Source organism: Sander vitreus, chromosome 3, assembly GCF_031162955.1.
Source record: "Sander vitreus isolate 19-12246 chromosome 3, sanVit1, whole genome shotgun sequence".
NCBI lineage: Eukaryota > Metazoa > Chordata > Actinopteri > Perciformes > Percidae > Sander > Sander vitreus.
Window position 1 is genome coordinate 603711 of NC_135857.1, and position 111988 is coordinate 715698.

Consider the following 111988-nt stretch of genomic DNA (forward strand, 5'->3'; position numbering starts at 1 on the left):
AACAGCAGTTAAATAACCTTCGAAATGAGCCACAATTTGCCATAGGTGCTCTCCGGTACTTAAACAAATATCACTACACCCTGCGTACAGCTATCAATCAGCCTTAGGGTCAACTAATTAACACATTATATCTCACACAACCACACACTTTTAATCCGTACAAAAAAAAAGGCAGTTAAAAATTACAATTTGCCATTTTACTGAGGGCTATTTCTTGGAAGCAGTTGCTAGGCAACCATTGAGACTCCAGGTAGTTTGCAGTCTTTATGCTAAGCTAAGCTAACTGACAGCTGTCTGTAGCCTTATATTGAACGTGCAGATATGAGAGTGGTATTGATTTTCTCATTCAACTCAACCAAAATGTAACACTTTTCCTTTAAAACAGGAAATTACCAAGATTGGAGATGCAAGTTTCTTACTTGAAAACATCGATTTGATGTTTGTCTCTGACCAAGGGCTCTGTGTTGGTTAACGGATCAGTATACTGTATGAGCATGGAAACAAAAGGCAGTTGGGCTCCAGCATGAGTCTGCTGAGCTCCCTCTTCTTTAGATCACCCCAACAGGATGTCTCTGGCCAGCTTCTAACTTTCTCTCTACTCTAAGTGCAGAGGCTTAGCGAAGCCCTTCACCCCTTTTTTCAAATATCTTTTCCATAATCTTTAACATCTGTACTGTGGAAATAACAACAAAAATATAACTTAAGATAAACTCTCTAGGCACTGTTTGATTTCCAAGGCTTTTTTGTTGTAGACTGTGATAAAAGGACAGCAAACAGATTAAAAAAAAAAATGATAAAGGAAACAACAGAGAGTGATGGTTCTGCAGACCAAACACTTTCTCCTCTGTGATATATCAAGGTCCTCCGAGTCAGCTCACACAGCCAAACAGACTTGCTTCAAGCTCTGTGGTGGAGAGGCTGCAAGGGCAGACAGTTTCTAAAGGGCAAGTGTGTAGAAGTTTTCAAGGTTTAAGTGTCACTTCCAGTCTTTAACCTATCTTTCTCCTTTATGAAAAGCAAACAAAGGTTGTATTTTAAGCCATAATCTTCTGTGGAATCTCTATAGAAGCCTTGATGAAGATGCAGTTGTCTCGGATGTAGTTCCTCTTCTTAATCTCCTCGTGAGAGATGAACTTGGGGTAGCCGAAGCCCAGGGTACTCTCGTCCAGCGAGTTGCGGCTGCTGCAGGGCTTTTGGAAGTTCTTCCAATTGGGGTCGGGGTTGAAGGTCTCCGTGATGTGCTGCGGTTTGGAAAGTGACGGGTCGCTCTGGTCCATGATGGAGAAAGTCACCTTGTAAGAGAAGGGCCACTCCAGCAGGCTGTCGTACTCTCCGGGCAACACGCGGATGTAGACGGAGAGGTGGGAACCCTCGCCACTGCCGTTACCGTTCAGGAAGGCCGACACCTGCAGCTTGTAGCCGTAGCGGTGAGTGTAGAAGGGCGGGCTGAAGAACTCGTGGTTGCTTCGGAGCTTGGCCTCCTGCAATTTGCGGGAGTAGTCGCTGAGCTTCCAGATGAGAACACCGTCGTGACTGACGGACAGCTCCTCCATCTCCCTCCGCAGCTCCAGGATCTCCTGCCGCTGACGCCCCACCAGGTTACACATCATAGTCAGGTGAGACTTAGTGGTGTCTTCCAGGTGACGACCGATAGCCAGTTTGGGGCACTGCCAGAGAGAAAGCAAAGAGATGAATCATTTAAAAGCTTCTGCACAGTTAGTAAGTGAGGCGCTGCGTAAAAACATACAGATGTTACACATACACAGCTATATAAAGTAACACAAAGCTACTATATCTATCTGTTCATTTCACAACATACTTGGAGCATCTACATTACCTAATTTTGTGTTAAACTGTTTTTCTACGGCCATTTATACTTCTTGTATGTATATTCAGTTTAGCTGCCTACAAAATAAAATAACATCATATTTTCACCATAAATTAATCAAACAATAAAGCATGATTTGCATTTGAACCCCACCTTCAAAAAAGAAAATAACTAGTCTAAACTGGGTCTAAAAAACTTAACGTTAATGGTCCGGGTGGACATGATTAGTGGAAAATAAGTTAAATGAGTCAGTCAGTCTTACCCTGTGTTTGCAGCCGGCGTCTTTGAAAGGGCAGAGAATGAGCGCGCTGCCGCAGCTGTCTTTCACATGGTTAGCCAGGTCCTCTCGGGCTATGTTGGGTGTGCCGCACTGGTTTGGGCACTGGACAGGAAACCGAGGGCAGTGGTACTGGTGGTTCTGCAGAGGAGTCAGGTACAGTGTTAATGTGAACACTCCTGACCGACAGCATGAGTGATAAGAACACATTCTGCACAGTGGGGTCGCAGTTTAATGGTTGCACAGGAAAAAATGTTTTTGAAAGTGAAAAAGAAAAAAACGTGGTTTAAAAAAATGAGGCTGCAAAAATAGACCAGAAAAGATAGAAAACAACTGATCATGCAGCTTGAAGCCAAAGAAATTATTAAGACCATGCTTCCAATAACACATGCAAATCTGGCAATTAATGTTATAAAACACTGAAACAATTAATTGATAAGTAAACCAGCAGGTAATTTGATAATTGATGTGGCCGGGTTAGCTCAGTTGGTAGAGCGGGCACACGTGTGTAGGGGTTTATTCCTCAACACAGAAGGTCCAGGGTTCAAGTCCGACCTGTGACGGTTTCCTGCATGTCTTTCCCCCTCTCTCTCTCTCTCACCTTTCATGTCTCAGCTCAATCAATAATTAAAGGCGGAAATCCTAAAAATTGATAATTGATTGTCTTTTTCCTCGTGGTTATTGCTTTTCGTGCTGCTTTACTCGTTCTTAAATTACAGTAAACTGAATATCTTTGGGTTTTAGATTGTAGGGCTGTCCTCTATTAAAGAAATTATTAGTGCTGTCAAACGATTAAAATATGTAATCGCGATTAATCGCATTAATGTCACAGTTAACTCACAATTAATCGCACATTTTTATCTATTCTAAATGTCCCTAGATTTCTTTTTGTCCCATTATTTTTTCTCATTTTAATGCTCTTATCATGAAAAGTGGATCGGCTTGCTTTGTGCTTTTGTCGCCTGGCTTTGACGAGGGGGCGGAGAATTGGCATCAGCTGCATGCTTGGCCATCAGCTGTGTGCTTGGTCATCAGCTGCGTGCTTGGCCATCAGCTGCGTGCTTGGCCATCAGCTGTGTGCTTGGCCATCAGCTGTGTGCTTGGTCATCAGCTGCGTGCTTGGCCATCAGCTGCGTGCTTGGCCATCAGCTGTGTGCTTGGCCATCAGCTGTGGGCTTGGCCATCAGGTGTGTGCTTGGGCATCAGCTGTGTGCTTGGCCATTAAGTGGTCTTTCAGACTGGACGTGCTGCGATGATAGCTCAGTTCACAACGACAGAACACACAGATCACTTTGGTCTTGTCAATGGAACCATTTGGCAACTTTTTTAAAGTAAACTTTCCATTCAGAATCTTACTGGCATCCATTTCGGTGTCTCGCGCTCGCCATCCACTCAAAACGTAACATTAGCCTACTACTCTTTGGCCGGCTCGCAAGCCCAACAGGCACGTGTGCGGCATGCCTGTTGTTTTGTTTCTGGTCTAGCTAGATCCGGTGTGGTGTTGTAGTTTTTCTCACGTTACTAGTTGTTGCAACAGCATGTGAAAAAAAATGTACGTTGATTGATTTAAACAACGGATATGTAAAACTGAGGTTCTCCACAAATCAAATCATGCAGAAACATAATAGACATAAATCAGACAATGCACAGGCAATTGAGTGATATCTCTGCTGTTGTGGTCTTGCCCGGTCTTGAAATAAAATCCCTTATAATAATCATTATAAAGACCGGTCTCGAGTACTACAACACTGCAGTAGACGAAGACCAAATGGACTGATTAGTTGACTAATACAGAAAATAATCACAAGATTTCTAGCCATTATTTTCATTATATTTTCATCTTATTTTAATCAAATAATCATTAAGTCTATAAAATGTAAGCAAAAAGTAAAAAACTCAAGTCCAAGGTTCACATTTCCAAAAGGTCTTGTTTTGTCTGACTTAACAGTCCAAAACCCAAAAGTATTTAATTTACAATAATATAAAATGGAGAAAAGCTAAATATCTTCATATTTGTAGCATTTTAGCTTGAAAGATTATCAAAATAGTTGCAGATTGTTTTTCTGACAATCAACTAATCCGTGAAGCCCGAAATAAAAATAATCCCTATTTGCAGCCCCACAACTAATGGACTAGATGGTGACAAAGGTGACAAGACTGGAACCTGCTTAAATAAAACTAATTAAATGGTACACATTGAGTGTTTATATATATCTCCTCTGACTCAACTGAAATGATGTTGAAATTAAATGAATAGGGATAAAACACACATCATGAACGTATTGTAAAACACTGTGTCCAAGATTGGATTATTACATCTCGTCACCAAAATGTGTGGGAAGGGAGAAGTTCACTGTCTGCTCAGCCTCTGGCCAGATGTGCACAGAGGCAGGTGCTTCAAAACAGCAGGTTACACTAACATCCAGCTGCCACAGGACAGAGAAACCATGAACGGCAGCATCCTACAGCCACATCCTGCTCCGCCGGGGCTGGAAACCCTCTACGAGCCACATGCAGGACGGATGACAGGTACAATGATACTGACAGACTCCATCATGCCAAACAAAATTATTTCACTAATAAAACAGAATTAGAGCAGGGATTTTAAACTGACCTGGATTGTGTCAAACACAAACTCCTTGCCGCAGTACTTGCAGGGCTGTGTGCGTTTGGGACACTCGGCCAGGCCGTGTTGGGACAGCAGACGCCGCATCATCCTCGCCCCACACTTGTTCTCACAGTAAACACTCTCCTGGGGACACACACCCTGGTGGTTCTGGAATAGAGAGGAAACACGCGATTACAGTTTAGAGCTGGTTTAGAAAGTCAACCCATGTAATACTGTAGATACAGTGGGTGTAACGGTTTACTCAAATGCAGCTTATAAATGGCAGTTTTCATAGCTCAAAACTGCATTTTAATAAACAAAGTATATTCACTTCACTTTTTCAGAGGTTCAGAAAATATATTCATCAATCCAGACAATCTGTGACAAAGGAATTGCTAATCATTATATTCATTGTCGTTAAAACAATTATTGCGATATTGATTTTGGAAGTTAGTGTTGTACTATGCTGCATTTTTTAAGGAATGGCACTTTAGGAAGTTTTCTTAATTAATTAATTTTCACTAAAAAAGACGTATTAAAATGTGCTATACTGAGCAAAGTACTTACAAGAGTATACTTTATTATTTTACTTAGTATTTTAACTCAAGTACCAAGCTAAAACAAATAGTCAATTAATTGACCAGTACAGAAAATTAATATATTAATCATTATTCCAATCATGTTTTTCTTGCAACAACACCAACCACACAGTGTCTCCAATGTGAGGATTTGCTATTTTCTCTTGTTTTATATAACAGACTTGAATATCATTGGGTTTGAAGAGGTTACCTCGGACTCTGGGAAATCACAAACTTTCACTATTTTATGACTAAACAAACCATTGATTAATTGGAAAAATAATCTGCAGATTAATCATCAATAAAGATAATCATTTGGCGGTGGTATTGAAAAGTTTTGAATGATAAACAGTTGTAAACATGACTAAGCAACTCCAATGTGAGAGTCAAAAGGTGGATGAATGCCTGTAACTGCGTGCAGAGGGATGGGGGGTGAGGGGGGCAGAGCAAACAGAGGAGGGGTGGAAATGACAGAGGTGTTAGTGAGGAGACTCTGAGGTACTTCAGGCTGCTCAGCAAAACACATTTAGCATGAAAGACCCAGTGAAAGCTTCTTTCCTTCTGCCAACACACGTGTTATTTCATAACAGACTAACACACCTGCATTACTCTCTCCTGCTGCTTTCCACAAAGACGCCTTTCATATAGGCATGGAAATGATGTGGCGTCACTCTGGTTTGTTTATGTCAAGCTCCCGCTGAGTTGTAACAGGGAAAAAATGAAACCAAAAACAGGTTTGGAGTCGGTGTTTACCTCGTAGGCTTCACCGGTGAACTCGCTGCCACAAAACTCGCACTTGACCTTGCGCTTGGGGCAGTCGTGCTGCAGGTGGTCGGGCAAGTCACGACGCGTCAGCTTGACGGAGCAGCGGTTGGGGCAGGGTATCACATTGAAGGCGCAGGTGGAAAAGTGGCCCTGAGGGAGACACAACAACACACACACACACACACACACACACACACACACACACACACACACACACACACACACACACATATTAGGAAATACACAAGTCAGAGTGCTTTATATGTTTTTAGCAGAGATGGAGGGAGAACAGATGAGAGGATATCGAAGCTTCTCACCTGCAGCTGCTTCATCTGGCCAGTCCAGCGGCAGCCCTCCTCACTGTGGATGCAGCGGATGGGGAGCGCCAGGATCTGCTGCTCCAGCTCTGGGTCTGGGTAGATCTGAAGAACACAAGCAGGACGAGGTCAGAGAGGCAATAGCAGGAGCTATGCTGGAAGACTGTAATATACCACTTTCATACAGCAAATGTGTGTTTAACATGGGTCTTAATCGGCATTTAACCAATAAACCATGTAAAACCCCATTGGATTAGCTAAAACAAAAGCATACTTATGAAGCTGAAAACAAGGCTTATACTCCTAGGGCATAAAAAGCTGACATTTTGGAGTAAGACAGGACAACGGTGCAGTATTTGACCCATACATGATATAGGATATAACAGGGTAATTTGTGGTTGTCAGCATTCACAGACTAATTCTTTAATAGTTTAGCATCATCTGTGTTGATCTGAATTCAGAAATCAACGTATTTGCTGCAGTTCAGTACTCATGTCACTTATAATTTTACCTGGCTAGTTAACATTGAACCCCTTCTAAAACCAACTAAACAAACTAAATACACTGTGTAAGTAAGTCAGCTTTAGAGCTGCTGGTCGCCGTATTTGGCGACAGAGCCAGGCTAGCTGTTCCCCCCTGCTTCCAGTCTTTATGCTAAGCTAACACAACATCCTTCACTGCAGCTTAATGCACAGAGTTGAGATTGGTATTGATCGGTGTCTCTCGGTAGATAGAACTTTATTTATCCGAGGGAAATTGTGCAGCAGTTACAGTGCAAAGTAGTAAAGACTGAATGCATGTTGGTTTCTACATCATATCATACTAGACTGAATGTACACACACACAAAAAACACACACACACACACACGCATGCACGCACACGCGCACACACACACACACACACACACACACACACACACGGTCACTGAGCGATGGGGATAAGACAGTTTTCTGCACCCTACAGTCCACTGTCCTGGGGATTTACTGCTCTGCTCTGCATCTCCACCCCCCATGCTGTCACACAAGCACAGCACTGGTCAAACAAGAAAAGCCACTTCCTCAAAATGTCAAGACAGCCCTCTAAACAAATAACAGCTCAGTAACGGCCCGACTGTGCTCACGTGCCTCTGCGCCGAAACATGGGAGCCATCGCTTTCAAATAAAAAGTTCATTTAGAAAATGATTTACAATAAAACATTTATCTCACTCATTGTTTCTTGCTGCCGTGTTAGGGGATAGATGCCTCTGCCAAACTAAGTGTATTAATCTGTTCAAACTAATATATCTAACATTAAAACTGATGCTTTGACTTGCTGCACTTTTAGAGCAAAAGCAGGCGTTTCTTTGCTGCCATAATCACATTCTTTTAGCAGAGTTAAAGCAGGGGGGAAAAAAACCTCTAAAGCAAACTGAAACACTCTTATTGTTCCAGTCTTGGAATCTGCAGGGAGTCGGCAATAATGACCTTTTAATAACTTAGTCCCAGGCAGATCAGGGGGGTTAAGCTCTTTGGAGCTTCTACTCTGGGTTTTATTCTGTCTGCTTTAGCCATTGTTAGTCCCACACTGCAGCAGCAGCAGCAGCACAACCCTTTAATGACTGCAACCCTCTTGTTCTGTTGGAGCAAGGTTGTGTTTGTGCACGTTTTTTGAAGGACAGTGTGCAGCAAGCACTACAATAATCCTGACAGTAGACCACCAGGACGGGGTAATTTGCAGGTGACTGGGAGCCTTGGTAAATAACAATGTCTGACAGGTGTGCCATGAGCACATCCTTCCCGTTGGGAGTCCCTGCTATTACAGGTGCCTTCATCACTCTTAGCACAGCATGCAGACCTGCACTGCTGCAGCTCCAGGTTAATGGCTCAATGGCTAATTCAGGCTAATGCTAACTAACCGCATTGGAGAATTACATACTGCAGTCTTCCTTCAAATTGATGGCAAAAGCTGCTCAGAAACAGGGATGATCATTAACTGTTTGTTGGTTTAAATCTCCCATGCATAGTTTAGAATGAAGCCTCCTATCCTATCCAGTTCAGTTGAACATTTCATTCTACAGTTTTATTTTCTTCTGGAAGAGATTTATTTGGGGGAGATGAAAAATGTGTGGTTCAGAAGAACTGAACGGTCTGAAATGAAATGAAACTACTGACTCTGGGTTTAAGGTATAATATGTTGCACTTTCTTCAAAAAACTATGTATAGACCCTGCCCTCTGCCTGTATTCTCTCTTTTCTTTTCCTGTGTGTGGGACGCTTCCTGGCGGTACTAAAGAGACTTTGGGCCCCACGTGGGTGTGTAGCCCCCAGCCAGTGGCTCTAGGGACGGCAATGTCTGTCAGTTGGTCCACTGCTTTGGCCCAGACTAAAATATCTCAACAACTACTGGATGGATTTCTATGAATTTTTTATACATATTGATGTCCCCCTTAGAAGAAATGTAATTACTTTTGGTGATCCTCTGAAATGTAACTTAAAACATCCCTATTAGTGGTGTGCGATACTGCCAAATTTAGTATCGATCTGATACCAAGTAAATGCAGGGCCAGTATTGCCAATACCGATACGATACCGATACTTTTTAATAATTACGGTGGATGCATCATCAAATTGTTAAATCTGAATGAATTTTCATGACCTTTAAGTGGTTTTGTGATTTTTCCTTTGGATTATTAATAAGATAAAACCCAGGACAGCATTTATTAGCTGTTATTACTATCATATTTGATAAGAAAATGATTGAGTGAATAATAGTTTGTGGTGAGAGTGTTAATCATACCTTGGCATAGTCCAATGGCAGCTGGTCCTCTGGACACTTGAAGACACCCTCACTGCAACAAAACAACAGAAAAGTTTTATTATTGGGATCACTTTAAAGAAAAGATGACTGCAGACAAACAGTTTGCAAGCATCTCATGAGGACAATCAGCCATTTTTAAAATCACATTCAGCGTTCAGTGAGATTACTAACTCTGACCCTGACTGGGAACAACCGGAGCTAAAGGCACTTCAGCCTGTAAGAACAGCATGGCATCGCCTTTAGCTTTAATATGAGAAGTTCTCTGACTCATCACACACACACACACACACACACACACACACACACACACACACACACACACACACTCATATACACACACTGCACAATAAAGTCAGATATTTGAGCTTCTGCCTTCAGTGACATTGGCTCTTTCATCTTCTCCCTCTCAGAGGAAACATCTGCACAGATTTCATTACAACCGAGGACAAAACTATTGGAGCCTGATTGCTTTATTTAGAATACATAAAGAGATGATCCACTTCCCAGATACTCTCCCAGCTTAGAGCGAGTGTTCAATTTTTCTCTTGTTTCGCAGTCTAGATAACAGTGAGCTAGTTTCAACAGGCTTCTGTTTTCCTGAGAATAAAGCAGTGTAAAACTCGCCTTCATGCTCAAGGCTCTTCCTCAGGAAAAACAGACGATTTGCTGATTTGTGAGTGAGTAGAGTTTTTTTGATATTTTTCTCCTCCAGCAGTTTAACCTAAAATAAGATTTTACTACAGGCTCCAGCTCATTTGGTGGCGCCACAGAGGAACCCTTACTGGCCTGTTTTAGGGCCAGATGAGCAAGTGCCATGGCTCATTAGGACGTCCCTACCCTGATGTCATCATGAAATATTCACATTTGTAAATAATAGAGGCAGCAGCCAGTAGGGGTAAGCTGCTAAACAGGATCTAAGCTTGCAGCTACACAGCAAAACCATCCAGACACACAAACAAGACTTAAAAAACACAGAAAAGGCAATCGGAGGCTGATCTCTCGAGATGTCAGCGGTGCCACGACTGTCTCGAGCCCCCCTGCTGTTTCTGGGTCAGAGATGCTCTCATTGACTGTCTTTATTTCCAGGTCTACTATTTTTAAAAATGATTTTAAGATTCATTACTTGAATTACTTGTTGTTTTTTTCAGTTTTATGGGACAGTAAGCTAACACCTTTGGGTTTTAGACTGTTGGTCGGACAAAACAAGACATTTAAAGATGTCAAGTTTGGGATTGTGGGAAACCCTAAGTCATTTTGACATTTCACAGACCAAATGAATTATTGGTCAATCAGGTGATAATGAAAATAATCTTTATCTGCAGCTAAATGTGTTTTGTTTTTCACATGAAATCTACTGAAACGGCAGACAACAGAGATGTACAGAAATGAGTTTTTGTTCCAAAGTCACAAGCCCTGAAGCTTGATCCGTTCTCCCGTGCAAATAGGCCACTCGAACCCCGACCATGCCTAAATTATGTTTAAACTAATTAAGGGACAACAGGGTGCAAACAGCCAGTGTTTTGCCTCGTGCTTTAACATGGTTGGCTGCAGTGTCACCTAACCGCGGCTCCCAGAGGCACAGCGACATGTGACAGGATGGGAGTGCATGTGCATTTCGCCCCATCTACCCAGCTGCTATGAAACCAGGGGAGGGGGGTGGGGAGCAGAGGTTAGGTCTGAGAGGGAGGGAGGGATGATGAAAAGGGGGGGTGGAGGAGCGAGGTTAATGCATGACGAGACAGCACTAATTCTCCTCCATTAGGGTCACTGTGTCAGCTGGGAGCTGGAGACCAATTAACAAGCCACAAAGGGCTGTAAAAGAGGGTCAATCGATGAGAGGCAAGGAGAGCCCAGTCAGCATCTCATGTGTAGAGTGAAATCATTTACAGTACTCATCGCCATCACCGAGGAATCATCTCACACTGTGGAGTACAGCGAGCACCACAACCACGCAGCGAGAGGAGATAGGAAGCGACAGGCTCTCAGCTCCGGACAGGGGACAGCCAGAGGCCCCGTCCAGCTCGGGCCCCGTATCTGACACAGAGAGGCAGACAGGCGAAAAGAGCCAAGTCACAGACTGTCAGGAAAATTTCTCCCCTGGTCGCAGAGAAGCTCCCACAGCCACATTCATGTGTTCGGGCCCCACTGCTAAGAATACCACTCGACTTGGTCTTGGTCGCTCGTGAGTCAAATTTGCTGCCGCTTTGTGACAGCACATTAGCAGTGAAAGGTTGGGCCGCAGCTCCAGTTCAATTACATCCATCTTTTCGGACTACTGAGGGCTTTCTAGAAGAGACAGCAGCAAGAGAGCAGCATGACCAAAAAGAACAGAATATCACAAATAGGGCTTTGTTTTTCAAATCAATTTGATAATTATTTTGTAATTTCTTTTTGAAAATTGCTTAAAATTAAATTACAGATTGCAGACGCCAATGATTCAAATGCCTTCTTTTGTCTGACCAATAGTCCAAAACCAAAAGATTTATCACAGTGAAAAAAAACATAAACATAAAGGCAGCAATACTCAGAGAAGCTACGTGGATCCAATGGATGTTTAGCATTTTTACCATACTAGTGGCTTTAAATTAGCAAATATTAGCATGCTTACCTAAGATATTGAACATGGTAAACACTACATCTGTTAAAATATCAGCATGCTAGCACTGTCATTGTGAGCATGTTAGCATGCTTAGCATTGAGCTTGAACTACACCCTCACAGCTGCTAGCAGTTTATTTTCCTGTAGAATGTTAGACACTTAATGAAACAAAGAAATAGATTAACAGAATTATTTCCAATTAATTTTGCTTTGATTAATTTGATTGATTGATTAGATTAACTAATGTTTGCGACTGTAATCGCAAATTTGACTTTAGGCCAACATCTATTGAACACCTGTGAAACAATTAGTTGCTTAAAACGTCAGAAAACAATGTTAATATTTGATTCACCCTATAGTCATGTACAATGCTAAAGGTTTGTTGATCCCAGTTTTAAAATGTGACAATTTGCTTTTTTATACAGTTAAAATATGTTTGGGTTATGGGCCGTTGGTCAGACAAACAAGCAATCTGAAGAAGTCACCTTGGGCCCTAGATTAATGTAGAAATAGAGAGAAGAGAAGTTAATCAGAAGGCATAATCGTTAGTTGCAGCCCTAATGTAGTCATTAAAGGATAAACACAACTGTTACACAAAGCATCAAGGGACAACTCCTTTGTGCACATCCTTGCAAGCGGGAACTTGCACCTCACAAACAGCCAGTCTCTTTAAAAACAAGTTTCCCACAAATGTTTGTCTCCCACAGATCTGATTTGACCACAATTCACACTCTCGTCAGTGAACATCCAGGGTGAGGCCGATAAACAAGTGTTTCGTGTTGGGATGTCACAGGGGAGCAGCTTAAGACCGGACAGCATACAGTATAATACAATCACCTCATTAAAATTTCATCGCCTCCTTCTGTCCTCTCGTACTGTGAGAGCAGCAGAGACTCTACAGCTGCTCTGCTGCCCAGACCATCATGTTTAAATCACCTCAAATTCACTGTCGAACAAGGGCATACACGTTATCACGTTGTGTTGGCTTGTAGCAAACACATTCACCCCCCTCTGCAGGTGAAATGCACCCACTCATCAGACCCATCCTTGCCTTAGACCTTAAATCCCCTCTCCCCTCTTATTGGCCCCTGTCAAATCTTCTTTTCAGGTGCAGATTAAACAGCCATCCATTCATCCAGCCGATACCAATGGAGGACAGCCGTCACAACATGCTTCATCACTCTGCGCACGGCTCCTGACAGGCAGACGGTGAAGAAGAAGTACAAATCCCTCAGGTTTAATCTCACAACGGAGGGTTTTTTTTTTCTTTTTTTTTCTCCAGGCGACCCAGAGCAGGCATGTTGGTGACAGTAACCTTGAAACCTGCTCTATATTAAGAGACTCCTAAACAAACCTCCCTGTGTTTGTCATTGGAGAGGCCAGGGCTGTCGAGACACACTGAACAAAGTAAATCAAAAGCATGAGGCCTTTGCAAGTCTGTGGCACATTAAAGGACAATTCCGGCACAAAATTAACCTAGGGGTTAATAACATATGTGTTCTTTTGGGGCACAGGGTAAATCACTATTTCTACACCACTAACAAGGCTCAAAATAGCACCACACTTAAACAGTACCATAATGAGGGTCCCTACATGTAAACCGAAGCATTGAATACTTTGTAAGTGTACAGACAGTTTATTACAAAGATAGATTATAAAGACAGTAGCGTTAATGTTTACATGCGGCCGCCATCTTGGATACCAGTCATGACCAGTCCAACGACAAACGCCGTGTTTGAGCTATGTTACTGGTTGCACAGCGTTCATCGTTCGACTGGTCATGACTGTTATCCAAGATGGCGGCTGCACGTAAACATTAATGCTACTGTTCGACTCGGTACACGTTATTAACCCCTAGGTTCATTTTGCGCCGGAATTGTCCTTTAACACTCTAAACAGACCTCTGTCACAGGAGGTATTTTCTCAGATAGCGTCGAAGAGCCTCGACTGAACTGCCCGCTTCTCTCCTGTTGGAGCTCACCGCCAGCTTTTCTGTTCATCCTCGTGCTAAACCCTTTGTTGTCTTTTCAAGTTATAACCAGGATTAACTTCTCATATACACAAACAAAACCTTAAAGTCCACCAGCGCCCTCCGTTCAGGCTCTCCGTCTCACAGCTGAAACCAAACTCCCTGCTTCTCCCCCCAGGAAGTGGAAGAGAAAACAGGAATTTTGTTTTTATCTCAGATAGAGTTCCTATAATCACTCCAAATCTAGGCTGGTTTTCAGTTTGTGTGCATAAGACTGTGTGCAGTCATGACATTAAAATGATATGAGTGACTTTGGACAGCTACTTCCACTTTAATTATGGAAGTTTTTCCAAAGATTTAATAGATTATTTTTATGTTTTCCCAGCTGTCTCTGGAGCTGTCTCACCACAACCCACAATGTGTTGTAATTTCTTCCAAATAAAAATTGAGGATGTGCCTGTGAGTTTCTGTTGCTCAAGCATATTTGGAGCAATAGTTTTTCAGTGGAGGATAAACCTAATTCAGTATATGTACTGTCATCTTTCAGTATAATTTTCTAAACTATTGTTATACACCCCCCCTCACACACACACAGACACACACAGAGACACACAGAGAGACACACACACACACAGAGACACACACAGAGACACACACACACACACACACACACACACACACACGAACATGTGATCTGTAAACCATTGTAGGACTGCAATCGTAACAATCATATCTAATATTACGTGTTTGGATGTGATATGTTTGTGTGTATGTCTGCATGATGGAAAGGTGTGTCAGATAATTGTTGGGTGACCATACAGATGTTTTTTTTTTATGTTTGTGTTTTTAATGTTATCTGTTGATTGATGGAGCAGACAATGCAAGAACATTTTCTGTGTGAACAGACAATAAAGTTGTATCTTATCTTATAGTTCATTAAGTCAGTTCTCCCTACCTGGACTTTAAAGCTGCAGAAGGTGTTCGGCCTGCAGAAGCTCTTCCTCTCATCCTTAACGAGCTGGATTAACGCCCTAATGTGAGCAGTCAGTGCTAAATAAAGTGGCCCCTAAACAAGGTTCGAGTGACGGGGACTAAGGCCGGGTGGTGTTTCCACCTGTGGAATCTGATACACCAGGAGCGCAAAGCTCCCTTCGCCCACGGCTGATTTGGCATTCGTCCAAGCTCTCTGCAGCCCTCTCATTTGTCTGGAAAGGGAGGAGCAGCTCCTACTTTCACACAGTGTGATGACAACACCCACCCACAGGTGGATCGACTGCTCCTTCACAAGCTTCCTGTGGGACATCCACACAGAGTGATGCTGTGACAGCTTCTTGTGCAGGATTTAATACCTACAAGATAAGATGTCCATACCTGTGGTTTGCCAGAGATTATATTGTGTATAAGCCCTCTGACATCCTCCTCTGCCACTTCTATAAGAAGGCGTTGCTAATGTTTATGAACAAGTCACCTTCTAACACACTAATGCAACGTACGTGATCGGACCAAATGAGTTCAGAAGAGAGTGTTTTACACGGAGCTCGGCCTGTTGGTCACCTCGTCCAATATCTAACACTAAAATCACCAAATTCTGTCTCCAGTAGGGAACCCATACATGCTAATGCTTTAAAATACATAGACTACTACAACTATCTAAAGTGTGAAGAGAGGAGTTGAAATGACGTCAATTAAGAACTATGTTTTCAAGTTAGAAATCCAAATATTCCCTCCTTTATGCTTCTCAAATGTGAAATATTGCTGTTTTATGTAAATGGGATATTTTTGATCTGATGACATCACGTTTGGCTCTAGGAAAAGCTTCTGATGTTACATGTTACAAATGATTAATTGATTGACGTAGATAGCCAGTGTTTATGATTTGTTTTTTTACAGTCACCCCTAAATTGAATATCGTTTGGTTTTTGACTGTTAGTTGGAAAAACCAAGCAATTTGAAAGTGTCATGTTCGTAAATCATAACAGGAATATTTCACAACTCAAGAAAACAATTGGCAGATTGATCAATTAGGAAAATTATCATTAGTTTCAGACCTAGTGAAAAGCTCTAAACCTTTTAAGTGATCCAAAGTTGGAACTGGTTTCATCTGTTGATTCACACTAATATTAGCAGCTGTCCCTGTAAACAAAACAAGTTAAATACAAAATCTTGCAGGATTATTTTTGTCCTTCCAACACCTAGCAAAGCCTTTTTAGCCAGTTCAACAGAGGATACTTAAATTCTCTTTTCTGTTTTATGAGACTGGTATAACCTGCCGTCCTCCTGTAATTTTATTAAAATTTATTGAGGTCTTCTGTGTGCTTAATCATGTTCCAATCTGCTCTGTCCTTACTTTGTGAAGTAATAATCTTGTCATTAATTACTGACCATATTTCACCAAACACAGGAGTCCTCTAATGAATATTAGCCCACTGTGATTTACTATTTTACAATCGCCCGAGTATAAAGGCAGTAAATGGGAGTGAAAAACTGACTTTTTAGGGACCGAGCACAAAAGTGCAAGGCCCCAACAGTGCCTTGCACTGAAAGTGCGAAGGAACCTCTTGTTTTTCATCAGATAATTTTTCCGAGTCCTTCGTCACATTTTTGAGGGGGTTAGAATGCACGAAAACTCACAAAAATTTGCACACATGTCACAACTGGTGAAAATTGCAATGATTCAAAATAATTACTCATATGCACCACTAGGTGGCGCTATTGCAGAAAATTATAACTCCCAAGCTGTACATCGCACATTCAAAAACCATATATCTTCGCGTTTCCTGGATCCAGCTGAATCTCCTGATATAGGCCACGCCCATTTCCGCCTAGACTTTTATGCGTGAAAAATCACGATTTATCGAAAACCTACTTTGCCGAACTCCTCCTAGACCGTGCGAACAATCTGCACGAAACTTGGCAGATAGCATCTCCAGACAGACCTGACAAAAAGTTATGCAAAGAATTTTTATAGGATAACAATTGCACATATTACGCACAATCAAATTTGTGTAGCTAAGTATGAAAACACCAACTTTGCCATATCTCAACCAAAATTATTGCTATCAACGCAAAACTTAAGATTCTTGTTTGCCATGACCCTCTGGAGATGCCCCACACATTTTACAAAAATTGGCCACTAGGGGGCGCTACAAGTACATAAAGTTTATAGCTCATGAACGGCTCATCTGATTTTTACAAAATTTTAAGGGTACCATTTAGGGCCACTCCTGAGGCCACCCCTACAGTAAGGTACTGATTGGTCAAAGTGGGCGTGGCCTATGGGACCCTAATTGGTTTTAGCCATTGGGCACATTTTTTAGCAAAAATTGGCGCCCACATGAACACCTGCGAGCTTTGCGAGACTGTACAGCAATTTGGCCTAAACCTGTAAGCGTGGTCCATAGCACCCCCTAATGCCTGGAAGGCCTTAACTTGGACATAGTTGCTCCGATCTTCACAATATTTAATACCCATATTGCTCTAATCATTGCGGACATATTTCCTATTTACCTTCATTAGCTACGCCCAACCGGAAGGCGGCCATTTTTAATTATGCATTTTTCATGTGTTTTACATTCTTTCGAACTCGTCCTAGGCCGTGATTTCAATCTTCTTGAATCTTTGCAGGTAGTATCCGTGACCCTCATGACGAAAAGTTATCCAGAGAATTTTGATAGTTGAAAAAATGCGCAAGTTACAGCAACTTCCTGTATAAACAAGAAGTTGCGCTATCTTGGCAATAATTATTCCGATTGCCCCGAAACTTGACAAGGTTGTTCGTCATGGCCGGTTTAGCATCTGTGCCAAACTTGGCGCCAATCGGCCATTAGATGGTGCTGTTTGAATTTTTTTTAATTAATAAGCAAAATATTGATATATGGGAAACCTACTCTGTCTAACTACTCCTGGGGCGTGAGTCCGATCGGCCTTTAGATGGCGTTGTTTTCATTTTTTTTAATTAATTAGCAAATCCGCTTTGAGTGAAACCTACTTTCTTTTTAACTCTTCCTAGAGCGTGAGTCCCATCTGCACAAAAATTTACACATAGACTCGGTGGACCCTTATGACAAAAAGTTATCAAAAGAATTTTGATAGCTAACACAATGCGCAAGTTACAGAGGATCAACTTCCTGTAGGGGGCTGTCGAAACAGGAAGTTGCGTATCTTACCAAGATTTATTCAGATTGACACCAAACATGACACAGTTGTTCCGCATAGGGGCTTGAACATCCATGCCAAATTTAGAGTGAATCGGTAATTAGATGCTCTGTTAGAATTTCTTTTATTAATTAGCCACATTGCGATATATGGGAAACATACTTTGTCTAACTCCTCCTGGGCCGTGAGTCCAATCTGCACGAAAACTTGGATATAGACTTGGTGGACCCTTGTGACTAAAAGTTATCAAAAGAATTTTGATAGCTACAACAGTGTGCAAGTTATGGAGGAACAACTTCCTGTAGGTGGCTGTTAAAACATGAACGGTTGTATCTTGGCAAAAGTTATTCCGATTTACATGAAACTTAGAATGTGTGGTCTACATGTGATGTTGCGTCTGCCAGTACCCCCGACTGCAAGAAGGCGAGGGCCCGTTCATCGCTGCTTGCAGCTTTAATTTATCATTGATTTCTCCAAAAAGCAGAGAACAATAGGGATACATTCTTAAAAGGACCTGTTAATCCTAGTCTGGTGCAAACACAATATTTTTTATTCCCTTCAATTTTTTTCTACATTAAGATGGATTTCAGGAACCTGCTTGTTGAGTTTAGTGCCCGCCTGTCCAGAATATGACACCTGTAAAATCCCATCCGACTTCCTCGGCTGGTCACTAACAGCCACTGGCAGCTGTTTAAGATGATGTAACAATGGCTGACAGTCTGCAGGTCATGGTCATCAACAAGACAGACATAAATTACATCTGACTCAGAGTTAGACAACCCTAAAAAGACAGGCGGAAAATTAAACTACTTCCAATGGTGATTACACGTATTCATATAAATCAAGCACAGCTCAACTTTAAAGTGCAGTTTATTTATTATTTTTATTATGTTGCCTTGCCAAAGCAGGAATAAAATGATGCAAGTGGGAGAAAGGCACTACTACGAGAGAGAGAGAGAGAGAGAGAGAGAGAGAGAGAGAGAGAGAGAGAGAGAGAGAGAGTGTGTGTGTGTGTGTGTGTGTGTGTGTGTGTGTGTGTGTGTGTCTGTGTGTGTGTGTGTGTGTGTGTGTGTCTGGCCTCTTTCCCTGGCTTCATCTGCAGCACCCTATGTAACACACTTACTGGGACCAAATGTGGACCAAGATAGAAAAACCATTGAAAAGGAAGGTTTTATTATGAGCTACACTGAGACTATACCTACAAAATGTGAACAGAAGAAAGCGTGTTTTTATGCTTTTGTTTCCTTTCTTTTGTGTAGTTGCAGAGATAATTTTACAAACCTACACTGTGGATCCTGACGGTAAGGACACCTGAGGCCATGCTTGCTCATGCCGTCATCACTTATGTAATGATATTCAGTTCTCCTTGCAGTTCACCTCAACGTGCTGACATTTGTGAGCACAAGCCATCTGTGAGCGAGTTCACACAGCTATAAAGCGTCCAAAGGTCAACAAATTCTCAGTTTGTTTTTCTTAAATGTCAGTTTTGCAGTGGCACCGGCAGCAGATAAAGAGTAATATTACTGCATACTGTATGTTTTTTTTAATGACTCTGATGGAGCTTAATGTGCCTATAAGATGTACCCAGAAATACCCTGTTCCTGTACAGAAATTGTGTGTTGCCCATGTCAACCCACACATTTTACTTGAAATGTAAAAACACTGAAAGAGCATACAAACAAAGTACAGCCCACAAAACTTCTGTTTTTCTGCATTAATAGGACAAATGATTGAACTATGGCATACAATAAACAAATATTCTAAAACTGTTGATTCTGATCAACATATTCTGCAGTTAATAGTGTAATAATCCTGTTTATTTTACCAGTTAATTATATGATCCCTACCTGTTTACTTTTGGCATGTATATATTTTGGATTTGCAATTTACTGTTAACCAGTTTTTATTTATGACACTTAGTGTACATTTCTGGCATTGTGCATTTAGTTTTTCCACCTTATTACCTATACTCTTTATTGTTTAGATTTTCTTTATTTGCACCCCTACTTTGTACCGCAAGTGCTGAACAAAAATGTCCTTGGGACAAATAAAATTCTATCTTATATCCTATCATATCTTCTAATCTAATCTAATTAACAGAATTAATTTCCCATTGATGATAAGGTTACACATAAGGGCTTGGGAGAACATTATTATTGTTCTGTTTTTTAAAGTATGTTCAGAACTACATTTCCTGGACTGAAATATTTTGCTTCTGTGATTATAAAAAGTAGCTCCATGAAGCTAGCGAGGAGGAATCAGACAGGTTTGAATTTGTGAGCAATTAATACGATGACTCATCAAATTGCCAGAGGTTAGAAAACACCATGCCATGATAGCAAACCATAAAAAAAAGAGCCACCTGCCAGAGGACTAGCTACAAAGAGAGTGAGAGGAAGGAAGGAAGGAAGGAAGTTAGAAAGGATGGATGGAGGGTCAGAGGGAGGAGGAGGAGCAGCCATCTGCAGGCTGAGCGCAAGCCTGCGAGATGCCATAATCCATCCTTAAGTGTGTGAGGAGGGTAGACAGCGCTTAGAAGTATTTATAATCCCCTCACACTGTCTCCTTCCATCAGTGTGATCGGGCTTTGACATGGAGTCTTTATCAGAGAGGGGAGGGTTATAACATGGATTGCAATTCCAGCTCTTCTCAGTTTGTTTCTGTTGACTATGAATTTATAGCCTTCATAAACTCTGGTTGTGTAGGACTTCCTCTTAATTCGCACCTACGATATTATGAGTTCAGAGAAATAGTAGAGATAGTTAGATATTTGATTGCTGTTTTGCAGGGAGTTAGGTGAGAAGATTGACACCACTCTTATGTCTGTATGGCAAAAATGAAGCTACAGTCGGTTATCTTAGCTTAGCATAAATACTGGAAACAGGTGGAAATAGCTGGCTCTGTCCTAACAATATATGCCTAGCAGCACTAATAAAGCTAATTAATTAACAAGTTATACCTTCTGTCTGTTAAATTTGAAGCTAGCTCCAGCAGCTAGTTATCTCAATTTAGCATAACTAAGACTGGAAACAGCTAGTCTGGCTTTATGAAGGGTTTTGTACAGATTACAAGATATGAAATGTTATCTTTAGAGGTGGCTTTTGTTACCTTTAAATAGAGATATGCTCGCGGTTTCTCCCTGCTTCAAATCTTTGTGTTAAGCTAGCCAGCTGCTGACTGTCATATTGGGCAGATAAACATAAGACTGGTATCAATCTTTGCATTTTTGCATCTAACTCCAAAAGCACCAGCAGCTAGTTAACTTAGCTAAGCACAAAGACTGCTTATTAGCTTAGCATAAAGACAGGGGACGGGGGAAACAGCTAGCTTTTCTATAGCTTGTTTGTTTGTTTTAGTACAGATTTAACAAAAGTGATATCATGTCAGAGACATTTTTGTTACCTTTGGACAGAGCCAGGCTCGCTGTTTCCCCCTGTTTCCAGTCTGGTGCTAAGCTAAGCTAAGGTAACTGGCTGTTGTTGGCTTTACCAAATTAGACATGAGAGTGGTATCAATCTTCTCATCTAAGAAAAGAAAATAAGCACATTTCCTGAAATGTCAAACAATTTCTTAACATCCTGTTAAAATAAGTGTTATGGGCATCAGTCCCAGTTATGCAGTTTCATATCTATACAGATTAGCAGCCAATCAAATACATAAAACGGCAAATGTTAAAGAATGCTGTAGGATATTTTTTTTTCCTGGTCGATTTCATCCCCCAGATTATGCGCTGTATGCAGGAGGTACAGAAAATCAATCCACTTTCATTAACTGCTGCTGATCTGGGTACAGGGTGGGGGGTGGGGGGTTGAGAAAGAAGTCTGTCCCATCAATTGTATCGGGAGCTGAGCTCATGCATGCAATGCAGTACTGTCACCCTCACCCACGCAGTACACAGCAAAAACAGAGACCACCATAACGGAGGCGTACCCAGGCCTGCACTGCACACATGAAAGGAAAGGAAGGCTTGAAAGGAGATGCTTCACGTTTGATCTGGTTGAAGGGTGGTTTGTGGAGGGGCGGGTGGAGGACTGTGCCCGGAGATCAATGAAAGTCCTGAGCTTTAACATGTCACACATGTGAGAAGGACCTACTGGTCTGTGAAACGTGCTAAAAGCTGCTGTCAAGGTTGCAGCAGTAAGTGTGAATAACCCCACTCTCCATTTTACTATCCACTGTCACATATTTGTGAAAAAGAGTGATCAACTGTTATCCCACCAACTCAGCCCAAATGGAAGCAGTTACATGTTGTAAATTTCTCCAGACACGTGTAAATTTGAGCTGTTTTAATCACAGATGGCTGGTCTAATTTTAGCTCAGCTTCAGAGGACAGATTTCTGCTCAAAAGGCCTATCTGCAGCGATGGCGGCTGGCTTCGAGGAGCTGCCACGCTAATCCTGTGGAATGCCTGCACTGGACGGAGGGGCTCTGAGATTGCCAAGGCATTGCCTGGCCTATTAAAAAGGAGAGCTGCCTGCCAACTGTATGCATATGGCACTGGAGAAGGAGCACTAGACACAGTTGGCTCATTTTTCCTTCGAACGGCATTAATGAATCAGCTATTGGAGTCACAATCATCGAGAAGCACAGCATGAAATCGCAGCACTAATACAGATTAAACTGTGTGGAAGCAGCAGTGCGCTTCAGGCCATTGTACAAGCTGTCTTTCAGAATGAGAGAAAATGCATTTTTATCAGTATGCAAATGCTGCAATAAAAAAGGTAGCCTATCATTCAGTTTGAGGACATTTTGGGAAACAGGCTTATTCGCTTTCTTGCTGAGAACTACAGCCAGCAACCGTTTAGCTTAATTAGCTTAGCATAATGACTGGAAACAGGGGGAAACAGCTAGCCTGCCTTGGTCCAAAGGTAACAAAATCACGACTTAATATTTTGTTTGTTCAATCCATAGAAAAGCCTGTTTCTGTTCTTTATGCTAAACGACTGCTGGCTGTAAGTTAGCTTCATATTCAGCGGACAAATATGGAAGCTGTAACGATCTTATCTAACTCTGCAAACGTGTTGTTGATGGACATATGGTTGATAGGGAGGTTAGGAGGTTAATGCCCTGTAAATCCAGAGATTCTGTATTATAAAGCATTTCACTTAACACACTTTCTCTGATTAATTAGGACAGTAGCAGATAAATGAGTCCTTCAAATAAATAGGAGATTCACGCAAGATTTAAATGCTGGGAAAGTTTCTGTTTAAGCACGCAGAGAGGAGGCGTGATCTTGAAATATGCAAGCTCCATCAGTCAAGAGCTTTAATGGAGTCGTTCTACTATCCTCCCTCACTCAGTAATAAAGAAATAATTAATAAGTAATAAAAATATTTTTAAAAAAAATCAATCCTGACACAAAATCCCATGAGGCGTTTGTGTTAAAAAGCTATTAAAATTTAAAACAGGATTTTACATCCAGAGGTTTCATGCTCCTTTAACCACGACGCTGTATATGAGGTCATCCCAAAGTAGGATCATTCACAAGCCGTTTCCTAAATTAAGTGGTGTGGATTTCAACGTGAATTAACTGTCAAAATGCCTTTTGTTGTCAAAACGTCCTTAACTCCTGTGGAAGAATGAAGAGGAATATGCCAATGGCTTGTTAGCTGGTCCTAACGACTCATTATTCCTACGTAACGACCTCCTTTTGCTCTCCGTGGGATTTGTTTTACGAGTTTCAAAACCACCCCCCACCCCACCAAGATCCCAGCCCAGAGGCCAAGAGGGACAGTTTCTCTTCAAAGAGAATTTACTCCGCTGTTGGCCACCAGAGGAAAGGCATCAATCAGAAGCCACTTAGAGATAAAGTTTCACGATTTAGCAGCACCTATAGACACATGAGCTCATGGTACCAGAGGAGAGAAGGACGTGCTGCGGCTTTGCATTCTCTTCCCATGAATCACGTTTTATAGCAATTCGTAAGCCCTTCAGTTCACGCGTTTATAGTCTGCTCTCAATGCCAAAACTCATACAGCAGACAAAGACAACAGTTGTTTTTAATGCATGCAGATCTACTGCATGCCTCAGGAAACACATCTCTCATCACCCTTTAATTAAAACTATTCTTTTATTGCAGAGTGACTGTCACTCCTTTGAAAATATGTGGCGCAAAAGTGAGTTGTAAACAAGCTGAGAGGGAAAACAACACAATATCTGCAACCAAATTTAACTAGCAGGTCCAGAAAGGCAGATTATCTCACCTCATTTCTGCATCGCCTCCTCTGCAACCAACAGCAGCAGGTGGGCAGCGCAGATAATCCCTCCAACCAGTAACATCTTATGGACAACAGATCTTTTTATTACCCTGCACCTGTTCACCCCATACACCAGAAAAGGAAATGAAACACAAAAATATGGTTTTAATCCGTTTCACAAAATAATTCCTGCTTGGAAAAATGCTAAAGAGTTAGATAAAATGTATCCCGTTTCAAAGTCACACATTTTAATTGTGTTGTATTATGTGCTGTATGTATACGTGAGTTTCTATCCATCATTTTCAATTAGCATGTAAAAAAAAAAAACACTCCGTCAAAAGATCGGAAGTTCAGAAAAGAAATATCGCAGTATGCTTGTCTGAGGAAAAGTTGATGTATCGATAAAAACAAAAAGGCGACAAAGTGCGATGGAAACAGACTTAAGTCAGTGACTCGAGTCTGTTCGGTGTGTTCGTGCCGTCGTCCGTCCGAGGGGCCATCGGCCTTCATTTTGACATGTATAATCAGCGGGGCGGGCACTGCCGGCAGTCGGACTCAATGACCCATCTGATTGGTGGAGAGCTAACCAGGAAACGGGGAGCGGGATGAGCCTGACTAGAGTCTCTCCGAATCTGATGAAAATCTTTCTGAAATGAAGACAGATTCAGCAACTGCACGGCCTATTTCTCTCTTCAAATGTTTTCAGAAACACGTTTCGGTCAACTATTTTAGTGCAATATGAGATCGGATTCTGAACCAGCCGCCATGACAGTCTGGCTTTGAGTTTCTGGAGAAACCAGACCCACGTGATGCATTCGTCCAATCAGCTATACAGATTAGCGCCGCCTGCTGTGGAGATGTATTACGTCTCGTCTCTTCGGTGTGTTCTGAGGAACTTTCTGGACCATCGGGGAGACTGATCAGTCACACTGGCTTTACTGCCGACAGTCGGCCGTCGGCTCTGTGTGTCCGAGCCTTTAGCGAATAAAGCATGTCTCCAATTAATTCATGAAACAAACATAATTGCCACATTTACGTCACGTTTCCCACATTTTTGTGGATTGACTGGCACTCTTAATTTCATCATCTCATTGCGCCCTCCTCTTCTGTAATGGCTCTCGACAGAAGAATCAGCAGCTGTTAATCTTAATGAACCACTGCACTACATTTGGATGAAAACTTGAGTTGTGTCTGCCCCGTATGTAACTGTGGAGAAACAGATCATCCACCATAGTTTCTTTTCAGTGGGTCACTGCCAATGCTCTGGTTTAGTTCTTTGCTTAGAACACAAACTCTATCAAGCTGCTGGTAACAACAGAAAAAGCAGCTCTGCAGTCATTAACCAGCTGTCTTTTCTTTCCTGTCCTTCACAGATAAGTACTGCACTCAACACAAACGTTGACCTGCTATGTGTGCGCCAGATAGCAGGTGTGGGTAAACCATTATCAGCTTTACTGTGCGAGTTATTTCAGTCCGATCCCACAAGAAGAGGAAGAAAAATGTGCAATGCCCTCTGTGACACATTCATTAATTAGATAGAGGTGGAGTCCAATCCTACATAATCATTAAAAGTTCCAGAAAATGTGCAGACACCTCTCCTTAATTGTTTGTTTTAGACAGAATAGAGACGGGATAACGATTTGGATTTCCACTTGTCAAAGTCTGTGACCTGCTTCGCTGTGATTCACCGTTATCACAGCCGAGTGCAGGAAGCACAGCCATGAGTCTGATGTGTCATGAGTCACTTGTGATCCTCTCAGGCAGAAAAACTTTTTATCCTCTCAGCCTCGTCTTTCTTCCTCGATGTTGCTCACCTTCAAAAACTAGTCAAAGTGACGTCTCACTTTCCTCTCAGATATCCGAAAATAAAATGTCATATTTCATGTGAATTTCTTTTAGCATTCCCATTGAACTGCGAGCGGAAAAGCTCCTTTTCCTGATTTGTCAGTTAGCTGATTCAGGCCTGTGAGGTGTGCACATCAGTGGCCGTGACAATTTTAGGTCCTGTGCGTTTGTGTCCATGGTAACTGGGAGGGAAGGTGAGGGCTTTTTAGGTATGTGTGTATGTGTGTGTGTGTGTGTGTGTGTGGTTTGCAGACACATTGCAGGCACTAATTCACCTAAAATGAACAGTCACTGCTCACTGCTCCTATTATCAGCTGTTATAATCTCAGACATGCTGTGGCTCCTGTTTTCCCTTATCAGTCTGAATCTGTAAAGAGTACATGTAGATTAAAACGATACAAAAACCCGCCCCCGGCCTGCACATGCCCCCCCTCTGACTGACTGTGAGCCAGCTCAGAGCTGCGCCTCCTGCAGTTGTCCATTTCTCTGCTTCGTGGATGCAATTTCTTTGTTCAGCGAGGCGAGGAGTTGACGTCAATTTGCCTCCTTTGTTTCAAAACGCCTCGGCTGCATTGTTCGTCTAGCATGAATTCTTCAACCTGCCCCTGTTGCCGGGAGCAACAATGAGATAAATGACAAGATTTCAATCAGCGTAACGAGCAAAAAAGAAAAGAAAAAGAGGAATTAGCAACAATTAGAGAGGTCACCCATTCCTCGTAAGAATAAAATCACAGAGGACAATGCAATTTTTAATCTTTGGTTAGCTAAATTATTTGCAGTGCTTTGACTGCAGTGTGAGAACCACTCAGCTGTTTATTTCTTCAGTTACATTCTGCAACAAGTTGATTAATAGGCAGAGATGTTCCTGAAGGGCTGCAACTGACCATTATTTTTTGAATAATCAATGAATAATATTCAAGCAAAAATGTCAAATACTACACTGGCTCCAGCTCCTCAATTGAGAATATTTGCTGGTTTTTGTACGGTCCTTTTGTGATAGTACGCAGATTTCTTTTGTCGGACAAAACAAGCAATTTAAAGATGTCAATTTGACATTTCTTTTTGCTATTTCCTGACATTTTATTGACCAAATGACTAATGGAATCCTCGAAAAAGTCATCAGCTGATAAATTGATAATAAAAATGGTAATTTGTTGCCAAATGAGGTGTCCCATTTGTAAATTTACCACCACAATCAGCCAATCCTGTGCCATTTCCACCACGGTTTGGTGAGCTAAGAAAGTCTAGAAAACAAGCGCTCCTTCACCCTGAACGAGTTGACTGAATGATCCATCTGGACGTGCACCTGACAGAGCGACTTCCTGCGCAGGCTCTTTGACGGGATCAATAGTTGGCTTGTGCAGAGGGAGGAAGAAGCGGGTTCAGAGCATTAACGTTGTGTTGACATATCTGAGAATGAGCTGCGAGACACAACACAAGGGAGTTAGTGTACTTGACAGAGTCATTGAGCTGTTTGGTTAAAGGACCACCACAGCAAACAGCCCAGCTGATGAGAGGAAGGTGGAAAAGTCTTGGCAGGAAGGAAGCGGAAAGGATGAGGGGGCAACTGGCCAATGACCTTAACATTGATAGGGCCCCTGTGGATAAATGACTATAATTCAGGAGTGTTTCGCTTCAAATGAAGGGCTTAACTGCTCTGCCGACACCTGTTCAGCTGTACAGAGGAGCCTTTCACTGAGGACAGGTGCCTCGGCAGTGAGACGCTCTCTGCTCCGCTCCCAGCTGCTCTCCTTTCAGACCTCAGACTCAGATTCCTCGCATGCTGGCCTGTCAGCTCAGCAACTACTGCAGCGGTCACTCAGCTGCCTCATAGTGAAGACAATTCCCCAACACAAACAATACCTCTGCCAGAGGAGCATCACCGGAGCATCTCACATTAAGGGGGACAAAGTGGAAACACTGCAGGATCAGTGCGTTTATGATAAATTGGAATATGCTGCATATTGTGCACTTAAAAAAACTTTGAATGCTCTATGCTAGATGGTGGACAAGTTCCCTAGATGTATGTGTAAGCTTTACTTTCTATATGAATAATAACATGACATCAGTTTGACTCAAATTCAAGAGAAATGGACTCATTAGCTTGCTTGCTTGCTTTTCTATATACTGTAAGTGGGAGTAATAATTGTTGGTAGGGCTGCAACTAACAGTTATTTTCATTATTTTATTAATTTAATGAATTGGCCAATTGCTTTCTCAATTAACCAATTAATCACTTGATTGATAAAAATGTCAGAAAATAGCTGAAAAAAAGAAAGCCCAAGGTGACGTTTTCAAATGGCTTGTTTTGTCCAACCAACAGTCCAAAACCCAAATATATACAACTGAATATCACATAAGAAAGAAAAGCAAGAAAACCTCACAATTTAGAAGCTGAAACAAGGGAATGTTTTGGTACATTTGCTTTAATCGATATTCAAAAAAGCTGCCAATTTATTTTATGTTAACTGACTCATCAACTAATGGTGTGTGACTCGTTAACATCCTGTTTGGGAAATTCAGTTATGCACAAACGTTTCACACAAATCAGAAAAATAAACTGACAAAAGCATCCTGCTGGACTAATTTCTGTGAGAGTTTGAACATGTGTGTGTTTTGCTGTGTGCATATTCACAGTCGGCTTTCTAGCTAGTTCAGTGACCTGTGCGCAACACAAACAGATTGGAGGGGGGTGGGGTGGGGATCAGTTAATAAGATAGGGAGCAGAGTGCAGATGAGGCCAGACTGAGCACTGAAATGGTTTTAAACTGAAAAACTTGCCTCCTACCTTCAAATATCTGCTGTTTGACACCCCATCTACAAACCTTCTGAGGGGCTTATACGTTTTGTGGGAACAGGCAGAGAGCATGTACGTGTCATGATAAACATACCTGTATCTAAGCTATTTCACATAGCATGCATACCCAGGCACGTGTGAGCACTAGCCATGCTCGTCAGATCTGGGCCAACTGGCTGCAGTCCAGCGTCAGCAGGGCTGGGTTTGGCAGCTTGGTTCCAGCATGCTCGCTGTATGAGGGGCAAGGTGCTTCACTGCATAGCTGGAATGTTTTCTGTCTTTGTTTGGCCCCAAAAGGCTGGGATTCATTTTAAAGGACCTCTTATAGAGGAGGGCAAGTTGAGGCATGTCCATAACTGGCTCTTATAGCGGCGCTGTATTCATACTGCTTCCGCTTATTTACTCTTATTTAATTAAGAATATAAATATAAATCTAATTAATACTCAGAAACAGTAGAGTCCCCTCCCCCCCACCCCATTTTGTCAGATAAGATTTGCACTGCATTTGGATGAAAACTTGAGTTGTGTCTGCTCTGTATGCAACAGTGGAAAAAGGATCATCCACCATAGTTTCTTTTCAGTGGGTCACTGCCAATGCTCTGGTTTAGTTCTTTGCTTAGAACACAAACTCTATCAAGCTGCTGGTAACAACAGAAAAAGCAGCTCTGCAGTCATTAACCAGCTGTCTTTTCTTTCCTGTCCTTCACAGATAAGTACTTCTACAATCTTAGAGGACTAAAAAAAAACATTCATATTTAAGAAATCAGAGCCAGTTAATTTTTGGCAATTAAAAGATGACTTAAATCGAGACTATGTGACTTTTGAAAGAAGAAATTGTTCCTCTTACAAATGAAAAGTTGAATTCATAAGCAATAAAAATGCACCATTGCTTAATTCAATGTAGTCAGCAGATTTGTCAATAGGGCTAATTATAGCTAGCTTAGCAAACTTTACATAGATACTGATGTTAAATTAAAATAACGGACTTTAGTGAGTCGCTGACTCAACTCTTCTCTTCTTGTGTGCTACTGTTGACTAAATGACCTATTAACTGACTACCTTGTCTACTTTCAAATAAAGTGGTTTAGATATTCTGGCTAAAAATCAGTTTCCTGTTTCGTCAAACTTGTTTTAGAGATGCAGCCATGTTTCAAGATCTCAGCAACTAACCTGGCGACTAATCTCATTTTATGATGTAAAAATGATGCTAAATGCTAAAGTTGTAAAAAAACATTAATTTCCTTTAACTAAGCCACCTTTGTCATTTTAAACATGTAAATGAACTCTCAAATCCTCATCCTGAAGACCCAAAGTTTAAACTACTGACCAAATATGTTTTTTGCCTAATTCTACAATTTCTTCATTTTGACAGAAAAAAACAAAAGCCCACAGCTATAATATTTCCGATCTACATCACAACAGCCAAACCACCTGCAACGATGAGTTTAGCTCCTCATGTAACATGAAGTGGGACTACTAATTGCAGTAATTTGATGTTGTCCTCTGCGCGTGATTAAGGTGTGTGAAAGTTGAGTCACAGCTTTTAGACTTTCTGTAAACCACAAATTGCCTTTTGCCTAAACTTTCACATTGTTGTCGACAGCATAGCAAGGAAAAGACACGGTGTGTGGTCACTGATTTGGACAGAGTCTCGGTTCATGTAGAAGTCAACGAGAGGCTTAGAGTTCTTGAACAAGCCGGATAATTATGGATGTATTCCTGTCTGATGCTGCAGCTGACGGACCTCTCAAGGCGGTTTCGCTTGTGAGTCAAATAAAATCAGCCACTTTTTAGAAGTCTTTCAAAAAAGCGATGAGTTATGCTTGAACTGGCTGTCACTAATACACTCCCTCGCAGCAGACAGATGATGTGACCTGAAAGTGACGCATGGAGAGCCGCCCCGTCACGAGAGGCCAAAACATCTCAATGAGAAAATCCACCCGAAGAGGTTTAAGTGCCCCGCTCGCGTTTCTTTACATTCAAACAGCTGTCACAATATGTCTCATAATAATATCTTTTTCTGGACCTTTGCAGCTGTGAGAAATGGTCAGGACACTTTCTCTCAGCGATGTTATCGTTACAGCTGCATCTCTAAAGCCTCTCAGCTTCCTCCCAGGAGACTCGCAGCAAATGACCTTATTCTGAAACAGACCAGCTTACATCTGTCTGTCTCTGGGGTGACGGAGCGCTGTGGAAACGCTTCAAATGACAAGGGTTATAAAGTTAAACTACAGTGGGAAGGTTTACAGGTGAATCAGAGCATGTAAACAATGGCCACATGGGCCGCATGTCATTTATCATGGTCTCAGTCACAAAAACTGAATTATTGGACTGTCTGTAATAATCCACCTTCCCTAGTGTTTACACAAAGTGAGAGTTCACTAATTGTAAACCAAAAACTGCAGCTTCAGTTAATTTTTTTCATGCCAGCCGTTCTAAACATGGGTAATTACTGGACGTCAACATTCATTTCCTTACACCCATAAAATACTGTGATTTAGGGTCATTTCCTGTTGTTTGTTTGGATTTCGTGCTCAGGCTTTCATTTTCAGCTTGAGTGCAGTGACTTCAATGTGCATAACTGTTCATACTTGAGCAGACACAAAATGTAGCAACCTTTTAGATCACTTCTTTAGATCATTTTTTAAGCAAAAATGTCAATCATTCGCTAGTTCTAGTCTCTCGAATGTGAGAATTTGCTGCTTTATATATCCTTAGATTCTAGACTGTTACTTTGAGTTTATATATATATATCTCACCTCTGGTTATTATTAATAATAATAATAATAATAATAGTAATTTTAAACTATTTTCTGGCATCTTTTAGACAAAACTATTAATCAGTTCATTAAAAAAATACAGTAATTGGCAGATAAATCAGTAATGAAAATAGCTGTAAGCTGCAGCCTTGGTTCATGATGCCTAAACTGAACCAAACTCCATGAGTCAGTCCAGACAGGCTCGGTGTGAAGGGCTTTAGCTTCAGAATCTCTGTTTCTAATTCTGGAAGTAATACGGTTGAAGCAGCAGGAAGTAAACTTCCATGTTAAACTTCAAAGATCAGCGACTTATATAATAATAAGTTACAAAGTCCATGAGTGTGAGGACGTGTAATGTTCAGGAACACTCAGTCGCTACAATAAGAGAGACGAGTGGGCGGCATAACTTCAACAGTAGCTGGTGTTTGTGTCTTGACTTTACAGGTACAGCACATCATGGAGGTTTAGGTACATTTACTGTAGGCATATAGTATAGAGTACTGACTGTCCTTTCCCTAGATAAATGCTGCTGTGCTCTCCGAGTGAGCAGCTCCTTCTATGCATTGATGTGTTCAGATTTACTGGGCTGTTTCCAGCTCTGTCACCCCAAGTCCATCAGCTGACAGCAGCTTCAGTGCACAGCTCTAAGAGGCCTTCACAGACCCCAAAGTGCAGAGCGGAGGCCCGAGGGCTTTCACTCAGCCAAACAACATCTCTCTGTGTGTGCAGCCCAGTGACCATCGTTGTCGTCAGAGACAGGATGGGACAGCAGAGCCCACCCACCTCCCCCGAACTCTCCGGATCTGGACCCAGGATGCCTGTGCAGCCTGAGGACACCTGCGGGGGACTGTGAATGTCTCTTTAATGGGGCTGAGGGACGGAGATGCTAATGAACACACAGTCATTCATCAGCCATCCATGGCATTGCTCCCATTCAGATAGAGATACCCACTGAGACACAAAGCCCCAGCTGCCTCAAGTGGCAGACTGACACACAACATTGGGCACCAATGCAACACAGCTTCATTTAGCCCTTTAAGAAACGCTCAAAGTGCCTCTCTGTACATCCCTCTGCACGGCTGCACACACAATGGACAGAAGTGGATTCATCATGTGTTTAAAAGGGGAGAAATAACCCTGATTACCACATGTTGACGGAGCCAAACGCCTTTCAGAACGCCGGTTGATTTTTATGGTACTGCTTTCTTATAAATCTCCCTTTACAAAGTGTTTAAATAGTTAATACATCACTTTCTAAAGCTTTATAGATCGGTTATTGATCTATAGGTGTTTATCCTCCAGCAGGACGCTGGACATTTTGAGGAAATATGCTTATTTGCTTTCTTGCCAAGAACATTAACACTAACAACTTATTCACATGTGTGAACTGCAGACTTTATGGCTCATGAGAACAGGTATTTATTAATGGATTACCAACATTTATAACTGCATTATCACCAAATAGACTTGTCAACAATTTTGATAATCGATTAATCGTTTTGTCTATCTTTTTTCTTTTTCATTTGCTACTTTTCTCCGTTTTAAATTTTAAACTTTAAACTGTAAATTGAATATCATTGGTTTTCTTTCGACAAAACTAGAAGATGGTAGAAGAATATTTGGAGAGGTCATTTGGGGATTTTTGTGAGACTGTGATTGGCATGTTACCTTTTTTAGACATTTTATGGACTAAATAGTTAACCAATCAATTGGAAAATGACCCAACAGATTTGTTGATAGTGAAAATAACTGATTGATTGATGTATAAACCATTAATAAAGCCATAGTTAGACCTTATAAACCCGTCATAAAAGGTCGCTCATCATAAAGTGGTATCGATTCTTCTTCCACTAAACTCTGCCCACACATTGAAATAAGGCCGCTGGAAGAAGAGTACTGTAAAAGAGTCTGTAGTACTTTAGCATTCAGACTATGAACGCGTGGGAGAGTGAGTATTACCTACATCAATGAGGAGTGAAAAAATTGTGGATGTGTCAAAGTTCAAATGACTCATAGCCCATTCCCAAAAAACCCTCCCCTCGAGTTGTGAAACAAAATCTCATATTAGCCCACTTTGGAGTTCCTCGTGACTCTGGGTAAGTCAGCAGTTGCAGCACTACACGACTGCACGGAAGAAGAAGAAGCTCCCGAGCCGAACAAACCAATTACACCGCTGGCAAGGCTGCGGCACAGCACTGCACCATGCCCACAAAGAGCCCACTGTCATACTGCATGGCATTACTGTGGCTCAGTAGACCCAGGACTGATGAGCCATGAGGCCTGGCATGTGTGAGGGCTACTTAGCTGCTTAGCCCTCACACAGTGAAAGAAATTGTGTTACATACCATAAAGTGTGGACTCTCCTTTATTAAAGAGTCTGTGTTGCTAAAACAAAGGCCTGGCCCGGTCAGCACAAACTCAATTGTTGAAGCGTGTGAGTCATATCTGATTGCAGTGAGTGTTAAAGCTGCAGGGCTGGGCTGCTTTTACCCCATGACTCTCCCTCCCGGTGCTGGGGGCAGCCTCCAGGACTGTAAAGTATTTAGACATTCCTCCCGGGGCGGAAACACAGCCCATTAGCATCACATGCTAGCATGCCTATGGACACAGAGGAGGCACACACCAGCTCTTCTAAGCGCTGACACATGGGAAAGTACAATCCATGCATTTCCTCGAGTGCCTCTCAGGGAAGTTTATTTTGACAACCTTTGAAGTGAAAATACACGATTAACCCTTTAGCGTTGATAAGCAGTACATGTATATAATTGGGTTTATAACACACTGAAATGTGGTTGTAAGCAGATTTAAGTGTTTATGAGTGTACAAGTCAACAACTATGACTCCTCCTGTGGTGAAGCACCCATAACTGTAGGCTATGGGTATATGGCTATGGCAATATAGTATAACACGTCTTTATAGGAGATGTTATACTGTACTTGTTGACACTAAAATAACACATGAACGTAAAAATGTCCTTATATCTGCTTACAGCTTCATTATAGTTTTTATAAGACCTTTTTTATATTATTTCAACTTTTCTTAATGAATTAACATTCATACCTGCAGACTTGATGATTAAACTCCTTCATTAATGACGCATTAACATTTCTAATGGCAGACTTGATGACTAAAACTCTTTATTAATGAGTTATTAACATTTGTAACTGCATGATTCATGATAAGAACTCTTTATTAAAGATGGATGTATGTATTTATAACTGCAGACTTCATGACTAAGACATTTATTAATGACGTATTAACTCTTATTCCTCTGGTGAAGCACCCAGAAGGGAGGGGTGGTGTTTTAACAGATAATAAATGTGAAATGTGCAAAAGTGTTGCCAGTAAAGTATTGGGGACTGTTTGTTGAGAAAGGATGATTAACAGTGAAGAAATGCCATGCAGTAGCAGTCTTGTTGCAACAGAGCAGCGAGCTGGGGAGACAGCGGCAGAGCTGCCAGGGTGAAAGTGGGCAGAGATCGGCTGGCAGGCCCAGACTGGATGTTCCATAGCCTTCAATCATTACAGGAAAAGGATCAAGCTAGTTGCACAATGGGCGAAGCATTAGCTAACTAATGTCTGTCAGCCTCAATAAACTTGAACTCTCCTCACAAACAGAGGCCAAGAGAGCTGAAAGTGGCCCCAACTGGCACACTTTGTTAATTAAAGAGGGGACAATGCAGCTTTGTTTCTGTTTGTCACAGTTAGCAAAGATGGAAGAGCTGCTGAAATATTATTTCATTATATATATATATAATACATTGATCTGGATTGATATATCAATTAAATTTGTGTTAAATGGGCTTATGTATCGTCTCGTATCGTCGCAGGACCCTGAATTGAATCAAAATTGTATCGTTGCAGACTTTGTGATATCAGTAAATATTGTATCGCTGTCCAAAGAATCACTATAATATCGTATCGTGATAAAACATGTCTGATTTCCACCCCTATTCATTATATAATTTACTATTGATGTACATATCTATTTAGGCTTTATTCTACCTGAGCAGTGGAGCAGAAACTCTAATTTAGAGCAACATCTGAAACAAGTTGACTTCTTTGAGAGAAACAATGTGATCTTTTACACATAGACTGTTAATATTAATGGACAACACATCCGGTTCGGCGAAGTCCTGCAAATGCGGAAGTACCTTAAACCTGCATTCTATCTGAATTCCAGCAGGGGGTGACACGTGCGGTTGCTATGACGGCTAAATGAATGGGACTCTATGGAGCTAGACGGCTAAATTAGTCTCTTTCGCCTGATTGTCGTTGAGAAATCTCAGATTTGATTGTAGTTTTTGCAAGTTCAGCATGGATTATAGGTCAAAAGTTGAATGAGCGAGTACTTATGTCCTTTTGATTTCTTACAGGTTGAGTCATTGTTACCCATAACACGCTAGCATTCTGCTAATGAATGCTGATTGGTCAGTGAAGGACTGATTACGATCGGAGATCCCGCTTGACCAAAGTGGAACCAGAATGTCAGAGTGAATATTTCAGTGTGGTCTTTAAAACATTAGCAAACCTCTTTCTAGCACGTGTATTAACAGGGAGAGTCTAACCTGTCAGCTGTGTTGTATTAACAGAGAGAGTCTAACCTGTCAGCTGTGTTGTATTAACAGGGAGAGTCTAACCTGTCAGCTGTGTTGTATTAACAGGGAGAGTCTAACCTGTCAGCTGTGTTGTATTAACAGGGAGAGTCCTAACCTGTCAGCTGTGTTGTATTAACAGGGAGAGTCTAACCTGTCAGCTGTGTTGTATTAACAGGGAGAGTCTAACCTGTCAGCTGTGTTGTATTAACAGGGAGAGCCTAACCTGTCAGCTGTGTTGTATTAACAGGGAAGAGTCTAACCTGTCAGCTGTGTTGTATTAACAGGGAGAGTCTAACCTGTCAGCTGTGTTGTATTAACAGGGAGAGTCTAACCTGTCAGCTGTGCTGTATTAACAGGGAGAGACTAACCTGCCAGCTGTGTTGTATTAACAGGGAGAGACTAACCTGCCAGCTGTGTTGTATTAACAGAGAGAGTCTAACCTCTCAGCTGTGGTGTATTAACAGAGAGAGTCTAACCTGTCAGCCGTGCTGTATTAACAGGGAGAGTCTGACCTGTCAGCCGTGCTGTATTAACAGAGAGAGTCTAACCTGTCAGCCGTGCTGTATTAACAGGGAGAGTCTAACCTGTCAGCTGTGTTGTATTAACAGAGAGTCTGACCTGTCAGCCGTGCTGTATTAACAGAGAGAGTCTAACCTGTCAGCTGTGTTGTATTAACAGGGAGAGTCTAACCTGTCAGCTGTGTTGTATTAACAGGGAGAGTCTAACCTGTCAGCTGTGTTGTATTAACAGAGAGTCTAACCTGTCAGCTGTGTTGTATTAACAGAGAGTCTAACCTCTCAGCTGTGGTGTATTAACAGAGAGAGTCTAACCTCTCAGCTGTGGTGTATTAACAGAGAGAGTCTAACCTGTCAGCTGTGTTGTCGATGCCTCGAGAGAACAAAGGAAGCGACTTAGAGCTTACCGTAAAGCAGTATCTCTAGATGTATATGTGTATGACGTCATTGACATTTTAAAAAGGCTTTTTAGAACAAAAAAGCCTCTTTAAAAATAATCTAACACCCAGCAGTGTGTATTTTCTTAGCCTCCCCTTTCGAATGCAACATTCAGATTACTAGACAAAAAATGATATCCTGAGAAAAGTGGATGTTGAGGGGTATAGCTCCATAGAGTCCCATTCATTCTGCACTGGCCTGTGAGCGCCCCCTATATGGAACTCTGGTGGAACTGCAACCAGTTCAGAAGCCGGAAGTAACGAAAGAGTGGAACTTCTTCCCTTATTAGAAATGATTTGGTGTAACGTAACGTAAAGTAGAGTGTAAGGGCTCCTCCCTCACGTCTAAAATCACATTAGACACATCCCCAACCAGGATGGCTGCGCCCGTAACGGCAAACTCGACGACTCATAGCAGGTCTCCAGAAACCAATGGGTGACGTCACACATGCTCTGTCCATTAATATACAGTCTATACTTTTACATCAAGATGCAAAAAACATTTTGAATATCTGAAAAATCGGAACAACTTAGATTAGACATCTCAACACCACCATCTGATGTACAATCTGATATAAGATAATGAGGTACCACCTTTTAATAAGGCACCCCCTGTGAAAGGTGTGTAAGTTGTAACTAATGGCGCTTTTCCAGTACATGGTACCTGCTCGACTCGCCTTTTTTGGTTTTCCATTACGAAAAAAAAGTACCTGGTACCTGCTAAGAGGTACTTTTTTTAGTACCACCTCAGTCGAGGTTCCCAGCGAGCTGAGGCGATACCAAAAGGTGACATGAAAGCGATAGACGGGGGCGTCCTGAACAAACCCGCTATTTTTAAATAGCTTTAAATAAAATTATTTAAAAAAAATATATATATATATGTTTTGCTGCCTCCAGCTTCATTTGAAACTAAATGCGTCTTCTGGCAACAACAACAACACACCTTCCACGTTCTGTGTGTCGCGTTAGGTCACGGCAGTTTCCTGCGGCGCTGCTTGTTTTCCAGTTCTGCGGAGGCTCCAGGCAGAGCTTTCTCCGTAGCCACGTACACACACACACATGGCCGGCTCGACGCACACACCAGCACACAAGTATACACATCAGGCCACTTACATAGTATACGGAGAAAGCTCTGCGTGGAGCCTCCACAGAACTGGAAAACAAGCTCAAGTGGCCTGATGTTTATACTTGTGTTATTGGCATATAACGACCAGCCACGCTGAGGCGGTACTAACATCTGCAACGGAAAACGGACGCACAGTGTGTCGAGTCGAGTCGAGGCGAGGTGAGTCGAGCAGGTACCACGTAATGGAAAAACGCCATAATGGACTCATTAATGGTTAATAATTACTTTAGATATGTTAGAAGCCATTGTGAGAAGAACAAATGAGAATTTGAGATGCCCGGTTGTCTTTCCATCTGGTAATAATACAATTATGAATGTTTGTAATCATAGTAGCAGTATAACTCAGCAGCAAACACTCTTCCTCCCTCACTCGCTTTGTTCATCAGCGTTTCTGCTTTTCAACTAGATGTAATTTGCTGCTGTCTAGTAAGCAAGAGGAGGCTCCCTGATGACTCAAGGTGCACAACAAAGCGGTTCATGTGCGCTGAGCCTTTGTTCACATCTCCACCTCCCTGCTGTCAACCACACACAAGAAGCATGAAAAGTTGACATTTCACGATTAGAATACATAGTTGTCTTTTTCTAAAAGAGAGTGTTGTTTACAAAGAAGTTCTATCTGCTTGCGAGTTTCCCTCGGGGGGGTCATCAAGTTTCATCAAGTAAAACTAAAGACAGTAAAATAATAGAAAGGCCAATTTTGTAAATTAAACTGCAGACCAGTCAGATTGAGTAGATTTCTTACTAGATAATAGCACACTAACAACCCACAGTGTTTTTATGAGCCGGAACACTGACTTTTGACCATTATAATTCTATATTTAACTATTTCGGGAAGCATAAAGTTCTCAACAGTTTCTCTAACAAAACTGAGTAAACAGCTCTGTTAGTTTCTGTTTTGTCTTCATCTCTTTATCTTTCCAAACACATCACTGAAGCTCTGATATGATTCACGCAACACGTCAACAGTGATGTTCATCTGCAGCACAATAACTGCTCTTCTATGTCAACTCAATGGTCATTAAAAACATAAGTAAGGTTGCTCTGTGAGTGAATACAGAATATATTTCTTTCACAGCAGAGGAATGAATTAATAGTTTTTATTATTGTGCCGTTCATACAACTACACAAGAAACAACAATCAAGATCCAGAGAGCTACATGGACATCTTCCAATCAATACGACAAAAAAGTGAAGAAACCCAACTTCACAATAACTTTCACAATCAAATCTTTAGACTTTCGTTGTTTCTCGATTGACCGCTTCATGTTTAAGTCTATAAAAAGTCCTAAGGAAAGGTTTCATCATGATACGATATATATTACATTGATTCTTTGGACAACAATATGATATTTGCTGATATCACAAAGTCTGCTTCGATTCAATTCAATTTAGGGGTCTGATCAATAGCAATACATTCATATCAACTCACAAAAAGCAATTAAAATATGATTTGACAATTTTATTACTGAGCTCAGACATTTAAATAAGAAACAACCTATTGTTTTTAATAACAATTATAAACATAAAGTGGGAATTTCAAATTGATAAATTGATCCAGATCGTAGTGTTACACCCCTGGATAAAAGTAACAAAAGCCCATCCCTGTTTCCTGGAGACCAAGGTGACGTCTTCAAAAGTCAGTCCATATGAGCTATTCAGTGTACAATCATCGGCTATAGAAGAGGAAAAGGCTGAACATTTTCAGCAATGTTTAGCATTTTGCTTGCATGATTATAGTCAATTATTTTTCTGTTGATTGACTAATTGATTAATTGACTAATCTTACTCTAAAGCCCTATACTTCTGTTTCTGCATGAAGAAGAAAACCAGTTAAATACAACTTTAAATCAAGGGTTAGTTAAGAGAGTTAACAGAAATTATTCATATCCACATACACTCTGTCTACTCCAGAAGACGTTTATGATGCAAGTCCATGATTTGCAGATACATTGTGGTTGGTATTACAGGTTTCCCTTTAGGGTATTGAAGTTAGTGACTGTTTTCAGACAGTTAGAGCAGTCCACCTAAAGATAAAAACAAAGGCTTTCTTTCTAAAAGTCTTGACAGAGACTTCAATGTTGAGCAGATTAGGGTGGGGGGATGGGGGGGGGGGTTCTCAGACTGCTGACCTAGGAGCAAAAGGTCCCTCAGCGGCCTCCTCACTGACACCAATGAAGGAATCTGTCTAATCCTGGACACACACACACACACACACACACACACACACACACACACACACACACACCTCGACCCCATGCAGACCCAGCCACCCCCAGGGCAGAAACACAGACAGGATGGGGAGGACACAAACACCACAATATGAAAAGAGACTTTACCCTGAATATTGAATACGGAAAAAAAGACAAAACCTGGAAAAGCACACAATAATGAATAATAAGCATCATTGCAAGCCTAATTTTTTGATTCACTGATGATGTAGCCACAACAAAAAGCATCGATCTCCTTTCAGCAGAACAATGACAACATCCTCTAGGCTAGGCTACCTGTTCTACAAAAACACCTGCATGACTGATCCAACACAAAAAGCTCCTTTGTCATGATTTCATGTTGACACAGTGGCTCATAACTATAATTAAATCATTGCATATGTGGAGAGGAGAAACACACCTAAAACTAAAAAACAGGGGGGTCAATGCAGGCGCTGTTTACCAGGCCCCATGTAGCCTACTGGCATGCAGTGGACATACAAATACTCCAAATGAATGTAAAACCCTGATGAGGAAAGGTGAGAAGGACACACCCACACATTCTTTATTTACTGTAGCTTGACCGAAACTATACGAGGCTGTGCTGCGGTTTCCAGTATCGCCTGCAGAGAGGTGGATCTCTCACAAACAAACACACACACCGTACCTTAGAAATTCTTGCAGACAGGTGTCACAGAAACGATGTCCACAGGTAGACACTTGGACCGGCTCCCGCATCGCCTTGCTGCAGAGCGGACACTGGAACCGTCTCTTTGGCTTTTCCAGAAACTTGTAATCAAACCCGGGCATCGCTACAGGTTCCGTGGATATTATCTCGGCCTTCAGCTGCAGGTTAATTTAAAAGGTAGAAATGTCCTCTCTGATCCTCCGTTCACTCCCCCCCTCCCCCTGAAAACGGGGCTATTTAGCTGCACTGGCGTTTAAGCCGATGAGGGGTTCATATCACGTCCGTTCCGCCACCGAGCGACGGGCTTTAAGGAGGCGAGTCCTCCCCAGTCTTTCCTCCTGCAGCCCCGGCGACTGATGGTAACAAAGGAGCGACGCTGCTGTCCAGGAAACGCTACGGAAATGATCACAGATCGGTCCTGAAAGCCCCTCTCCGTGCACGTCCACAGCTCAGGGTTAATGCGTGTGGGCCTCTCCTCCTCAGTGGATGCAGCACTGACAGACTGAGTACAATGCATAACCCCTCCGTCTGTTTAGGTGCACCGAGTCCCGCCTCCTTCTCCACGCAGGAGGAGTCAAGAAGCTGAAACGCTCTGTTCACACTATTACCTATAATAATATAATGTCTTACTATCCCTCTTATCTCTCTTTATTGAGCTTTAATTAAGGCGTATGTGTGGCTGCTAAGACATACTTTACTCGTTTCCAATGCCTCTATGGAATGTGATGTCTACTATTCATTATTTATTTGTCAGATAGGCTACAACCCTATAATGAGTGCACACAAACTGGCTCTGGCTTTACACTTATTAAACATATATAGTCCTAATTATTAACGTCAGAGGTGAAGATGGTTTTGTGGTTTTATGGTTGTTAATATTTATATCATACATCTTATTAAAAAAAAGTCCAATTGACCTAATACAGAAGCCAACAGCACGGTTCGAAGTGACGGATGCCCTCTGGTGGTAGAGCAGACACACACACACACACACACACACACACACACACACACACACACACACACACACACACACACACACACAATGAATAATATAGCGTTTACATGTATTTCATGGTGCCATAATGTAAACGCACCATTTGCCTTTACACATGTTACAAATAAAACCTGACTCACATTGTTACACTCATTGAAACAAAAAACTGAATATGATTTTATGACTGTAGAAATAAAGAGCACATATTTTAATCATTTTCTACCTGCTTTATTGCCACCGGATTACATCATCATTACATCATCATACAAGACAACGATGTGGAAGGTCCATGTCCTCCTCCTTCCTTAAATAAGGAATAATTACTTCAGAATTATGTTTTGAAGAATAGATGATTTATTATTATAATCATTAAATACACTGGGAGAAAATACATATACATCTACAGTATAACTGTAATATAATATTATAGTTACAATAATCATACCAACTGATAACAGCTGTATGAAAACTACAATAAAAGTGATCAATTAATAATTGGGACTGTGGAGGCAGAATAAATCAGACTAAGGTAATCAGACTGTCACTGAGAGATCCAGCATTATACTGCAGGTTAATTATTCATTTTAAGATGGTGATGAATAACTTGTTTTATTTTAAGGTCAACCTTCCCAGTCATGTTTCCAGACATCCATTAGCAGCCATGAGAAACATTACATTCTCTGAAATATTTGATCTAAACTGAGTACTATTCACTGTGAAACCATCATCTCATTTAAAATACAAGATTTATCACAGGATTTGTAACAGTTTGCATGGTTTATGCCGTTCAAAATTTCATCTCAGGTATCCAGAAACTAAAAGACACCTGTCAGACTCAGGATCTTTCTTTCTCTTAGTGTTTTTCTTTAATCTAGCGTGACAATTAAAGCCGTGACACCAACAATGTAATGTAAAAACCTTTCACTCCTGGGCATGGTGGTGGAAAGTAAGTACATTTACTCAAATACTGTACTTAAGTGCAAATTTGAGACTTGAGTATTCTATTTTAAGGTGCTTTATACATTTTCTCCACTACATTTCAGAGGCAAATATTGAACTTTTTTACTTATACTTTTCAGATTATTAAAGCAAAATTGAATCAACTAATACATTTAGATGAATTATTATCGATTAAGTATATAATACATAAAGAATTAGCCCCACATTCACCAGCTGCAACATCAAAGTGATGCTTATACATTAATGCATCACTAATTATAATCCAAATAATATAACATATATTATTCTGAAATGGGCCATTCTGCATAATGAGTACTTTTATATTTTGATGCTCATACTTTTGTACTTTTACTTAAGTAAAATATCTGAGTACTTCTTCCACCACTTTGGCAGTTTTCTTTTCTCAACAGTCTTAGGTCATCTTATGAATACAGTTTACACAATACACATGCCATTTCATTTGAAATATTATACACAAATAGTCTATTTAATGCACTTGATTTACTGTCCACCATTTTCTGTGAGTGTCCAAAGTGTCAGAGTGTGACATCTATCTTCTATAAAGTAGTGCCCTCAAAGATTCCTACAATGGAACACAACCGTTTTTTGCTAACAATCCCACAATGCAACTTCTCACATTTAAAAGATGTCAGTGATGAGGATGATTAATTGGTGTCCATATTTACAGCTCCCTGCATAGTAAACTATTGAGTGTATCTTATATAGGGAGGAGTGAACAAGATTTGGAACACAGTCATTAAGTCCTAAAGACGCTGATCAGTTGAACCCTGAACACATCGTTATCTGGTTTGAATGCTGCTGTTGAGTTACAAATGTATTGGAGAACTAATCCAATGAAGCACAATGTGAGCGCTGACGATGTGATCGAGATTAATGTGTTTGGTTCATTCGACTGATAAGTTGCTAAACACTCAAGTGGCTTTTGTTGTTTTTGTTTCTGAGCACCGTGTCATCTCATTCACCAGAGGCTTAAGGGAGCTCAAACCAGTTTGACTTTTATTGGCCTTTATCATGCCAACTCTGCACGCGATAGACGACAATAGCTCACCACATGAAAGCTGCCTAATGACTTCCTGTAATCCATCTTCAGAAAGAGTGTTGCAACAGTCCTTTAACTAACCTGTTCCTGTTGCGAGATACACCTGCTGCAACACACAGGGCTTGGCCTTCTCTGTGCTTTGCTTTATGATATCAAACCGCCGAATGAAACAAACATTCATTCCCGGAAAGAGAGAAAAAAAAACTAGACGGAGAGGAAGACCAAGTGGAAATCTGAGGCCGCAGCTGCAGTGTGAAAGGGAATCTTTCAACTGCAGCACAGATGGGCCTCTGGGAGGAGTTATATTCAGAGGAAGCTTCACCTCATGCCACTGCCGGGCTTCTTGGCGACCGCTGAGTGGGTGTGGCTTCGTTTTTAGGACAAAATCATCTTGGGACAGGTTCCTCAAGCAAAGCTGAAACGAGATGGCGGAAGGGACAGAGTGAAATGTCTTCAGAACAGAAAAAGTAGGAGGATAGTTAACTGAATATATTTTGGACTGATGGTCTGACAAAAAAAGGAATTTAAAGATGCCATTTTGGGCTCTGGAAAATTACAATTGAAATCTGTCCCGATATTTGTTAGACAAACCATTTACTCAACTGATTGAGACCATAACCCTAACCCATTTCATTAAATATCAATACAATCTTGTCTACATGTTCTACAATCAATATGAAACCTGATTCTCCCAGTTACATGGCTGTACAGTTAAACATGGACATGCAACACTGTTAAAAGTTTCATGTCTGTTGTTTTAATCCCCCCAGTTTTTAAACTGTAGTATTATGCTTATCAGTTTCTGGTCTGGTCCCATCAGTATCAGACTGATAATGGCCTCTATGAGTGTTATTAGTCCATGTCGGTCTCTATGTCCTTGTCCCATGGTGCAGGTCAAAAAAACATTTACACAGTAGCCGTGTAGCCGGTAGCGAGGATTAACAACATCTCTGTTACTTATTAAATTGTGATGCACTTTAATCTTTTTTAAATCTGCAGCTATTTTCAATTTGGAGTGTAGAGGGACTATTTAATCCCACCTTCACTGTTTTCATTAGAATCTGTTGCACCATCATTTTTGGGAGAAAGAGGGGCAAATTGCTGTTTTCTGTTCCTCTCAGTAAGAGGTCTATGGCCATGTCATTCATTTCAGTCTACAATCAATAGCCACAATGCAAATATTTTACTGAATTATTACTTTTGGCATGCAGATAGAAAGGTTCTGATCAAGTGTAGCTGAAAGGAACTCGTTTGTTAATGTAATAAGAGCGCCTGTGACTGGAAATGCTGTAAGATGTATGCCTGTATGAAACAAAGCTATAGTCATGTCTTTAGCCAGTGAGCTTTCAAACTTACATACGAGTCCATTCTCAATTCTTCATAAACATGCATCTCTGTCGATGTTATCAAGAGAAGCTTGTCTCAAATTTAGCCTGTCTTTCATCTGGGGATTAGCACTCTCTCAGTTACATTTCACCACCATCCCAACATCTCAGTGTTTGTTAACAAAGGCTAATAAGCGAAATATTACGTTTCACTGCCAGCAGAGTGTTGCCATGACAACAAGCCACCGATGTCACCGTGAATGGGTGACTCTCGTCAAGCTGCACCGCCTTCGGTATCCCAGAATCCTCCTCTTTTCTTCCGAGGCGGCCGCGGGCCCCCTTTCCCCAGGTGTACACCTCCCCATCTGTGGAGAGCAGGAGGAGAAGGCGCTGGTCACCGTTACTCAGGATGAATTAATCCATGAAAATCTTTAACTGACAGCTCTGTCTCTCCTGCAGTGGCAGCACAATGGCTCTATCTAGAGGAAGTTGAACAAAGACTCCCTCAGCAAAGGAAACCTACATGCATGGCTGCCACTGCTGGCTTTCTCCCCGGGGAGCCAATCGCTGGCACAATATGACTTTTTAGCAATTTACCCTCAAAACACACTTACAAACATGCACACATCTGTTACATATCTTTAAACCATGTGTTTAAAGAACCAGACCAATGGATTTGTATGTTTAGCCCATTAGCTAAAAACCCTGTATAGTTTACATTACTGCTAACCATACCATATGTTCCATGTAACCGTTAAACCTTCAGTTTATTTTAGTTTGCCATGAAAATAAACTTACAGAGACTTGAAACATGTTTGAGCAACAAAATCCATCACATTGAGCATTTAATTAGCTCTGTTTTTGAGCTAAAGTTCCATTACTGTTGTGTGGTCACATAGTGGCTCACAGGGACTGTTTGAAACTGGGTGACTCTCATTAAAATCCTCCTCTTTTCTTCCAAAGCAGATAAACCACAGATATCTGAGAAATGTTTTCTCAGCTCAGAACTGAGATGAACACTGTTGTGTTTACTTGTGCAACTACTACTCATACAGTGGGGCTCGAAAGTTTGGGCACCCCAGGTAAAAATTTGTATTAATGTGCATAAAGAAGCCAAGAAAAGATGGAAAAATCTCCAAAAGGCATCAAATGACAGATTAGAAATTCTTATAATATGTCAAAAAAAGTTAGATTTTATTTCCATCATTTACACTTTCAAAATAACAGAAAACAAAAAATGGCGTCTGCAAAAGTTTGGGCACCCTGCAGAGTTAATACCTTGTACTGCCCCCTTTGGCAAGTATCACAGCTTGTAAACGCTTTTTGTAGCCAGCCAAGAGTCTTTCAGTTCTTGTTTGAGGTATCTTCGCCCATTCTTCCTTACAAAAGTCTTCCAGTTCCGTGAGATTTCTGGTCTGTCTGTCACGCACTGCTCTTTTAAGGTCTATCCATAGATTTTCAATTCTGTTGAGGTCACTGTGAAGGCCATGGCAAAACCTTCAGTTTACGCCTCTTGATGTAATCCACCGTGGATTTTGAGGTGTGTTTAGGATCATTATCCATTTGTAGAAGCCATCCTCTCTTTAACTTCAGCTTTTTCACAGATGGCATCAAGTTAGCGTCCAAAATTTGCTGAAATGTTATTGAATCCATTTTTCCTTCTACTCGTGAAATGTTCCCTGTGCCACTGGCTGCAATACAACCCCAAAGCATGATTGATCCACCCCATGCTTAACAGTTGGACAGAGGTTCTTTTCATTACATTCTGACTCTTTCTTCTCCAAACGTGCCTTTGCACATTCTGGCCAAAAAGTTCTATTTTAACCTCATCGGTCCACAGAACTTGTTTCCACAATGCATCAGGCTTGTCTATATGTTCATTTGCAAACTTCAAACGCTGATTTTTGTGGTGAGGACGTAGAAGAGGTTTTCTTCTGATGACTCTTCCATGAAGACCATATTTGTTAAAGTATCTCTTTATAGTGGAATGGTGTACCACAACTCCAGTGTCTGCCAGATCTTTCTGGATGGATTGTGTAGTCAAATGTGGGTTTTGACTTGCTTTTCTCACAATCCTGTGAGCTGTTATGTCTGATATTTTTCTTGGTCTTCCAGATCTTGCTTTAACTTCCATTGTTCCTGATGACTGCCATTTCTTAATTACATTCCGAACAGAGGATATTGGCATCTGAAAACGCTTTGCTATCTTCTTATAGCCTTCTCCTGCTTTGTGAGCGTCAACTATTTTCAGTTTTCTAGACAACTGCTTAGAAGAACCCATGGTGCTGATTGTTGGGGCAAGGTCAGATGAGTCTGGGCATTTAAAACCTTTGAGATTGACATCACCTGGTCTTTCCAGACGATGATTGAGAACAATCCATGACACTGTCAGGTCTCAGCTTTCCAAAGGGGGCGGTGCATGCTATAAACTCTGCAGGGTGCCCAAACTTTTGCATACGCCATTTTTTGTTTTCTGTTATTTTGAAAGTGTAAATGATGGAAATAAAATCTAACTTTTTTTTGACATATTATAAGAATGTCTAATCTATCATTTAATGCCTTTTGGAGATTTTTCCATCTTTTCTTGGCTTCTTTATGCACATTAATACAAATTTTTACCTGGGGTGCCCAAACTTTCGAGCCCCACTGTACATAAAAACTTTTTTAAGTCAGGGATTGAAAATGAGGGAAAATAAGAGGTTGTCATTTTGGAAAATTCTTGTTTTTAGTGCAAGTGCTTGTTGGAAACTCTACTGATTTGAGAGAGGGTGTTGTTGGGTTTACCTCTCATTTACAGCATAGCAGCAGAGAAGGAAGCATGATACTTGGCTACAATGTAAGGACAGTGACAAAGTGAAAAAAACGCTGTATAATGAACAACTTAAAGGACTTAAAGGACTCTGTGTGTGCAGACTGTGCTTGATTGATATCTCCCTAGTCTCACATTATCAGACCTATCTCCACAGCACTGTGTCAGCGATGGAGTATGGTCTGGCTACACCACCTATTTATTCTGGGATAGGGGAAAAAACGCTCTGGCTTGTATGTATTTCTTTATACCAATCACAACTGTCCTGGGCACCACTAAGCCCTGATAGTGGAAATAGCAAGCGGGGAGGGACATCCAGCGTGTCTTTTACGTACCAGATGTCAGGCTTTAATTCCAGCAATTTACATCCATTAAGCCAGAGTAATATTTCCCTAACCCTCCTGTTAGCTTTGTTGTCATTCTTGATAGTTCAAGTTATCCGGTGACCTCTCATACACCCCAGCCTTCAACCTGTGGAGGAGTTTTTGACCTTTATAAACTGGGATGGTCACTTCTACTCACCAGATCTGATAGCTAAGGTGAAAGCGTCTCCACATGCAGCCATGGTGATGCCCTGCAGTCCAGGCACCGGATAGGGAACACGGCTGCTACGACGGGAGCTACAGCCCATCTGGCCATGCTGGTTGCTGCCAAAGGTAAAACACTGACCCCTTTCTGGAAAATAGGGGGTAAAAATGTTTCATTGTTAAAAATCACGAGTGTTACTTTGACACAATAAATATCAGATTTATTTATTGCCCTTGTTTTATGCCTGAGGTGCTGTAAAAAGTACTTTTCACATGTTAGTTTAGCTTCAGCACTTTAAGGCAGAAGGAGAAGTGTTCTCTCCAAGTAGCGTTTCACTCAATCTGGTGCTGCAAGAACCTAGAAAACTAGTTTGGCTGGCGCAATTGAAACAGTGACCTTCTCTTATTTCATATCATTATGGAAGCATCACTCAGAGATGCATAATTTCAAATGAGTCTGGTTAAAATTTTATATTTATAATGGGAATAGTTTACCTGTAACAGCAACAGAATGTGCTGTCCCAATGTCAATGTGAACAATCTTCTCACTGTTGAGTGGAGCTGACTGGACAGGAGTGAAAGAATGGACTTCTTCCACCTGATTGGAGGGATTTGGTTCCTCTCCAGCTGTTATCTTATCCAGCCCAAGCTTGTTGAACCTGACCACAACAAAACAACAAAATCAAGGTACTTATAACAGAGGAACAGAGACATTTGTATAAATATTCTCTTAAACCACATCTTCAATATACAATAAATATGTATCGCTAAACCCTCTAACATTTTTTATTCCGGTTTCCTTGTCTGCTGCAGATAGCTGCAAAGACGCAGGTATCTCAACAATGCTGCATACTGAGACCTGAAATGAACACTGTTGTGTTTACTGTCCTACTCTTACACAACTCTACATCCTGTCCAAAACCTCTCTGAGAGACGCAGATTACCAATGACAGAAAAATGTTTGTCATTTTAGGAGAATGCTGCCTCACGGGTTGTGCACCAGGAAAGTATCTCTGCCCAATCTATCGCCACCCCATGCACACAAACAAGTTTATACATATATGTCTCATGTCAGTCAGTGACATGTTTATTGAGACTAATGGCCATAGTTTTGTGTGGGAAAATATATTGTAATTACCTGTTGCTTCCACATGTCACAATGCTGTACTGGGTGCTGATAGTCATGGAACAGTCCACTCCACACATCACTCTTTGGGCCTCAAATTCCACAGGTAAACACACCTGCTGTGGAGAGTTGTGGGTGTCTTGGGTGCCAAGCCCGAGGCGACCTTCCAGACAGAAGAACAGATGCAAGCATAGAGACCCAACAATCAAGCTGTGTACTGAGATGCTCCTGTCATAAATCAGTCACATACAAACAAACACAAACAGATAAGATAGATTTGAAAACAACCCGTTCATTTATGATATACCATTGTCTCCTCTTCCCCAGGCAAATACTTCTCTTTCATTTGTCACAGCGAGTACGTGGGAAGCACCACATGACACCTGAACCAGCTCGTAGCCGAGGAGTGCCTCAACTATCTTGGGCTGAGTACAAAAACAGAGTCAGAGAAAATACATGTCATCATTGTCATGTTGACAGAGTAGGGACTGGTAGCCCAGTATTTAATGTGTATACAACATGACTGCAACTGGTTCGAATCAAAATAGAAACCTTAGTTTAATGTCACATTACTCTCTCTCCCCTCGTTTCCTGTCTGCCTCTCTACCTCTCTACTGTCAACTGTCCATCAAAGGTGCCAAAATGCATTCACAGGGACCAAAAATGTCCTTTTGAATGAAGTTTTTTTGAATGTCAGATTTTTTTCTTGTAAAGGCATGTTTTTTCATAATTTAGGACATTTCTCACAGCACATCACAGCACGGAAAAATAGATCTAGATCTGCCAGTTTCTTAGGTACGAATACAGTCTAATGTAATACAAATGGTTGTAATGGAAAGTTCTGACTAAACTGTATTATCATTTTGGAGGATAAAGTTTGTAGTGCTGTTTAACTGTACTGCATTACAGTATACTGAGAGGTATTTCTAATATTTAGAAAATATTAAACCACCAGCAGAACTACATGATAACCTACAGCATGTCTGACTGCAGGGAGCCAGGTTCTATTCAGCTCAAGACTATTTGTTCTAGGAGACGGGTCAAGCCTAAGCAAAATAGAAAAGCACATAAGAAGCTGGGTCTAGACTAGTTTAATGATAGCCAGACAGATTATTCTAAGAGGATGGAGGAATGAAGGGTTGCCGTCAATCCAGGAGTGGGCTTGTTAAATAGCTAGAGTGGCAGCGTTTGGAAAAATGTCATATAAACAGTTTGCAAGATTGAATCTCTACATTAGAAAATTCGGAAGGTACGATCTTAGTCTGTCTGCAGGGCTACTAAGAAGCCAGGTACTATGGAGAGGGGTAAACTATGTGCTCATTGTTTTATCACCTATGCAGTACATAATATGTCTTTTACAGTTTATAGTCTATTTTGTTATTATTTTATTATATTGTCTTGAATATTATGGCTATTATTTTATCTTGTCTAAGGAAGTGTACCTAAATTAACAACCACGGCCTACAATATATGTGGTGATGACGAGTGGGGCGGATGTGTTCATGTTGTAAATTGTAAATGTTTTGTATTTTATAAAAAAAAAAAGAAAAGAAAAACAAACTGTCAATCCCATACAGAAACACCAGCAGAACTTATTGCAGGACTGTTGTATTAGACTGAATTACATTTAGTTAGGTGTATCTAATAAACTGCCAACTGAGTGTTCATTTAATATGAGTATATTTTCTTCTGAACAATGGACACGTACCTGTGTTACATCATTAAAGTTACCGTGTCCTAGGCAGCCGTTACTCCCACTACCAAACGTCATGATAATGCCCCTGTCTGCAAATTGAAAATAAAAAAGGGATTAAAGACACTATTAGTTGATAAATGTAGGTGTATTATTTTGTAGGCCAACGCAATGCTTCTAATCCTCATCTAGGAAACGCTAATCTGAGTCAGTACAGTGAAAAGTGATGAAAGAGAGGCAACTGAGCTGAGAGGAAGGGTCTTTAATCCTGTGTTATCTGCTTTGCAATGCTGGAAGGACTGACAACAGCCTCCTGAAGCACACTGACTAACAGCACCACAGTTTGAGCTCAAGGAAAACTACTTCCGAACTGCTAGGCAAGCATAGAAAGGTTTGTTTTACAAGTGGATACATGCTATCTGATCTGGAAAAAGAGCTGACTGTATACACACTTTCATATCACACTACTACACTATTTTCATATACAATATCAGTACGTTCAAATGCTGCCTCAGTGTTTTACAGCCATGTGGTGCAGCGTGTGAGGGCAGAAAACAGAGATCCCTGCTGAACTAACTGAGCAGGGGTGTGATGGCTATGATAGTTATAAAAAGCAGCCGGCCCACCAACCTGTCATGCAGGTGGTAAAAAGATCACCGCAGGATACAGACTTGATGGTGACTCCAGACTGACCCTCAAGAAAACGGGAAATGAACTGAGGCTGCATCTGCTCCACCACACCGGGCAGACTAGCCTCACCAGACCCCACTGATGGAGTCTGTTACAATAAAGGATTATTAGTCTTAATGGGGGCAAAACAGTGATAATGTAACTGTTAACTGGAAAACATAAGCAACTAAACATGTTAAAGCAAGAATCCATCATATCATACACCATTAGGAAGCGTCAATCTGTGATGTTCAACACCTTCCAGCTGTTATTTTATTATAAATTTCTACAGAAATTCGGATCCAAAAACATGTTGTTTTTTTAGCACATCGGTGGTGGCTGTTTGCACTGAAGCAACTGCTGGTGTAGTATTTTCCCCTCTAATGTGGCTGTTGAGTCTACAAAGAAGCTCTCTGAGGGGCTGACACCAAAACCAGATTTGAACCATTGATATTTTTGATAGCTGAAAAGAGATAACTGAACTAGCTAGTTGTAAAAGCGCTAAGCTGTTTATGGGCAGTTATCTGTGAGAATACGAAAAAAGACATCATCGTACATCAACAGGTTGACCCAGGAGTGCAGAGTAATCACAGCTGTTCCTTGATAGTGGGTCAGGAAGGATTTTTCCTTTATATTGCATGAATTTGAGAAATTATGAAAGCTGCATTGTAAACAAGTCTAAAATACACAGACCTCCCACGTAATCAGACGGCCAGACTTGGTCACCCCCATCTTCTGAGTGCGGCCCAGAGACACTTGAAGCACCTCAGTGTTGAGCATCGGAAGGCGGAGAGGCGCTGAGATCCCACTTCCCCACGTGTACACTGACGACAGCGGGAGGGAATGCACCTTCCCTGATCCTAAACCCACAGATCCATCTGTGCATGCCCAAGAAATAATCAATCAAATGTGTAATTAACGTAGGCCTACAGTGATCTACCTGGTGCAGCTAGTTCTGTTGTCAAATAATGGTGTTATGTGCCTGACCTCTGGACCTGTTGGTAGGAACTCTCCCTCCTGGTCTACCATGATGACCAGTTTGCACGGCAGACAATGGTTTCTCAATCCTGGAAGATAGAAAATGAAAAACATTCTTTACACTCTTTATAAAATCTTAATCTCAAATCATGTGCATCAAAACGCCTGTCTAATCATTAGTGATACATTAAGGCAGTACCTGCGCATTTTGACATTGCCTATATCTGTGAAGAGATTAAGGAGGGGCCTGATGCATATGGGAAGAGCCATTATTTCATTGAGTTGAGGCCGTTTGGATGGATCCAGATTGAGCATGTTGAGGATGAGCTGTCGGAGCTCTGGGCTGTACCGGTCTGAAATTGGAGCAAATGTTCCGCTCATGATCTTCAGAACGAGGGCAGGTAGATTCTGAAAGCAAAATTAAATAGGGTTATACAGTAAAATTACAAAACGTATTAGAAATATGTGAAAAATCCCCAATCATCTTCCCAAAATCCCTGCCAAAAGAATAAGATTTTCACATTAGTACCACACTTTAAAATTGGTAGTGATATTTCAAAAGCTTACACAAATGTAGTATTATTTAAATCACTTCAACCAAGTAAGCAAGGGATTCTTGTAAATAAAATGTTTTTCGTACAGCTGCCTCAAAGGCTCTCTTAAGGCTCGCTAGCTCATAGAGCACACAGCCCAAAGCCCAGATGTCACTCTTCTGGTTATACGGCTTCCCCTCACACAGCTCTGGCGAGATGTAACATGGGGTCCCGACCACCTGCAGAGTGAAAAGAAGGAGGAATTGATGATTTGTGCCAACACGTTAGGATTCAACATATGAGGTTATATATGTTGCTGATATAATCACGGTTCCAAACCAAAAGCAAATCAGCTCACCGTGTAAGCTTTGCTCTTGCTGACAAGGATTTTAGAGATGCCAAAGTCACCGATTTTGACGATCATCTGGTGCTTGTCAAGAAGAATATTCTGCGTCTTAAGGTCTCTGTGCAAAATAAGTTTGTTGTGGACGTGGTACAGGGCAAGTAAGATTTGTACAAAGAAGTGAAGGATGGTGTCCTCGTCCAGCAGAGAGTTACAGCGCTTCTGTATGTAATCGGCCAAGGTTCCACCTGCATGAAAAACAGCGAATGGGATACCTTTGTATTTCAAATATCAATATATCAGTCTTAATAAGCTGTAGCGGTTCCACCTGCAAATCAAGCAACAGACTGCAAGCACGAGAGAATGTAATTTAGAAAGATAATCCATAGCTTTAGAAGCTTTGACAGCAAAGGTTTGGTCTTTAACCTGAACACAGAAACAGCTAAAAGTTTTGTTTTGCTGCAGAAATTTGGACCAATTGATGGCGATCTACCTTTCTTTACACCTTTCATAACTATATATACATATATTTATATATAAAAGAAATGTTACCTAATCACCTCAAAACAACACCATGCAGATTGAAATTAGATGTTGATATGGGAAAAAGAAAAGGTATGGAGCCCTACAGCACTAAACCATGGCAACAGTGAACCGTTAGACAATGAACAAAAGGGGGTTGAGTAATAAGATATTACAGTAAGCTTACCTGGTGCATACTCCATAGCTATCATGAGGGCCTTGTCTTCCAGGAAGTTCTCATAGTACTCTATGATATTTGGATGGTTGAGCAGTTTCAGGACCTGGCACTCGTTCTGAGCCGCCAGGCGTTCATCTCGTGACATCTGCTCCACTGGGATCTCCTTCAGGATGACAAAGGCCCCGTCGCCGCGCCTGCGGCACAGGTGAACAATCCTGACAGGGGAGGAAAATGGAGAGAAATTAGATGTATACATTGTTCCATAAACAATATAGAAGCTAGTGGGATGGTTGTTGGTAGTTTAATTCTGCTGTGACAGTGTTACTGAGCACTGGCACTAGTTTTGTTTTTGACATAAGCATCTTGTATGATTTGAAGAAAAAAATAATGTAAAGAAAAGTTGATGAGCATGACAGTGAACCACTTGTGTAAAAGTACTTGTATCCTTTATTTATGTATACCTTTTGCACTAAAATGCTTTAAATATTTGAAATTAAGAACTGGGTCTAGAAAGTGGAATTCCATGCACTACTAGTGTTGTTGTCCACTTTTAAAAGGGGAAATAATACTCACTGGGGGGATGGATAGGGAGGTGAGGGTGGGTAGGATTTGGGTATTTTACTACAGATACTTTATTTATGTTTTAGTTGTGGAACCCAATAAAAAGACTTAAAAAAAGAAGAAATTGGGGAAATAATGTAGGCCGAAAAGGACCCACAAACATGGGGCTTCCATTCGCTTATTATGTGTGAGGAAGAGTAGTGGGTGTTTCGCTCTGGAAGTCTAGACTAGTCACAAAATCACTTTCAAAAACAATCACTGCACATTTAACACGAATAAAGACGTCATGTACAATAATGTAAATTTACATTATTTTCATTATGTTGCAGTTAATTGCAAGTTGATAATGCTAAGTTAATTTTTGTCACATAGGCTCATTAAAACTCATAAGTTATGTTACGACTGTACCTGTATAAGTGTTTAGTGTCAAATTTTTATCTACAAAGTAACTGGTATAACTTCATGTAAATGTAGCTAGTTGTGTAGAAAATACAACAGTACCCTCTGAAATGTTGTATATGGTCTGACAAAGTGGGAATACTCAAGTAGAGTACCACTTTGACAATGTACAGTTGTACAGTAACGTTACAGGACCTGAGTGAATATACCTTATGACGTTTTAAATACACTGGAAAATGAGTATGAAAAAATATAAAGTAGTAACGTTATGCTAATGTTTAGGATACATCTAGTTACAGTATACAGTATGTTTGAAGTAACCTTTCCAGCAACTTGCTATCTTTAAATAACATCTTTGTCTTTCAAATGTTAAGTAACGTTATAGCAACTAGCTAGCTAGCTAGTAATTCAAAGTGATGTGAATGCAATAACTCAGATGCTAACCTAACCAAAAGTTAATTTATAGCTAACCTAGCTACAACAAAAATAAACCTTTGAAAAAGAAAAGCCACACAAACTGTAAATGACAAAGCCCACAAAGTTTGTTTAGAAATAAAAAGCCCAGAGTAGCGTTGGCATTAAGATTATTCACACAGCTCCTTTTAAATAACCTATTTTTTAAACCGTTAGCGTTACTTTTCCAGACATGTTTTCTTCTTCTGAGGGCGGCGCACATTTGACGTGTCCCGTTACATTTTAGTTCTAGCGTTCCTATTTTACGCCTGACAACACCGTATTTTCTCACATACGTCGGTATAACAGATGTGTGTAACACAAAACAGCTACGAAGTGTTAATAAACTCAGAGGTTACCCGAAAGCTCCTCTTCCGACAACTTTGATTTTCTCATACTTCTCCATCACTGCTCCCAAACCAAAGAATTTCCGTAGACGGGCTTTGTCCCAAACCTTTCCGCTGTCGCCAGGCAACCCGTTCCAACTACTATAGGAAGCGACGAGGGACAAAAAGGTGAAGGGTTAAACCGTGCTCTAATGCATCCATGGGATAAACTCTACTGCCATACACACTAATCTGAAAAAATAGAGGCTCACAAAAGTTACAGTGGGTGGCAAATATCTCAATACATGTTTTCAGTCACAGAGAAAGAGATTTAGAGACAGAAAAAGAGAGCAAGCCAACAATACTTTGAAGAGTAGATAACAATTAAAAAATATTTTTTAAAGTTTAGGTTTCAGGGTAGCTGTCAGTCATCTAATGTTTAATAGAAGTTGGGAGATGTAACACAAAAATGCCTCTAAACACAATTCTGGCCTGGCATCAATTGAGATTCTGTGACAAGTCTGGAAGAGAGCCATTCGTGGTCAAGATGTTCCTGAAATATTAATATAATTGATCAACCATGCAGAAAAACATGTGCTTGAAGTCACAGCTGTAAAAAGAAGAAAAATAAGTTAATAATATTAATAAATAAATAAATAAATAATAACTAAAGTTAATAATACCAATAGTTCACTTTCATTTTCCCACCTGACTTTGACTTATTTAAGCAAACAATTCAATAAATACACCAAAACATGAAATTGTTTTGATGTTACTATTTTAAGTAGCTGTAGCTTATCTATTATTGTTAATTTGAAGAATATCACACCACATTTTGTGACCAAATTATGCAAGAATGCAGAGAAATCCAAGGGGTTTACTTACTATTTCATGGCACTGTAAGTACAAGTCATGGCAATAATAAGATAATATACATAAACAGCTGGAGGTACCTGATATGAAAAAGTGTACAATATAAATCAGATACAGTATGTACAGTACACCATAGGTCAGATATGTAACATGTCAGGCCATGAAAGCAGAAGGAAGAAAACACTTAAAGTAGGAAAAGTACAGGTGTTATTACTGATGGCGCTGTTCTATTCAAGTGTTGCAGTACGTCATGGCAGTGTGACAGTGCAACCTGTGCCAGTTATAGCGACAAGTCAAAATGTCTGCATTGAAAAGGGCCTATTAAATAGAGTCATTTCTATGTGCCCATCTTTTCTTCCCTCAGTTTTAATGGCCTGACTTGTTACAGCACATTTCTGAATATATTTACTCTGGTTATGGTTTGTTTAGCCTTGCTTGAAATATTTTTTAAAGTCGGTGACTTTGTTTCTTTAACCATCAGAACATGTATACTTGTACAGCTGTACTGAACACCACACAAATCAAAGAAATCAGCAAAGAATAAGAGCGAGCAATGTGGCTTTATTTTGTTATGCTTAATGTTATAATTTTCATTTTTTCCACTAACAGCAATTTAGCTTGAAGTCTTCAGATTTAGTATTCACGATAAAGGAAAGATCAAATCCAACACATAACTTTTCCTTTCTGAAAAGTGACTCACTATTTTAGGTTACAAACCAAGTTATTGCTTTTGTCATACGTTATGTGATTTTATTAGTACTGACATATCCAAAATGTCTTCAGCACAGTGCTGTCCAACAACAGGAAACAAATAAAATGAAGTGAAAACTGAAATGGAGACAGTGAGGCAGTGAGAGAAACAGTGAGACAGATGAGATTAGTGTAGCGTCTTGAGCATGGACTTTACATCCAGACGCCTGTTGATTATAAAGCGCCTTCCCCTCGTCTGATATAAGCAGGAAGAAGGCTACATGAACACTGTTTCCCCTCTCAGCCACGATGGGGATAATAAATGCTTTGTGCTGTGACAAAGCCTGCTCTGTGTTGGGCTGGAGTACATACCTCCACTATTATCATCAATCTGAAATAATGATATATCACCACAAACAGTGATCTTCATGTAATTTAACCTTTTCTCTAGGCCTACAATTTGCAGTTTTTTTTCAAGTGAAGCTATGCAGAGGGAAGATAGGTGAGTAGGTAGTTTATCAAACAATAGTTTGCTTTTTCTCAGGGATATAATATCTCAAAGGAGCACCTAAAGGAGCCTTGCAGTATATGTGGCAGACTTCTCAGACCAGCTCAGTGACATATTTGGCCTTGTGTTGCTGTCAGAGATCTTTCTCCAATCGAACAGTCAGTGACCAGGAATGCACTGTGTAGGACAGTGAAACTGATGCTAAACCCCAGGTATGATCCATTAATCTATGGAGATTTCTCGAGACATGACAGGAAGTTGTGGGTGGTTATATCATCACAGCAATGCGTTCACCTCTTTCTCTCTCATCTTTAACAGAGGCCTTTTTCACACAGGACACATTTCACATTATGACATTACACAGCAGGAAAAACACGTGTTTTATTAATCAAATTAATGAATTGTTAATGATGTGAGTAACACGTGCTTTTCCTACTGTTACAAGTCTCTCTCAACATATTATATAGGCTTTGTAAGCATTAGAACATATTTTTGCATATGTATGTGTGTGTGGTACTTCTTTGTTCTTGCTATGTAAGTTTTCCCCTATTTACTTGATGTTTCTTGTTTTACAGTAGGCTGTTTGTTTTTTGTCAAGCACCTTGCAAGCCTAGCAGTAAAAACTTGACAAATTTGGGATTACAAACACAGTATGGACATAATCAATTATTTTAACCAATGTCAAAAACAGTTTGAAAACATATGTAATTTACAAATAACCCTTATTTTTACCTGCAGTAGAAAAGTGCTGTATTACTGCTCAAGAATAAAACTAAATCTCCCCCTGACCAAAGACACACCAATTTTTGTTTGGCCGTTTACATAATGATTGTCTTAAGCTGGTTTAAATCCTACTTGGCAGAAATAACTTTCTCTGTGAAACTAGGTACTAAGTCCTCTCCAGTGGGTATTACATTTGGCGTCCCCCAAGGATCAGTTCTTGGCCCCCTGTTATTCTCCCTATACATGCTGTCCTTTGGTTCTATCCTTGAAAAGCACAACTTATATTACCACTGCTATGCTGATGATACACAACTGTACTTACCCATCTCCCCTAGTTGCACTTCATCTATTAATACAATCTTTAGCTGTTTGGAGGACATTGAATCCTGGATGGCAGCAAACTTCCTCCAGTTGAATACAAAGAAAACTGAGATGATTTTATTTGGATCCCCCACCACTACAAAAAACCTGAGCAATGCCCTTGGCCCTTGGTCATCAAATTTGCAGAGTGAGGTCAGAAACCTAGGTGTTCTCTTCGACAGCTCTCCTAATTTTAATAAACAAGTCAGCTCTGTTGTTAAAGGTAGTGTTTATCAGCTCAGAACAGTAGCTAAGCTGAAATACGTTTTACCTAAGAATGATCTTGAAACAATAATTCATGCTTTTATTACCTTACGTTTAGACTACTGCAACTCACTATCACAGGCCTAACCCAATATAATTTAAATAGACTCCAATTAGTCCAGAATGCTGCTGCAGGACTCCTCACTGGCACCAAAAAGTATGACCACATAACTGCCATCTTAGCTGAGCTTCATTGGTTGCCAGTGAAATTCAGAATACATTTTAAAGTTTTACTTTTTGTTTTTAAAGCACTCCATGGTCAAGCCCCTCTGTATATTTCTGATCTCCTGTCCACTTACTCTGCTGCCAGGTCACTCAGCTCCACAACCCACCAACTCCTTGTCATCCCCCAGACACGCCTAACAACCAGAGGGGACCGAGCCTTTTCTGTAGTAGCCCCCAAACTCTGGAATTCCCTCCCACCCCATATCAAATCCTGTAACACAATTGCCAGTTTTAAATCAAACCTGAAGATGCACTTTTACTCTCTTGCTTTTAACTCCGTTTAATTCCTTTTTTTTTTCTTCTTTTTTTCAGTCACTAGGATACAGAATTTGGAGAACAGAATTTGGATTTCATGTGGCGGGAGTATGGTGTGCATGAAATAAGCATCAGCCTTGGGAAGGTTCTGAGGCAAATAGACAGTGGGAATGTGTGACTTTTTCTAGTGCTGTATTTAAATGTTTCTTTTTTGTTCTATTGTTGTTTTATTCTATGTTATTTTATTTGACTTTACCTTTGCCTAATTATATTCATGGAGTCTTGCACACATGATTATGTATTTTCAAGGCATACTGTTTCTGCCTTCCCTGCTCTAGCTGTAAAGCACTTTGGGTCAACTGTTGTTCGTTTAAATGTGCTATACAAATAAAATGACTTGACTTGCCTTGACTACAATGCAGTCGCTGGAAATCAATTAACCCGTAGATTTTCTCTCTTGCAGACTTGTAGAGTCTCTTTACAGTAGCCATTTCTCAACAGCCCTAGGAAAGAAAAATCACCCCAAAATCAATAAGGTTCAGTGCTGAGCTAGGCACAAACACATGATATAGGAAGGCCTTCTGAACAGCTCAACAGTCTCTGGTGTTTGCTGTGGCCTGAGTGCAATATGAAACCTTTTGCATCTTCTGTCTGAAATCCTGAGCTGTTTCTTTGTATAATGCCAGCTGTGAGTAATTACAGGGTTGTGTGATAAAACTATGAGAGCAAAATGTTTTCATTCTTTCACACTATACCAAATAAACACAGGTAGGGCAACCAGGAAACACAAGAAGTGATATTAAGTTACATTTTTCTCTCTAACCACAGGGTGTCTTGTTACAGAGAGCCATGTACTCAACTGATATAAGTCAAAGATATACGATTAGTCCAAGTGTCTCTCTCTCTCTCTGACACATAACACACATGATGTGCAACTGTGTTTCAGAATTAAAGGAGTTGCAGCCTTATTAATCACAAGGGAATTTTCTATCACAACTCAACAATCACTATCTCAGAGAGGTCTTCCTGGAGGTTTTTGGAGAGAGATGCCACCAAGTGGTTTGATGAAGAACTGGTAGTCACTGAGCTGAAAAACAGAATCATTACAGTCATTATGAAATACTATCTCTTTACATGAGGTTTTGCCGCCATCTTGTGGTGTCTTTTCACACCGTAGACTATACTCAAACTCTTGTCCTATTACAGTAATACTGTAGCTTTGGTAGCTAAGTATTATTTAAGGATATTTGCCTTTATTTGACAGTGGAGTTTGATTTGAGAGGTAACAGGAAATAAGAGGAGAGGGGGTTGGGTGACCTGGTGCAACAAGTTGTGGAAGAAGTACTAAAGGAAGTAAAAGTAGCAATACGACAGTGTAAAAGTACTCCTGCATTTAAAATCATACTTAAGTTAAAGTACATAAGTAGCATCAAAATATACTTTAAAATCTACCTAAAAGTACTCAGAGTCATCACTAATGTTGCAGCTGGTAAAGATGGAGCTATCTATTTATATTTCTTACATACTGCCGGGTATATAATAATCACAATCATAATTTATTAGTTGATTTATATTTTGTATTTTATTTATTTTGTAATTAGTAACTAGTATTGTCAAATACATGTAGTTGAGTAAAACGTATAATATTGGCTTGAGTGAATATATTTAGTTACATTCCACCACTGCATTCGACAAATCCCCCTGGCCAGAATCACACTACTAACTCCTCCTCAACCCCAAACATGAAAGCACACATATTTATGTGTGTGTGTGTGTGTGTGTGTGTGTGTGTGTGTGTGTGTGTGTGTGTGTGTGTGTGTGTGTGTGTGTGTGTGTGTGTGTGTGTGTGGAGGGTCTTACTTTCCCCCACTGGGCTGCAGGGAGGCCAGCTGTGGGGGATCAGATGAGAGCCACGCTGTGTTTATGGAAAGAGTTATGGCCCAGGAAGGAGGGCTTCATAGGCTGCCTGTCTAACACACCAGGTTTACATTGTTATGCTCCAAACACAACAAAGACGTGAATGTTACATTATCAATCATATCTATATTTACAATACTTATTGCTGACATTGCCACCAATTTACCTAAAAGAAATGTAATCCTGCATTCGATTATCTAATGTACATACAGTATGTAATGTATTGAAGCCCTATGTTTATACTAGTACTCACTATGAACTTCCCCTTAAAAATTATAAAGGTCCAAGTGAACTTTATTATCCCCTTGATGGAGTGCAAATGGTCAAGGTAGTAAGACATGATCAAAGGCAGAAAAGATGACAATAATGAAATAAAGAAACTTGATAATTACCAGTTTGATACATTTAGTAGCAGCAGCATTTTGGATGGGCTGAAGGCTAGCAACTTCTGGCCTCGGTCATAAAAAAGAGATTTGCATTTAGTCCAGAGGAGATGAAATCATGTACTACTTTCTCAAGATATGACACTGTTATAAATGATGATATACCCCTGACACTTGCTTGTCAAACAAAAAGATCCGAAAGTCAGCCTGAATGTCTCACAGCGCAACCTGGTTTAAGGGGAAATGCAGTTTTGCATTATCAGCATAAACATGGGAATGTATGCTATGTTTGTTAAATATGTGGCCCAGTCAGTTGCATCATGCAAATGGGAAATTAAAGAGGACCTAAGTGTGGCCCTTGTGGTATACCATGGGCCCTCACCTCTCAACCAATCAAGAGCCTTACATAATGCCTGAGTGGAGGGGAGTAAAAGTGGGTTTACTCAAGTACTTTTTTGTTGTATTGGTTTACTTTACTTAAGTATTTCCATTTCATGCTAATGTGTACTTCACTACATTTCAGAGGGGAAACAGTGTGTCCTTTACACCACTACATTTACAGCTGTAGTTACTAGTTACTTTAAGGCTGATAATATAACACACTTTTGATTTCGATACTTAGGACATTTTTCTAATAATAGTCTAGATCTGCACTTTTACTTTGGTAGAATTTGGAATGCAAGATTTTTACTTAGCCTATGTTTTATGTTTGTATTTGAACTTTGTGGCATTGCTACTGTCAATTAAAGGGTCTGAATATTTCATCCACGACTGGCACAGTGTAAACTGATGTCCCTTCTCCACTAAAACGCTAGGCTATGCCTTATACATTTTTAGTTCCTTTGTAGCCTTTAGCGCCAGTAATCAAATAAAATCACGCTGCGTTTGAGATAGCCTGGCTCTACTTATTAGAGCTAGTATTGTTGTTATTAATATTAATAAATTAGATTCATGAGGCAGAGAGAATGGGGCGGGATCTTAACGCACAGTTACATGCGCATATAAGGGGCGACTCTAGTAGACATAAAAGTTAGGCGATTACTATGCAGCTATTTGATATTTGTAGCCTATATTGGTCTTTTTTGACATGCTTACCCAAAATCAGTTTCGGCAGCCCTGCTCTGTGATTGTTACTTGGGTAACGTGATCGCAATCTCGCCCCTCCTTGTTTTGTGGTTAAAGGGCGCAGCAGTACCCACCCACCCCGCTCCCTCTCTCTGCATTCTGCACGGAAATGCGCTCGGAGAGTGGCAACACATAGCATTACAAGGAAGGAGCTGCGTGAAGACAAGACAAACACCGTCTCATTGGAATGAGCTGTTACGGGAATCTCTTCCACAGGCTCGGGCCGCTGAACACGTGAGAAGAAAAGGGCTGCAGCATAACTCGGACATCATCTCTGCGGTAAGAAGACTTGAAAAAAGTTTAAAAGCAAAGGATCCTGGAACACACTCCCATCTCCGAGCTGAGAGGCCGTTGACAGGAGCGTGAAAAAGGCAACAGGGGAAAGGACGAAGGGAGGTAGCTATAGAGGAGAGCAAGCGCTCAAAGACAGAGTGAGAGCAGGGGCCGAGGAGGAGAGGATGGAGGCTCTGTTCCCTGTGCTGAAGAGTCACCCAGGCCCGTCAGTGCTGGTGTTCTCTCTGATGTTCAGGGTGATCCACCGGTTGCTACAAAGGCTGCCTGTGCCCAAAGTGGTGAGGCAGGACGACCTCAGCACCTGGAAGTGGAAGAACCTCTCCGTTTCAGTGGTGCACTCTCTGCTGACTGGGACATGGGCCCTGACCTGGTAAGTTTTCATCCAAATATCCGTCTATTCACCCTTCCATCCATCCATCCACACTGGGACACCATTGTCTATTCACAGTACACATGATGTGTTGTGTGTGTGTGTGTGTGTGTGTGTGTGTGTGTGTGTGTGTGTGTGTGTGTGTGTGTGTGTGTACGCGCGTGTGCGCGTGTGCATGTGCAGCAGTGACAGTCTGTGGCAGCCTGGAAAAGAAGGGCATGTTCAGTAGGGTGAGGGAAGGGCAGGGGGAGAGAATGGCATTTTTAAGTGGGGAGGGAAATACCACTGTACAGTATGAGCTGCATAAAGTTGTATAGCTATTTGCTTGTACTTGTGAATTTGTGACTCAGAAGTTTGTAAAGAAATACATTTCTTCAGCCTCCCATGCGGCCAACTGCCAGCCACAGCCTGCACATATATCAACTGGAAAAACCTGCTGGCTTAACGATTCTTGTGAAAGCATCATGAGAAACATTTTTTGGGGCAGGGACCATTGTGACTCAGCTTTTAACATTATGAAGAGGGAACATGATCATATTTATTAGGCTGTCTGCACTCACACTTATATGATGATACATTTAAGGAATATGTGAATTGGCAATAATTGAGAGAAAGTAAGTTTCCACATTCAAAAGTAGGTTTAGTGCCAAGGAAAGGTTTCACGAATGTGAAAGAGTACACTGGTTTACCAGTCACATTAGGGTTATAGGTCATTTCTTAATAATAATTCTGCCATGGTGTGTTTATACAGGGAGGAGACACAGACAACCCTTTGCTTTTTGAGGTGTGCCCCCTTTGCCAGCAGCAGTAAGAAGTGACAAAGAATAATGCAAAATCAGAGAGGAAAATAGTCCTAGAATTGTAGAAATAGTGGTATTTATAAAGACACAGATAGAAGCCAGATAGTAAATGGTTTCAAAATGAAATGATGAAACATTAATAGCACTATTTCTCCAACTACTAAAATGAGGGATATCTATTGGTCAAAAAGTTAAAAAAAATAAATAAAAAAAACACCTGCTTAATCAGGTTTATATCTCCAGGAGTGAGTTCATGTATGTCTGAGTGAGGCCAATACATCTATCCATAACATGTGTCCTTCTCCAGTGTGGTGCTTTGGCCCGAGATGTTGAGCAACATTCACTCTTACAACACCCCTCTGTCCTACCTGCTCGTCTGCATCTCAACAGGTGAGTGCTCAACGCATCATGGGAAACAACAACATTTCAGGAAAACAAGTAAAACAACTGTCAGGTTTTGGTATAAATGAAAAATTAAAGAAACGTGTTTGAACTTTTCTACAAATATTCAGTCTAAAGAGAAATGATCTTGGTTGTAGTGTTTGATGTAGGGCTGCAACAAAGGATTATTTTCATTTGGAGCTGTAAAAGAATAATCAATTAGGTGTCAACTATTTAATTAATCTATCTATTTTGATAATTGGTTTGGGTACAAATTCTCTGATGTCAGCTTGTTAAATGTGAATATGTTCTAGTGTCTTCTCTCCTCTGGGACAGGAAACTGAATATCTTTGAGTTGTGGACAAACAAGACATTTGAGGACATCATCTTGGGCTTTGGGAAACACTGATCCACATTTTTCACCATTTTCATTTTACAGACCTTACAACTAAAATCAAGAAAATAATCAACAGATTATTATTAGTTGCAGCCCTATTTTCATTATTGCTTATTTTCTTCATTAATTTATACATAGTTTTGTCTAAAATGTCAGAAAACTGTTAAAAGTGCTTAAGTTATAACTTCTTACAGCCCAAGGTAGTGTCTTCATATGTCGTTTTCTGCGAGTTAACAGTCCAAAACTCAAACATATATCATTTATGACAAAGGTAAGGATCAAATCTTCACATGGGAGAAGCTGAAACCAGCAAATGTTTGGCATTTGTGCTTAAAAAATGACTAAAATGATTATTTGATTGTCAAAATAGTTGCAAACTCATTTTCTGTCAATCTTTTTATCAACTGATCGTTGCAGCTCTTGTTTACTGCACAAGAGAGAGTTGTGGGGGATGTGGTGATTGACGGCATTTTCTCTTCCATCCTTGAATTGAGACTTGAATTTATCTTTGGGGCATAGACCGCCACCTTTGCAGTTGTTGCTTGTCAGAGGAACAACATAAACATCCATGTCTCCTCTAAATCACCACTGACACCAAAGATAAAACACAGAGAACTCTGTGGTCTAGTTGAGCTGTACTGTATGTGGTTAAGTCTCTTATGTGTTACCCTGAAAACACAAATCTGTGGAGATCAGCCCTTACAACTGCAAACAGCAGCTAGCTCCACTGAGGCCAACCAGGCCAGATACTGGAGGTCATGTTCTGTAGAGGCTGGTTGTGTGTATCATTAGGAACCGCATGTCACTCATACACAGGAACAAAAGGACTCTTAGTCACTTGAATACTTCCAGCTAAATGGGGCCTACACACTTTAATATCCGTGGTTATGCTTTGAATTGTTTAGTTGGCATCTTCTAACAATAATGATGAAGAGAGACTGTTAACTGGCAAAAAGTCAATGTTTGCATTTCTAGTTTACAAAAAGGACGTGTAAAAATTAAAAGCAGCTGTTATTTTCATCTAAACAGGTTCAACATGTTAGCAACATGTTTAACATCATCATATCTAACAGATATTTCATCCATGTGTTGTCTCTTGAAGCTGAAATTGCAACTTTTGAGCATTAATTACTTGTTATTACGGTATATCGGTTTTTATAGCGGAGTGCGGGAAAACATTAAAAGAACACACTCACTATGGTTGGAAACTGTTTACAGTGCCCAGCTCCACCTAACCTAAACTTTGAAAATCAAATGTACAGTAAAAATGCATTTTATTCTCAAACTCCTCTACGTCCTCTCCTCTTCCTCTCATACCAGTGACAGAGACAGTGTCATTTTCTCTGCCCTCTCAGGATACTTTGTGCAGGATGCAGGTGATATTATCCTGACAGGACATGCAAAAGCATCATGGGAATTCCTAGTCCATCACGTGGTGGTAAGACAGCATGCCTGTATGCCACGTTTTCTTTTCTTGTCTTTTTTAATACAATCAAGGTTGCATTTAAGGTTCAGATAAGATATCGGAGTCACTATGTGAAGCTCAGCTATAGTTCACATGTGTGTTTATAAGACTGACAGAGAAGAAGAAGAGAAAGGAAAGTGTTATTTTGTTGATTTGATTTTCGCTCTAGTTTCTAAATGTCACCAAATATATAAGAAAATAAAAACTTTGGTTGTAAGAAATATTCTCACCCTGCTTAATACCCTGTGTTATACATTAAGGCTTAAAGATTTGTTGCATATGATTTTTACTGAATACCATTTCATTATTAATGAAGTATCCAAAGAACAAACCGATCCAGAGCTGGGGGAAATAAGTATTGACACAACTGTTTTTATATGCATTAGCCCAACATATTTGGTATTTTTTGAAAACGGTGGCTTCTTCACTAGAATTTAGACTTAACTTCTGTGAGTTTGAAATTTCTTTTGATGCACGACACAAGTTTTTTTGTGACAGTTCAGGATTTGCTTACAATATACCTTAAATGGAAAAGCAATCGATAAAAGCAAGGCAAATGCAAATAAAAACAAATATAACTCAAACACAGGAGATTAGCTCTAAAAACACCTCCATCTCTCTGTGCGTGTCTCTCCTCAGGTGATCTCGTGTTTCCTGTACTCCCTCTACACTGAGCTGTATGTAGCCGGCGCTGTACTTGCTCTCTTTGTGGAGGTCAACAGTGTTACCCTCCACCTGAGGCTGTTGATGAAGCTGGCAGGCGCTCAGTTCTCCTCCATGTACCGCATCAACAAACTCGTCAACATCCTCACCTACATCACGTTCCGCATGGGCACCCAGGCCTACCTCACCTGGTACCTCATCCACAACTACACCTGGCTGACCAACGGTTTATTCTTCCTCATCTCCATGATAGTGATGGATATTATGATCCTGATTTATTTCTACCGCCTGCTCCGTGCAGACTTCTTGCCCCGGAGTAAGAAATCTGTGGGACACAACGGGACGTATAACAACAACTCCAAAAAGTTTCCCTGTGATTGACTGGGGAAGGTTTACAGACCTATAGGCTATTGTATTGTTATTTAGGATGGGAGTTTACACATTGTCTTTTTCAAACTGACACCAATTTTCGTGAAAACGGGTTCCCTTGTTGTGTCTCATTGCCAAAGAACCCCTCCCCCAAAAAACAAAAACAAACAAGATGCAATTGTTCAGAAATGTTGAAAAAGTCAGAAATTTTGCACTTTTACTCTATACTAAGATTGCTTTTTTATGTATCGTGTAAAGGAATAAGTCAACATTTTGGGATATATGTTAGTTAGTCTTTCTTGGAAAGAATTGGATGAGACAATTGATACCACTTTCATGTCTGTACTGAAGCTATACCAGCAGCCAGTTAGCTTAGCTTAGCATATAGAATGGAAACAGCGGGAAACAGCTAGCCTGGCTCTGTCCAACAATTAAAAAAAACACCCATTAAACCACACCTTGTCTTTTCACACTTTGGTTTATGTACAAATTAAACAAACAATACATGTGTTAAATAATGAGCTTCAGAGGTGCCGCTAGGCAGAGCCAGGCCTTGTTTCCAGTCAAACTGGTAATGGCTGTAACCTTCTATCTACAGACATGAGAGTGGTGTCAATCGTTTCATCAAACATATCAGCAACAAATTAAAAAAAGCATATTCTCATAAATGTTGAACTATTACTTAAACATAAACTTTAGCATCACGTAACCTCAAAGGAGTAGTTTGACATTTTGGGAAATACGCCTTTTCACTTTCTTGATTGATACCACTCTCATGTCTGTAGGCTACAGTAAGCTAAACATGAAGCTACAGCCAACAGACAGTTAGCTTAGCTTAGCATAAAGACTTGAAACAGGGGGAAACAGCTAGACTCTCTCCATACAGAGGTAAACCGCAAGATATAACGGGTTGATTCGTGAGATACAGAGGTACTATTTTGTTTTGCCTTTGGACAGAGCCAGGCTGTTTCCTCTTGTTTCCAGTTAAGCTAAGCTAAGCTGGATGTAGCTTTTGTGTACAGATACGAGAGTGGCATCATTCTTCTTGTCTAAATCTCTGCAAGTAAACATGTCCCAAAAGTGTCAAACTATTCCTTTAGTTCTTTAAAAAAAACGTGGTAAGAAATTTCCACATATTTGAAATGCAAAATTGCAAAATTGCAACGTAGTACACTACGTACTCTGTCTCTATGATGCCATTTGTGGCTGAAGGGATACTGGGCTGTAACTGAACTGGTACAGGACCAATTCAACACACAGGAACACATAAGTAATAGTCGCTTATGGTTCAACTTCTCATATTCAAAATTTGTTTATTAGGATAAACCCCTTGAGATATATCATCTCATTTTCGAGGGGGTCCCAACATATAACACAATCATTACATAACAACAGAGGAGTGAAAGAAAATAAAATTCAAATAAAAATACAAGTAGCAATACGTACATATACAAAGCAAAATATAAAACACAAGTAGGGCTGAAGCTGGGTCTTCCTGCCATCTAGCAGTCTGATAAAATTGAACTCATCAGGAAGTGGGCACCATGAGAAACCCTCTACAATGAGCAGGCAGCAGCACAATCAATACTGATATTGATTATCACCAGTAGTTAGACTTTATATGGAGTGATAGAAGAGTATCCCCACGGTGTGTACCGTATTTGCTTGTCTGCAAAATACTTTTACAGAATAGATCCATTTTAAGATATATTCCTCTTCCTCTTCTCTCCTCAGAAATGGGCATACCACATTTTGGAAATAATGTCCTTAAATATGCATTCCTTTTTTATATATTTCAAGTGGTAATACAAGTAAACATCAGTGAAACTTAAAATTCTAATATCCTAATCATGCTATAAATAATACATGCTGACAGTGTCATTTAAAAACCTAATTATCAGTACATTTCATTTGCTATTTCTGCCAAATGCCAAGTTTAGATGTGTCTGACCTGTGCTGCAGTGCCTTTACCAAGGTGCCTTTTCAATAAGAATAGAGCACAGATAATGTATGAATAAGAATGTATAGGCATAGTGCAGGCTGATATATGTTGCTGATATCTGATGCTTTTGTAAAAGCTGGGCCCAGTGGAGAAATATTGAGCCCTAACATACAGTAAGTAGATTGTGACCACAATAATGTGTCTTGTATTAAATGTTTTTTTTATGTATTTTGGATGGTTGAGCGATACCATGAATTAAAATAATATTTTAAACCAGAGGAGTGTTGATGTATATTGTAATATGTACTCTAACAAGGAGACTGTTTTACATTAATGTAGTCACTCACATTCACACCTGAGATGTCTGGTGAAGCTACATCAATTCATGTATTGACAGATCCTTTATTAAAGTAAAAGTACCAATACAACAATGTAAAAATACTCCATTTTATGTCAAAATCCCACAATCAAAATTATTTTAAAAGTGGTATAGAAGTATAATCGCAAAATGTAATTAAAGTATCAAAAGTAGATGTACTCACTGTGCAGACTGTGACTGATATGTAGAATATTACATTATTTGTAATACTAACGCAGCAATGTGCATGTAGCATTTTACTGTTGTAGCTGATCGAGGTGGATCTACTTGTAACTCACAGTTAGGTAGGTTAGTCTGTCTCTCTAAAGGGTCACAATAAATCTGAGGGGTCGTGAGATGATTAATGAGAGAGAAAAGAAGAAAAATATATTCGTTTTTTTTTTTTTACTTTTCTCTATCTTTACTTTTTTATTGGTGATGAGTCATAAGCCTGAAAAGTTAGAAACCACTGGTTTAAATTATAGGTTCACATTTTTTCAAATAGGGGACACATTCACAGACTTTTTTTCTGTGTGAAAATGTGTTTTAAAGATCAGCAAAAGCTAATATGTGCTTCATTAACAACAAGGAAAACCCTGTCGAGGAAACCTGGTACTAAACAGACTAATGTTAGAAGTAGTCATTTTCAAACAGAAGGAGGACTGTGGAATCTGCCCCAATTTCTTCTAACAAAGTTAGAAAGGGATCTCTGAGACGGCCGGTATGAACAGGAGAATCTATTACAGAGACCAAAACCTTCTCATTGTCAACATTCTACACTCAGTGGCCACTTTTTAAGGTATACTTTTCTAATACAACACAGCAATCTAATACAACTGGTCTGCCATAAAGTCTCTTAATGATGCCTATAATGTTAGCTTCTGTTGACACTAATTAGAAACATCTTTCAATATGTGACTGCTTTATAATCAGGTAGACTTTGACATGTGTTATGATTGTAAGATGATCATGTTGTTGATGTTAAATATGAATGTGAAAAGTTACTAGTAACTAGAAGAGTACAATATTTAAAATGTAGTGATATAAAGTAGCATAAAACACAAAAATTGTAGTTACAGTAAAGTACAGTAGTAGGCTACTTCAGTAAATGTACTGCTCTAAGGTAACCTGGCAGTGCTTGGTACCATATAGGGCCAAGGACCCCTTAGCTAAAAGAGGAGAAGATCTAGGGACCCCTACTACATTTACTGTATATTTTCTGTATAGAATGAAGTTGCACAAAAAATAAAATGGCAGTGAATCCTAAAGCTTAACTGTATGGCTACCATATAGGCACAGTAAGCTTATATTCAAATAACATAATTAATTAAATCATTTTAAATAACATTTTCTTTCACAAATAGACCAATTGGTCTTTGCTATTAAAATATATGTTAATGTATATTTTTTAGACATATATTAATTTTTGAAAAATTATTTTGTAAACATAATTTGGCGGCTCCCCTGCACTAACTCTGGGGACCCCCTAGGGGTCACGGACCTCCTGTAGAATATCTCTGATATAGGGATACATGAATACATTACGTTAGGCCTACATGTTAAGAATGTAAAACCCACATTAAATAATGATAATATTAGTACATTTAGTGAAGTTATCAATATCATTCTTATCTTCATGTAATGCTGTATATGTTTTACATATTGTGTATTTGTCTTCATATTGTGTAGGCTATTAATATTTTAATATTTTACAGAATGTCTAGGCCTATCAGACAGATACATTGTGGTTATAACGAGGCAGAGATCAGAGGCTTAGAGCGCCCTCTGTTGTCCAAATATTTACCTGACAGATTTTTTTCTCTTTCCTAATTTCCGATTATTCCTCATTTCCTCCGGCAGGGGACCGAGCAGAGAAAATCTGGAGAAAAGAAAAAAGAAATCCAGAGATCTGAGTCAGCAGCAGCGGCTCCAGTCTGCTTCTTCCCACTTCCGTGGGTCCATTTCAGCTCTGATCGCCATCAAAGCAACACTTTAATGCTTAGCAATGAACACACATGGGTCTCCATCTTCCAATGAGAAGCTTCCGTGGAAGGAATGAAAACGAGCCCAGACACAGAAGAGAGAGAGAGAGAGAGAGAGAAGAGTCTGTCTCGATAAGGTAACTCCTTCTGCAGCTCAAACACGCTGTTTTTGGTGTGCAGAAGTTCAATGTAGTCATCTATGTGTAACCTTTACTCATATCTTTCTTAACGTGTTACTTTACAGAGATAATAAGAGACTTAGCTTGGTGTTTGAGTGTAAAATAGAGTTGAAAAGTGTTAGTTGTATGGTGGACCAAACCAAACTCTTCTTCTTCTCCTTCTTTCCCAGACGCTTTGATGAACAAGAGGATTAAAACAGATCGCCACAGTAAGTGGATCAACACTGATCCCAGATGTCTGGTCGACTCTGCATGCGGTCATGTTCCTACACAATGGATAACCATAGTTTCTCTCATTACTGTGTACTGTTTGACCGGCCGCCAGCTGTCGATTTATTTCCAGACAGGAGGCAGACGTGTGTGCAGTTTCTACATTTGTAGGGTGTTATCTTCGCAGTACAAATTGTAAATGAATGAAGGGACATGGACGTTTCAAATACAGTTTGAATGGTAAAAATCCACTTAGCCACTGTCCTGCCCGCAAATTAGGTTCCAAGGAGTATACTAACGTCAGTAGGCTATGAGATGTAGCTGCAGCTATCTGTTGACTGGTTCCAAATAGTCTGTTTTGTTGAACGAAAACCCCAAAGATGTTCAGATTGATTGACATTTAAAATTAAATTTAGTGATTAATCTCTCTTTTATGATTACTCTTTCTTTGAAAAACTAAAAAAACATTCACTGTTTACTTTTACTCAAAATGTGAGGAGTTGCAGATTTTTCTATCATTTTAAGGTTAATATCTTTTGGATTATTCGAGTCATTTGAAGATGTCATCTTGGGCTCTTAATCATTAAAAATAGTTGTTTAGTTGGAGCCCTAGTATTGTTCTCCAAAACCCAAAGATACTCAATTTACAATCACAAATAATGATATAAAACTGAAACAAAGCAACAAATCCTTATATTTGAGAAGCTGGATCCAATGTGTTTCTTTTTGTTTCATTACAAGCTTCATCTCCTGTAGCAACAGGTCTGATGGTTGGTCCTAAACATCATTCACTGCAGTCTAGATATTATGAAGAAACAGTTCAAATGTCATTCTCTCTCTGTCCAGCTCACCACATGCCCCTCTGCCTCATTTACCTCCAAGCTTCATGTCCGTCCGAGTTTCAGCCATGAGTGTTCTTCCTCCTGTCCGAAGGGACCGTATCATCGCTCAGCTCCCTCAGGTAAAATCATTCCATTTTATTAGAGCGCTTCCACAATCCTCACAAATTCCTTTTCCTTCAAACAAATTGGAAAAAGACAAAATACAATGATAACTATTACAAGCCACAGCAATTAACAGCAGAAAAACCAATAAGAGCAAAATAACAGCAGGACAACTGAGCCGTCTTCGGTATTGCTCTATACACTGACAGCCAGCTAAACTCTCTCCTAACATCAAGACTCTGAAGACAGTCGTTCCCACGTCCACAGGTTTAATGACGTTGCAAGGAAAGTGTGAAACTGTAACATACAAAGACAGACTAATCAATTCTATGCTAGCTTTTAACATACAATATAGCCTCATGTTCAGAATGTAATTTCATCAATTCAGATATTTCCTTTCTACCGTTACACCATATAATTGACTATTAAACTGATAGTGAGTGTGATTATGCTGTACAAAGACATTTTTACATACAATATTACGTTCATTCATACGAGTGTAGCCTGTCCTATGACTTATAGTTGCCTAGCAACCATGCTACGTTAGTCACAGCACAAACGCCAGTGATCACGGACATTTCTAATATAAACTTAACACAAAATAACACTGACATCAAACTAATGATCTATGAACCTATGTAATTATTTAAAAAACAGTGAATGAATACATACCAACGATGCTACTCTAGGAATGAATGTAGGCGAATGTAACTGTAGTTGGCTAGCTACACTTACAACCATAAATCACTGAACCGTTTGTAGCGTTCGTTTACTTCCTAACTACGGCTCACGCGACAGAGCGGTTACCAGCTGAGAGTCTTAAAGTGACAGCAACGTAAATAGAGAACTCATTAATACTTGAGGCAAATTAACTTCTTACTTTTAACAGCTTACTTATAACTAAATCAGGCGGGGAGCCTGACATGAATACACGTCACCCAACAATATAAGCATAGTCCATTTACTGAAACATCTGGAGGTAGGAGAAGCACTATTTCAGTGACTAAGAAAGAGAACAGTCCCTCCTGGTTTAATAACCTTCACCTCAACCTGTTGCACTTTCCCATCTTTGCTAGGGAAAGTCTGAGTTATCAGTCCAAGAGGCCATTCATTTCTTGGTTCTTGGCTGTTCCTGAGGAGAACAACACATCCTGGCTGGATGTTTGGATGGGTGGTCTGCCACTTTTTGTGGGCCTGCAGTGTTGGGAGGAATTGCTTCCTCCAGCGGTCCCAAAAGGTGTTGGACAGGTTTTGGACCTGTCGCCACTGGGACTTGTAGAGGTCCGCTACTCCAAACTTGCCAGCAGGAGCAGGAACAATGTTCACCTTTTGCGTGAGAAGAGCAGCTGGTGTGAGTATGAAAAAGTCATCAGGGTCTGTGGTTACAGGAACAAGAGGCCTGGCATTGATGATTGCTACCACTTCTGCCATGAAAGTCACCAGCACTTTGTGTGTAAGTTTGTTTTTCAGCTGTAGAAACATTGAGCCCAGAATTCTCCTGGCAAGTCCGATCATTCTTTCCCAAGCGCCACCACAGTGGGATGCATGTGGAGGATTAAAGGTCCAAGTGCAGCCTTGGTCTGACAGGTAAGTCTTCACAGCAGTGCTCTCGATGTTTGAAGGTATCTTTTAAGTAAGTCTTTACAGGCGCCGACGAAGTTCGTGTCATGGTCTGAACAGATGTTTGACCGGCCTGCGCACAGCAAGAAAACGCCGTAGCACGTTGATGAAGCTGGATGTGTCGAGGGATTCTATGACTTCAATGTGCACGGCTCTTATGCTCATGCATGTAAAGATCACCGCCCACCGTTGGTCCTACGTGAGGAGACATGCCAAGGGCCAAACACTTCTAGACCAACATTTGTGATTGGAGGGTCTGTTGACAGACGATTAGGTGGCAGACTAGCCATTTTCTGGATGCTGAGTGGAGCTCTGAGCCTCCTGCAGGTTACACATTGGTGGATAATGCTGCTCACTCTTTTCTTCCCACCAACGATCCAGAAGCCAGCTGAACAGACAGACCCTTCTGTAAAGTGACGGCCTTGGTGGTGGATCTGCTCGTGGTGGTGTCTGATGAGCAAAACTGCAATGTGATGCTGGCCAGGGATAATCTAAGGAGTCTTTTCACTCTGATCAAGGCTTGAGCGGTGAAGACGACCTCCGACTCTTAGAAAAATAAAAAAAAAATTTCAGAGGACTGATTTTTGGTATCCTCTCTTGTTTTTGGATACATTTGATATCTTGGCCATAGACTTCCTGTTGTACAGTTTGGATTATTATGGCTGAAGCTTGACTGGATTCTTCAACAGAAAATTCTCCTTTGCAGTAATGCCAGCTCTTACAGGTGCCGTTTTCTCTCTGGGTTGTCTTACATTGACGAGCTATGTGAACAAGACGAGTCAGTGCACAACACAGGGACTTCCAAGTCGAAAACTTGGCAAAGCGTGAGAACCAAGCTGCTTGTGTGAGGCTGTAGTGCTGAAGGTGGACACTTCAGGCTGGATGTCTGGATCTAAGCTTGGATCATTGAGGTTGTAAGCGCCTTCAGAGGTGCTGGGCTCTGGTCTGGACAGGAACGTATGTCCACTCAGCCAGTTGGTGTTTTTTAGGTGGGCAGCAGGGACAGAGCGTGTTGCGTGATCTGCAGGGTTCTGATCTGTTGGTACATAATGCCACTGGTCTGGACAAGATGATCTTCAGATGCGTAACAGTCGGTTGCTGACCTAAACATAAAAGCGCCTGGTCTCATTGCAGATATAGCCCAGGACCACTTTGCTGTCTGAGTAGTAGGTTACGGCATCGAGCTGATGGTCTAGTTCTGCTGAGATCAGGTCTGCTAACCCGACAGCAAGCACTGCTGCGCAGAGTTCCAGTCTTGGCACTGTGTGCTCAGGGCGAGGTGCCAGCTTGGCTTTCCCCATTACGAATCCAACCTGGTTGTTCCCACCAGCGTCTGTGACTTTTAAGTACGACACAGCAGTGATGGCTTTCACTGATGCGTGGCAAAAGACACACAATTCTCCTTTGCTGACTGTGAAGCTGCTGTGTAGCGTCTGGGGATGGAAAGCTCAGACAGCTCAGACAAGGAGGCTCTCCATGAAGTCCAGGCCTCCTCCATTTCTTGAGGCAATGGAGCGTCCCAGTCACCATTCTCAACAGTAAGCTCTCGCAGGATAGCCTTGCCTTGACTGGCGCAACAAATCCAAGTGGGTCATAGAGGCTATTGATCGTCGACAAGACACCACGCCGGGTGTAAGGCTTCAGCTCATTGAAGACATCGAAGAGGAAACAGTCTGTGTGGAGGTTCCAATTAAGTCCGAGGCTGCGTTGCATTTGTGGCATGTCTGCATCAAGATCCAGGTCTTTGAGGTCGCTTGCATGATCGCTGGATGGAAATGCATCCATGACCTCTTTGTTGTTTGCTGCGATCTCGTACAGTCTCGGATTCGACCTTGAGAGAACATCCTGTGTCTTTTTTAACAGATCTATAGCAGCTTCAGCTGTAGGCAGGGACTTCAGGCCGTCATCTACATACATACATCTACAGAAGTTGCGCATCACAATCTTCAATGGGCTTTTCTCTGAATGCACGACATTTACGCAGGGGGTGTGGCTTTTTATGCAGTAGGCATAGTTTATCCCTGTCATCCAACCTTGTAGGGGGCTTACCAGTGTCAGATGTTGCCCTGGGAGATACCTCTGTTTTGTGGACAGAGACTTCACGCTGTCTGTTTGGCTTCCAAGCTGTCTTCTCGGTCCTAGAAGCCGTGTCTGCATGGGCGATGAAGCTGAAGCTTGGATCATTCATGATGCCAGACTGCTGGCTGACAAAGTCTACAAAGTAGGCAAATGGAGGATATGGCAACCGGTTCTGCCATTTGAAGGATGCACCTATCGATGCCCACTTCTCTTGCAGACGGAACAGGAGTTTCTGTACTATTGGTTTGACTCCTCTTGCCGTGTTGGTAAGTCTCCTTCAGCTTTGGCTGCCTGCAGTTCCATTAGTAGGTCGCTCAGCTTTATTAGCTTAGGCCCATCTCTGCTTGTTATTCTTGGAAAACTGTCAATGCATTTGAACAGAGCATTTTCTATCACTTCAGCTGAGCCATATGTTTGTTCATGCCTGTCCCACAGCATAGTCAGTCCAGCTTCTGGACGGTGGGTGTGTATTGCTCTTATCTGCTCAACATGCTCTGCTGACTCCTTGCCAAGCCATTTTAGCAGAAGATCCAGCTCCTCACTCGGTGTGTCAGGTTTAAACCACTGGTTGCATTCTGAAAGGAACGTTTCCATGCTCTGTAATTTTGAGGTTTGTCATTGAATTGGAGTAAGCCTGTAGCCACAAGCTCACGGCGTGCTAGATATCTTACAAAGTCATTTATGTGTGAGCTGCCATTACTGGGGTTTGGTGACACAGGATGGCAACAGGGAGAAGGATGGCCATTGTAACTGTGAGGTCTGAAGTGGTGCACAGGAGTAGTATGCTCGTCGTTGAACCCGATGTGTGGCGCATGCACACCTTCAACATGCCTGGTGAGTGGCTCATGAACATCCTGATCAGCATAGATATAGGCCTGCTGTGAGGTAAGATCAAGTGGAGCAGTATTATTTTGATGAGGAAGAAAAGGTCTGGCTCCAGGTTTTAGACATGGAGGTGGGATGTTGTAGCTAGGGCTCGGCGCTAACTTTGCCATGTTGCTGTCATCACATAACTGCAGTTCTGATGTTCTTTCTGTGAAGTGAGAAGTAACAAATTGTTCTGTGCGTTGTGAGGGCTCCAAAGGAACAGAGTCTATGTTCAGTTCACAACTGCGTTTTTCACCATTCATATCAACTGCAGCCTCAAGTGATTCTGCTTCAGCAATGGCTGCAACTGCCTCTTTTCTATGCTTAAGCATTTCCATAGATGCTTCCAACCTAGCCTTTTCCAGCCTTAAATTCACTTCCTCTTTGGCGTAAAAAAGACGTGCTTTTGCTGCTTCGGCTCTCGCGCTTACTTTCACTGCAGCTGACCCACATGATGATACACTGGATATTACTGACGAAGCACGAGAGCGTGTTTTTAATGAGGATGCTACTGGCTCCATGGATTGTTCTGCTTGTGTACCTCTATTATGCAGACACTTCTCTGACGCTTCTGGCTCCATGGCACACTCCAGTAGTGTATCTCTGAGCAGACACTGCTTGGCTGGTCGTCCACTAACTGCGTGTGACGACGTAGCGGTTAGCCGCCAGCTTACACTGCGTTATCTTGCCTGCTTGAGAGCCGTTGTTTCACTGAGCCGTCTTCGGTATTGCTCTATACACTGACAGCCAGCTAAACTCTCTCCTAACATCAAGACTCTGAAGACAGTCGTTCCCACGTCCACAGGTTTAATGACGTTGCAAGGAAAGTGTGAAACAACGATGCTACTCTAGGAATGAATGTAGGCGAATGTAACTGTAGTTGGCTAGCTACACTTACAACCATAAATCACTGAACCGTTTGTAGCGTTCGTTTACTTCCTAACTACGGCTCACGCGACAGAGCGGTTACCAGCTGAGAGTCTTAAAGTGACAGCAACGTAAATAGAGAACTCATTAATACTTGAGGCAAATTAACTTCTTACTTTTAACAGCTTATTTATAACAAAACAACAACAACAATGTGCAAAACACCTCACTCCCTTCCCCCCCACCCCAGGACCAATCCCTCTTCCTCTCTTGTAGTATTTTAGGAAAGATGCAGCTCTCCACATTAAGGAGGATTTCAACAACAAAGTGAAGACTGCATGTCAGGAGCAGCGTACCGGCACTGTGGGGTGAGGACAGGAACCAGCAGTCACATGATGCTGCATGTGGTGGTTTTGTGGCACTTTTTTTACTTATTGCAATCTTCTTTTATTCTTCTCAGCAGATTTAAAATCTCTAAGGTCATTGTTGTGGGCGACCTGGCGGTGGGGAAAACCTGTCTGATTAATAGGTAAGCTCAAACAGTGACTGGTGCAGTTCTGGGAAATGAATAACTCAAACAAGAAATAACTTAGGACATGAGCATAATCCTCTTTATTTTATTATTTAAAAAGTGTAGAAAATGTTAAACCTACATTAAAAATAACACACCGCAATAGACGGTGGTGGAAAGTAACTAAGCACATTTATTAAAGTACTGTACTTTACAGTTTACAGTATTTAAATTTTGTACATCTACAGAGAGAAAAATACACCTACTGTACATTTCTCTGACAGCTGGAGGTATTAGTTACTTTACAGATTAAGATTAACAAAACATAATCAGTTTATAAAATAGGATACTGTGCTGTAGATTAAACTATTCAACAGTATATAAAGTAGTAAAAATGTGTTCCACCTCCACCAGCTGTAACTGGTAAATGCTGCTTATGTTGAAGCATCAGTAATAATATTCCAATAAAACGATATATGTAATAATATAACTCTCTGAAAGGCCCAACAAGTACTTTTACTTTAGGCACTTTCTGCTGGCAAAAGACACAATCATTTTAAAGGGCCAGTTGACCCAAATTAAAAAGAAGCACATTTTCTCACTTACCGCTGGTTGGTTGTAGTCATGCAGAAAGTTTTGCTTTCATTTGTTGAGGTTTTAACTAAGCTGTTTCCATCCCACTGCGTTGGTGGTGAACACTAGTAAACACTAAAAAAAGCTAAATCCTTTTCCATAAACAGTGTCCGTGTTACTGTGAATAATCCACAGCACAGCTGTCCACAGTTTTCGTTGTAACTGTACTTTATACCAAAGAAATAGAAAAATATACAGTATTTAAGGTACTGATATAAAATCTGTAAAGAAAGTGGTGGTGGATGTGATTGGTTTAGGTTTTACTTTACTTTTTGAGATATCTTGATCAGATAAAAAATGATATACAGTATAGCATTCTTCATTTAGATGAAAAAACTGAAGACAATTTTTATGTTTTCAGGTTTTGCAAAGATGCTTTTGATAAAAACTACAAGGCAACGATCGGCGTTGACTTTGAGATGGAGCGCTTTGAGGTGCTGGGCGTTCCTTTCAGCCTACAGCTGTAAGTCTCAAGTCTTCATTATTAAACATAAAACAAAAGTAAAGTGAGTCTGCCTGATGGGACATTGCTTACATGGCTGTCTCTGTGTTGCAGCTGGGACACTGCAGGCCAAGAGAGATTCAAGTGCATTGCTTCAACATACTACAGAGGAGCCCAGGGTGAGAGATTTGTGTTTTAAGGCAGCACACTTATGAGGAACGTACTAAAGACTCTCCTCTTTCTGTGTACACAATATCAGGGGAGAAAAAGAAGCTGTGTATACATAACTGTGTCTCTTAAAACTGTTAATGTAATATTTTCTCATCTTCCAGTTGTGATTATCGCATTTGATGTAAATGACGTCGCGTCTTTGGGCCATGTGAGGTAAGCCTATTTGTTATGAGCAGATTGTTGGCACTCGTCCAGTTTTTGTTCATCCAGTTCATGTTTTGTCTGCAGACAGTGGCTGGAGGACGCCCTGAAAGAGAACGACCCCACCGCCGTTCAGCTGTTCCTCGTGGGCACAAAGAAAGACCTGAGCGTACGTCTTTTGACTGTTTTAAAGTGGACATGCCTGTGAAGATTTCTTGTGTCTGTTACTGGAGTCGAATGTCAATTGGTTGGATTGTTGCCAGCAGCACAAAGCGCTTGTGTCCCAACTCAAACCTCAGCAATGTAGTTTCCCTGTCCTTTACTTCACTGGACTCCAAATCTTTTCTGAAATGATGGACCTGCAGACATTTCTGAGACATTAACTGCATTTAAGCAGTGGTGGGAAGTAAGAAGCAGACTCCTTTTCTATTTCCAGAAGTTTGTAATTTCTCTTGAACTATTTGAGTTGTGATTCTTCCTTTACTTTATTGTGATTTTTGCACAGATGGTATAAGCGCTGACATTTGGTATTTGGTCTACTTGGATTGCTAATGCTGTGGCTTTCGTAAGAAATTAGATTACTGGATTAAGTTATTTACCTTTTTATTATTTCTAGAGGGCTTCTCTTGTCCTTCCTGAGTCACTCCCTTGCAGTGCAGGACATTGTAATGGCCATCTTTAATTTATTCTACCTTTTTAATAGACTAAACCATTGATCAATGAAGCAAGAAATTATATTGAAAACAATTCTTAGTTGCAGATCTTTTGTGTTTGACTTGATTACATGATATCTAACTTTGTCTGCTCTGCTTTCTCGGACAGTCTCCTGCTCAGTATTCTCAGATCGAACAAGATGCTCTCAAACTAGCACAAGAGATCAGAGCAGAGTATTGGGCTGTGTCGTCACTCACAGGTGAGTGTTTTCTATTTAAATACAGTAACATGACAAGTGTCAGCAACCCCACCCTTGGCTGAGGGACTGTTTGAATGGTATTAGTTAAGGTCAGAAAAGGGGGAGAATAGTCTGATTGAAGACATTACTAACTGCATTTAAGCAGTGGTGGGATGTAAGAGGCTTACTCCTTTTCTATTTCCTAGTTTCATATTTACTAGTTTGTAATGTATCTTGAACTATTTGAGTTGTTTGGGGGAAAAGCAGAGAAGGGTCTTTAATTTTTCCATGCCCCAGATTTATGTTTTACTCCATTTTATTGTGAAAAACCTTGTACTGTATGCACCATTGATCATAAAGGTACGACAATGTAAAAATAAGCAGAGTCTCCCTTTAACTACGACTCCCAAGGTGCATTTCGGCAAGAAACAACAGATCAGAGGTTTCAATTTTGTCACTAAAAATGACTATGTTAAGAAAACAGATTATATAATGTACAGACTTAACTTTTCAATTTTGGGGTCAACTTTGGTTGAATTCAGCAACTTCTGACGAATTTTGAATTGGCTACCGCTGACTGGATTCTTCTCTGTGGCATCGGCAGCTGAGGCTAATGGGCATTCTGGTATTTAGGGCCATCCACATGCTGAACTGACGGAGAAATCATGATCTCTCAGAAACAAAGTTGAGATGATTAAAACTGGTGGGCCTAATGTAAATCTACAGGATCGTTTCATTATCTGGGACATCTTGTGTTTTCATGTTAAGCAACACTGAGGATATGGTTGAGAGAACACATTTCATGGGAAAACAAAATGTATTTAGTAGCTCTTCAATAACGTCACAAACTGTTTGTTACGATTACCACATATTTGGCAATTGCTAATTCTAAGTTTCATACAGCCCAAATACAAGTTGTTGTTACATTATCACTTTAAATCAGGGATGAGTTGAGAAATTAGGGAGGAAGGTCTGACAGTTTTTTTTCTACATCAGTTGGAAGATCAGAAGCTAATATTAATAGTCCTGGAGAGGGTCTTGCTTTAAAAAAAAAAAGTGTCAAAGTTTCAGCCCTCCCCTCCACATTAGTAAGAAACTGTATGGAAATTATTAATCTATATTTCCTCGATGCTGTAGGGGAAAATGTCAAAGAGTTTTTCTTTCGAGTTGCATCATTGGCATTCGAGACCAACGTTCTTGCGGAGTTGGAGAAAAGTGGATCGAGGCAAATTGGGGGCATCGTCAGTGAGTATCCAAACTCATCTCTTTGTGGTCATGAAAACCATCCCATCTGTCACATAGTTTTAACACCCAGCTGTTTGTTTGTTCCAGGAATTAACAGCACCTCAAACAATGTGTACGCTTCATCGAAGAAGAAGCAGCCGAACTGCTGCCAGTAAGGATGGAAGCAGGAGTAAAAAGTCAAAAGTAAAGACTGAAATGAAGAAAATGACTGGAGGGATTTCTGTGGTCAAAGCAGGAGGAGGGAGGCTGGAGTTTTAAGTTTAGTTTTTCCTGGCTTAGAACGAGTTTTCCTCTGTGGGATGTGGATTCTTGTGGCGTTGCTCAGTTTAACTTGTCTGGAGCTACAGAGTGACACAGCAATTCCACAAAAATGACCTGTTCTGGTACTGCAGAGATGCCAAAGAATGACTGTGGATGTTTTTTAATATGTTGTATGTGTGGGAGCTGCTGTAGTTTGCAAATTAAGATTTTTCTTCACACTAATACTGTTTTAAATGACTGTTTTTACTTGGTACTTAATCCTCTTTTCATAATATTGTAGATCAGACATTCCCAACCTTTCTGTAAGAAGTAAGACTATGCAAATAACAAGAAAAAAGCAAAGATTTGAAAATGTTTTTTCTGCTTTCCTATCCTGTTAATCATTTTCCAACCCCTCAGATTAATCTTGTGATGCTTGCCATGCCTCATAGGTACTGCTTTTTGCTTTTTGTTTACAATCAACTCAATGACTGAATTTGGATTATCATGTTTATATCAAAAACTTAAATAATGCGTATGGATATTTCACCATTCTTTCTTTAGATTTTCTCATGGTTTAATAAAAATATATTTAAAAAAAAAAGTTTACAATGAAGAACAATTATTTAGTTGAAATCACAGTATAGCTTGCTGTTTAACAAAGACAGATTTCACTATTTCTTTATGTTACGGCTGCAGATGAAAAGGTTTCTATTCAGACAAAACTTTTTTGGGCCAATGTCAGCCATAGAAAATACTATTAATGCTACTATTCTTTGTTAAAAATGCCCAGCTGTTGCGCAACTGGCTGCAATGAAAGGCCGGGAAGCGGAAAAAGATTTCACAAGTTCCCCCGTGAACCAAAAAGGCAAAGTATGGGAGCTGAAGGTGAAAAGGGCTGGAGAGCAGGGACTACTTATTATTGTGTGATGTCAGTTTCTCTCTTCGACTTATGACTTATAATAACAAATTACATAGGACATATATAGTAATACCATCGTTAATATGTACCATGCTGTCAGAAAAGTTCTACCACTGCTTAAGAAATGAATGAAGTTTGGGACGGCCTCCAGCTCACCCAGTGAGAGCGTTTGACCCATGTAGGCTGAGTCCTGCAGCGGCACGGGTTTGAATCGGACCTGCTGCCCTTTGCTGCGTGTCATCCCCCATCTCTCTCCCCCTTTCATGTCTATCCACTGTCACCATAATAAAGGGAAAAGCCCCAAAAAATAATCTTAAAAAAAGATTAGAAGAAGTGAATTAAGTTTGAAGTTAGCCAGGCCTTATGCTAGCGTTAGCTTTTTCGCTAGCACTCCATGTACCTACATGCTTAGAAAGGCTTGTGATCTTGCTATAGTCATGACTTGAATTTAAGCTAGTCTGACTTCAATTGTCATCTGTAACTCAGATGTAATATACTGTGTGATGGCAGGTCATTTATGTCGATTTAGATCACCAAATATTAATACATAACTTTGCCTCGGTTACTACTAAGTTATTATTACTAGCGTGATAACGTTACGGTCCTGTTCTACCGCGATTTACACCTGACCAAAACACACTTTTTACCCGTATGCTGTCAGTCACATTATCATCAGAATCATCAGAATCACATAACGTCTTAGGCTACGATATGGGAAGGGTTTATCGATGTCTGTTAATAATAATAATAATAATAATAGCCTAACAATGCAGTACATTACAATGCAGCACTAGTTACAGTTACAATTTTCGCCATTGAGTAAGTTTAACCTGTCCTCGGCGATGGATGAACTACGAAAGGTTATGTCAGGACTCGGGAGACTGAAGAGAAAAAGAAAGGTAAATACTGCTCAGAAACTTATTAGGCGACGTGGTCACTCACTACAATGAACATTTTTTAGAGGCCCATTTCATGATATAGAAGGTAAATATACACTGGAATATTTTCGTAAGGTCCTTTTACATATTGACAAACATTGATAATAATATGTATATGCCTGTTTATGGTGAAAATAAGCGATTTATTACAAGATAGCATATTTGTCCCATAGGGTTACACTGTAGAGTCATCTGACGATGGTATCCAATATGGCGGCCATGATTTGAGTTGGCCAAACTCTCTCTATATACGGCTCTGCCCCAAACCAAATCTATGACATTCCCCTTCCATAAACCAGATGCCCTCTGCCATCAACTCCCATTAACACTAGAGGGTGCTGTGCCACAGGGAAGAAATGGACAGAAAGTTGAGGAGACCAGAGTTTCAATTGGTTTTTTTCTCGTGTCATTTGGGGTTAGGTTGATTTTATACGATTAGTTTATTCATCGAGTAGTTGACTGACAGAATCAGCAACTATATTCATAATCAATTAAACGTTTAATATTTTTTTATGCAGAAATGTCAAATTTGTGTTGGTGGTTGCAGCTTCTCAGATGATGATTTCATATTTTTCTTATATATAATAATGAACTGAATATCTTTGGGTTTTAGACTCTTGGTTGAGTAAAACAAGCAATTGGAATATATCTTGGGCTGTGGATGATTATTATGGACATTGTTTAATATTTGTCACTATTTCACTGTTTTTAAAGAATATAGTCAAATCTATAGATTAATTAACTATAATGAACCCTAGTTGGTATATTGGATTTTAATACATAAGAAATAAATGTTATATTCTGGTCAAAGAAATTTATGTTGAAATTCTGACATTATCTTAATTTTACATATAAATACAGCCATGCATTGAAGCTTTTCTTACGCTCACAATGCCTAAAACAACTCTTTCACTACAGAGTTCTGGTGCCAGATAATGATCTAAGTAATCACTCAACCAGTGTATTACTTTTTGTAAGGAAATTGTAAGACCGAATATTTACAAAAAACACAAACCACATAAGTCTAAACCTATTATCTCCCACCTGACAGAATGAGCTGCCCTACTTTAAACTACATGTATAGAGGAGGTGGGCCATTCTGATAGAATATTAACATCCTTGTCAGCACTCACAAACTGAAATGTGTTCTTTTAGAAAATATATTTTAAGATGTAGCTCTCACAACCCTGAGATGTCCCAAATATTGCCAGCTGGGTAAACATTCATCTCCTCAAAAGAAATAAGGGACATGGTTAAAGGGTAAAAAGCAAAGGAAGATTAACCCTGGTTTTAGCACATCCAGTCTTACTTCCACAGTCTTTTCTGTGCCTGTGTATTCGCTGTAGCTCGGGGTTTGGCTTGTGACACACAGGTGTTCTGCTTTATGGACAGACAGAAAACCTTTTCCGAGGGTGGTGGCAACAGACGCACCTGAAAAGCATTTATCAGAAACATTCATCCACACTGACAGAATGATAGCTCAGAAATGATCCCCGCCTGTGGCTAACCCTCCAGTGGGAAGCGGACATTGTAATGCCATTTGCTGTGGCAAAGTATCTAAATTTAGAATTTTAGCTCAGGGGATAGGTTTCCTGGCCTATACTAGCAGAGTAACTGCCTGTAGAATAGTGTAGATTGAATGTCTAAGGAAGGTGGTAGTTGCAGACTCAGCATACATCTTGAGTTCCCAAAGGTGCACATTTATTTATGGTGCGCTCCATTTTACATGTAACTAGAGATGGGTAGAAGCTTGTTTCAGTCCTTGGAAGCACACTGTTTCAAGTGGAAGAGCTTGTACCAAATGAGGAATACGCTGTGACTGATGACGTCCAAAGCTTTCTAGTCTGGGTGCTTCAGAAAGCGCTTATTGAGTTTGACTGTTTTCCTGCTAAACTATTAGCTATATTAACTATAGCGATTCATATGAAATGTTACATAAATATCAACCATGCAGGTTAAACACATGAGTCCACAGTGACACTGAGCCTTAACTACACCAAGGTACAGGGTACATTGAGGTTTTGTGTCAGTAAAAATGGTGTAATGTGAAAGTAAACCTGTAATGTATACAGTGGTGGAAGAAGTATTCAGATCCTTTACTTAAGTAAAAGTACAAATACGAAACTGTAAAAATACTCTGTTACAAGTAAAAATCCTGTGTTACTTAAAAAAATGTTACTTAAGTAAAAGTATGTAAGGATCGTCAGGAATATGTAGTTAAAGTATTAAAAGTAAAAGTACTCGATGCAGAACAATCCTCCCATTGTAGTGAGTGTGAAGGATCCAACCAGTTGTGTGTTTAATGGTCTGATCATCTCAGCTGGACTAGTAGTCGTTATATTGTTGGCTAGTTTACTTTAGAATAAAACATCAGATTTATAAACTACATGTGTTCTGTGTGCAGAACTCTTAATGTGTAAAGTAACTAGTAACTAAAGCTGTAACAGATGAATGTAGTGGAGTAACTAAAGTAACTAGTAACTAAAGCTGTAACAGATGAATGTAGTGGAGTAACTAAAGTAACTAGTAACTAAAGCTGTAACAGATGAATGTAGTGGAGTAACTAAAGTAACTAGTAACTAAAGCTGGAACAGATGAATGTAGTGGAGTAACTAAAGTAACTAGTAACTAAAGCTGTAACAGATGAATGTAGTGGAGTAACTAAAGTAGCTAGTAACTAAAGCTGGAACAGATGAATGTAGTGGAGTAACTAAAGTAACTAGTAACTAAAGCTGTAACAGATGAACGTAGTGGAGTAACTAAAGTAACTAGTAACTAAAGCTGTAACAGATGAATGTAGTGGAGTAAAAAGTACAATATTTCTCTCTGAAATGTAGCGGAGTAGAAGTAGAACGTGGCTTGAAAAGAGAAGACTCAAGTAAAGTACAAGTACCTCAAATATGTACTAAAGTACAGTACTGGAGTTACATTCCACCACTGAATGTATACAATGAACATTAAGGGACAAATAGTGGTGAGGAGATTTCTCACCCTCTTGAGATAAAACTATTAGTGTGAGACACCAAGTGTGATTGCTCCCAACCTACCATTTACAGGATATCCTCCTTAAAATGAATTGGTGTGTTTTCCTACCAAGAATGAATCCCATTGCATCTATCCCAACGACCAGGTCACTGGTGTCGCTATGGAATGGACTGAGAAGGTCCGAGATGCAGTCTGCAAGAGCCTGAATCAAATGCAAAGACAGTAAATGAACAAAAAGTGTGCAGTAATGTCACTTATTTTGTTTTAGGTGCATATTGTGCACCAAAAACAAATCAAACACTACTTCATAATAATTGATATCAACACTAGACTGGAGATACTTTGACTAATGCGCCACTAAAAAGCTTTATTTTCCCCTTGCTGCATGCCTTAGGTTGTTATTCTAAATGCTGCGCAGAGCTGCAGTCTTCAGATGTTCAGAATCCCCAGAGGATCAGTGTCTAAATAAGCTCAACTTGCGATCATGTTCACCGCTGGAGCAGCAGAAAGCATTGTCTTACTGTATCCACAGTACATTCCCCTTTGCTCAGACTGGAAAGGTTATTCCAGTTATTAAATAAACTGATCTGAAATTTCATTCCTAGTTTTGTACAATAGATTTCAAGCTGAGCCAAAGACTGGGTGGTCATCTTTCTGCCAGCAGGGACTGGCTCTACTTTCCCACAGTTGTTGTCTCATGTGTAAACCAAATGAACTTACAGTAAATGTAACACTAGGATGCTCACATGGATTTTTGTACATGTTTGCACAATGTTTGCACACTTATACAATTTACAAGGTAATAAATCTAAGCTCAACATATGAACATGTCTGACTGATAGAGCTCATGATGCTGATGGTTTGATTTATTTTTTGGCCACCTGGGGGCAGCATAAACAACCTGTTAACTCAACACTGACAGAGTATTAGCACCTTTTGAGTTGATGTAACAAACTTATTAGCAGACAATTGCTGATTTACACATCTTGCAGTTACAGAGAAACATCAATTATTCATTTCATTTGGAGTCACGGTCCACCTGGTGAATCTTTAAAGGTGCAATATGGAATATATTTACTGTATTAAATCCAAAAACGACCACAATATGTCATCAGATATTAAGGTAAAACGGGGGAGCTAGGTGGATATCGGCTAACCTTAATACAATCCAGTCTCACAGCAGTTCGTGAAATGGTCACCTTATTGAATCTATTGATTCATGTACACAGACACATTTATCTCGTTTTCTTCGTGGTGGTCAGCACGTTTTTTTTAATTAATGTATTTCAATGGGAAGCATCTTTCGTGATCACATCACGACTACGGTAGAGAGTAGTATGAAATGCCGAAAATCCGCATAGGGAGGTTGGTTTGGGTGGTGGATGGGTCAAACAACACAGGACTTTCACCCAGGAGACCGGGGATCGTGTCCCGCTTGTGTGACGTTTGCTTTCCCCGTTCTTCTTTTCCTAAACACAACCGTCCCGTGGTTGTCCCGCTATAGCGAGTGGATTATGGCGAGTGGATAGTGTCTCCCCGTTCTTCTTTTCCTAAACCCAACCTCCGTATAGATGCTTCACATTACGTGCTGACCACCACGAAAAAAACGAGATAAACGTGTCCGTGTACATAAATCAATAGATTAAAAATGACGTGACCATTTCACAAACTCCTGTGAGACCGTGACATGGGCTCCCCTGAAAATGTGATTTGTGAAATTTTGGGGGGTCTCTAAAAATATTAACAATGTGTCATTTTGACATGCAATTTCAGTTTTGTGTAATGTGATCATCATGGATTATTATGTGTAAAATTGCTAAAATATCATTCATTCATGCATGACGGTGATTTAAACCTAATTCACTTCAATAACGATAACTATATATGCTATTCTTGTCATGAGCATCAAGGCGTGGCGGCGCTGCGGTGCAAATTCAACTCATGTTTAGTACATGTTAACGCAAAGATTTATAGAAAAAATATAAACGTTGGAGGCCATTAATCGGAGCGCAAAGTCCTTGAAATCCATTCTGCAGTTAGCATCATATAGCCATGGCAAAAAGAAAACAAGGCAGTTTAATTCATTTTCGTTTTACTAAGAAATTGTGTAGCGATGACATTAATACCACGACCGATTCACCTTCCGCCGGGGGGGCAACACAAGAAGAAGCTGAAGCAATAATGTCCTCTCTGGCTGAAGATGGAGGAGGTAACAGCTCGTCAGAGGCCGGTCACCATCCTAACCCCTCTTGCTCCTCTCTCCCGTTAAATTGGAACAGCCAGCAGTGGAGAGACTGGAAGAGCCGATATACATGGCTGTTTGGAAAGGATGGACGCTTGGGGTGCGTTGCTTAGGTCTAATTGAACGGAGGAATTATGGTATTCTTCGGTAGCCTGAGTACCTTTATCCATTGTTCATGTGAAAGCTCAAAGACTGCCTGATGCTTTGTTTTTAGACTATTTGTGGCTGGCTGTTTGCTGTTTGACCTATCAGTTCCTGTCGATAAAGTATAATAGGGTAAATCCTGTATAGTGCATACACTTGTAGCTGTTATGTATCTTTATAAGTCATTGTGAGTCTCGCAAGCGCAAAAATGTTTGAGATCCTGAAACCCTGTTCTTAACCAGGTACCATCCCCTCCAAATAACACACAGGGAACAAAAAAGGAGTCTTCTCTGACAAGCTAGCCGGTTACGTTAGCTATTTTGTTCCTGGTTATCCACGCCACGTTAAATCGGATTCTTTTTTACCAGCGGTTTGGTTTATAACAATATCCTGTGGCTGGACGGCACCGAGCTGTTTCATTTCAAGTTTTTCTTCAAAACGCAGACTTTGTGGTGTAGAAGATAATCCACATAGCTCATGGTGGCCGCAGTTACTGTCATATTTAAAAGAAAGACACGTCTGCCAACAATTTTGCAAACAGCCAATCAAATTGCAGCAGGGCAAGAGGTAATCAGTTTTGGTCATCGTTGTTTTCCCACACTCAAGGCACTTAACACCTTAATAGCTAGCATGGAGCTAGTCTCACAGCGGCCCATGGAGCCAATTAGAATACCATTTTAAAACGATTATATCCAGCCACTATAAATTGTAGAATAATGATTAATAACAGCAGCAACCCAAGAATGTTATGCCATGCAATAATTCAGAATTATATTACTTTCTAAATAAGGCTATTCAGTACACTAAAATCACACTTTGTTTTGCTGTTGCCAGCAGTGGAGCTTACTCCTACTATATAGGCTACTGTATAATTCTATAATAATAATCAATGTATTTACATAGCTCATCATGTAGCATTACTATTGATGAGGTAACTGCATTCTTTTCACTTTGCAAGAGTCATTTTGTCCCTGTAAACTGTGATTGCATCAGTATGGTGCACTGAGCTCACAGGAAAGTGTCAGACACTGACTTTTAATTCAACTTATCCAGGAGGCACTGTTCTGCAGCTGACCTAGGCCTAACTGAAAGGAGTAGCATTGCCCAGCGGGAATCAATACAACACATATTTCTTCAAGCGTCACCTTTCTGTTTCAATGTGTGCTGTTAGTTGACTCCACATGAGCTCCACATCTTTCCAGCAGAATTATCAGCCTCATTTGTTTTTTGTTTTTTTAGCACAGTGACTTTAATTCATGGGAACCCCCTCCCCCTCCCCCCCTCCCCTCCTTTAAGAATTGGTCGAATGTTGCCTCTGGTGATTTTACATCATTTCTCTCCGCCTTCCAACAATCCGATTTCAGTGCCTTGAGTAGGCTGGATCTCCGCCTCTCCTGTAAGACCAGCCATGTGACAAAACACTCGGTGGATTAGAAACCCAACCTGACAAGAGGTTTTTTTCTTCAGGAACAGTCACTTGTTCACATATGCAGAGGAATTTGCTCTGCATCTCTGGTTTGAGTGAGAATTTGTCAAACAATAATTCACATGTAAGCTCTGGTATGATTAGACACATATCTAAAAAACAATTCATGCATGAAACATGTTTCTTGATGATATAAAGTGCAGCAACTGCAGCTGCTGATACATCATACTACTGATACATGTATTGATTGAATGAAGGTTTTTATTACAGTTTTTCTCAATCGCTTTGGCACAATCGTCGAACTATATGACTATTTATATGAACATTAGGTCAGTTGTTCACATGACTATAGTCATTTGTCATTGCTTTGGCAGAAAATGCATCGGGTAAGCCTTGCAGATCAAATAGTTTGCATTCATTTGCTATTAAATCATATTATTGTCAAATGCAATTATACACGTGTTCATTATGTAAATCCCTCCATGCAAAATAGAGCAACCAACAATCACAACAACCTGTCATACATATATTAGATCAACCCGTTCTCAGTATTAAGAGCGACAATGGTAGTGAGTAGTATGAAAGCCTGAAACACAGGACTTTCACCCCGGCGACCGGGGTTCGTGTCCCGCGTGTCACTTTTCCTAAACCGAACTATCCAGTTCTTCTTTTCCTAAACCCAACTATCCAGTTCTTCTTTTCCTAAACCCAACTGTCCCGTTCTTCTTTTCCTAAACCCAACTATCCAGTTCTTCTTTTCCTAAACCCAACTGTCCCGTTCTTCTTTTCCTAAACCCAACTGTCCCATTGTGCTTCATGCCAATGGCTGACATCAATACTATTCAGCAGCCTAAATATACAATGTTAGCAACTGGACGATATTACATAGTGGGTAACCAACTATCACACTTTCAGAGTCCACTGTCATTTGACAAGATGTCTTTGCATTTTGACTGTCTTGGTCTAAGCAATGATAAAGGGACCTTTTGTTTTGATGACAATGATTTATTCAATATTCATTGATGGATTTATTTACTTTTATTTAGTAATCACCTTTTGCAGGTCACATAGAGTGGTGTGCTGAATGTACCACGTGGTGTGAGGATTATACTTAGAGTTTTGACAATTCTAAGTTTGTTTCAGTAAATGTGCCAAAACTGTATTGTGTCATGCACACTATGGCACCACACATTTAAAATGGGCCAGATTCAGATATATATATATATATATATATATATATATATATATATATATATATATATATATATATAATGCAAAGAATGTTCCAAGAATGTTCCAGGGTTTTGTCAAGAAACAAGACATTTTATGGAAAATGTAATCAAACAATCTGTTCTCCTCTTGAATATTTTTAAAGTCAGCATCAGTAGAGGAAAAATACCAGCTCTCAATTGTACAACTAAGCTTTTGCATAAGTAATACATCCAGGTTCACAGTTCTTACTTTTCTCCCCATTATAGGGACATAGCCTATTTGAATATTTGTTGACCAATATGATACATTATACAGACACAATTGCTTAAGGGTTATAATAGTTTGTCACGCTGTAACATGATTAAATCCAATAAACACATTTAAATGCGACATCATCAAGAGACCATTTGAAGCACTAATGTTGGCCTTATTCGGCTGAACTGCTGACACCACGACACAGTCAATAGATGCCTCCATTATTTTATGAAGCTTTTGTCTTAATCCGACCACAGTGTTGGCTCTTGTGGGCTGCTAAGGCCCTTCAGTCAGTATGGTTTGCGTGCGACACCGTCAACCTTTCTGCACATTCCACAATGAAAGAGTTGTGTCCCGACATTGTGATTTAGGTCATCACCAATTCAGTGGCTGTTTTGTGGCATTTGAAAGATGTCCAATCTCCTGGGTTGGCACAATCACCCCATGCCTGTTACCATGGAAAGCGGGGGCAAGAACCTCCTCCATGCGTGTTCCCAAAGTAAATCTCCACTTTCTGGGAGGTTGAGCTGAGGGGGGTGGAAGGTAACTAGCGGTCATCTCTCTGGACAGTGAAAGGTGCTGGAGGTTCATGCCACACACACACACACACACACACACACACACACACACACACACACAAATTAACCCTCTCCTGTCTTTAAGCACGTTCTTATTCAGTGAGGTAACAATGGTGGATAATAGGCTCAGAGTGTATCAGCGCTCTGCGGCTGTGTAATAGATACAAAAAGCTCTACCAAGGCTGGAAATCTAAGAGGTTAATTCGGCTGACTCCTCCCAGCGTCATTTATCGTATTAATAATCACACCACTGAGCTTCGCCTTAAAAGTGGGAGGGCTGCTCGAGAGCGCCAGAAAACCGCGAGGAGCTGTCTCCGTTACGCGTGGTGCTGAAAGTGCCTGCAGCATCATGTGGTCGGTCTTCTTTGTCTTTCTGTCTTATCTGGACAAAAACATCGTCAAGGGCGACTTCCTGAGCCGCGCTTTGGACGCGGAGAAGGAGAGCAAAGAAATGTTATCAATGCTCAACGGCACCTTTTGCGCAAAAATGTCAACCGTGAGGGAAAGCTTCCTCTACCAGGTGTCAGACGGAGCCGAGGTGGTGCGCTCCGTCGTCAGCCCCGTCGGGAAGCTCGTGAACTGCTCTGTCATAGCGAACCAGAAGCAGGTGAAGTCGTTCATGCATGAGTGCAGGTTGGAGCAAAAAGAACAGAGAGGGCGGCAGCTGGAGACGCGTTTTGCGCGCAAGGATGAAGCCAAACGGATGTGCCGGGAGTTTAAAGAGAGCTCGGAGCGCAGTGGCAGGATGGAAGGGGATGCCAGTGATGACTCGGCGCTGCAGGACAAGGTTTTAAAAAGATCCAAGAGAGGCTTCACGTATCCTGGGACCCTGTGGTGTGGAGCTGGAAACATGGCTGATCACTATGACCAGCTGGGTGAGTTATATTACTTCAATATATTTAAGGAAATTAATTTATTGTCAGTGTGTTCTAATAAGACTGACCTGTTTGTTGCAGGAGAATTTGCAGAGACCGACAGCTGCTGCCGTATCCATGACCACTGCCCTCATGTCATCCACGCCTTCTCCTCCAATTACGGACACACTAATTTCAAGTGGCACTCCATCTGTCATTGTGACTGTGATAATGCGTGAGTAAAACAAAGTCTCACCTTGTATGCGATTAAAAAAATGGTTTCTGCTTGAATTTAGCTCAGTTCACTGTTAATTGGACTATTGTTAAGTTTGTAAATGCAGGTCCAACCACAGCAATACAAAGATATGAAAATGAAGAATGTGACATCATGTGGGACAGTGAAAACAGTGTTTTTTATTTTTTTTTCTCAGGGGTTTTAAAAGCACAATCAACATTAAAAATTATATCAGAGTGAATTACAGATGTCAAAACTTGTGATAATCAATAGAGCGAACTTCATACATTATGTTTAATAAAAATGTTTCTTTCTGGAACTCTAAAAATAATTAGGTAACATTTTGCATTGACCATCAACTTCAGAAGTGTAAGAAGCAACACATTATAGGCAACTTTTAAAATGCATTAATCATTAAATACTTTAAGCTGTTACAGCTCAAGGTCAAATGGTAGTGGTCACATTTTATTAAAAATTCACAATTTATTTCAATAATGATGCAGCCATGAGTTTTCAAGATCTTACTGTAAAAGTTAATAGACAATAACGGCAGGTATCTTCAGCTTTTGACAAACATAAAGGCCAGTGTGTATCAGAAGGGCCAAGTGATACATGTGTTGCCATTGGTTAGACCAAATAACAATAATATCATAACAATACTGCAATAATGATCATCTGATTAGGATGTCTGACACCTAAACATTTAATTTATTGGTTGATGCAAAAATATGGATAACTTTAAACTAAATTATGGAACAGCTTGATGGATACCTTTGCAAATGCATTATATCCCAGGAACATCTGCTGGTGTGGAATTGTAGCAACAAGTCAAACTCAGCATCCTTTTGCAGAGTTACTCTACTCTCATAGGTCAAACTGTGTTGCCATCTCCTGAAAGAGACAGCTAGAAAATTAGACTGAATTTTTGTTCTCTCTACAGGTTGAAAAGTTGCCTAAGGAAAGTCAACGACACATCTTCCAGGGTAGTTGGTCAGGCATTCTTCAACGTGATCGGTGTGCCTTGCTTTGAGTTTGCCTATGAAGAACAGTGTGCAGAGCGGCACTGGTATGGCCTGTAAGTATCAGTGTACTCTGGTGGTAAACTTATAAGCACATTTTCAACATACTGAGCTGTATTACTTTCTGAAATCACCACACACAATCCTCCCCTTCGATCTCTCTCTCGTAGGTGTAAACGATTTGAGAAGGTTCGCATTGCTGTGCTACAAGAGGCGGCCCCGTACGACTTTGGCGGCATTGAAGTCATCGACAAGCTGCCGGTCGGTTCTCCCAAGAAGGAAGATTCCAAGAAGAGCAAAGAAGAAGAGAAACCAGAGAGTACAACAGAGTCTACAATGTCAGGCCCAGAAGAGCCTTCACTCAGAAAGGTTGTCACCGCCGCCGAGGACTTCATCAAGGTCCTCGCTACCGTCTCCACCTCTCAAAGCTCCACCAGCGACTCCGAGAAACGCGAGACGCAAAGCTCAGAAAAGAAGAAGAGGAAGAATAAAGGGAAGAAGATGAAAACCAGCAAAAAACAAAAAGGAAAAGGAAAGGGGAGAAAGAGAAAGCAGAAAGCAGAGGAAGGAGCTGCTGTGTCGCCCTCTGGCAGCAGAGCAGAAGAAGTCATCGCTCTCAGTAACTTTATCAACGAGTCACACAAACACAACCAGTCGAGTAGAAACACAAACAGAGTCGATGACAGTGAATATACGCTTGGAGCAAAAGAAGAGCCCTTTAATGAGGTCATGAAAGATGAACCAGCGATGGAAAAGGAGACCGTTTCCATTACGTCACCTACGACAGTCCAAAAGAAACCGGCAGAGTCCACGGAAGAACTCGTTCTTTCTACGCCAACAACCACGACAACTGTTATTCCACAAGAAGCAAAAACCAGAAGGCTAAGAAAGTGGAGGAGAAAGAAGAGCAAAAAAATCCATCTTCCTTCCTCTGAAGAGCTTGTAACGAACACAGCAGAAAACTTAAGGGCCCTTTTGGTCACCACTATCATTACCATTAGCCCAATGGCACAGCCCGAGCATCAAAGCTTTGCTGTTACCACTGCCAGTACCCCCATTGTAATCCCCAAAGTCAAAAGGAACAGGTCAAAGGAGAGAGGGGACAGAGAGGGGAGGAAAAATAGGAGGAAAGTCAGCTCGGCTTCTTCCATTGTGGCTGCTGCCCATGAAAATTCAGCCACGGACAATCTGAGAGTGATCCCTCTCACCGGGGCTCCCACCATACTGTTGGCGCCCGCCACAGAGCGGCAGGTTTCCCACAGGATGGACGTTTATGGGAAGAAGACAGCCATCCATGTTACAGCTCTGAACTCCTCCTTTAGTGTTTTGAAAAAGCAAGCCTCAAAAGGACTAAAGAGCAGAATGAGAAAAACAGTTCTGCCTCTTTCGAGTGAAAAGCCCCTTTTTCATAACAGCTCTGAAAATGTGCTTCCTATACTTCCAACTCCAGACACGAGTTATGCACTGAACAGCCCCGCAACCACTTCTGCAGAAGAAACAGAAACTCTCAGTGAGTGGAGGCTTTTTACTACTATCACAGCCACCCCTTCTATCATTACAAAACGAGAAAGGCAGCAGAGAAAACCAAGAAAGAAAGCAATGCCTGCTGCTCTCAGAGATGGAGTTTCTATCCCTGAACAAACACCAATGACTTTCACAACCGCGCCATCCAAAGTCGCCACCACTGAAGAAATCAATCTAGACAGATCTGAAAAGCCCTGCGTGACCACCTCAGCAATTCCGGTCATGAGTCCAATTCAGTTATCTATTGAGAGAGCAAAAGCACAATTCAGCAGGAAGAAGAAGAGGAGGAAAGGCCAACAATGAGCCATGTAGTGCAACAGGATAGGCTGATCAAAACTTAGCTGGCTAGGCTAGCTCCTTTCAATCAGATAAACTTCTACATCAAAACAAATTTCACAGTATAATCTTTTCTGGTTCAGCATTTAAATCACAGAAATGGACAGAAATCATGTTTGATTGTAATGTGAGAATCATGTTTTTCTAATACAGTTTTCTGCATGCCATTAATAAAATTTCTGAATGATTATATGAATGTATCTGACGATGCCTCTGTTCATATCTCGTGATAAAATGAACAAAAGTAACATGTTTGTCATTTTGGTAAATATGCTAATTGTTTTCCAGGTGAGAGTTAGATGAGAAGATTAATACAACCTTCGTGATATGCTAAATAACATCGACCACTCAAACCGTTTTAGTCGATTAAAAGTCATTTGATTTTAGGAAACTTGTAGTCATTACTTTCTTGCAAAAAACTATAACTTTGTCTTTTTAGTCAACCTGATTTCACATACGGTTTTATCTGATATATCTCATCATTATCTGATGAAAAACACAGGTGCCTACTGACACTTTACCTGTTTAACTGACTTTAGCTGTTTAGATAACCGACACTCAACTCTCCTACTGTAATTACAGACATGTGAACTAACCACAGGCAATTGCCTCCTTTTTGAATAGAAGGTGCCCGAGCAGTCCTGGATTGTTAAAGTCCACTTTAACCTCTGGTTAAATGATTAGGAGTGCTTGTTTGTCCAGGTTTACTTTCGTACGACAGTGTGCTGTGTGTGACGTCTTTAGCCCATGTGGGTCAGTTGAGTTTCATTTTTCATTTTCAGTTTATTGATATTGAACGTGTAACAATTACAAATTGCACCAAATTCACTGCACTTTGGCACCCAGCAATACACCTGCCATGCGTGAAGTAGCTCGCATCGGATGAACGATTCTTGAGATATTTAAATGACAGACAGGAAATACACACAGACAGAGATTCCTGCCTCTGTAGTATGATATTGAGCTATGGGGACATAGATACGCTAACCTTAAAAACAAGACATGTTTTTTTACACTTTTGCACAAATTAAAACTATATCTGACGTGTAAATGAGTGCCGGTCAGTAAATGCTGTTACTTTTGGACAGAGCCAGGCTGGCTGTTTCCACCCGTTTTCGCTCACTCCCATTTTGTCTTTGTGCTAAGCTAACAGTCGCTAGCAGTAGCTATGTATTTACTGTACGCGATAATTCTTTTCCTATCATAGGGAAGGAATGATCCGCCCTACTCTGCCTCTGAATGGCTTACCCTGGTATTCTTATCCTAATCCTAGCCAACCTCAGGCCTCATGCCTTAACCTATCCAACCAACAAAGGCAACGAGTACGAGCCATCATCATCAGCCACAGAGGCAGAGTAGGGCGGGTCACGCTTTCACCATGATAGGAAACGCAAATTGCTTACTGTACAGACATTAGAGTGGTATCAATCTTTTTATGTGACTCTCTGCAAGAAAGTGGAGTACCCACAATGTCAAACAATCCCTTGAAACTTTGTAGATATCTTAAATGATATATATTCAGATAAAATATGACATTATAATGAGCAGAGAGAGCTAGCAATCTAGATAGATCAAATTCTAAATCATCTTTTAGAAATCATGTTATCTCAGCTGGAAATATTTAATCAAAAGGAAAAAAATTGCAAATCTAAAACTCAGAGGCTTAACGCTAACCTTCTTAACCGGATTTGATTTTTTGTGAACCTTTCCTTCCATATTGCATGCACAGAAACCATAGCAAGAAACTTCTGCGAGTTTATATCGTGCTCTTTTGTTCAGAGGGGAATTTGACCTTATAGTTGCCCCCTTGTGTGATATAAGGCAGGGTCACATTCTCCACACAGATTATAGGTGCTCACCTTGCACTTTACTTTCACCTCTCAGTAGGGGTTGTAACACCCTGTGCAGAGACTGAAATCCTTCCAGGTCGGCTGATTCTCACATGCTCGCATAGGAAGAATTTATCTGGGTGAGTTTGAAAAGGGGGGGGGGGTCCAAATTAGATGTCCATCACATCTGATACATAAAAACTAAAATGCACAGTTAAGGAAAGACTTTCATACTGTACTGCACAGCATCAGACTATCTCGTGTGAATCTTGCAAACAGTGGGAAATGATGTAACAATGCAGACTTTCATGATCCAGCTAAGATTTTTTGGAAGACACCCAAGAATTTAAAGGAGCTTGGCATTCAGACACAATCATAAGCTGAAATGGCAGAGCAACTAAGTTGACACAGTTGGATCCGTGATAAGACCATTTCTCACAGAGAGGGGAGAAAAAGTGGCAAGAATTTTCCATTTTACAGTATCTGCAGGTTTTATATGTGTTGGATTCATGTTTATGGTTATATTTAAGTTTATAAACCCAACATCTGCATAAAGATCAAAACTCTAGTTTAGAATTTTAAAATTCAAATGACTTTGATGCTCTGCAAAAATGCCCAATATAAAGAATAATATTAATATTTATGCCACAATGCTTACACACAACTTTAATTTACATAAGAAATGAAACACTAAAGAAATGTGTTTGTTTAGTCCATACCAATCAGATTTATATGAGGACTAAGAATGATTAGCACACTTACAGAGGTCACACACACACACACACACACACACACACACACACACACACACGCACACGCACACACACACACACACACACACACACTATGAAGCAATTTACTGTGACTGAGGTGAAGATGGGCTGAAACAGGAAGGGGTACAGCAGTGGGGTTTTGATGCACTGTGGTTGATATACAGTACGTGTAGCTTGGTGTCATACTGGGACCTGCAAGCACCTGGGCACAGAACTGAAAAAAACATGAGGTTAGAAAATGAAATCATCAAGCTCTACTGCAAAACTTGAACATTCCCTGAACCTATGTGAAATGTGCAGTTGATGCTTCCTCCACAGTGCATTGGTTGGATGCCCACTGGGCAGGGGTCGTGTTAAGGTTTTGACACCAGCCTGTTACTGCGGAGTTGGCTTTGAAATACCCGAGATGTGTTCGGAGGCATGCTCTGGTCAGGCAGAAAAAACAAACCAAGGGATATACAGTTGAAACCAGATATTTACATACACTTCAGAAAAAACACAAAAACCTTTATTTCTTTACTGTCATACATTAAATCAAAGTAAACTTTTTCTGTTTTAGAGCAATACATATTAACATATTTTTTGCATTTGTTAAATGTCAGAATCAAGCGAGGGACAATTTCTATGTATTTTATTTATCACTTTCATCAAAGTCAGAAGTATACATACACTAAGTTTATTGTGTCTTTAAACAAAAAGAAAACTCCAGATGATTCCTTTCTGAGCTTAAGAAGCTTCTGTTAATTGATTCCATTTGAGTTAATTGGTGGCACACCTGTGGATGCATATAAAGGCACACCTCAAACACAGAGCCTCTTTCTTTGGCATCATGGGAAAATCAAGAGAAATCAACCAAGACATCAGGAAAAGAATTGTGGACCTCCACAAGTGTGGCTCATCCTTAGGTGCAATTTCCAGATGCCTGAAGGTCCCACGTTCATCTGTTCAGACAATAATACGTAAGTATAAAAAACATGGGAATGTACAACCATCATACCGCTCAGGAAGGAGACGGATTCTGAGTCCCAGAGAGGAACGTTTTTTGGTGCAAAATGTGCGAATCAATCCCAGGACAACAGCAAAAGACCTTGTGAAGATGCTAGCTGAAACTGGTAAGACAGTGTCATTATCCACAGTAAAACGAGTCCTGTATCAGCTAAAAGGTTACTCTGGGAGAAAGAAAGCCATTACTTCAAAACCACCATAAAAAAAAAGCCAGACTACAGTTTGCAACTGCACATGGGGACAAAAATCTTAATTTCTGGAGACATGTCCTGTGGTCTGACGAAACAAAAATTGAACTGTTCGGCCATAATGATAAACGGTATATTTGGAGGAAAAAGGGCGAAGCTTTGAAGCCTCAGAACACCATCCCAATTGTGAAGTGTGGGGGTGGTAGTATAATGTTGTGGGGCTGCTTTGCTGCAGAAGGGACTGGTGCACTTCACAAAATAGATGGCATCATGAGAAAAGAACATTTTGTGGATATATTGAAGCAACATCTGAAGACATCAGCCAGGAAGTTAAAGCTTGGGCGCAAATGGGTCTTCCAAATGGACAATGACACCAAGCATACCTCCAAATTAGTTACAAAGTGGCTTAAGGACAACAAAGTCAAGGTATTGGAGTGGCCATCACAAAGCCCTGATCTCAATCCCATAGAACATTTGTGGGCGGCACTGAAAAGGCGAGTCCGGGCAAGAAGGCCTACAAACCTGACCCAGTTCCACCAGTTCTGTCAACAGGAGTGGGCCAACATTCCAGCAAACTATTGTAGAAAGCTTGTTGAAGGATACCCAAAACGTTTGGCCCAAGTCAAACAGTTTCGGGGCAGTTCTACCAAATACTAAGGAAGTGTATGTATACTTCTGACTTTGATGAAAATAACAAAAAATACATAAAAATTGTCCCTCGCTCGATTCTGACATTTAACAAATGCAAAAATATGTTAATATGTATTGATCTAAAACAGAAAAAGTTTACTCTGATTTAATGTATGACAGTAAAGAACTTTTTTTTCTGAAGTGTATGTAAATATCTGGTTTCAACTGTATAATCCATAATATGGGTGATAATGAGAGGACATCACGCTCTGTGGCATCCTATTAGGTGAAGAATCCAATAATTCATTATATTTACCAACACAGAGAAGGGTTTATTGATTGAGAGAAACTAACATGTAGAGCTTACATTGGCTGGTGTGGCACTGATGGATGAGGAAGAGGGATGTTGTGCTTCGGCTCCAAGTGATCCAATAAGACCGCTCATCAAGATGATCCTGCTTCTGCAATTCAACTAGGTTGTGTAGAACAGTGTCTCTATAGTAGTTCTAGTATGTATGTAGCACTACAAAGGGCTTCACAGTTACAAAAAAGGCCAATAAAAAGCATTTGAATGAATATTTAAATCAAAGACAAGCTACATTTTTTTTAAAGAGTAAGATGAAATCAGGGCAATAAAGCATAAAAAAAACACATTTGAGATTAAATAAAGGGCTCTAAACAGTTATCTGTCCTACAAAGATGTTTCTGTGCTGATTTTCAAAAAAACTGCAAGAAACAAGTGTCCCTGTTTTTCATTTCCTGACCCAGGCACTGTACAATTAAATGATCATACCAAAGCACAACAAATCTCAATGGAAGTCATTTTGACTGTTCATAACAGAAAGATCTTCATTATGGGACATATCTGGAGTTTGAAATGACAGCAATCCACGAGGATGCTTATTTATCTAAATGCTCATTGCATCGGTGCAGCTGCTTTGAGTGTAAAGGAATTCATGCAATTTAATAAATCATTGTGTTTGTTTAAAATGCCTTGTAATTTATCATTCTTGGGAGTCTAAAATATCAAATTCTGCTCATTGATGTGCTACATTTCCATGCAAAGATCTCACTCCAAGGTAGCACATAAACTGCATTGCCAAAACTTCTGTTCTGCTTCTATAAAAGCCCAGTAATCATTATTTTATTTCTGGCAGGTGACAATGGCAAAGACTAGCCCCTATTTCTCTGGCACACATTTTCTGTTTGGGTGTGAGGAGCTGCAGTCTAGTCACAAAACAGTGAGCCAAATGGTTTGCCAACATTTGTGTAAGTATACAAATGTAGGCTCTATGTAAATGTGTGTTCATTAACATCAGAAAGACGGTGGGTGGTGGTGGCTGGCAGACCCCAGCTAACCCTGGCTTTCCTTCGGACTGGCAGCAGAAACACAGGAAGAGATGAAAGTAGGTTTCTCTTTCAGCAGGACAGACTGAGATACTGTATCTCAGAGATACTGTATCTCAGTCTGGACCAAAGTGGCGGATTAACAGACCACAGCGACGCTGCTTACATGGTTAAAGAATTACCTATATTTCCATAATTCTGTGTACAAATTCTTATGTCTTCTCATCTCATCATCTTCTCTTCCTATCTGTTGATATTGTGGAAGAAGAGGTTGATCACGCTCTCCAGAGAATAAAGGAAACATTAACAGTGTCCTGTTATGACATGAATTACTACGATTACCATTTCTAGTCACTGTTCCATTATCTTTATTGTGACTATTATTGCCACTGTTCATCACACCCCCAACCGGCACCGTCGGCCACCAAGAGCCTGGGTCTGTCCGAGGTTTCTTCCTAAAAGGGAGTTTTTCCTCACCACTGAATGCTTGCTTTTGGGGGAATTACTAGAATTGTTGGGACTTTATAAATTATAGAGTGTGGTCTAGAACTACTCTATCTGTAAAGTGTCTCGAGATAACTCGAGATTTGATACTATAAATAAAATTGAATTGAATTTAAGCAACAAGCAAATACTGGGACTGGAGCAGTGGGATTAAACAGAGATCTCAGAGCATGTGACCTCATGTCCCAAATGCAGGCCTGAGCGCCCTCTTAAACAAAGAGAATGCGGCCTCCATGTAACTGTAAAAGCCTAAAAGTCACACCTCCATGAGAAAAGATGGCCAGAGGTCTAAAAACTTCAGACGTTGTAGTTTGTTTGTTTAAGATCTGTATTTTAAAGGGAACACCACCTTTGATACTGTTTTCACAGTTCAGTTATTGGCCCGAGTTCAGGGTGGTGCCACGTTTTGATTGTTTATCAACTTGGTAAAGTTATTCATAACTTTACTAATATTGATAAATCATCTTTGATAAATTGCTAATAATTGAATCTGTACATCCCCAATTCCCAACACAAAACATTGTTAGAGGATGATGCTTTTCGGCCTCCTAAATATGGTACCACGTACTAACAGTGCCTGGATTATTGTTGATTTGTCTGTGATGTATGAACTAAAGAAGCTGTAACCCTGTTGTCCTGAAGATCAGATGGCAGGTTTTAGTTGTAATAGCACATAGCCTGTACAACAGAAAGGAAAAGTCATAGGATTTCAAAGGAAACCTTCACCCACTTAAAGAGAAATTAATATGTAAAACATCAAGATTAAGATTAACTTTATTGTCCCACGAGGTGGTCAATTTGTCCATGGGCACTTAACCCATGCTGCAGCCATAGTAAAAACAAATAGACACAGACAGCATGAATAAAATACAACAGATACTGTACAATACCATACAACAAACCATAATATGGCCCTAATGGTGTATAAAACACAACATGGTCTCATGCAGTGTATTAGTTAAACATTACTCATAAAACAATAACAAAATCCCCATCGTCAACGCAGGCCTGTTCTGCCTTTAATCTACAGCTATTTAGGAGTTTAATAGACACTGGGATAAATGAGTTTTTGAATGGGTTAAGTCTGCAGCGAGGAACTCTAAACCTCCTACCGGAGGGCAGCAGCTCATACTCTGTGTGCAGAACATCAGCCATCTTCTATTGGCTTGTCTCAAAGAAGCCTGTTCATAAATACTCTGCATGGATGAGTGCTCTTCATGCAGGATAAATCAATCGGAACAGTTTAGTTTTCAACTGACAGTGAGGTTGCCAAACCAAGCTGTATGTAAATACAAAGACTATAAGAGACACAAAATAAACAGAAGGATCTAGCACAAATTATCTGACAATAATCATAAAAATGATGCTTTGAGCCTCCTTTCTTCCTTTACAATATGTAGGCCTGCTCTTACTGTCTTACTTCTAAAGACACATAATACCGTATGTGTGTTACCCTTTAATAAATATATTCATATTAGCTACAAATTCATAGTGTTTTTTTTGCACAACATGCTTTTCTTTGTAAACAGATTCTGCTTACCACCAAAAAATATGAGGGCACCCACCATAATATCAATATTCTGGATGCGTGTAATAATATTGTGCTTGTGACCTCTAGTGGGCAAAGCCTGAAGGGTTGCTTATCAAGCTGTATTGCCTATTAGAAATCCATTCTCGTACTGTATGTTGGTTGAAAGTGCATTATTTGGTTTAACTTACTGGTAACTTTTTTTTTTTTTTAATGCTCTTGGAGAATTTAAACATTGCATTGCAAAGCAATGTTTAAATAACTCAATATATGAACTCAGATTATTTTCTCATTTAGGTTAAACATGCCCATTTACAAGCAGTCCAGAACTTGTTAATAAAAGTCATATGGACTTAAAAGGTTTACCTAATAATTTTGTCATCCTGTAAAGTCAAAGATTTTGGCACTGGAGTGAGCCTTTGTTTAACACATCAGTAAAGTCTGCCGATATTAACAATAGTGTCATGTCTCCCATAATTTTATTATACAGTAATGTTCTTGCTCCCCACAACCCGGGTTGTGGGGGGAAAACTCTGACTGTTGTTTGTGCATATGCACCAAACAAGAGTTCAGAGTATTCGGCCTTCTTGGAGACCTTGAGTGGAGTCCTGCATGGGGGCTCCAGTCGGGGACTCCATAGTTCTGCTGGGGGGACTTCAACGCGCACGTGGGTAATGATGGAGACACATGGAGAGGCGTGATTGGGAGGAACGGCCTCCCTGATCTAAACCAGAGTGGTTGTTTGTTGTTGGACTTCTGTGCTAGTCATGGATTGTCTATAACGAACACCATGTTCGAACATAGGGATGCTCATAAGTGTACTTGGTACCAGAGCACCCTAGGCCAAAGGTCAATGATCGATTTTATAATCGTTTCATCTGATCTGAGGCCATATGTTTTGGACACTCGGGTGAAGAGAGGGGCGGAGCTGTCAACCGATCACCATCTGGTGGTGAGTTGGGTCAGGGGGTGGGGGAAGACTCTGGACAGACCTGGTAAGCCCAAACGGGTAGTGCGGGTAAATTGGGAACGTCTGGAGGAGGCCCCTGTCCGACAGACTTTCAACTCACACCTCCGGCGGAGCTTTTCGTGCATCCCTGTGGAGGCTGGGGGCATTGAACCCGAGTGGACAATGTTCAAAGTTTCCATTGCTGAAGCTGCGGTGAGGAGCGGTGGTCTTAGCGTCTTAGGTGCCTCAAGGGGCGGTAACCCACGAACACCGTGGTGGACACCGGTGGTCAGGGAAGCCGTCCGATTGAAGAAGGAGTCTTTCCCGGGATATGTTATCCCAGACGACTCCGGAGGCAGTTGCAAGGTACCGAAGGGGCCTCGAAGGGCTGCAGCCTCTGCCGTGAAAGAGGCAAAGCAGCGTGTGTGGGAGAAGTTCGGAGAAGACATGGAGAAGGACTTTCGGTCGGCACCAAGGTACTTCTGAAAACCGTAATGGTAATCCACCTCAGGAGGGGGAAGCGGAGAACCATCCAAGCTGTGTACAGTAAGGATGGGACGCTGTTGACCTCAACTGAGGAGGTAATAGGGCGGTGGAAGGAGCACTTTGAGGAACTCCTAACCGACTAATACGCCTCTATGGTAGAGGCAGAGCTGGAGGATGAGGGGGATTGGCATCAATTTCCCTGGTGGAGGTTGCTGAGGTAGTTAAACAACTCCACAGTGGCAAAGCCCCAGGAATTGATGAGATCCGTCCCAGAAATGCTTAAAGCTCTGGGTGTGGAGGGGTTGTCTTGGCTGACACGCCTCTTCAACATTGCGTGGAAGTCTGGGGACGGTGCCTAAGGAGTGGCAGACCGGGGTGGTGGTTCCCTTTAAAAAGGGGGACCAGAGGGTGTGTGCCAATTACAGGGGTATCACACTTCTCAGCCTCCCCGGTAAAGTCTACTCCAAGGTGCTGGAAAGGAGGGTTCGGTCGATAGTCGAATCTCAGGTTGAAGAGGAACAATGCGGATTCCGCCCTGGTCGTGGGAACAACGGACCAGATCTTTACTCCGCAAGGATCCTGAGGGAGCCTGGGAGTATGCCCAACCAGTCTACATGTGTTTTGTGGATCTGGAGAAGGCGTATGACCGGGTGCCCCGGGAGATACTGTGGGAGGTGCTGCGGGAGTACGGGTGAGGGGGTCCCTTCAGGGCCATCCAATCTCTGTACGACCAAAGCGAGAGCTGTGTCCGGGTTCTCGGCAGTAAGTCAGACTCGCTTTCAGGTGAGAGTTGGCCTCCGCCAGGGCTGCGCTTGTCACCAATCCTGTTTGTAGTATTTATGGACAGGATATCGAGGCGTAGTCGGGTGGAGAGGGGCTGCAGTTCGGTGGGCTGGGGATCTCATCGCTGCTTTTTTGCAGATGATGTGGTCCTGATGGCATCATCGGCCTGTGACCTTCAGCACTCACTGGATCGGTTCGCAGCCGAGTGTGAAGCGGCTGGGATGAGGATCAGCACCTCTAAATCGGAGGCCATGGTTCTCAGCAGGAAACCGATGGAGTGCCTTCTCCAGGTAGGGAATGAGTCCTTACCCCAAGTGAAGGAGTTCAAGTACCTTGGGGTCTTGTTCGCGAGTGAGGGGACAATGGAGCGGGAGATTGGTCGGAGAATCGGCACAGCAGGTGCGGTATTACATTCAATTTATCGCACCGCTAGACGAAAAAGAGAGCTGAGCCAGAAGGCAAAGCTCTCAATCTACCGGTCAGTTTTTGTTCCTACCCTCACCTATGGTCATGAAGGCTGGGTCATGACCGAAAGAACAAGATCCAGGGTACAAGCGGCCGAAATGGGTTTCCTCAGGAGGGTAGCTGGTGTCTCCCTTAGAGATAGGGTGAGAAGCTCAGTTATCCGTGAGGAGCTCGGAGTAGAGCCGCTGCTCCTTTGCGTCGGTGGTTCGGGCATCTGGTAAGGATGCCCCCTGGGCGCCTCCCTAGGGAGGTGTTCCAGGCACGTCCAGCTGGGAGGAGGCCTCGGGGGAGACCCAGGACTAGGTGGAGGGATTATATCTCTAACCTGGCCTGGGAACGCCTCGGGATCCCCCAGTCGGAGCTGGTTAATGTGGCCCGGGAAAGGGAAGTTTGGGGTCCCCTGCTGGAGCTGCTACCCCCGCGACCCGACCCCGGATAAGCGGATGAAGATGGATGGATGGATGGTTCTTGCTCCCAACAATTGACTATCTTCCTGAAAAAAGAAGACTGTATCTGTAAGCATCTCAGTTATTTCCACAGTTATTTGTTATTATTTATTATCTGTGGGTACGGTGGCCCTGAGAGGCCACTGCACAGCAACTTAAGAAAACAAAAAGAATAAGAAAATGCACAACACGCAACAAGCTTCTTTTTCATAAAACCCACCTTTGATTTTATAAATAGGTTTTACTCTCAAAAAATGCTATAAATCTATTAATATCTAAGAAGCTTTGTAGGGCAGTTAGCTGAGTTCACAGATGTGTTTTGAGATGGATAGGTCAAAAGGTTAAGCTGCATAATAGATTTTTCGAATGTGTGGAATATCCAACGTCCAATATAAAACCAACTTTACCACGGTACGTTACACCACTGACTAGCCAAGTTCCAGAAGTCATCAAAATCGATCAATCCGCAGCAGTTGTAACATTAAATCTCGCAAAGCCTAGGCTAATATAAGAATATTATTTTAATACTTCGTTCACCGGGTGTGTTTTCATCCCAACCGCGGTCTTTTTCCTTAATTTAACTTTTTGTTTTGGTGTCTAAACTTGACGTTGCCGTAACCTTAACCATCTGCAGCCACATGTGCATCACTTAAAAGTGTCCCCTGGAAACACTTCCGTTGTGTTGTGGTGTATTTGCATGTGTTGTCTTTTTGTTGCGTGTTGTGGTTTATTTGTGTGCGTTTTCTTAATGTTGCGTGTTGTGATCTATTTGCATGTGTTTTCTTAAGTTGCTGTGCAGTGGCCTCTCAGGGCCACCGTATATGCGTGAGCCGTCCACAGCCTCTGTAGTCAGTGCTGTCATTTCTGACAGTGACAACACCACACACACGCCATGATGCAAATAAATCAGATTTTTAAGACCAAACATACTAAAGGTGAGTTGTATTAGAGTTCAAGTTCAAAATCCAACTTAATGTGCTTAGTGTGTCATTATTTTATTGCTGTTAGACAATAGAACTGTGTGTCTGTGATGTGCAGCATCAGTTTAGTGTGCTTTTGCTTTCATTGTTCTTTTCTAGGCAAATATATTATATTATGAAACTGATTCATCAAGTACCCTCGTCTCCCTGAAAAGAGCTATTTCACTGACATCTAGTGGACATTATCGTTTCAGTTTCTGGGATTTGCGTTTCTTAACTGGGACAGTTTCACATGCTTTCACCTTGGTTAGAATATTGTAAATTGATCTCATTTACTCTCATTTGAGTCTAACCTACGTAAATCTCTAATTTCTAACTCAGCTTTCCAAAATATCAACATTTCCATAACATGGAATGTGTTAGTATGTAGTAATACGGTAGTTCATATGGTCCATCAGGACTGGAAACCAGTGGATTTTTATTTCTCAAAAAATGTCTTGCATAGTCTGACCTCTTTCTCCTTGTGCGTGTTCCAGGACTCTTCTTCAGTGTCTCCACTGTATGCCACAACTCTTATGTCTCCTGGAAAGCTCTGGGAAGAAGGTGTAGATGTCTCTCACTGGCATCTGTTACACTATACTGTACAATAAAAACTTTACATGAACGAGAGTAGACATTCAGCTAACAACCACATATATTTGTGTAACTCTGCAACTTCCTCCCCATTTGAGTTTCTTCCAATGTTTACCATTGCCATCCATGATGAAACAAAGTGGAAGACAACATTAAATCTACATCAAAGTACACATTATTAAAATCAAGATATGGTTATGACATGACTCTCCTGTACCACTAATACATATGTATCAACATCCACTGGAGCAACAAGCTGTTGCAAGCAAGCAAAGCATCAAAATAAGTAATAAAGTAGCATCAAATCTATATAATCAAGTAAAGTACAAATACCTCAAGTATATACTAATGTTGGTTCCAATTTCAGCATGGTTGGTTTGTGAAGCCTTGTTTTGATGATGTTTAGTAAGTTATGTTTCCTGCATGTTATGGACTTTTTGTGACAATACTAACCATGCAGAGAAATAAAAACTGTAAAAGCATTTGTAAAAAAGTATAAATTGTGTAAGAGAGGCTGCACCTCACCAAACTGAATGAAGTATTTCCTGAATGCCGATAAGTGAGGGCCCTGTCCCGTGCACACCTCCAGTAGGTTATCTAACTTAGCAAACATGAAAATGCTCTAAGTCTTGTAGAAACTGTTTTCATAGACACAAGCTAAAAACAATCAGTACATTATATTGATAGTACCACCCAACCTTATGCCTGTTATTTGAAGGAAGTCCCTGATCTACAGGAGAGATAATCTAATGCATAGACCACACCTGTCTGGAAGGAGTTATACAGTATATGGCCATACTGTGTGTTTGATGATACTGAATGAGGCAGATTATTCTGTGAATCATTCATGTATTGAGTAACAGAGTC

General features: G+C 40.7%; 4 protein-coding genes across 7 annotated transcripts; 2 read left to right on the forward strand and 2 right to left on the reverse strand.

Moving 5' to 3' along the window:
• Positions 1 to 447: 447 nt before the first annotated feature.
• On the reverse strand, positions 448 to 41580 carry traf4a (tnf receptor-associated factor 4a). Of its 2 annotated transcripts, XM_078245484.1 has the most exons (8): positions 41041 to 41129; positions 24096 to 24205; positions 9150 to 9201; positions 6374 to 6478; positions 6045 to 6206; positions 4720 to 4881; positions 2091 to 2246; positions 448 to 1667 (listed from the first exon to the last, which is right to left on the reverse strand). In XM_078245484.1, the coding sequence occupies exons 2-8, from the start codon at positions 24098 to 24100 to the stop codon at positions 1035 to 1037; spliced, it is 1275 nt and encodes a 424-aa protein (XP_078101610.1). In that variant the 5' UTR covers positions 24101 to 24205; positions 41041 to 41129; the 3' UTR covers positions 448 to 1034. The 2 variants fall into 2 exon arrangements, with proteins under 2 accessions (XP_078101610.1, XP_078101603.1); XM_078245477.1 differs by lacking the exon at positions 24096 to 24205 and having other exon boundaries at positions 41041 to 41580.
• Positions 41581 to 42651: 1071 nt separating this feature from the next.
• On the reverse strand, positions 42652 to 56662 carry nek8 (NIMA-related kinase 8). 2 transcript variants are annotated; one of them, XM_078245472.1, is made up of 15 exons: positions 56554 to 56662; positions 54791 to 54996; positions 54097 to 54329; positions 53846 to 53977; positions 53405 to 53613; positions 53215 to 53294; positions 52921 to 53105; positions 52189 to 52336; positions 51574 to 51650; positions 50173 to 50290; positions 49878 to 50028; positions 49235 to 49398; positions 48735 to 48887; positions 45610 to 45768; positions 42652 to 44493 (listed from the first exon to the last, which is right to left on the reverse strand). In XM_078245472.1, exons 1-15 carry the CDS (start codon positions 56598 to 56600, stop codon positions 44465 to 44467), a joined length of 2091 nt encoding a protein of 696 aa, XP_078101598.1. In that variant the 5' UTR covers positions 56601 to 56662; the 3' UTR covers positions 42652 to 44464. The 2 variants fall into 2 exon arrangements, with proteins under 2 accessions (XP_078101598.1, XP_078101600.1); XM_078245474.1 differs by lacking the exon at positions 45610 to 45768.
• A 7257-nt stretch (positions 56663 to 63919) lies between these two features.
• Positions 63920 to 70802, forward strand: tlcd1 (TLC domain containing 1). Its single transcript, XM_078245491.1, has 4 exons — positions 63920 to 64507; positions 65615 to 65697; positions 67441 to 67523; positions 68190 to 70802. Exons 1-4 carry the CDS (start codon positions 64302 to 64304, stop codon positions 68592 to 68594), a joined length of 777 nt encoding a protein of 258 aa, XP_078101617.1. The 5' UTR covers positions 63920 to 64301; the 3' UTR covers positions 68595 to 70802.
• Positions 70803 to 72739: 1937 nt separating this feature from the next.
• On the forward strand, positions 72740 to 84569 carry LOC144514346 (ras-related protein Rab-34-like). Of its 2 annotated transcripts, none has more exons than XM_078245492.1 (12): positions 72740 to 73001; positions 73214 to 73252; positions 74100 to 74214; positions 79907 to 79998; positions 80091 to 80159; positions 81136 to 81237; positions 81331 to 81395; positions 81549 to 81600; positions 81676 to 81757; positions 82411 to 82501; positions 83618 to 83725; positions 83813 to 84569. In XM_078245492.1, the coding sequence occupies exons 3-12, from the start codon at positions 74140 to 74142 to the stop codon at positions 83878 to 83880; spliced, it is 804 nt and encodes a 267-aa protein (XP_078101618.1). In that variant the 5' UTR covers positions 72740 to 73001; positions 73214 to 73252; positions 74100 to 74139; the 3' UTR covers positions 83881 to 84569. The 2 variants fall into 2 exon arrangements, with proteins under 2 accessions (XP_078101618.1, XP_078101624.1); XM_078245498.1 differs by having other exon boundaries at positions 72742 to 73001; positions 80094 to 80159.
• The last annotated feature ends 27419 nt before the right edge of the window (positions 84570 to 111988 follow it).

Bases quoted from the DNA above. Each gene is read 5' to 3' on its own strand.
- LOC144514346 (XM_078245492.1), top strand. From the start codon at position 74,140: ATGTCCGTCCGAGTTTCAGCCATGAGTGTTCTTCCTCCTGTCCGAAGG. The intron at 74,215-79,906 runs GTAAAATCATTC...CCTCTCTTGTAG, and splicing joins TCATCGCTCAGCTCCCTCAG to TATTTTAGGAAAGATGCAGC. The intron at 79,999-80,090 runs GTGAGGACAGGA...TATTCTTCTCAG, and splicing joins CAGCGTACCGGCACTGTGGG to CAGATTTAAAATCTCTAAGG.
- nek8 (XM_078245472.1), bottom strand. From the start codon at position 56,600: ATGGAGAAGTATGAGAAAATCAAAGTTGTCGGAAGAGGAGCTTTCGG. The intron at 52,337-52,920 runs GTCTGTGTATTT...TTATTGTAACAG, and splicing joins GCCGTCTGATTACGTGGGAG to ACTCCATCAGTGGGGTCTGG. The intron at 50,291-51,573 runs GTACGTGTCCAT...TTTTGTACTCAG, and splicing joins ACTTTAATGATGTAACACAG to CCCAAGATAGTTGAGGCACT.
- tlcd1 (XM_078245491.1), top strand. From the start codon at position 64,302: ATGGAGGCTCTGTTCCCTGTGCTGAAGAGTCACCCAGGCCCGTCAGTG. The intron at 65,698-67,440 runs GTGAGTGCTCAA...CTGCCCTCTCAG, and splicing joins GCTCGTCTGCATCTCAACAG to GATACTTTGTGCAGGATGCA. The intron at 67,524-68,189 runs GTAAGACAGCAT...GTCTCTCCTCAG, and splicing joins TCCTAGTCCATCACGTGGTG to GTGATCTCGTGTTTCCTGTA.
- traf4a (XM_078245477.1), bottom strand. From the start codon at position 41,183: ATGCCCGGGTTTGATTACAAGTTTCTGGAAAAGCCAAAGAGACGGTTC. The intron at 9,202-41,040 runs GTACGGTGTGTG...GTTTTGTTGCAG, and splicing joins TGTCTGCAAGAATTTCTAAG to TGAGGGTGTCTTCAAGTGTC. The intron at 4,882-6,044 runs GTAAACACCGAC...TCTCTATTCCAG, and splicing joins TCACCGGTGAAGCCTACGAG to AACCACCAGGGTGTGTGTCC.